This window comes from Pezoporus flaviventris, unplaced genomic scaffold (assembly GCF_033815535.1).
Source record: "Pezoporus flaviventris isolate CSIRO_AGI_PZ_B2104156 unplaced genomic scaffold, CSIRO_AGI_Pfla_v1 ptg000078l, whole genome shotgun sequence".
Taxonomy (NCBI): domain Eukaryota; kingdom Metazoa; phylum Chordata; class Aves; order Psittaciformes; family Psittacidae; genus Pezoporus; species Pezoporus flaviventris.
Genome location: NW_026892626.1, coordinates 19,402,852 through 19,542,703, shown reverse-complemented (window position 1 = coordinate 19,542,703; position 139,852 = coordinate 19,402,852). Strand labels below are relative to the sequence as shown.

General features: G+C 48.1%; 5 protein-coding genes and 1 long non-coding RNA gene across 15 annotated transcripts; 2 read left to right on the top strand and 4 right to left on the bottom strand.

The window, feature by feature from the left end:
- Positions 1–3,668: 3,668 nt before the first annotated feature.
- LOC133279930 (interleukin-9 receptor-like) lies at positions 3,669–18,428 on the bottom strand. 4 transcript variants are annotated; one of them, XM_061474154.1, is made up of 11 exons: positions 18,289–18,423; positions 17,890–17,960; positions 11,316–11,397; positions 11,135–11,225; positions 10,633–10,741; positions 8,501–8,694; positions 7,726–7,862; positions 7,255–7,429; positions 6,947–7,052; positions 5,802–5,886; positions 3,669–5,314 (listed from the first exon to the last, which is right to left on the bottom strand). In XM_061474154.1, exons 4-11 carry the CDS (start codon positions 11,211–11,213, stop codon positions 4,763–4,765), a joined length of 1,437 nt encoding a protein of 478 aa, XP_061330138.1. In that variant the 5' UTR covers positions 11,214–11,225; positions 11,316–11,397; positions 17,890–17,960; positions 18,289–18,423; the 3' UTR covers positions 3,669–4,762. The 4 variants fall into 4 exon arrangements, with proteins under 4 accessions (XP_061330138.1, XP_061330139.1, XP_061330140.1 ...); XM_061474155.1 differs by lacking the exon at positions 11,316–11,397; XM_061474156.1 differs by lacking the exons at positions 11,316–11,397; positions 17,890–17,960 and having other exon boundaries at positions 18,289–18,428.
- A 568-nt stretch (positions 18,429–18,996) lies between these two features.
- On the bottom strand, positions 18,997–34,663 carry IL21R (interleukin 21 receptor). The gene is given in 11 exon segments (XM_061474152.1): positions 18,997–19,928; positions 19,931–20,062; positions 23,812–23,893; positions 24,704–24,800; positions 25,111–25,288; positions 25,691–25,842; positions 27,149–27,345; positions 27,995–28,100; positions 30,321–30,395; positions 31,037–31,077; positions 34,278–34,663. Coding segments are annotated over 9 exon segments (1,764 nt in total). The 5' UTR covers positions 30,376–30,395; positions 31,037–31,077; positions 34,278–34,663; the 3' UTR covers positions 18,997–19,163.
- A 7,927-nt stretch (positions 34,664–42,590) lies between these two features.
- IL4R (interleukin 4 receptor) lies at positions 42,591–53,706 on the bottom strand. 2 transcript variants are annotated; one of them, XM_061474181.1, is made up of 9 exons: positions 52,993–53,706; positions 49,916–50,057; positions 48,917–49,071; positions 47,861–48,015; positions 47,138–47,294; positions 46,293–46,392; positions 45,612–45,681; positions 45,400–45,476; positions 42,591–45,295 (listed from the first exon to the last, which is right to left on the bottom strand). In XM_061474181.1, exons 1-9 carry the CDS (start codon positions 53,060–53,062, stop codon positions 43,144–43,146), a joined length of 3,078 nt encoding a protein of 1,025 aa, XP_061330165.1. In that variant the 5' UTR covers positions 53,063–53,706; the 3' UTR covers positions 42,591–43,143. The 2 variants fall into 2 exon arrangements, with proteins under 2 accessions (XP_061330165.1, XP_061330166.1); XM_061474182.1 differs by lacking the exons at positions 48,917–49,071; positions 52,993–53,706 and having other exon boundaries at positions 49,916–50,014.
- Positions 53,707–55,241: 1,535 nt separating this feature from the next.
- Positions 55,242–61,344, top strand: NSMCE1 (NSE1 homolog, SMC5-SMC6 complex component). 4 transcript variants are annotated; one of them, XM_061474109.1, is made up of 8 exons: positions 55,242–55,280; positions 56,270–56,413; positions 57,158–57,279; positions 58,175–58,252; positions 58,997–59,143; positions 60,118–60,234; positions 60,548–60,668; positions 61,102–61,344. In XM_061474109.1, exons 2-8 carry the CDS (start codon positions 56,296–56,298, stop codon positions 61,182–61,184), a joined length of 786 nt encoding a protein of 261 aa, XP_061330093.1. In that variant the 5' UTR covers positions 55,242–55,280; positions 56,270–56,295; the 3' UTR covers positions 61,185–61,344. The 4 variants fall into 4 exon arrangements, with proteins under 4 accessions (XP_061330093.1, XP_061330091.1, XP_061330092.1 ...); XM_061474107.1 differs by lacking the exon at positions 55,242–55,280 and adding an exon at positions 55,588–55,848; XM_061474108.1 differs by lacking the exon at positions 55,242–55,280 and adding an exon at positions 55,970–55,996.
- A 934-nt stretch (positions 61,345–62,278) lies between these two features.
- On the bottom strand, positions 62,279–67,366 carry KDM8 (lysine demethylase 8). Of its 3 annotated transcripts, none has more exons than XM_061474103.1 (7): positions 66,838–67,366; positions 66,547–66,713; positions 65,431–65,563; positions 64,556–64,597; positions 63,735–63,884; positions 62,663–62,755; positions 62,279–62,558 (listed from the first exon to the last, which is right to left on the bottom strand). In XM_061474103.1, exons 1-7 carry the CDS (start codon positions 67,345–67,347, stop codon positions 62,394–62,396), a joined length of 1,260 nt encoding a protein of 419 aa, XP_061330087.1. In that variant the 5' UTR covers positions 67,348–67,366; the 3' UTR covers positions 62,279–62,393. The 3 variants fall into 3 exon arrangements, with proteins under 3 accessions (XP_061330087.1, XP_061330088.1, XP_061330089.1); XM_061474104.1 differs by lacking the exon at positions 65,431–65,563 and adding an exon at positions 63,991–64,081; XM_061474105.1 differs by having other exon boundaries at positions 66,547–66,602.
- Positions 67,367–87,315: 19,949 nt separating this feature from the next.
- On the top strand, positions 87,316–132,610 carry LOC133279630 (uncharacterized). The gene is made up of 4 exons (XR_009746931.1): positions 87,316–87,615; positions 91,837–91,982; positions 131,330–131,571; positions 131,754–132,610. It is a non-coding gene; the product is annotated as an uncharacterized LOC133279630 (long non-coding RNA).
- Positions 132,611–139,852: the final 7,242 nt, after the last annotated feature.

The following is a 139,852-nucleotide window of genomic DNA, read 5'->3' as shown; positions in this document are numbered from 1 at the left end:
CAATGGGGAACTGTTAATGATTAAGACTCTTAATGCCTTTTCAAGCAGTGTAATCATTCATTCATAAATCCAGGTGGTATCATTTAGGCCAAGTGGTGTCCTTACTATTCCTCTAAAATTGTATACAAAATCTCACCAAAGTCAAAGTATGTAGGATCTACTTCTTCGCCATCAGCAGCAGCTAAACTCTCATGTCATTGACAGAAGTGGATGAATCACTTTTTAATCCTCTAGATTGTTAAGAAAAATATTTTTTAGTAACTTCTACCTTTTAAAGGCAGAAGTTTGGCTGCTTGAGTTCGTGTTTTGGGCCCTATTTTGCCTGCATGCAAAGATGACACTGTTTCAGAGTTCTCTAGATTTCTTTTTCTGCATGACTTCTCAGAAGTAACTTTCAGCATTGCAGAGGCTGGTTTGTGATATAAGGAAGAGCTCATTTCCTAGAGGAAATATGTGTTGTCTTGGGTAAGACAGTATTGAGAGGTGAACTGGACCTCCCCCGCACTGCTGAGTGATTGCAGTGGTGGTATTTTTAGTATCTTTGCCATCCCCCTGATGACAGACATTTAATTACCAAGCTGAGGAAAAACATGGTATTAATGTAATGGCTTAGTGTGGAGCACCGAGACCATTCTGGAAAGGCTTGTGGGCTCTCAATGCTGTGTTTCCTGGGCAGGGGCAGTGCAGCAGGCACAGTGCCGGCACGGGCACCGCAGCGAATATGCATTTCTGGATGTAAAAGTATGTCACAAAGAAGTCTTAGCTTAGTGAGCTGTCTACATTGATGCCCCGATTCCTTTCTTTAGTGCTTTATTAGACTTGCCTATGGCTTACAACTTTGCCAGCATTTGGCAGCCCGTGTTGGCAGTATAAAAGACAGCTTATTACTTGCCTTTACACTGTAATGACTGTTACTTCTGCCCTCTGGCACTGCCTATATCAGGCTGCATGTGAATCAGTGTGGCTCAAAAATCCATATTGTGTTGGGCCTGCAGTACCATATAAATATACTACTTCTAGACAAAGACAAATGTGGCATAATACTGGGCTGTGGTATCAGAGTTTGATGCTGTCACAGCAGATTCTGTGCTGCAGTCCAGTATGCACTGAAAATGGGAAGTGTGTTGATTAAATCAATCTGTTCACCAGCCCTAAAGTGATAAGATTGGACACTGGGGGTTGGGATTTTGTCAATTAACTTGGCTCCATGAGCAGCAAGGAAGAAGCAATCCAAGTTGCTGTAGTTTTGTGTTGCAACTTAATCCTTGGCTTGCATGTTGTTAAAAACAAACAACCCCTCTGTGTGTTGATTCCCCTTCCTAGCATTAAAAATAACATCCCCTCCTCCTTTCCAGTTACAATCAGCAGTACATAAATACGCATGTCGTCAAATGGTACGGTTCTTGCTTTAGAACCGATGGTTTAGATCTCTGCACTTGATTAGTGCTTCTGTCCTCAGAACTGCTGTGCCTTGAGCAGGAACAGATCTGCAGATTAGATTAAATTACTGAAGATTAAACAGACTATTTTTAATTTCTGGTGCTTTTACTGGCAAGATGAGTGAACATGTGGATGGCTGTGAAAGAACATATACTCTGCCAAGGGATTCTGGGAGACTCAAGGGACTATGCTTGTCTTGAAAGGCCTGTGGTGACAAAGGCTTCTGCAGCACAGGATTCGTGACTCAAAGAAGCACAGCAATACAGAAAAGATGGAGTGAAAGGGCTGTGGCGCTGGAAATGGTGGAGTTCACACTGGCAGTTGGCAAGATGGTGCTGCTCCGAGTCTAACCAGCATTCCCTGTACTTTGTTTATACAATGATCAAATTTAACAGAAGTAAACTAAAAAGATCAAACTTGTCTCTCTGGACTCTGGAATTACTTTCCTCCTGTCTGCTTACTTAACAAGGGAATGATTTATGGGTTTATTTGGACCTTGACTAATGGCAGTCTCGGGGAAAAAAAGATTGCTTTCACGGGCTCGGCTTCTGCACTTTGGAGCAGGAGTTTGCAGATCAGTGATCTTGTTTCAGCATGCCAAACACCACTACTTGAGCTTTGCTTTGATGCATTAAAAGCCACACTGTGAAGACAAGTCAACAGGTTGAGTGCTGTGTCTTAGTATTTGTGACTTGTTTGCTTCTCTTTCAAAATGAGTTTGTGTCAGTGCTGTGATACCTACACTGTTGAAAAACATGCAGTCTGAGCTTCTCACCCCTCTTGCAATGACTAAACAGCAGAATGTCTGACACATACAGCTGCTGTCACTCATTACTGGGAACACCAATACTTCCATAGCCGTTGGGTGAGCACTAGCAGAGCTATGCTGATGTTCACATGCTAGACACGTGGGATTGCTCACCATGCTGGTCCCCCTTGGTTTTATGAGGTGTAAAACACATTTTCAATCAGGGACCTTCTTGCCCCTCTTTCTGTTGGTGGCGATAGCAGCAGCACTGGCTTAGTGCTTTGGTCTGCAAACAAGGGAGAAGAGTATGTCCCTCTCCTACAATGTTTTCAAACCAACTTTTACTAATATTTACATAGCCAATGTTTTCTAAAGTTCTTCAAAAACTCTTGGACACTAACTTCTGAGAAATCAAAGTTTGCATCAGTTCCTTTATTCTGAATAATTGTACAGTGTTAGTTCTCAAACACACCCCTCTCCCCCAACCAAACTCACAACTAAATGGAAATCTTTAGCACAGATCATTTACAACTCCTTAGTGGCTTACAGGCATTACTTAGATATCTTCCAAAATTGTTTCCCGTGGCAAAACTCAACAGGAAGAAAAGAAAGGGGAAGATACTGGCCACTTCGTTCTGGTTGCAGACAAATCACATTGCATGCACTCAGTGGTCCCAGGAAATGAAAGGCTTCAAAGGCTTGGCCAGAGCCCACATTATTAGATAGTAGTTCTCCGTCTTCTACTAGGAAGGTGCATATCGCACTTAGAGGCAAAAATTCATCCTTAGAATAGCTCAGAGATTCTGGGAGAAGCTGTGAAAAACCACAGCTTGAATCTAATACCAGCCTCAATCATGATACACACGAAAAGAACAAAAATACCAAACAACAAAACCCCCTGTACTCGTAACTGCGTAATACTTTATGAAACTGGTTCAGTTTCTATGCAGACGTTTGTAAGCTCAGGCTGTAAAGATCTGAGAGATTTAAGATACCATTGATCTGACAGTTTCAGGAAGCGTCCATCTGACTCTGAAGATTTGAAATTTGGGACACTACATCAAGCCACACTAGGGGGTCTAAGAGTTTAGAATCACCAAAATCCTTTAGACTTGTGGTCTTGTTTCAGAGATTTTCTTCTCCGGAGGATATTATAGCTACTGTTAATTACAGTAACATCATATTCTTCTGCCATTACATTGTGGTATAGTATAAAAAGCATCCTGGAAAACAGTTTGTACAAGATAAAAATCACAAAGGACCAGAAAGGGGATATTTTTTCAGGTATCAGAAGAGCATTTTGCTTACCACTCCAGAAACAAATCAGTGCTGGTGCCTCCTGTGACTGTCACACAAGCTGGATGTGGACTCCTCATTCTGTTGCTGCTTCTCTTCCCAGATGAAGACTTTCCACAACAGTCCTCTGGCCTAGCACATGTTTTTGGGAAGGGTGTCTCAATCTGCTTACTGATAACTGAAACTTTTCATTGTCAGAACTAACCAGTGCTAACAATCACCAGAGAGTCAAGGGAAGCACTCCCAAAGAGGAAGGAATGAATGTGTGTGACTGTATGTATGCATGTGCCAGCTAGTGTAGTTGCATCTGTAAATTTCTTAGCATGCTTGCTAAAACTCCTGAGCCCTTTAAGCCTAGGAGATGTAACTAAGACTTCAGGAACCTGCTTGGTGGGCAGTCAATCACATCTAAGGTTTTCTGTGTCTAGGGCAGAAAGTAAACCTCCAGAGGTTCATCTCAGAAAGGCTGTTTGGTTGAGCAGATAGGCAAAGAACTCATCAGTTCTGGAGAAATAAAAAAAGCCCTGGAGAGGCAGTTGGCCTGGCCTGCTTTTTGATTAAATAAAGCTCGTTTGTTCTATTCTTGCTTTTCGCCTTTCTTCAGTAGATCAGGTCAGGCACTTAACCTTGGAATAAATTGTTGTTAAAATCAAAGCACTATATGGGGCTTAGTTACGGCACAATAGAAAGTTAGAGCCATTCGGAGTAATAAAGAACAAGACCACTGCCTGATTAAATAGAGCAATTATGAATTCTGAAGAAATTGGGAACCATTTGAAGTCATCAATATCATATTAAGAAGCAAATATTAAAAAGCAAAATTACCCTTTTTAGCAAAAATTGGTTATGTTTTTTACTACTTTATAAAATAACGATGGAGTTTAAGTTGTGGTTCAGCACATTACAAGTATTGCTGCTTCTGAGAGGCGCCCAATCCCAATAGCTCCTCCTGAGGCGAAATAGCAGGTCTGCTGCTGCTTCCTTAGCCAGAGCATTGCTGGACTTCTGCTGCTGACAGGTGGTTAATTTAGAGAAGAGTATGGTTATATGTCCCCTGAGACAGCAGGTACTGCTGGAGTCAGGCCTTGCGATGCCTGTAGGAGTAGTATTTGCTAGCCAGAGGAGTTGTCACGATCTTCTTTTTAAGTACAGAAATTGAGGATTTACCTAAAAATGATACATGTTTGTAATTGTCTGCATGGCCACTATTTAAGCCACTTGGGAAGACAGTGCTGGGAGGTGAGAGGACAGCACAAAGATCTTTGTAGACGGTATTCCTCAGGGAAGGTCACTCTGATCATTCTGATTGAGAAGACTATTGCCGTTGGAGAGCTTCAGTAGTTCAGCAGGAATCAAACCTCCTGTGGTATGATTGTCACATAAGGTACAATAGTCACTACTGCTGAAGGACACATTTGCTATCTCTAAAGATTCCTGAAGCATAAGGAAGTTGCCCTTTCCATGCTGTGCGTGAGAGGAAGAATTCCTTCCCGTGCTGGGGCTGTCAAGGTTGGCTTTAATTTTTTCAGAGATTTTCAAGCCAACTGTATCATCACCACGGGCTTGTGCAAACAGTAGTCCCAGCCTCACTTCTGTCTCTTCTGCTCTTACATACCTGCTGGGGACGTACTGCTGGCTTGGAACTGAGGCAAATACTAAGTTTTCTTCTGCAGCAGCCAGATTTGTGCTTTCCATAGGTTTCAAGGAAAAAATCTGGGAAATCTGTTCTTGGGTGTTCAGATCAGAAACATGATCTGCAGTCACTTTGTTTGACTTGCTGGCCTCTTCTCTTCTGAGCTGGCTACAAGCCTCATTAGATCCAACCCAGTCCTAGTGAAAGGATCAGTAAGTTCAGCACATTTTGTTTACAGTTGGAACTTGCAAAATAACTTCTTTCTATATGGCTTTGGCACAATAGCCCAGAGGTTTAGTGCAGCTCTACTGGGCAAACAGAGTAATAGGGTAGAGAATCTAGCTGCTAATGTCACAAGAAGTTTTCAAGATTTCACCTCCAGAATGTACTGCAAGCTGCTCATATTGCTTTGGCTTTGCAAAGACTGTGTGCACCGCTCATGTTCAGCATGGCTAGGAGTCACTGACTGGAGGGAGCTTATTTCTAAGGTGAGAGAAGCTGAATTGAAGCTTTGGTGGTGTCACTAGTATGTGGAGGCAGGACACTGAGAAACTGTAAAGCTCCAGAAAGACTAGAACCATGTCAGTAACTGCTCAGGAGCTAGAATGATTAATCCCCAAGAAAAGAAAAGTGCTCTCCTCATGAATTGAGGGTCATAAGAAAGAAATGAAACTTATCTCTTACCTTAAAATTCCCATTGTGCAAATTATAGAGAGGCTGAAAGAAAGCAGCTGGTGTGGGAATGTTGAAGCAGGAGAGGTCTTTTGCCCTGAAGTGAGAAAACAACACTTCAAATTAAAACAAGCAGAACGCGACAGCAGTTTTCCTGTGTTCTGTCTCGATGCTGTTAGTTGAGAGCTCCACACTTACATTATAAAAATTGCACAGGAAGTCCATTTCGCAAGGTTTCTGACATCTCCTGCAAGTGTTGGACTCCTGTGCATGTATTTAATGTTTCTAGCCTGAAGCACAGTCATAAAAATTTTGAGGAATGCTATATGCTGCAAACTCAGTACTAGTCTATTACTCATTATATGACTAAGCTATTTATGCATTTGTTTAGCAACTAACTTGATCTAAACAGCATCTCTGGAATTGTTTCAGAGCATTCTAGTTTCATTATGTTTAGACAGAGAAATTCTGCCAGACATCCTAGTCCCTTTATGAGAGTCTATCCTGTAAAAATATTTTACTATACAGGCGTCATGCGTTCTGTTTCTCTAAGAGTGATGTGTACGTAGCAGAATAATCTACGTCAAGGCAGCAAAGGAAGAGGCAGGAGATTCACCTTCGCTCTTCCAGCATAAAAAAATCGCAGAGGATAATTGAACCAAAGTTCTAGAGACACCTTTTTCTCTGCACATTTTGGTCCCAAAACCTAAGGAGCACTGAATAGGAGTCAGTTCAGTTTGCTTGCATTGGTATTTTGCATACTGACTACTGCCAGGTATGTCACCAGTAGCTTAACTTTTGAAAGGAGTTTAACCACTCTTACAGATTGCTGTGTATTTGCACTTTTATCTACATGAAAACAAGTAATTTCCATGGGTTTAAATTTCTTTAACTCCAAGACAAAGAGACCCTCAACCTCGAGGTTTAGCTGAGTTTGGGTGCCACAAAGGCACTTTGTTCTTTTTAAGGATTGTGTAGTGGGTCATTAACAATCATCAGCCAAGGAATATGTCATATCCCAGGACTGTCAGAAGTACTTTTGAAAATGATTGAGTGTGTGCAGCACAAACAGGAAGCAAGAAGAGTATAAGGACACCTGATTTACCTTCTTCAGGCTGTACAGATCACGGGGAACTTTCTGAAAAAATATAACATACCTTGAAGAAAGCTTGCAGCTCCAAAATAAATACAGCAGCATGCCGAAACTCAGAGGAATGAACAAGAACTGCATAGTTCTGGTATTTAGGATCTTTTCAGGCAGTTCTAGAAGAATCAACACAAAAATATTGGATAAAAAGTCTGGGAGTCAAGATTGAACCCCAAATAACCAAGCAATGCAAATGAAACAGGCTGCTAAAGGCAGCTAGTTCGGATTTGAAAAGCTCCATTTTACCAGGTATCTTCCTTTTTTGAACATGAATTCATGAGGAGACATGAATTAAAGTAAAAGCAACATTCTTTGTACCTGCTCTTTGAAACACTGTTGGCTGGCTCCACTCGCTCCACTGACTATGGTACGAATCCTCACTCTCAGAAACCTTGCACCGAACTCGTGCAGTGTAAGCAACGCCGCTGCGGAGCTCGGCGGCTTCAATTTCAACCTGGGGCAGTGAACTGGGGGGCGTCTTGTTCAGTGCAATCTGCAAAGCAGTGCAAAGGATTTCTGTAAACGAGGCTGGGCATGGGATGGTCTTTTAAATACTCTTCCCCTCCCCTCCTTTTCCAAATCTTTTCTCAGATGCAAGAAGAGGGCCTGTGCAATGATGGGTGACTTCTGAATGCAGGGTCCAGGAGGAGATTTACTGATCTTCAGTACTGACGGCTTACATAAAATCTTTCAGCAATGATGTTGGAAAACAGAAAGGCCAGCTTAGAACAGCCAGCTGCTAGGAGGCCCAGAGTGCAAGGCAGTATCAGTGTGTGCTTCACCAGTTACCTCCCAGGGCTTGCTGTACTCCTTATACTGCAACTCATACTGAAGAATTTCGACGAGGTACCAAGGCACGCTCCACCATATCTGACACTTGCTGGCAGTGGCATTGCTCTGGATGTTCAAAGGGGGGTCAAGTTTTACTGCAAATAAAGAGATAGGTTTTTCACACTATTTGGGACATGAACACCATGGACAGAAATGCATGATACTAGGCTGAATGAAGTCTTGGAAGATAAGGCTGGGTCTAATGAGTTATATTAAGACCAGCAGTAGACCAAATTAGCTCACAGGGTAGGCCAGAACAACTACAAAATTGACATAAATTAGCCCCTAGGGATAATCCTGCAAGCAAAGAGCCACTCTGGATGTCGCATTCTGCTTGTCCAACATACCTCTAATACAGACAGGAACTGAGATCTCAAATACTAGAGCATTTCTCTGAGGTACCAGGCCATGGGACATCGAATTAGATCCATGACTTTGATTCCTCATGGCTTCATTTCTTAGAAAAAAACAGCTACAGAGGCAATCCAATTGGGCATCAATAAGAAAACATAATGCAAAGAAGAAGTACAGTCAAAAGGTACTCCAGAGCCAGCTCTCTCTGAAGTCCTGGAAAAGTCAGAATGGAGAGACACTGGGACAGCATCCTTAATGATGAAGTCCACATACTACATTCTCCAGGGATGAGCAGTCTGGCCTGTTCCCATTATTTTCACTTTGTACCCCAAAGCTGAAGGCAGAGCCTCAACCCACAGCTGCTCTGCTTCATACTTACTGTGCTCACGGGGATTGTACTCTGGAAAGATGATGTACGTGTGATTGCGTCCAAAGAAGTTGCCTTGGAGAGCAACTCTATAACCATCTGTTTCCAAGATCTGGCTGGCTAAATGGATTGTGCAGTGGTACTGGTTCTGCATGCTTTCTCTGGCAGTAAGTCTGCAGCTGGCGTTGTGGCCCTTTGACCAGAGGCTAGAAGAATAAAAAGGCTGAAAGTTTCTTTTAAGTTGTGTGGTTAAGTGCTTTTCAGTTTATGAAAGATGCACAGCACCGCATTCCGGAAGAACACGAACCTCTTCAGTGCAGCTGGCAGAGAAAGCAATGCTAAAGCTGGCTGGTTGGCAGAGCTGAAAAGGGTGGAGGGAACCAGGTTCATAACCTCACTGCTGAAGGCACCACACCTCCCAGGAGCTGCACGCACAGCTGTACCTGCCCCCTGCTCCCTCTTGGAACTGAGAAGGCTGCTACATGTTGCTGCCAGGAAAGCAGCTGGTACAAGGGGGTTAAAATGGATGGACAGTTGGTTACAAGCACACAGCACAGAGCTAACAAGTTGTACATTAAAGCCTCTTTCACTCTGAACAAACCAGTGCTGACAGCAGAACACCTCAAAGGTTGGTTTGTCAGTTAGTTTTTTCTTTTTCTTTTTTTTCAGTGCTGTTTTTGCTTGGTTTAAGGGTTTTTTAATATTCACAAGCTCCAGCACAGCATAACAGGATGAATGATGGAAAATATCACCTTGGGGAAATGGCTCCAAAGAGCAGTCTCATGTTATTAACTTGTCTAATGCAGCCATTTATCAGCAGATGTCGTGTTGCACATGACCCCGCAGTAAACTGGGACACCACAGTTTATCAGCTTGGCTTTTGTTCATAGATGTAAAATCTACTATAGTTAAGAGTTAGGTTGGTTGTGACTTAACTTTACCAGAATGTATGAGGCATCTAATGGCAGCATGGCTTACCCTCATGCAACACTAGTTACTGGGAGTTAAGATAGCATAATTACATAATCAAAACTCATTCGTCTCAGATTAGCACATCACAGTGCTTATTATCCTATCACCTAGGAAGCCGCTCACCTGATTTCTTCTGTTAGAGAAAAAGGTATTCATATAGTATTTTAAATGTGTTACTATAACTCACTAGACTTTCAAAATCCTTTTGCATATATATTAAATCATTTAGATTAAACCCCTAGGGGTTTCATTTCTAGGCAACAAGACAAGAAGCAGCTAGAAACTAATTAAGCAGCATCATGTAGGATGGGCTGTGGAAGTGCCCCAGTCATGGGGAGCAGAGCCTGGGCTGGGGGGCTCTCTGTTCGGAGAGGGGCTGAATGGATGGATGGATGAATGGGCTGAACCTCTGCTGCATGCATGCAGCCAAGTGTGCTGAACCTCTGCTGCACCCTCCAAGGCAGTGGGACCACAAAAAAAGAGCAGCTTCCAAGGAAGCCACAAGTCTCCTGCTGTGGAGGGAGCAAAGCCCACAGCCGGGCCCCATCTTTGCTCTTCTTGCCCATGCCAGGGCTGCAGCTACCGTAGCAGCTCTTGGTGCTGTGCTGGTTTTGGCAGGGACAGAATTAATTTTCCTCACAATAGCTGGCATGGAGCTGTGTTTGGATTGATGCTGAAAACAGTATTGATAACACGGGGATGTTTTAGTTACTGCTGAGCAGCACTTACACAGTATCAAGGCTTTTTCTGCTCCTCACCCCACTCCATCAGTGAGCAGGCTGAGGGTGCACAAGGGGTTGGGAGAGGACAAAGCCAGGACAGCTGACCCCAACTGACCCCAGGGAGATTCCAGACCGTAGGACATCATGCTCAGCATGAAACACCGGGGGAATAAGGAGGAAGCAGGGGGATGCTTGAAGCCTTGTTTGCCTTCTCAAGTAACTGTTATGCATGATGGAGCCCTGCTTTCCTAGACATGGCTGAACACCTGCCTGCAGAGGAAAGTGGTGAATGAATTCCTTTCTTTGCTTGTGTTCACAGCTTTTGCATTACTCTTTAAACTGTCTTAAGCTCAGCTCGTGAGGTTTCTTGCTTTTACTCTTCTGATTCTTGCCCCCATCGCGCCAGGGGGGCTGGGTTGTGGCTGGGGTTCAACCACGACAGGCTCTTACTTGGTGAAATGCAGGTGGAAAGGTCCCTCTCCCATGGGCTCCTCCATTTCCCACATGCAGCTCACGGTAGTCACATAGTTATTCAGGCAGCTCAGGCTGCCCTGGAGCTCTGCAGAGGAAGGAGACCAGAGCTGCATTTGTGCATTACCTGACAAGGCCTTGCTTGGTACGTCAGATAAATGCATTAGTTTCTAGTGCTTCCTTTAGTGATACCTCATCTGTCCTTCCTCATGATGCCCCTTCTATTGCACCACACTTCACTGCATGAGATGAGTGTAAGATCTTAGGGAACTTGGGCACTGGCTAAGATTTTTCTGCTGTGCAGCTTGTCCAGCACGTGCTGGGTTCCCCAGGCCTGGCATTACCAGCGGGTATTGGTTCCTGGGACTGGGGAAAGGGCAGTCACAGGATCTTGTGTTGCATACTCTGGGGTCTGTGAATGAAAGATGAGCACATGCATGTGCTCCTTCCCACAGTGGGCCTATTCCAGATCTCCTCTTACCTCTTCCTCTTCCTCCACCAAAGAGCAGCACCGAAGCAATGCACAGCTGGAGGCACAGTTGCCACACATCTCCTCCCATTCCAGACAGTATCTAAAATAGAAGAGCCATTAGAAGCAGTTTTGTCAGTATTCATACCAGCAGGTTGAATATCTGCTGCTGCCAGCCCTGACACAAGCTGACCTTGGCTCTGTCAGACAGGGCACCAACTCAGTTATACAATTTCTTCATTTGCCAGGGATTATGATCTCTCTTTCAGAAGAAGCTGCGGAAAAGGAGAAGTGTCAGGATAGGAGAAGACACTAAGTTCAGCATTGCCTCAAGACCAGATGAGTACAGCCTGGCTATAGAATAAGATTGTAGTTTTTAACCAACAAAGGGTCTGAAGTAGTCTAGAATAGGTGTGAGTGAGAAAGAGCCTACACTTAGCAAGGACTGAGCATTTTAATCACTAGGACTGCTTTACTGAAGAGATTAAATTAAAATCTGATGGCTACAGTAGCAGGAAATACTTTCAGTTCCAGATTTCACAGAGCTAGACAGCAGCATCCACACATCAACTTCTTTCCTGTAATTATGCCTGCTTATAGTGTCCCTTTTCTGAATTAATAGTAAAATAATCACAATATTTCAGAATCTTGCTGGCTTCCACTTCAGCACCTCTTCATTCATGGGTTTTTCATAAATATCCTGTTTTGCTGCAGACCTTCTTCAGAGTGGGGGTTGTTGAGAGGAAGCATCACCATTAGCTGATTTTAGCAGGGGGAGGCTGGGAGGCATGAAGGCTCTCCTGCTTATCATTCTAATCAGGGTTGTGTATGATCCCTGTGATAAACACAGTAAGACTGACTAAATATGAAATAGAGAGAGCTGCATTAAATAGAATTATATATGTGCTTACAAGAACTTGTTCAGGCACACAAACAAATAAATCTAAGTCAAGACAACTAAACCAGGACAGACAATTTCCAGGTAATTGCTGCTAATTTGATACCTCCTCTCCCCCACAGAAGTTCTTTATTCAGTTCTGCAATGTTTGAAACATGCTGGACATTTCCTGGCTCTCTAATTCACCTGGAAACAAATGAGCATGTTTAAATGCAAGTTTTTTGTGTTAGTCATGAATGTGTCATAAATAGGTCGTGGAACGTGGAATTCTGAAAGGCTTTATCGGAACATTATTTTGGGAAATAGCACATAAGCAGCTGAAAAAGCTCCTGCAGTACATCCATGCTGTTAGAGGGGCCAACACACAGCCTGTGGATGCAGATCAATTAGCAGAAATGTTACCACAGGTACACACAGCATTCGTAACAGCATTATTATTTCATCCCTTCTGTTGGGATCCACACTTTGACAAAATGTTGCTGAAAAGATGAAAATAGTTCTGGAAAAGGCTGTAAGAATGATTGAATCCTGGGTAACTTTCCTCAGAAATGAAGAGCTAAAATGTCTTTAACTTAACCAAAGGAAAGGCTGAGTAGTAACTTCACACCGGCCACAAGTACCTTTCATGGGAAAAAGATTTCAGGTATGAGAAAAGTTCTGGAGTTGGTTTTTTGGTGGTGTTCTTGTTTGGGTGAGTTTGTTTTTTCCTTTCAATCTCCTAGCGATGGAAGGAATCCAATAGTTGGATACTGAAGGTAGATACAGCTAAACCCGAAACAAAGTGCAGAATTTGGATAAAGGGGAAGTACCTTTATTGCTGGAACCTTTTGCTTTCAGATACGGCCCAAGACCTGTTGTCTATAAATCTTTGCTAGAGATCTTAAATAAATCAATTAAATCCTCAGCTCAGATGCTGCAGCAAGGGCACAACTGCAGCACCTGGGGACTGGAAGACAAATTGTCTTCCTAGCCAGGATTGCCTGATGCTATTTTTTGTTCTAATGCTCAGTTTCTGCAACACTGCTGAGCTGTGAGGGAAGGCAGAAAAGCCCTGTGAAAAATGTAGATGTGGGAGAGGAAGGGAGAAGAACCACCTTCACTCTGCAGGGACCTGGGAGAGAGCCCTGCAATTATACTCCAGCTCTGCAGCCACCAGCGCAAGATTGGCTCAGTACCGGAAGCTGACTGGTGACTCCAAGTTCCCAGGTGGTCTCAAGCTGGTTGCAATGGTGTTTCTGTTCTTTCTGCATGTTTCCAGGGCAGAGTTGTTCTACCTGTTACCTGCTCCAGGACATGAGGCCTTGCAGCCATGCCTTTCCCCTCCCCACTTACGGTTCCATCAACTGTCCCCATTTCCCGAAAGTGATTTCAATTAATTTTAACCAAAACCTGTACAACACAGATTTTCCAAATGCTCTTAACTGCTTATCAACAGGACAGGGGATCAAATGTTATTGCTGTGTTTGGTTGTATTAGCAGACAACCATAATCAAAGTTCTGGCTAACCCCAATGTTAGCGGTCCAGTAGAACACACAATAAAAATATGAACTTTGCCTTTAAGAACTTATAGGGTAAAATAAATTATTTGACAGATACCACTGGGAGGGGAAGTGATACAAGAAGGTGATGGCAGTCTCAGCATGTGGGTAAGCCTAGATATTGCCTGGGGTTTAAAGCTCTGCTTTGCTGAGTTGCGAAGGAGAGACTTATGAATGAGGTTGAGGTAGCCCCAGAGAATTGTAGGCAGTACCTTCAAGTGTGTAAGCAGTAGCATGGAGGATGGAGGAGTTGATTTGATGATCATAGGAGGAGCTGAGCTCCTAATATGGAGGTAGGAGATGACAAGTGGACAAGGAGAAGCTGTTAATGACTTGAAAGTGGGGACAAGAAGCTTACATTTGATGTGAAGAATTGTGTAGAGAACATAATGAGTTCAAAGTGACAGACCTTTGCATCTCTGACCGTTGGATGACTACAAGACAAGATCAGCTTTACAAACGCCTGGTAAAACATGAAATTGAAGTGTCATGCAAGAGCAAGGATTTCACGTGGAGATGTGTGCATAAGATTCTTCAACATGCTCAGGTACCCTTTGATACATGAAGTGGTATGCCAGCACCCAGCAGACAGCCAGGACTGTTAGGTTCTATCTCACCTCTGCCATCAACTTTTATAGAGAGTAGATAGTTTTGTCAGTGCAATTTTCTTGTTACAGCTCATTTGTGTGGTCTGACTCACACCCATGAAGTAAAACAGCAACTGGCAATAGTGTATCTACCAACAGGCACATCCCTCCACCTATTAAGGTTAGCCCCAAGCGCACATTCTCCAGGGTGATCCACTGTGCAATCAAGTGTGATTGTTCATCAAGGGCACTCTTTCACTCATCCCTGCTTACAGGAAAATATTTCATAGGCTCTTTAAGAAGAATACAATGACAGATTACCTGCCTCCTGAATACCTTGGCCTCTAAGCACATGTCTGACAGAACCATATCAAGTGCACACAACAGACTCACATGATGAGCATGTGAACTGCTGGAGAATAAGGAAAAGTAGTATGATTTTCTTGTTTGCAGAGATGGTAAGAGAGAACCCCGCAACACCAATCTTTTTCTCCCTTCATCTTTGGAGGGCCATTTTCCCACAATTTGATGCTCACAAACAGCTGTGTGCTTTTAGATTGGGCAGACTTGGATCCTAGAGGCTGCTACAGATCGTAACTACTGCAGTAACTAAAGCAATATTCATACACACACATATACATACCGACATTTAAAAAGCATATTTTTGTCTGCAAAGTCTCAAATGCCAAGGGCTATTTTGGCTGGATTCCTCTACATTCATCTATTTCAGTCAGAGAGGACAACATAAAAATCATTTATTCAAGATGATTCTTCTTTCTGGCACAACCCATATCAGAGTTAATGCAATAGTTGGATTTGTGCTCAGCAAACGTGCAGAACAGAAGTGCAGGGACCCTCTTGTTAATTTTATTGCTCTAGGTTCCCAGTGCAAGAGACAATACAGAATTCCAGATTTAAGTAAAGAAATCATTTTGCAATATCTTAGCTCAGTAAATGTATCCTATCATTATTTAGAGGCATGCATAGCACAGATACACGTTAAACTGTCTTACCAGCTCAAAGGAAACTTCACTTTTCACACTGCTTCTGCCCCTTGATAGCTTTAGCTGTGCGGTTTGATGATCAGGCAGTAGCAGCAGTGGCATAATAAAGCAGAAGTTGCTGTGCCTGATTTTGAAGATAATCTCAAGAACCAATGAAAACCTGCTCAGATTATCAGATTGAGTTGAAGAGTAGCTGCATCTGCAGTTACTCATTAGTGATGGAGAAACTGAGGAATTTCTGCTAAAGGGTTAATATTTAAAAGGCCAAGTAATTTGCTGAATATGAAAGAACCTGCTTGCAACATTTATATAATAGAAGACCAACAGAAGAGCTCTTTAAGTGACCGTAAACCGTTTCCTAGCCCTGTCTGGATATGAGGCAAGACTACTCCCACCCAAGGCCTCTACACAACTGCGCTCAGACACCTGAGGCATCCCTGAGCTGCCCTGTTCTGTACTTCTTCCACAGCCTATTGCTGCACTGTGCTTGAAGGGCCAAAGGCAAACAAGCATTGCAGTACTTCCACGTCCATATCCTAGAGTGTATAAGGAACAGATCTTTCCATACCCTGCTGTAATGCTGCAGTGGTTGTACTACAGTCAGGATCCATCAAGTCCATTACATACATGTGCCAGAGAAGCGGATGGGAGAAGCAGGCAAAACACAGACTGAATAACAATCTGCCAGTATTAGTTTTAACAGCCAAGAGAGGAAGGCAGGGGCTGTGCAGAAATGAGGACAGACACTTCCAAATTGGTACTACAGGTTGAGTTATGGTGCTTCTCCCCATATCCGCTTTTCAGCATTTCCCCTCCAGTAAGACTCCTGTCAACTACCATGAGGCCTCATGGTTACCCATTTCAATGTATATTACACTTTTTATTGTCACAACAGGCCTGAACAGGAGCAGAAATGGAAAGCCCCTAAAATGCAAGCAGCCTTCAGAGCATCATGTAAGCAAATAACAACTGCTGCCTCAGAGCTGCCCAGATGCTTGCAGTTCACCGTGCTGCAGCAAAAGACATCTTGTCTCCTGTAGAGACAAACTGCATCCTCCCTGCCTACTGCTGCAGGTCACCATAAAGATGCAATGGCCATGGAAGGCCCACGTCTTTTGTAATATTCTGCTTACAGGGCAGACAGGAAAAGAACTTTACAGGAGTTCAGCAGCAGTTTGGTTCAAATGGCAAAGCAAAATGTTCTTCCTCAGTTTCCTTTCATGTTACTATTCCAAACTACAGAGCAGTATATGCAACATGAACATCACAGCTCTCTGCAGTTGCCTTTTTTCATACTTCCCCCATGCCCAAAACGCCACCCAGCCCAGGCCATTAACTGAACTCCTGTCCCTGATTGTTGTGAATACTGAGCAAAGCGCAGGAGAGCACAGCCGCCTAAAGGCTTTATCTGCATGGGTGGTGATGCTGGCATCTTCTTGCTACCTCACCCCACTGCTCAGGTCATGACCAACCTCACCTCTGCAAGGCTTATGTTAGATCATCTGGTTACCTGAGCATGGCAGGAGCAGCTGAGCAGATTCAGCTGCAGGCTGCGTATTGAAACTGTTGTTTTAAGCAGGCCTGCTGGGCCAAGCAGCAAAACAGCAACTGCCCTTACAGCATGATTGTCATCACACTCTGTCTGTGCTTCACGCTGCTGTTCAGGAATGTACCACTGTACGTTTCTGAGGACACAGAAGGGTGGAGTGAGACCTTTTAGAGACAGCTTGTTTGAGAGCCCAGGAGGCCTCCCCAGAACCCACAGCCATGGGCTTGCACTGCCACCAATGGTCCAAACATTCCTGCATAAACAGTCTTTCCAAATCAGATACTGCTGGGTCAAGGACATGTGCAGTTTGCTGCTAGAAGCCACGGGGAAAAAAAGCCCACCTCCAACCCCTCCACATCCACAATGTCAACAACTCATTGGTCAAAAGCGTAATTGTTACAAGTGCTTCAAAGGGAACAGTCTCCCTTACTTTAGTATCCTTATGCCATGTATCAAAGCGAGTTCTTCTCTGCCCATGAAGTCTGTCTTCTAGGGTGATCAGAGGCAACTTCTAGGCCAAGGTAGCATCAAATCACCACAAGCTACCAGATGTGCAGCTAGATAGTGTTGCAGTAACAGAAACAGCTCCTTCAGCAGTTCTGGGGCCAGCAATACTCACAGAAACAAGGAGCACGCAGAATTAAGGGGCTTGAGGAAAGCTAGGCAAGTGTCCCCTCTTCCCTTAAGCAGCCTGGGGTCAGTTACCACAATGTAGTTTCTGAGATGCAAATAACTGCAAGATGAGCAGCAGAAGGCTGTGCTACAGACCATCAGAGATGCTTTTGCTCAGTACACATTTGCACAGACATAAGTGCAGCGTGAGCAGACCCTGTAAGATAGTGCATGGCAGGATCAGCTCATCAGTAAGGAAGTGGAGTTGGCTCAGTCCTCTGCTGCCTTGTGAAGGGCATGCAGGGTACTTGCAGCACAGCAGGAAGGACACATAAACATGCTAAGACAATACCTTCCCACAAGAAAAATGGAAAATAAGGAGAGAAGGAACCAAAAACAGCCCCACTATCTTGGAGCAGTGCCCAGGAAGCCCCTAAGCTAGGGGTATATTGAGGGAGTAACAACAATATGGGCAAAGCTAAGCCCAGTAGGTTCAAAATCACAACAGCCATGGTTCTACTATGTTGTAGAATCAAACCGAGGATTTGGATGCATAGAAAAGCTCTCCCAGCACTCACCTGTGAAAGGAAGAGCTTCTCTTCATTACAGTGCTCCCCCTTGTTTAGGGAGCTGTGGGGTTGGCTAAAATCTTGGGTGAGAGATGGGGGAGAGGAAAGAATTTATTGGTATCACAGCAACAACAGATTATTACTGCACTTGAAACATACATCATTCACCACAAAGTTTCTCTCAGTATCAGATCTTCTGGACCCAAGCAGCCCATGAGTCAGGAGCACTATGCCTACAGAAGGTTCATTCAGCATCAGTATTACAGTGACTTTTAAAGACAATTATCTTAGACAAAACAGAGATACAGAGATGTCAGGGAGAAATATATTTACAGTTACAGTGCAAATAGCAATTTCATGGTTGGCTTTATCAGCTACCAGAGATTGCTCAAAATCTGGGCTACTGACCTGTTGACTGCAGCAGACCAGGTCCAAGGCAGAAGATGGAGCTGCAGGCACGTCCAGGTAGTACAACACTTCTGAAATTTCTGCATAGCTCTAAAAGCTGCTCAATGTTTCAGTTCATGTGCTTGGAAAATGCTGGGAGAGATGCTGCTGCAGCTGAAGAGCACCACAGCAAGAGTTTGCCTGGAATTACATGTTTTGAAGACTTTTCATTAGCAGTCTCCACCTGGAAAGGCAAAGTGTTTCTGGAGCCTGAGTTGTATTTGCTCTCTTGGCCACAGACTTCTGTGATGATTATATGAGAACTGGGTTTGATCACACCTCATGGTCAGAGCTGGGACCCTCCATAATTAACTAACGATTATAGCTGGGTTTAAAGAGCCAAAGATATTAGTAGGAAAAGTAATACCACCTGTGTTGTTGGGAAAGGGTAGGGGAACTTTAATGTAACAAACATACTTGGCATGGGTTATGCTTCTAAGATTCCATCTGCATCCAAACTCTCAAGTCATGTGATAATACCAGGGAAATTTAAAGTTTTGTTGTACTCTTTATAAGGTCACTGTCAAAAACAATTGCACATATACATAAGCCAAGGGGTAATTTCCAAGGTACAGTTCTTTTTCTGCCATTATAAAGGGGGCTGTGGGTGGGGGGATAAAAATAATAAAATCAATAATGTCAAGTGTGAGGCATGAACAGAATAAGGGGCAGTAGAAATAGGCAGATGTATTTCTATGCACCTAACAGTTTTCAGCAGTATGCAAGCCAGCTTACATGCAGTAAATTTTGCTTCTCTTACGAATTTTTCTAACACTTTGCTCCTGGCACAGTATGGAAAAGGTTGAACACTCTTGTTACAAGGCAACATCAAGTCCTTAGTTTGTCTGTGCTCCACTGACAGGGCTGTCAGAGCGACAGGAGACCCACTGCTTGACGTAGCTCCGTGGAAAATCCTCCCCCTCCTGCTCAAGAGAGATGGACCCACAGTTGGTCTGATTGTTTTGCTCAAATTCACAGTCAACCGGACTCCCACAGTCTGAGTCCACAAAGCCACTGTCAATAGTGTCCAAATCTATGCAGATCACAGGGTAACTGTCACCAGACCTTGTGATGTGGGGGAAGGAGTCACAGGAACCTTCACTGTAGGAAACACTTTCACCATCAGGAGAAGGCAGAGAACCTGGATTTTCCAAATCCCACTGATTAGGCTGCAAGCAAAGGACTTCTAGGATGCTCCCCATCCTTCCTTCCAAAGCCCTTTCTGCTTGCTGGTGGGCTGGGACATTTGTGCTCCGCAGGTGGTCTGTAGACACAGAGCCTGAAGCAAGTATTTTGTCTTGAGTGCTCAGGTCAGTCAGAGGCAAGTCGCTGGGTATCTTTCTGTCTTCATCATCAACGTTAACCTTGGGATAACCTGTTTCTCCAGCACTATCTTCCTCCCTGGTATGCTCATGTCCCCTGTATACACTGTTACAGTTGCATTGGCAATTACAAGGCGTGAATTCATCAGCCACAGTCACAGTATCAATGAATAAATGCCCGTATGACTGGTCCTGAGTCCCACTAGAGAGCAGGGACTGGCCATCCTGACCTGGGGCAGTCAGGCACGACACACAGGGCTTGCAAGGCAGAACACTCTTCTCATCTCGTGCAGCTCCTCCCGTGAGGTGCTGTTGGAATTACACATGGTATAAACTTCTAGGACTTCTGGAAGGACTATCCCCCATTCAAAGAAATCAAAAGTGATTTTTGAATGGGGTGCACCAACCCACTTCTGCACAAAGGGACAGAGAGGGAGAGAGGGAGGAAAAGAGAGAGGTTAGTGTCATCAGGTTTGAGGTTCTACAGAAATTACCAAAGTTCTTACAGCTTTAGAGGCAAAATGAAACTCTAAAAATCCCTGACTCCTCAAAGCGAGCAGGGTATGAGATGCTGCTGTCACCACATGCAGCAGCTGCAGGTGAACTGGCTCAACTGATTGAGAATGATTAGCTCTGAGAGGTTTGTGTGGCTTTGCAGTTTTCTCCATGCTGCAAAGAATGCCACTGCCCGTGGCAGCATTCCTTTGTGCATCAGCCAGAGGTCCCAAGCCACCATGTCTCCTCTGCCCTCTTGTCCTGGACACTGCTTCTCTCAGGAAGGATGGTCAGCTTCCCACCAGGTGTGCTGTGCTGGCACCTGACAACACAGCCTTGCTTTGTCGCTTCCCTCACCAGAGTTCCCTGTGAAGGGGGTCAAGACAAGGCTGCTTCCAATCTTCTGTCTGCAACCGTGTACCAGACCAGCCTTTTCTCCCACAGTGACAAGAAGGAAGCAGGAATAGGCAGCGGATGGAGACCTCAAAGAGCTGTAACCACTGCCTCTGCAGATTACTCTTACTGAGATGATTAGGGAGTGCTGCACACTGAATCTTGCCCTTCTGTATCACCATTAGTATTACATTCTGCCCTGTATTACCTCTAGATCACGAGCCCCTTGCATTCAGGCACATGTGTGAGTAAAGGCACCTCTGGGTTTCTCTGATCTAAGAACAAAGTAAAAGTTTCTGTTCTTTTAGAAGAAGTCATTGAATCAGACACTCAGATCACAACAAGCTTTAGGCATGTGCCACTAATGAATGCCAGTCCCACTAGAGGATTCTGCAGTCCAGAGGCTGGGCTCACCCCACACTCAAGACTTGGTTCTGCTCCCTGTCTGAGACTTGCCTAATGGCTGAGCTGTGTCAAGGCCCACCTAAGTGCACCACTTTCTGCCCTGTGATTGATTGATGGCTTGGCTTCATGAGTGAAGATTTGGGAAGGGCTTTACCCACACTTACTACAAGCGTGATGAGGACTAAAAGGGCAATGTGGGATAGGTAAATCCTGTTGGAAAAGGCTGCTTGGTCACACAGGATGTTGCTGAGCAAGACTATCATCTCCTGGGTCAACCTCGAGTGACCAATGTCCTGAACCACCTGCATGCATGGTTTGGTCTGCAGTTTCCAGTGCACTTTATCACCTGCCGTTTCATCCCTCGCCTGTCGCTACAGGGCTTTGCAAGTGTGGGTAAACCCTTCGGGCCTGCGCAGTGGATTTTTAGGTGAGGCACAGAGTGTGTGGAACTGGCTCCACCCTTTACACCTGAGGTGAGGTTTACCTGCCGGGGCCTAGTGAGCTTGGATGGTGACAGCAAAGTACTCAGGTCGTAGGCTTGGTTAGAGTGTCCTTCTCTTAGATGTAAGGCCTTACAGAGCTAAACGAGCTCCATCTGCCCTGGTTTGAAGTTAGAGTTGTCCTTCTCCTAGGATGGTTGCCCAAAGGCTAACGTTCAGGATGTTTCCGCACAAGACTGTCATCTCCTGGGTCAATTTCTTACTATTGCAACAACACAACAACAGTAGGGTAAAATATCTAGGCAGGATTCTGACTTGGAGGCATTCAGTCATAAGCCCGCAGATAGTAGCCTTGCACTCTGTATAATGCTGGTAACAACACTGGGCTTCATAAACACTGTGAAGGCTTCTGACAGAGAGCTGCATGACAGCTGTGTGTTGCCATAGCTGCCAGACTGCCTTAATCCTATCAGCCTCCTGCACAAATTGCACTCAGCGTAACTAGACATGAGCAAAGAATTTGGGAAGAGAACATCTTCACACAGCCTATTACCCTCTGAGACAGAGCATAGGAAAGTCTTCATTATAGTAGGAAGCACCAAATCTATTTTAATTTATTTTTAACCTAAGCTATGAAGACCTTATTATTAAAACTGTAATGGACAGAAAGGTATCTGAGGTGCTATTTGAAGAAACAGCAGGAAATCCCTTTGTAAAGTTCCTGCCCAGCGTGATCTTGTGTACACACAAGGGTAAACAATGTTTCTCTGCTTTCCCTTCTCTTTTTAGGTCTTAACTTTTCCTATAACATTTTCACTGCTTTCTACCCAGTCCAGGACTCTCGTCTGCAGAGCATCACTATTGTAATTTGCTGATCGTTATTCACAGACATAACCTAAGCACTTGCTCTGGGGCAGGCAGGGTGCAGTTGAACAAGCTCTGCATCAGCTGGTTTCTTGCCAGCTGAAAGGGATGAGTCTGTTCATGTATTAGTGATGTCACCACATCCTCTGACAGCCCCTGCCTGTGCATCTTGTGCTGTGGCTATGGGGGCAACAGCACAAGATGCTGTGCTGCTTTCACCTGCACATTTATTAAGAAGCAACTGAAGCTCATTCCCTTCTCAGCAGGGACTGAACAGAGCAATTAGCAAGACTGTAATTCCCACAGAATAGAGAACCCTATATGGCTTCAACCCAACAGGAGTGTGGCTCTTGGCATACAAGGTGCTCCCACTTCTATTGTGAGCACTAGATAGCCTGTGACACTCAGGAATTCCCACAGAGTCCACCTGGTCTTGGATCGTTTCTCCAAGAGCAACCAGCGCCACTTGCCTCACAAGAGGATGCAAGTACCCCTCTGGAGCAGATATGGGAAGCCGCAATAAGGCTGAAAGAGGAAGGCAGGTAAGAAGGGAGGCAGTTGCTGCCAACTTCAGCTTGAATGGCAACCCTCCAAGACTACTTGCTTAACCTAACTGCAAACATCAGCCATACAGCAGCGGGAAAGTACATGAGGATCATAAGGGCTCAAGGGCTCAGCTGGTGTCCCTTTCCCAGAGGGTCTAAGGAAAAGCAGAAACAAACAGCAGACACTGAAGTGTCTCAGGTCAGTGCTGCTGTAGCAACAGGGACTTGTTCAGAAAGAGGCAGTGAAGTCTGCACTGACATGCCAGGAGTTTACCGTTTCATAATGGCATTGTGAGCTGCTGTTCAGCTTAATACAACCATTATTTATGGATGCTCAGTGGTTTTAGTTTTGTAGCCTAAGAACTCCAGCAAACTCTGCAGTCTTTGCAAACCATTTTGCCACATGAGCAAGTTTGGCTGTTGTTAAATAGGAAGAGAATTTGGCAAGGCTAGGCAAGGTTACGCAAAGACACTTCCTGTACAGGGAGGCAGCTGCACTGTACTATCACACAGCAGTTATCTGCCCACAAAGCTCTAGCCATTTTTCAAGGATGATATGCAGAGCTACTGTCTGTACGAGTGACTCTTCAGAGGGAACTACAAATCTTGATGTTGAGCTCATGTCATGTGCAGAGGCTGGAGTAAGAGATGGCTCTAAAGTGAAGTCTGCTCCATGGCCTTGATGCAGCATGGGACTGGAGCTTTGGAAAAATCCCAGTTACTGTCCTGGTATCCCTTTGTCCACTCCCTTCAGGTTTACAGTCTTCACAGGTTATATATGAGCTCAGCTCACCCACTGAAACCTACAGAGAATAAGCAGCATGGATGTGACATAAAGGCCTTCATGGCACAGAGTAAACACTGGAGTGCTACTCCTTATATCTGGAGCTGTTTGGTATTCCCTTGAGATAGATTCCACCTCCCACTGCTCTAATAAGAACCCCTTGCCCAGGACAGCATGATGGGATTTTTAGTTTAATTTTGACATGTCCTCCATTTGCTTGTGTAGCCCATTAGTACCTTGAAATCTCCATCATGCACCAGGTAAAGTGGTTTGAAAAAGGGAGCAGGGTCTGGGATGCAAGCCATCTTCTTCCATAACCTAGAAGAGAAAAGAGAAAGACTTTATGCTTAAGTACACATTACAGATGCAAAACAAGGCATTTCCAGGTCTGATTCAGACAGATGCAGCCACCTGCCCAGCCTCACTGGCCTCACAAGTTAGCAGGTGGCTGAGGATGCAAGGATGTCTTGTGCTATCAGAGCCATCTAATGGCCTTTCTTGTGAGCCTCACAAGAGATGGGCCTCAGCCCTCAAGACTTGTGCACACAATATTCACGCTAAGGAAAGAGGTTTTTCTTTCCTTCCTGGAAAGGCACAAGCTTCTAGAAATGCATTTTCCCCTCAGGCTGCCCCTGGTCTGCACCTCCAAGCCAGAACTCTGCCCTGTGCACTTCTGTGTACAGGGGCTGTGCCAGCCCTGTTGTGCAGCATCCCAGCACCCTTTCCACTGTGCTGCAGCACCCCATCCCTCTGCAGTGGCACCTGACCCTCCAAAAAGTAGGGAGCCTTCAGCCAGCACTGAGCTGCCTGTGTCAGCTCTGCAAAGGGACAGGCCAGCCATGGCTATTGCTCCCGTCTGGCAAATGCAGAGCACAGACAGGACCAGGAGAACAGCCCAGGAGGCTGGGTAGCCCCTTCTCATCCCCATGTGCCATTGTCTTGTTCCAGCCAGCTGAATGGCAGCAGAGTGCCAGAGAAAAGCAAGGTGCTCTTGGCAGTACATCAGCTGGAGACCATACTTTGCTGCCTGTGCATGGATATACAAGATGCAAAGAAGGCTGCATGTGAATAATCCATCTGTAGCAACAGAACTGTAGCATTTACTCCAGCTTCCTGAAGCATTCTTACCTCTGCTGTTTGGCCAGAAAGGTTGTGATTGAGGCAGTGATTGCCACGACGCCACCCACCAGCAGCAGCCATCCCATGTCTGCTGTCTGTGTCACTGCTAGAGAAAGAGACAGGATCATTCAGGCTCACCTTGCATTTTTATCCTGGTCAAAAAGCAAGAGATGGTGAGGAGACACCCTCAGCTTCTACCCCAGACTTTCTCTTAGGGACTAGGCTTTGAAGGACAGTAAAAAGGTCAGTACAGACAGCACATATCAGCCCAGCCCTGGGGTTTACGTACTCACTAAGCAAACCAAACATGCCTGTCTTTACTAGACTATTTGTTCTAATTAATTAGTTTTGATTAGAGTTCTGGAAGTATTCTCTGCCATTGGGCTGGAAGGGCAAGGAGAGCTGGTTGTATGTACCTGCAGGGCCAGTTGTCAACAACAGCGGACGACTCCATTCACTCCAAAATCCATGATAACTAGTGCCTTCTCGGGGTCTGGCTCTCACTTGGAACTCGTACTCAGTGTTTGCCTGGAGTTCCCATGGCAGAATTACCAGTGTCCTTTTATCTTCATGAACAGCTTTAGTCTTCCAAGTCTGTGAATGATGAAACACCAAACACTCAGGGCTGGAGTGACTGCTCCTAGATTACCCTCACTGCTGCCCAGTGAGGAGCCCTGCAAAGTCACTTCCTCTGCTCTCACGTTGTTTCTGCAAGGCTGTGCTCTGGTTGGGCAGCAGCTGCATGGGGCCCTCAGGGATCCTTCCATGCAGGACAGCACGAGAAGTAAATGAACTGTCAGCCTTCCCCACAGGACCTAGTACTTCTTAAACAGCTTCTCAATTCTTTTTTCAGTTTTACCTGTTTTGAGTCCCGGCAAGCAAAGAGATGCCTTTTCCAAACCAGGAAAACCCTCCTCCCCACCAGTGCTCCTGTCCTGGTTGTGAAGGCCCCCTCTTCGCTACTACATCCTACTTGATGGTAAACTGACATCTCACCTCCCTGGTGTCGGTCCTTCTCTTGTAACGCAGCTGATATTCCAGCTCCTCATTCAAAAAGTAGAAAGGAAAGTTCTGGTAGATGGTTTCCCAAGAAATATTGTAACCCTCTGAGAACACAGCAGTCAGATTGAATGGAGGCTGTGGTTTGACTGAAAGACAGGATGGTGTTACCCTTCCCAACATTACTGCAGACAAGGGGTGGCTCAGCATAGTATCAGCAATGCAGAGCAGGCAGGGAGCAAAAGTGCCCTGGCAGGGTGGGGCCCCCCTCCACAGGACAACATCAACACCACTGCTGCCTCTCAGACTGGGCCGCTATGCACGGAACCCCACATCTCAGCACATCTCTCTAAATGTGCCTTCTGCCTGTCTCTGAACCTCCTCATCAACTAAGGAACAGGAGAAGATAGCACAAGGGGCTAATACCAGCTGGGAAACAGCACCTTGTTCTTCCCATGGCATAGGAGGATTCTGTGTAGTCATAGTCACTTGTACAGTGACTATGCGTAACAGAGACATCAGGAAAAGCTGACGGTAGTGGACACTGCGTAAACCCAGTGCAAATCCCTGTGTCGTAAGTGCCTAAAAGACAAGCTTCTGTATCCCCTGCAGGCTGTTTTCTTATGTCCAAAAGCAGTAATGCACAAACTCCAGCCCTAGGTCTACAGGGTCCATCACTAAGCTATGATGCCTTTGCATGGGGACATCTAGGAGACATGCAAAGCACCACAATATTCTGTCAATGGAGACAAGACGCTTTCCTGAAATGTTATGGTATTTTTTAAAGAGATGACACTTCTCAAATAAAGTTTACTTTGAGAAGAATCCAAGTAGATAAATCCTTTTTCACACTGCTACACAGCGCCTGTCTGCCTGGCTAACCACCCCTTCTTGTCACAGTTTGCGGCACAACTAGGAACACACCAGCATTCCACCAAGTCAACTGAATTGCTGCATCCAAATCTTGTCATGCAGAAGAGATGGTTTGGAGTTACCCCAGACAGAACTGGCACATCCATTATGTCTGGGACATCTTGCGCCACCCACAATGTCACGCTGGTTCAGGTATCCGCTGCAAGAGCCTTTTGGGCTTCCTGTGAGGACATTTGTGGCATTTGCAACTAAAGCAATTCCTCCTGGCCTTCAGGTTCTAGCCAAGAACAAACACCTGCATAGTCTACATATGAGACTGGTCTAAGGTAGAAATGTATCACTCTTGCTTCATGGGGGAAAAGAAATTTCCCCACAAAAAGACTCAGACCAAGTCAGCCCTAAGCTCAGCCTCAAGCATTAATGTTCCTGTAGTTTACAATAAGAGCACAGTGCTGTGTAGGTGAGTGCACACCAAACACAGGCCCCCAGCACTGCCTGCCATACTTGCTCCTTGCCCAGACTATCTAGGGGACAGGTACAAGGCCAGACAGTATTTATGAAATCCACCATTTTTCTACTTACTGTTCTCAGACATATAAAAGCCATTGGAAAGCACATGCTGCTTATCAGCTGTCTCTGTAACATCCACCTGGACTTTGATATCTGCCAGCAGTTCAGTCATATCCACAGTGCACATGTACTCTGTGTGACTGGTGTTCCTGGACAATTGCAGGAGACTGCAGGCAGCCACAGTGTTTTCTGGAACTTCCTCGGAAACCCTAAAAACCACCAAAAAACACAAACAAGTCCACATCTGCCACATGCTGTAGTTTGACTAAAGCACCAGGCACAGAAATGATGAGAAAATAAAAGCAACATGTTCAAATAAAAATATATGTTTGAACTTTGACAGTTTTTGTGTCCATCTGCTGTCTGTCTATCCCCCTGCCCTTCTCCTTGTTCAGCTTAAGATCTTTGAGAACAGTAGGAAAGTGTTTGTGGAAAGGAAAGCTGCTGACCAGGGCTACACAGTTCAGGACTGCACCCACTTCCTTGCTGGGGCAGAGCGGCAGCCACATGAAGCTTGGACAAACTGCAGGAGCCCTTCCAGCACACAGGAGTGAAAGTCCATTGTTAACAGCAGCAAAAGGCAAGATATTCTCAGGGCAGGAGAGAAAACAATGCCAAAGAAACCAGAGGCAGTGTAGCAGTCAGTGGCAAGCAGAGTAGTCAGTGGACACAGGAACCAGGGATCCTTTGCCAAGGGAAATGCCAGCTGACAACTTGAGTGTGAAGTACCTAGTAAAAACCAGCATGGCAGCAAGAACAAGATTTCTACCTAACAAAGGGGTCAGAAGGACACTGCTGTGCTATGGTCATCTCAGAAGTTCCTGCTAACTTCATTTTACTCATCCTACTGAGACACACCATGTTGCAGTGAGGTTGTATGAACTGGCACCCAAGTCATTCCTCAAGACGCAGGACAGAGTCTGTACATAGTCCACAAAACAAGTGAGGTTTTCACAACATGTAGCTGTAGGTTGGGAAAGAGAAAACACAATATCAACTTCCATGGTGAAGCAAGCAGAACTTCATATCAATATACAGAGTCCTCAGGACTCCCACTAAATCTGAAGGTAACAGACTCTGTGACAGCCCCCCCCCCCCCCCCCCCCGAAATCTCCAGTCTTAGAGAGCACGATGTATTCACCTCTATAGGAAGGCAAGTCACTGACAGCAAGGTAAGTGTCAAACAAAAATCTATTCAAAATGAGGTGGCAGCAAATGGCATGTCAGCATGCAGAAGCTGCTCAGATCGTGCTCAAATTGCCAAAATTATCTCTGTCCCCTCTTATACAGTCACTATATCAGAGTCACATACTATTTCTGCAAGAGCCCTGGCTTATGCAGCACGAGGCATGACTACCCCATCACAAACAGCAGCATATTGAAACAATTTTAGTGGTACCATTTCCTAAACCGAGTTCTGTTCTTTACTGCTTTCATTTATGGCATGGACAGGGCATTTTGCACATTTTAAAAAGTAGTATTTTAGTAATTCTTTCTCTACCACGCTCTCTGCACACTATGTTTCTATAGCTTGCTATCTGCAGCATCATTACTTTTCGTGTCCAGCTCCAGGGGCTTGGAATATACTTTTAATGGAATTTTGGAAAAAAAAAATTGCAAATTTGTAGTTACTAGAACTTCCATAAATCATTCTGATAGTAAAGTGACAGGCACAACGTATTAACCACTGAAACTGAAACAGACTTCTAAAGAGAACTTAAGAGGAAATGGTAGGATTTATACTGGTCAATAAGAAAATGGTCTAATTTGAAAGCGTTCACAAAGCAGTTTTTATGCTCTTCTAATTGTTCTGCAGGAGCTCTGCTCATGTATCGGTATCTGGAGTGTACTGTACAACAGCACTGCTGTTCTGTGCATAACACACTTAAGTTATCTCCCTGGATTTCATGGCAGAGCAGACAGCGGCACGGTGAGAAACGTCTGCATTGGTGAGTCCTCTCCTAACATGTCGCATCTTGGACTGACAAGAGACACTGCTACAACGCCAGTAAGGAAAGGCCTGTAGGAGGTGCTGGTGCAAACCATGCCTGCTACAGTGACTATTCAACTCTTCCACGTAAAGTATCACCCCTCTTTGATGGGAATAAAATTGTCATCATCCAGGGAAAGATGTCAAGGTTGTTACATCCATGTAACATGGTCGTGTCCCGTCCGTTCCCGCCCCCCCCCCCCAATCAGGACTGCTCCCAGCCTCATGAGATTAATAATCTCATAAAATAGCTAATTAGTATTCTTCTATGCTGTTATGTTCATCAGCCAAATGGACTATTATGCTTAAGTAGCTGGTAAGCTGCAAGTGTATCTTTGGGCAAGAATCTGTTAACAAAATTAAGAAGATGGCAGATTTTTACTGTAAAGGAAATAATTAAGTGTCCCAAACCCAGTCTGACCTAGGATGAATTGTCCATCCTTGGTAGCATCAGAAACAAAAATCAAATACTTTTAATAGAAGACTCTAGCTTGGTCCAAACTGAAATTAGTATAGGATAATTCCCTGGCTAGTGTTACACAAAATTCAGACCAGACATTACAATGATCCTGCAAGGCAGGAAGATAAACCTCAGAATTCATCTTTTCTGCTAATTTTGGTTTGGAGCAGGTCCAATGCCCTGCCTAGAAAAGCCTGTAAATGCTAAACTTGTGCCTGCTCCCTGCAGACACTGCAGTAGCTGCCTTTTTCTGCCCAGCTGACCTGTTCAGAAAGTCAGCTCTGAGTCAGCTGGAACCTGCCTGGTGAGTAGGAACCAGCAAGGGGGTTTGGGGGAATGACACTGACTGCACGGTGCAGCCCTGAGCAAGGGAGCTTGGACCAGGAGAGGTTCACTCCACTGTCCCTGGCTGGTCTGCCAACAGCAGCCATAAGCCCCAGGGATATCCTAGTCTTGGCCACCAGAACTTTTCCTATGGCAAAGGTGGGGTTTGGGTGGTATGCAGTCAGGCTGAGCTCTGCCCAGCTGTGCATCTCCTTGCATGTGCCCTCTACTACCCATGGAGCCTCTTGCATAACTCATTATCCCATGGAACCTTCTCCCCTGGCATCCTATCTTGTGTTTGCTATCCCATGACAATTTAGTAGCATGCAAATCTCAGCAGCGCCTCTGTCATAAGCCACTAAGATAAATCCTATGGGTGTACAGCCTGGGAGAGATATCTGGGAACTTACTGTACTGGAGTAAGAGGAAGAAGGAAATACTCTGGAGCCACAGTTTGTTCCTCATGGTGATTCTGACTGGATGTCCTGGGGGGGGGGGGGGGGTAGGAAACAAAACAAAACAAAACCAAAAAACCACACACCTTAAAAAGTCCCAAACAAACAATTAAAAGTTCATCTCTGCCATCTCTCGTATGATAAAAAGTTGAGGTAGAATTAATTTTGCTTTCATTTAAATGTCTAAAAGTAAAGCGCCTGATTTAGGCAAGTCATCCTGTGTGTACCTACTCCATGGGTTAGGGAGAGTGACCAACAGCCCTGCCAATTGCTGGTAACCAAGTCAGTGAAATCTCTGCTCCTTGCCAGCAGCATGTGCTCAGAGAAGTCAGGAAAGCGACTGCAGCCACAGTCTATCCATGCAACAGGAAGGCACTTGAGTTAAGCACTAACCCATGTTTTCTTCAGTGGTTTCCTGCAACTAGAAATGGTTTGCGAATAGGAGAAGTGACATTGCTGTGGCTTCAATATCTGTACAGTGAATTAGTCATAGTCTGAATGTCACTGTGGGTCTGTATAAGCACAGCTTGTGAGAGAGAGCTCATTGGTTTGTTCTACCCATGGTTTAATAAGCATGGAGTTCCTGGTTAAGAGACTCCAGCAAGGCAAACCAGTAAAAAAACTAAAAAGCTTCCCATATGGCACAGAAAAGAATGATGTACAGTACTCACTTCAGGGAAACGCTGTCCTGATGCACTTTGGTGAAGAGAACCTGCAGAGAAAAGGACAGCAGGATGTTTACAACAATATGAGGAAACAGCATCGCATACGAATGACTGCTCAACCCACAGCCCCCACTCCAAGACCAACCCCAGAAGCCACATAACACACTAAGGCTGTGTTTTCACAGCATTTAACGTTTACGGAAACACACAGATGTGCATGGGAAGACTCAAAATGAGCTCCCTGCCGAGTACTGGGAGTCCTTCTCCTCAGGCTGCTCCCAGTCCCTCCGCTTCCCAGCCCGGATCGATACCGATACCGGGTGCCGTGACCCAAGTGCAGGAGCAGGTCCTGGTTGCCTCGTCCCTCCCCAGCACCAGCAGCGAGCTGCAGGCCGTCACTCAGCAGAGAACGGCAGCGAGGCCTCTCCCACCCGCGGAACATTTGTGGTGCTGAAAAATTTCCCAGGGTTACTCAAATAATGAAAGCAAAATAAATTTAGCAGCCCCCAGAAAGCCCCTGCAGCCCTGCACGGGCTGAGCCTTGCTCTCAGGCACCAGGGTCCAGATGAGATCAGGAGGCTCCTGGGAGGTGCCCCAAACGCCTCACGGCCGCAGGCCTGCGCTGGGAGCAGCCGGGGTGCTGCTGCCCCTCCTTTCCTGCCAAAGGCACTGTGCGGGTGAAGCGCACACTGCAGCTCGGCATGGCTCCTGGCCCCTGCCAGCCTGCCCCAGCTGCTGCGAGCGGCAGGACAGGAGCTCTTTCCCCACACTCCAGCCCTTCCTTGTGCACCACACGTTGCCTTGAGGAAATGCCTTTTCCTGACCCCTCTGGTCCCAGTTCAAGCTTTCTCTGTAGGGTAACGATTGTCACCACCGCCGTTTCTGGTGGCTTCTGATTACTACGACCCAGGCCACTGTCTAACCCCACCTTGTGCTCCCTTTCATCCTCCCACTGCTCTTCTCCAAGTTCTCATTCCTTTGAGTGCTCTCCTGCCCCCCGGAACCTCTCACCTGACCTCATGCTAGGACCACCTGCACCACAAGAGCAGATGCCCCAAGGTGGGCAGGCTCCCGAGGCAGCTTCTGGTCGTGCCTTCACAGCATCGAGGCCCCTCCTCTTCGCAGCACATTTCGCACAAGAACCGTGTCACTTGCCCTGGACACACGACGCATGCACTTGGCCACTGCCTTTTCACCTCCTCCTCCTCCCTGGGCAATACCTGGAACCTGTAACTGCTGGGCTCAGAACATCCAGGGCTGCCCTGGCTTAGGAGGGCAGCAACCTGCCCAAACGGGCCCGTTCCCACCCCAGAGCGCGCCGCCTGCTCCCCTCAGCCCTTGTGCCCTCCTGGCTGCACCCCAGCGCAGGCCACGGCGCGGGGCCCCGCAGCAGAGCCCACCTCCGTGTCACTGCCCACGACTGCCATGCTCTGCAGTCCTGGCCACCCTGTGGGGCCGAAAGGCAACTTGCTGCCTCTTCTTCAGCAAGGGAAGGAAGGGCTGGGCCGTTAGGGGGGCTCTGCAGCCCCAGTGCTTGTTTCAGAACCCAACTGGCAGTGCCCCAGTGTTTCATGTTCAAGCCATTTCTGTAGCTCCCTCATTTTATCCCCACTCCTGCCTAAATGGCCAGAGCAATGCAAGGGAAGCCTTTGCTGGTTTTAGCTGCTGGACTGTGATTTCTTTGAAGTGCCATCCCTATTTTCCTTCCTCTGCTCAGAGAATAGCCTGTACCATCAATCCAATAGTACAGGAAGGACTGAACAGGAAAAAGTCAAACCAACAAGCTCGTCAAGGAAGACGTCTTATGGAGATATCACAGGCTGCCGTTACACACTGGAGAGAGGTTAACATAGAAGGTTGTAATCTAGAAGGAGGCTTCCTGAGCAAGAGCACGGTAGCAATAATAAGACAGAAAAGCAGTAGGATGGAAGGAGGCAATACTTCCTCACCCGAGGCTCCACTGTCCCGTCTCTTACCCTTGCCAGTGCATACAGATGAGTCCAGCACTTACCCCTTCACTTCTTGCACAGTTTTCCTACCTCAGTGTAGTGGGAAAGCACTGCTACCTCGAAGTGCACCACAGAAAGCGCAGTGCTGTGAGTCTGACCTCCTGGCTGTGCTCCAGGTTGTTATGACGAGACACGGATTCATGTGCAGAATAGCTGGGAAAGACGCAGCTCTGCAGCAGTGCCTCTGTGGTCTTTGCTGGCTGAAAGACCTCATGGCTTCACAGAGATGGATAGCGGACCCTGTTGTGAGGCTTCCTTCAGTCAGGCCCTCTGCAGGCTTCAATCCCAGCCTGAGATTAAGGCCCCTGCCTTTCCTACATCCCTCCATTTGTTACACTCTTCCATTTGCTTCCATGTGACAGCACCTTGCTCGTGTGATTGTTCACTTGGAGGGAAGAATGGCAGTTGGCAACGAGCAGAGGCAGGAACTTATTCCCTGTCTGGCATTAGAAAAGTCCTTTCTACCACCTCACTTCAATTTCTCTGTGAAACAGGGGGTCTGAGACAGCTTCGTGCATCCTTGAAACACAGCTATTTAATTCTTATAAAATGTCAAGCATTGTACAGCTGCTAAGCACCACTGCTGCAAACTCTGTAGTGTCCTACGGAACACTGTGTGAGAGCACAGGAATAAAGCTGATCAGCCATTCATATAGATGCGCACATGTAAATGATACTACAAGGTTTTGATATACCAGAGGATAAGAAATATGACCAATACAGACAGACATTTACAGACACAAAGATGATTTTAGCGAAGGATCTGGTAATATGGTGCTATCAGCCGCCAAAGATGGTTGCAGTCTGAGCTCAAAGTTTGAAATGTCTCCAGGAAATGTAGATACTTACCAAACTTCCCCAAAAGAACCCTAATTAAGAACTCAGTTGAAGTGAAAAAAACAAAACCAAACAGCCCCCTCGGTATTTCCAAGCATGAGAAATACATGTCTTTGCTACATCCAGGCAAAAAACCGTTCAAGCCCCTCAGTCACCCCCTGTATAAAAACAGAGCTTTCTTCTTGAAGAAAAGTTGATTGTCAGTGTATACCACCATCTAAGCACAAAGCCAAAGCAACAGGGAGACAGAAAGATTCTCTAGGTGTCCAGTAGAGGCCAACAGCAACGACAGTAGGGGCACAAGGGACACGTCAGCTACAAGAAAGCTTTACAGTGAAGTCACAGATATCAAGCAGTAGCAAACTGGCAGCAGCGAAAGCTGGAGGAAGCATGAACATTACCTTGCCCTGTCCCTGTCCTCTCAACTGTCCACTTCAGCCTTCCAACACGTCCATGGCTGGCCTGGCTAAATCACCACTGCGGATGCTGTGCGCGCAGGAGCTGCAGAGCAGGTGGGTCTCATGAGCACTGAGTAAGGGTAAAGCCTGCTTGTGCACAACCCGGGCTGTAGGTATTGGAATACAGTGATAAATGGGGGTTGACGTCACCACTGCACCAGTATTACTGTGCAGATAGAAGGATGTGGTGAGCAGAGGAGGCAATGAATTTGGGTCTAAACACCCACACAGCATTTATTACTGTATTGCTCTGCTCTGTTCCTCTCATGTGAGAAAAAGGTGGGGGAGCAGATAAAAACTCACAAGCCTCCAATCTAAAAGGCCATAGAGGCCATAGTGGGGCTAGTGGGTTAGAGCTTTGCAGTGGGGAGGCATCAGTTAAATGGCCAAACCTAAGTATATAGTACAGTGTGTATGCCACCGGAGACAGGAACCACTGCACTGCACTTCCACCTGTCCCCAGCATGGTCTCTGGGCCCAGGGCAGCAGCACCAATCCTCAGACCACAGGCAGGGAGCTGGTCTGGCTCCAGCAGGGGAGAGGGGCTCACCCCTGCGCTGCCCTCCTGCCTGCAGCTCGTGCCTGCGCTGGAGCTCTGTAGGTTGCAAGGCTGACACTGAGGAAGGGCAGGCCAACCCACCCCTGTGTACCTTAAAGGGGGCTGCAAGGAGTCCAGTGCATGTTCCTTGTGTCCTTGGGCAAGAGGGAATGGAGCAGCGCTAGAAGGAGGCTTTGCATGCTCAGCAGAGTGTGGTGGTAGGAGGGTAAACAACAAGGAGCTGGAATAACCCAAGGAGACTGCAGCAGCGAAGCAGGCACAAAGCAGCTGGGTGCAGGGTGAGCAGGCTCTGTGCTCAGCCCCTGCTGCACCCACCACACAAAGACTTGGCACAGCACAGCATGACCAGCCAGGCAGCCTGAGGCACCAGATGCACACCCAAGCTGGGGCCAACTCTCACCCAGACCTCAGGGCTCCTGAGGTACCTGTAAGGGAAATTACAGACATGGGAGAGTCAGGCTGGTCAGACTAAGTACAGTACATAGTGCCTGTACATGCGTGCATGTGCAAGTACATGCATGTGCACATGTGAAGCTGTGCAAGTAATCCAATGTGAAGAGCAACAAATAGTCTTGCCCCTGCAGAGCAAACACTTAACATCCAACTGGTTCTTCAGCGCTGGGAGCCCAGCACAGTGTGACCCATCAGATCTCCTTCATTGCTGAGGACTGTACCCACCGTACACAGCCTGAGAAGAACCATCATGTAGGACACACACGCAGGATCTCTAGGGGCCCTGATACTTGTTCCCACCTGGCGCAAAGTACATAGGTGCATCTCCTGCACAGAACAATGCAAGTCAGTGGGCTCAGTGCCCAGTGCCTACCTCCACAAGCACACAGCTCTAGAGCTGCTCTGTGCTGTGAGGGCACTGACTTCTCTACACCTGAGGTTCCATGACACTTCAGGGCAGCTGAATCCAGCCCCAAAGGTAAAGCACTTGGAGACCTGAAGCAGTTCAATTGCCACAGATTTATGTTGATTTGAGAAGAGAGGCAACTGCTTTCATCCAGCTGTAATCACATATTCACCAGAAGGAAGTGTGAAGAGTGCAGCAGGAAGGTCTTGGTAGACTCTGCTAAAGCTATTGATCACCCAAGAGCATTTTGCCACAACTGGAAGGACAACATCTCTAAGTATTTATAAGCAGGAATAAATACACACAGAGGAAGTAATAGTCAGAGCTGACGTTTCCATTCCCTCGAAGAGAGAATTAGTGATACTTGCAGTTATCAAGTTCATGATATGGGGGTGAAAATTCCACACAAACAGTACTACATCTGTGTTTTGTTCCTGCCACAATGGAATTAAAACAACATCCTCTGCATTGTCAAATATACGCAGCTGGTATAACTAGGGTCAAAGGCGCCTTTACTAGCTGGTGACATTTAGGAGGAAGATAATTGCACATTACGATAAGCGATGAGTAAAGCATGGCAGGAGAACAGCTGAAACACAAGTAACAGTGTTCTAGTGGAAGAGAAAGCAATAGAAGAAACCACCTCAAAGCTCATGAAATGGGGTAAAACATGAATGAGCCAGGCAGAAAGCAGAGGTGTTAGTCAGCAAAGCAGCAGGCTGAAAAACAACAAAGCCCCCCAGCTGGCAGGCTGGGAGCTGGCAGGATGCTGCAGAGGAGGAAGCAATGCGTTGCTTTTGCTCTGGGGAATGCTGAGTGCCACCAGCAGAGACCCCAGGACCCTGCCCTCCAGCCTCCCTTTTGCTTTTACCAGTTGTCTCTTTGCAGCCACCAACATTGGGCTCAGCCTCTTGTTTTCCCCATTATACATCAAGTCTGAAGCCATTCTGCATGAAGGCTATAGCATGAGGACACCACTTTGGCTCCTGCCAGAGGAAAAGGGCTTACCTTCACAGAGCTTTGTCTGTAAACATTTTGCTCACACAGAGGCTTGTATCTTCTCTTAGGAAATCACCAGACACATGCTGGTAAACAGAAACAGGAATGACTGTGCCTGTGAGCTCACCCTGACCATCTGAAACAGAAACCTACAGCTCTCATACAGCATGCAAACTGTGCCCAGAGCATCTCCCAGATGCCTCGCTATGCTGAATACATTCAGCCCACAGGAAAGCATGCTTTCTCCAAGACAGCCTCCACGCCAGCCCTCTTTGAGAGCTGAGACCCCTGCAGATAGCCCACAGGCAGTCCTCTGCTTCCATGGGAGCCCTGCTCCACAGCTGGGTTCCTGCAGCTTCACAAACTAAACATCAGCCTTTTCTGGTCTAATCAACTGATGCGCCCCATGCTCTCCACCCTCCCCTACCGCAGCCATTCTCAGACTGGTCCCAGGTCACACACTGCATGTCTGTGCTTCCAAAGAGCTCTGACCCTGCATGGGGTCAGTAAGTCCATCGCATACGCCGCAGTGCTCACCCGAGTCAGCAGCGCTGCCAGAACTCTCTGCTCCTTCCACACAGGTTGGCAGAAACTGACCCATGTAGAGCCAGCATCCACCAGCTGGTCCCCAGGTCTCTGCTCACAGGGATGCACCAAGGCCAGAACCCTGCTGCTGGCACAGAGCTCTTTATGGCAAGAGCCCCACCTGAGCCTCTCTGATCTTTGTTTTGCCACAGCTGTCACATGCCAGCACGCCTCGGCCCTGCAGCAGCTTGCCCGGCCACCAGCTCTCACAGCAGATCCTCCACACTGAGTGTGCCTTGGAGCCCTCTGCCACCTCTAATGGCGTGAAAACACAGGAGCTACCTTCAACCTCACACTGCAGAGGCACTTGCAGAGCAAGAGCTAATGGCTGGCAGGGCAGAGCTGCCTCCAGCGGCGAGCAGCAAGCTGCAGGAGGTGATGGCATGGCAGACCACAGACCAGCAGCACCGCTGGCTCCATCCCAAAGCCACAGGACAGGCCCAACATAAGCCTGGCTTCTCACGTCACTGTGTCTTTAGGAGACAAGGTGGGGGGGGGGGGGGGGTACAGGCTGGACAAACAGGCAGAGATAGGGAAGCACCTTGCGATATCACACAGTATCACAGTATGCTAGAGATTGGAAGGGACCTCGAAAGATCAATCCCCCTGCCGGAGCAGGAACACCTAGATAATGTTAATACGCTGGGGCATATTAATAACACTGAAGATACACAGGATTTTCTTGGAAACAGATTGCTCCAAAGTAACCAGTGTTTCCAAAAACTCAAAATACAATCCTGCACAGAGAAGCCGAAAGGCTTTGTGAGACTCTTGGGCAGTCCAAGTTTTGTGAAGCTGTGGCTTTGCTATGATGCTGCGTTAGGAGTTCACTGGAAGGTGGCAGAAGGCAGGAGATTGCTTTGTTTGAGGCTAAAAAAGTACAAAATACGGGGTTATTGGCTCCATAGAACACAGGGACTAATGCGATGAAATTGGGTCACATCAGTGTATCTGCACCCAAAGCAGTACTGGGAAATGCTTCCAGCACTCTGCAAGAAGAGGAGTCTGAGGCTTGTTCCTACAAAAAGCAGGGGCTAGGGGATGCTGTGCCCCACAGTGACTGCTTGTGGTGTGAGGCTCCTGCTCAAAGAAGGAAGCTGAGCCGCTGGTTGCTGCTCTGTACCAGCTCTGCACAGCCCCGGCTTCCACACCCCTTCCCTGCCACTGTGCATGTGCAGAAGTTGGGAAGAGAGCGTGGAGAAGCTGGAACGTGCTAAGAGCAGCACAAAGCTAAACCGATGGCAGGTAACTGGCAAAATAGATATAATACAAACAGCAGCTGAATGCGTTGGTCCTTCCTGCTGAGGAGCGCAGGTGGAGGTTTATAAGACACCTCGTAAGAACTGCAAAGGTGGGAAGAATCCCTGGTGCTTCTGCAGCAGCTCGGAGCAAGGCTGTGAAATGGGGGCTAAACCGCAGGTCCTAATTCCTGCCTTGTGCAGGAAACAAGGCACATGATGGCTCTGTTGCCTAGCTCACGTTGTGGAGGAGCATACCGTGTGCTTCTGGAGAGCCTCAAGCAGGCAGCGCCGCCCAGCACTGAACTGTCCTCCATAACCTTCAAGCCTAGAGACTGCCAGGCAGGTGCACTGGACAGCGACTGCAGCACAGCAAGAGCCTCCCAGAGCCAGCTCCGGGAGATCTCACTCACCAGAGGCCAAGAGGGCAGATGTTGGGGCTAACCTTGGCCAGAGCAGACCTGGTTCTCACAGCAGCTCTCTAGAGGACCTGGACAAGAATGGGGGACCAGTTACAGCCCTGAGCCGGGTGTGGAAATTCTTCCCCCCCCCCCAAGAGGCACTCCAGCGTTTCTCACCCTGTTGTAATTCTTGTTGCTGTGTGGGTGGCTCACTGCAGGTGAAACCAGCAGTGGCTGAGATGGGGAGAAGCAGCCAACCACAAACTCTTCAGCTGATACCAAATTCCCCCTTGTGTAAGAGCTGGGGAAACAGCCACAAGTAGGAAAGTCCCAGTGACAGGTTAGACACTGACTCAGTAACCTTCAAGCAGAGGACAAACAACAGACTGCTGTGAATGCCTGCTCTTATGCAATGGGGCACAGACAGGACCACGGAAGCTGCTGATCCACCACAGATCAGGGACAGGAACTCCTTAGGGTGCCTGCCACACTCCATGGACAGGTCTAGGACAGTCATCCCTGTATCAAGGACAGGCTGTGGGTCACAAGCTGTACTCTACCAACTCTTGCCATTACAACTGCCTCTCTGCATTCAGCATACAGAATTTTAGGGCTCCTGCACAGCTGCTCAGTTCTGTTAACAGCAGAGCAAAAAAGGAAACGGTGCTCCTGCCCCCGCGGCAGCACTTGGCTCCCACCTCTGTTCATCCAGGGCTGCAGCCAGTTTTTCTTCTCTGTCTTGCAGTCTTGCTGGTGGGGCAGAAGGCAGCTGTGTGGACAACTCCGTGTTATAGAAAGCCATTGGAGGGACAAGATAGAAACAGGACAGCACAAGGGACAAACAGAGCAAAGCACCTTTGGAAAGAGTTCAGCAGAGCTGCAAAGTTCCTCTCAACATTCCTTTCTCAGCTTCTCACAAGAATACTCAGGACTTGGAAAACCAGCGGTGCTGCTGATGGCTGTTACTGAGTACTCAGACAAAACACACTGAGGTGGAGCTTCAACTTTGCTTAACTGCATTGGTAAGGTACCTGGGCAGTGCCCTCTTCCTCACCTGGCTGCTCTGCAGCACGGATGCTCTGTGTGTGTGGGCGTACTGCACGGGCACAGTTCCCCGGAGAATTAGTCAAAACCACCTATTCTTTGTGAAAGCAACGGTATGCAGAATTACACACCTCTGTCAGAGCTCAAACGCAAACGGCACACATCACGCTCCTTAAGGAGTTTTCTACAGAAAAGACATGGCTACAAGAAAGCAAACTGCCCGCTCAGTCCCTGCTCACTAAGGAGTCACATAATTCTAATCACAGGAAAATGTTAGGGAGCAGGACTCTGGAAATCACAACCCCCTCAATTTGGTTCTCTCACCCTTTGCTCCTTTGCTATGCTACTGCTATTATGCAACACCTAAAAGAACTTGTTTTCTTAGCTGAAAGTTTGTAGCTCACGATGGGTAAGCGCTTGCATCCTGCCTGAACAGTGCAGGGTCCCAAAGCAAGATGCAGAGACAAGTTATTTAAAAAGCTTGCCCCTCCTTTATCCTAAATCCTCTTGTGGTTATTGTTGTTTTTCCACAGGCAACAAGAAGCCTTACGATTGACAGGAATTTGGTAACAGCTGTTCCACACAGGTCTGCATTTCTAAGGAGCCAACACTGTTCAGAACAAAAAGGCGAGGCTGTGGCACTCTGCAAAGGAAAAGCATGTACCAGAACTAGCTTCTCCTGAACTGGGAATACACCTGCTTTTCTCAGGAACCCATTTCACTCATGGTGAGTCAGGTTGCTAGTACCTGGTAGGCAGCCAGGTAAAAGATGTGGAGGTGGACTGATGGAGAGAGAGTGATGAAGTGCTTTATAACTAGGCTAAAACTTGGCACTAGCCCCCACTTGCACTGCAGTCTTACAAACACACTGGAAAAGACACAGAATATACTTACTGTGGTCAGTAATTCTCTGTCCTGGTAAGAGCCCTGTGCTAGCTAAAAGGGCCACACTTGGAGGGTCCCAGCAGCCAGAACAAAGCTTCTCTCTCAGGAGGGCTGCTCTGCAAGCACCGGCTCAGGCCAATGCACCTCACTGGCAGCCTGGGGCCAGCCCAAGCCACAACCCCCCACACTCTGGGCAGATCATCTCAGGCTGGAAACCCATCATCGAAACCTCCCTGTGTTTTATAGCGCTGCAACCACTGTGGGTGGCAGGAGTGGAGGCACTGGAGGATGGAGCATGAGCTGCAGACATGAACCATGCCTGTAGCAGCACAGGCCAAGCTGCCCACCTGCCCCAGAGTCCATCACCAGCTCTGCTGTATGCAACAGCATAGGAATAGGGCTCACCCTTCTTGAAGACTTACAGTTTGATTTCACCAGAGAAATACTGAAGGGAGAAAAGGGGAAGAATATCCACACACAGAAAGCCATCCAACAGAGGTCACAGCTATGTAGAAGACAAAGCCAGGGAAAGGCAGGATGAAGCTGATCCAGCCAAGTGCAAGCCTTTCAGGAGGATTTCACCAAGAGCACAAGGGAGAGTACAGGAGCAGAAGGGGAAGAAAGCATCACTGGTCCCTGTGCCTCCCTTAACACCCCAGCAACCAGTAAGTTACCCATTTTGGGCAGCTGCAGTGACTAGCTGTGGGATTTTGCTTCAGCTTGACTTTGCTTGGATTTAGGGAAGTGAGGCTTATTCATGAGGCAGACCACGGCCTCTGCCTCTGCATCTTCCTGTTCCACCATTTCAGTGCAGGTTTGGTTGATGGGTCCTAGAAAGCCTCTTCATCCATCTGCCTCACACCCCTCCCACTTCACAGAGCCTGCGCTCATGTTACAGGCAGCAGTGACTCCCCTCGTGCAAAAAAAGAGTAATTCTGATAGAAATAAACCTCACCTGCATGGAAATAAAACTCACCCTGACGTTTCCAGTAAAAATAAGTAACATGTTCACCAACACCTTACCTACAAGCAGCGAGACCTTTCACCAATCACCACCTTAGTGAAAGTGAGCTACAAACCAGTGCCTATGATTAACTATATAACTAAATATTGACCATTACATCTAAATACAGACATTTCAGTGTGTGCCTCTTTCCAGCGCTTACAAACGTTTTTTTTTTACTGCTGCAAAGCTGATGGGGAGATACCTCTCCCACTTGGCCAAACCGAACTTTGAAGCAAGATTTGCAGTACCAAAATCTCACAAACCACATTAAACCAGTTTCTGCGCTCAGCATTATGGCTTCCTTATTCACGGCAATGTAAATAAGGGTTTCTAACCTAATAAGAACATACATACGTATTTTAGTACACATAAAGTGTCCAACTATTCTGCATCACTGCCAGCTGACTGGGGTAGAAGGTACCACATCAAAATGTATAATGCCTTAGAAATGTGCAGAGTTAGGAGTAAAACTTCTCAAATAATTAACCAACAACAAGCATAAGCTGCCTTAAAGAACAAAAAAAAAACCCTCCATCAATTAAGGGGGCCTGACCTTAAACTGATAGACTTCCTGGGAAAACATTGCTTAGAAGTACCTGATTCCACTGACAGCTGTAGAAGTATGAAATAACTTCTTGCTTCTACAAAATAAAAAACTAATCATCAGTAACAGCATTGCGTAAGCTCAAATAATGGGAATCTTTATTTTGGGTCTTGACTGAGCATGTGTAGAAACAATATCCCATGCTGGGGCTAGGCACACAGGACCTCCCTCCTCCCTTCACCCCAACAAATAAGTTATGGAAGCTTCCCTTTGATGTGCACCTACATACTACTTCCAAGTGTGTCAGCATCTTCTGCATCACCTCTGTGTTCTTCCCAAGTAACACAGAGCTAGGGCATAACCACAGGAGCTGAACCAAGAACTCCTACATTATACAGCTGCTTCTGACTTTAGAGAACAGTCAAGGCCAGAGAAGCTTTAGCTCTGGCTTTGCAACCCTGACCGATCCGTAGCTGCAATTGTTAGGTACCAAACCCTACTGTCCCCAGGGGCCTGCATCACATACTGGTTGCCAGCCCCGCAGCAGGGCACGAATATCACATCGCAACTGAATCCTTGTTTGAGCTGCAGCAGCCCTCACTTCAGTCAAGATTGGAAGAACAAGCAACATTTCAGTCTGCGATACAGTTTGTTTCCAAGGACTGGATTGGTGCAGCCCTGGCACATGGCTAGGCAGCCTTCATGTAGCAGTTGTCCTCCTGGACAAGGCCTTGTACACAATTCGTTTTTCTTTCATTCTCCCTGTTTTCCCTCAAAAGCTCTACCAGTCTTTTTTGAACTGCAGGCGCCAGTCTGGAAGCCTCACCGTGAACGGTGTGAGAATCAGTGGGACAGGAGTTATCCACAGAAAGAGGAGGCATCAACTTGTCTGAGACCAGGAGCTCTGGGGGCTCTGCAGTTTTTCTTTCCAAGTTTAGCCCAGTGCTGGCCAGTGATTTTTCTGGTAAAGCAGCTGCAGAGCTGCACCCCCTGCCTACTGCGGGCTCCATCACCTCCCGATTTTCTCCTGCATTGCCATGTTTCCTCAAGTGGCTGTGCATGTGGCAGCAGAAGGCAGTATTCAGTCTGTTACTGCTGCTCTCCTGCATTCCTTTACCAGTACACTTAAAGCTGTTAGGCTTTGTCCCCTTTGCAGTTCTCTCTCTGCTGTTAAAATCTTGACAGTTCGGCTCTAACACATGCAACATCAGCTCTTCTCTGCTGGTATTTTCATCTTTGCTATCACCAGACAGCTCATGAGAGTTCATGATCCAAAGGCTGCCACCACCAGTCTGTGCAACATCCTCACTAAAGACTAAATCTGGGACAATTCTGCCATCAAAACCCTGTGCAATCAAACATATGTGGTCATCCATCTTCAGGTCAGGTTCACAGATCATTGTTTCTGGAGGTGTTCCTCTCAGATTGTTGTACAAAAGATGAGTAAATTTGCACCGTGACCTGGAGATAACCTCACTGTCATTGTCATGGTATGTACCATTACACTTAACTACATTATCAAAAGGTTGATAACCAGATGGCTGAGGTCCAGTGAGGCAAGAAATAACATTGGCTTTCTTTTGAACAGTTTGGTATGTTACTTGGTTATGTATTTCTTCTTCTGGCAGGAAAGCTGAAGCACTGTCATTTGCAAGTGTGGGGAAAGATGGAAAATCACTATGTTCTGAAGAGGTGCTGCAAACATCAAGCTCAGTGCAGCGAGATCTGTAGTTGGTATAACATGTCTGATTGCGAGGGGGCTGATAAATTTGATCTCTGCAGCTCAGTTCTGGTGTGTCTGAAAACCGTGTTAAAGGTGGCGAGGAGCACACATTTTCAAAGTATAGACTCAGGCTACTGTCAGCCATAGACTGAGACATAAGGGTGTCAAAGCTCTTGTAGGCAGAGCCACAGGGCTCCATGGATGGAGACGTAAGGGTGTTAAAGCTCTTGTAGGCAGAGCCACAGGGCTCCATGGATGGAGACGTAAGGGTGTCAAAGCTCTTGTAGGCAGAGCCACAGAGCTCCATGGATGGAGACGTAAGGGTGTCAAAGCTCTTGTAGGCAGAGCCACAGGGCTCCATGGATGAAGATGTAAGGGTATCAAAACTCTCACATGCAGAGTTGCTTACTCTGTCTTTTTTGGTCCCAAATGATGGTTTATTTGGAGATTCCTGGATCAGGACACACAAATCACGCTGACTTTCAGAACTGCATGGAAAACGGCTTTGATGAACCATATGTTGAAGTTTTCTTGCATCCAGAGCAGCAGAATTAATGCTGGAGCTGTGATAGCCAGATTCTTCGGATTGTTCTGACTCCTTGCTGGCTGTACTACAATTGTAGTCATCTTGAGAAGCTCTGGTGAAAAGGGAAACATCACACAGCTGCTGACTCTGGGCTGTGCTTTCATTTGTATTTTGCTGCGAGGGATTTTCTGACTCAGGTTTCTCAAAGGTTTTGTTCTCACCCATGATGATGTCTGGGTCTTTATGGTCTTGCATATTTTCATCTGCCAGGAGCTTAATAAACATGCTAGCAAGTACATCGTGTTCAGTGTGCTCTCTGAAAGCACTGACACTGCTCTCGGAAGGCTCAAACACAGCGATATGGTCTCTAGTTTCTTCCTGGTGCTCAGCCTCAATGTCTGTTAAGCGTTCACAGATTTCTCTCGGCTCTTCAACCAGAATTGTCTCAGGGGTTAAAACTGCGCTGCTGCCTTTCGGAAACCACTCTCCAGACTTGTTGCGGCAACTGCAAGATTTCTCAATATTTCTGGTGTTATGATTTCCCTTGAAGCTTTGGCTTGACAAGATTTGAGCCAGACAGTTCTTGCAACTTCTGTTTTTGGAAATCAAAAGAAAAGGAGAGTTAATGTTTATGTAAGAGGGAACTATTTCATGCTGTAAAGCAGCTTGTTCTTTTTCCTCCTTTGTTTTACTTACATTTCCTTTTCCATATGATCCTGTTTTAAGTCGTGGAAAGGGAGCTTAATTTCATCAATGTAGCACAAAACTGGAAACTAATATAGATACAAATGAGATTTAGGACACATGCGAATAGTATTTCAGAACCCCTGCACTAGCCAGACAATAGCACTTATTACATATTCTACTGGTGATCAGGAAAAGGTTTTTTTGCAAAGCCTTTAAGTTACCTTGACATTTTTTACAACCAAATGGCTCTTTGCTGGATTTGGGATTTGATCCCACCATTCTTTCTTCACTCTGCAAGGGAAGAATTAGAATTATTTGCTTTGACTGCATTTTGGCTTGATCAATGTGCACGTCCCTCTTCTGTTCTCTCCCTCTTAGCCACCTGCACTGCAGCAAGAGGAAATGCTTGTTGTGTACATCTTCAAGTGCTGCTTTTCATTCAACTATTGCAGAGATATTTGTATGTTTGGTGCATGACTGCTCTACAAAACCAGTGTCACACATTCTTCTAGTCATGTTTGAACTGATGCACAAAACAGATGGGATCCCACTTTCACAATAACACTAAGAAATTTAAAAATAAATACAGGTATTTGACCATCATTATTGGAACTCCAGAAAAAATGGGCCAAAACCTGACAAAACCCAGAACTGCAGCCTGTTTGGACACTCCAACAAGCCCATTCTCATGAGATTAATAGAGAATATTCAGCTATCAACTCAGAAAATGAGAGTGCAACTGATTCATTTTTATAAAACGTTTGCTTGTAGAGAGCCAGATACAGGTGCTGAGGAAAAGCAAATCCTTAGATTCCTGACCAAGACGCTCAGCTAACTGACAGCAACACTGCTGTCCGTGCAAAGCGCTGCTCTGGGAAGCCCGTGGACAGCACACTATGTACCTGGTAAAACAGAAGTAACAAACGACAGATAGTGCCACGATCAGAACGCAGGACACAGGAACAGCCATCTGCAGAATGTCTTCAGCTGTCACTCGGTATTCTGTTAAACACACGTGTACACTTACATGTGTATGTGCATCTAAATACAGGTACTGGCAATACAAAATTCATTGCTGCTCTTCTGCGCCTTAAAAGATGCTCTTCAGAGGATGTAAAATCAAGTCTCCAGCAGATAAACAACAGAACATAAACAGCTACTCGTGGTGATGGTGTGTGGCATATCTGACACATCAGTGCAGATACTGCAGCCAGTTATGGTGTCAGGAGCCAACAGTCTGTACTGTGAGGCCATTTACAAACTCTCGGGGACAACCTCCCACACAATCCCTAACAATATCATCTCCTCTGTAGTGCATCTATTCTTCTTGTCCCCTCTGTTGCTCTTCAGAGGCTTCCAAAACCCTCAGCTCTCTGCTAGCTGAAGTATTGCTTAATTTGCAGCCTAGATATGTCTTGTTCATTCACACCCACTTGCTCTTATGTCAGTGGCGGTTTTTAGTTTAAACCTCTCTTCTTCCCAGGTGTCTACCTCATGAAATATTTATAGAGAATAAACCCATTCCCTTTCAGCCTTTTTTTCACAAGGCTAAGCAATCCTACTTCCCTTAGTCTTCTCTTCCTGTTTCCCTTTTTATGTTCAGTCTGTTTGGAAGCCTTTACAGGTGTATCCACAATACATTCAAAAGGATGGAGATGTCGATTCATAACCCTTCTCTGAGATCTGAGGGCTTGTCTGTAAATCTGTACCATCCCTTTATCCAGCTGGTATTTGTTACAATACTCACCATAGTAAAATTCAACTTCTTCACTCCATTCACTCCAGTAGGCCGGGTAGTCTGTATAGTTACACCTCACACTTGCAACGTAATCATAGCCTCTCCTCAAGGAGCTTGCAGTAATTTCAAAGCTTTTTGCCTGGTAGTTAATTGCTTTTACAAAAACCTGAAAAGGAGATGAGAAACTTCCCTTTGGTTTCCTTCTGAGGTGAAGGGTCAGTGACAACAACTAAGTAACAACAGTGTTACACGTTTCAGTGGCCCTTCACAAGTGAGCAAATGAATGACCATGTACCTAATCTGGTGTATGAGATACTGCATTTTGCTGTCATGAGTGGGTGACATCTGTGACATGCCACCAAGAGTGTTGTCCCCCTGCCAGAAAAAGCCTTGTCCTAAAGCGCTGGGAGGTGGCCGAAATGCCTCAACTGCACCACGGAGTCATGAGCAGCTTCCAGCTTCCTGATGCCTAAGGAGCAAGTTAAGTTCAGGGAACAGAAAATACAACAGTGCTGTATTTTCAATCTCTGCTCTGTCTACTGTGAGCAGCAGACAATTCTGGGGTGGCAGTCGGAAGAGTATCAATCCTTTGAAGCCCTGCTGAACCACTCTGCGACAATGTGACCTGCAGCAATACCTTTATTCATTAAAAGGTTTCTAGACTTTTCAGAGGACTTTTTAGGCCTGAGAACTCCAGAGAGACAGAAAATGAAGAGACTGGCTTTCTCTTACCTCTGTTGGGTGCTGTTTCCTCCAGTATTTCACTTCATGGATGACTGGCTGTCCAGAGAGCATGGATGGAGGAGAGTAGCTCTCCTCCCAGCTCAGATTGAAATTACCATTTCCAGCTTTCTCAATGGCAAGGTTTTGGGGGGCTCTTGGCTTAACTGTACATTAAAAAAATACAATCAAGAAGAATGGCAATAGCAAAGCACTGATGGAGAGAAGCAGAGACAAACATTCACTAGAGACCAGAATCTCATCACAGCCAATGCATTTAGCCCTTTCACTGTATAGCACAAGGATATAGAAGCCAAAAAACCAGCCACTGCAAGGTATTCATTAACAAGCACTAACTCTTCAAGCTGTCTGAGGACACTGTAAGTTCAACCTTTTGGTGCACTGGATGCAGCTTTCAGCCTGGAAAAATGCAACGATGCAGACGAATGCCTGCCTGAGGTGTGTGACTGATTCTCTGAGTGCTTGAGGTGACAAGTGTTATGAACAAGCACACTGTTATAAACAAACAAGGTGCCTGTAGAAAGATATAAACTGTTCCTATGCTCTGTCTTGTGAAGAGCAGGGTCATTACCTTCTTTTCACTGGTTGTTAGAATCCAACAGCAATTATAGTACTAATTTTTGCTTGTGGGGATGACTCGTATGAAAAATCAGAGTGTGGCAGAGGCTCGAATAGAAGAAATTTCAGCAAGGATAACCTAGTGTCTTTCTAGACCTTAGAAGAAGGAACATTCCTCTTCATCCCTGAATTCCATGGCCACAAGTGAAAATGCATTAAAGACATGTCTGAGCCCCAGAATTGCTGCTTCCTGGCAATTGAGAGGGTACTGCTACAGGAAGAATTACTCCCTGCTTTCCTTATTACTTAAACCCTTAAGAACCTACTCCAGAATCATGTTTCTAAGCCAAACAGAGTTTGCATTTAAGCCAGCATGACACTTTTCACCTCCAATAAGGGAGGACCATTCCAGTGACTTGAATGAGGAGTCAGCTAGGATTGCAAAGCCTGCAGCCAGATGTCCTGGTGACAAAGTAAACAGTTTCTTACCAACCAGGGCTGGTGTAACACTGTAATTCCACATATCAGTCCCATTGTACTGTAGAGCTAGAACATATGTGAGACCTGATACAAAATAATCCGGACATATTGTGCAAGTGCACCTTAAACTCTCTTTTCCATTCTTGGGGACACACACACTGTTTCTGGAAAACAGACAAAATGATGTGATGTTTAGAGAGTGTGGCACATTATTTCTTGAAAGGGTGAAAGCTTCCCAATGCGCAGAGCTAATCAAACCCGAGATACATAAGCTCAGTTCCTGGAAATGTTTAGCCCAAACAAATCCAAACCAAAACTGAGCTACCCCAGACAACCTGTCCTGCCCAGACACCCCTTGGGTATCTGTATTGCACAGATAAAACCTGACAGAGAGGCTGAGGACTGATCTCAAGAGGGAAAATTAACAGCCTTCATCACGCTCCAACCTCTGAAGGAGCAGACTGGCAGCTTGCTAGTATACGAGCAGGTTTACTATGGTGTACACAGTGAGGTTGTTTGGATGTCTGTGTGCAGAAATCACATGGAGAGGAACAGGAGAGCACAAACACATCTTCCTTTGTAGGAGATGACAACTGGCCCTGCTGCAGAACAGGGACAACAGCCTGTGTTTGAACATGGAGTTAAACTGTGAACAGAGATCCTGGGCTGCAGGGGAGAGTACCTTTCACACAGGCTGTGTATGGGGAATCAGGTTAGATTTCTCCTGAAGGAGGTAACATTTTGCATGAAATTAAGGTTTGGTAAACTTATGTGAGCCTCACCACTGCTACAGGTGGGACTTGATCACTCCTCTATTCTAAGTGTGCAGAGGTCTGCAGAAGAACAGACCACTGACCAGTGTGCTGCAACCCCTCATCCTCCGGGCAAGAATAATAACCAGGATTACATTTGTCTCAGGCACTCATGGTAGACGGAGGCGATCAGAGCAGATACCAGCTAAAAGACAGACGAAATTTCAACACTGGTAACACCTTATTAAATACTTACGGCAGAGAAAAAAATTCTTTCCTGTAGTAGAGGAGGAATTCTTTGGAGCAATTCATGTGTTCAGGCACCTTCCAGTGACAAACCAGCTCTTTGTCATAGTCTGTAAAGCACGCAAATTCCTGCACATGTCCTGCAGCCATGACTAGGGAGAAGCAGCACACAAGGAGAGGCAAAAGAATAAAAAATCCACTAGGCAGAAACATTCACTTTTCCATCTAAAGGGAGTCACCAACCCCTGTGAATTCAGTGCAAGCATTGTTATTTTTCATGTTAGAGGTAAATGCAAAGAGATGCAAGTCACCAAATGTCTCCACCTTTCTGGAGACATTTAGTGTGAGGTGTTCCTGTCCATGGCAGGGGGGTTGGAACTGGATGATCTTAAAATCCTTTCAAACCCTATTCTGTGATTGTCTATGGTCTGACAGGATAAAGGCCTGCAGTAGTAATAGTGAAATAGAAAGGCACAACTCAGCCAACATCCTTCCAAGCCTAGAAAATCTGATTCTGATAGCTTTTAATTTAATTGCAAAACATTTAATTACAAGACAGCATTATCCTATGCGTTAAATACAAAACATTCAAAAGCCGAAATGTAGATAATTAACAACCCAAAATCACTGCCCACAGGCACACACTCCTGCTTTACCTACAATGGTTCTAAGCCTCCCAATGCATGTCCTCTGCCTCCCCAGAGCAGTTCCCCCGTTGCCTAGAAGAAATTCCTGTCACAGACTTTCTCCCAGTATGCCCCTTTTCTTAATTTTACTCAGTATTTCCTGTTCTGTCTTCTACTTTTCATTGTTATGACAGTATTCAGAGACTTGGAGAGATTGAGTCGCATCATTCCAGGCACTGAGAAGGTCCAGCAAAGCCCAAACTCTCTGCACTCCCAGTGTTCACAATTACAATCTTCCACTAGCACCATTTAAGGAAAAAAAAAAACCAAAACAACCATACAAAACATTGGTTAAACTCTCTTTGCCAGTTCTGGGAAGGGAAATGGAATACGCAACCCTCAGCACCCCTCCCTGCCTCATTTTACACTCCTCCCATGCACTTGACACGAGTGAAACAAAGCGCAGAGGAGGAGCAACTGTGTGACAGTAAGGTCATGCAGTTATCAGGACTGACAGTGAGCCAGATATGGGATCAGAATGCAGTCATTCCTAAATGAAGCAGTCAGAAATAGCCACTACTTTCATCATCCCAGACAATTCTTTGCCTGGTCTAATGTTTAACTTCTCTGTTATTGGTGAATATTAACAACATCTCTCTTTTCCTGCACAAGTTGTACAGATCTAAATCCTCTTCTTCTGCTCAACAGTCAACAGAATTTAGAATAGCTTTTGCTGAGGCTCAGAATCCCATTAATTGATATTTTTCTGACAGCTTCCTAAGAGGCTCTGCTAGAAGGTTTCCTACAGCAGTTATACAAGGGGCAGTTTTGTTCACAAGGCCCAGCACATTACTAACTCTCCATTCTTGTCATTTGCATTGCAAATTCAGGATTAAGTAAATTGTGAACAATTCACATCCTGTAAGGTCCTTGTCCTTCAGTCACTGCTTCTTCATAGGCTTGTTCTTTCCAATGGATACTTAAGTTTCAGATTATTCCTTCCAAGCAAAACCTTTTGTTGTCAAAAATACCTAAATTTCATCTTATCCTCCACTTCTACTTTTCTGTAGTCCACTCATCTAACTTATTCTAATATAACTTCTGATACAGTACAGCATCTGCAAGTATAATAAACACGATGGTCAAATGCCTTTTAGATACATAACATACAACAGGATCTATCACCAGACCCTTTGGTACTTCAATAAAAACCTGACTCAAATGAACCCTTCACTGTTGAGTGTATGGTCTCAGTGTATGGTCTTTCACCCGCATTAAAAAGCACACATCACTTGCACTTGCCTTTCTGCCACAAAATTTGGAGACTACGCAGGCCTGAGTCATGAGAGTAAACTCAGTCCCCTCAGTGAGGCTCACTCATGCCAAGAGGAGGCTTGGCAATGTAAAAGAGCCATTTAAAACTTCTGTACAAATAATAATCTGAATTGTTTGGTATATCCACTGGTTCTAAACCTGGGTCTGAGGCAGCTCACAGCTTCATTGGTGTTCAGACACTTAGAAAATGTTTTTAGTTAGAACATCAGTTGGTTGGCTGGTTAGTTTAGTTAGAACTATCACTGGTATTCTTTCTGGATAGCGGCACCACATTTAGTTCCCTTTCCTTCTGCACAGTCCCCGATTCTTAAAAAAAACCTAGGAATCATCAGAAGAAAGCAGACTTTTGAAGCCTTTTAAAGATCAACATCATTATTTTTCCGTGTGTTAATGATCTTACATTCACAAGAACACTTCAACTAAACGAAGCTCCTCCTGCTGCGTTAAGCTATGCTGACTTGCAGCTTTGCTTTACCCTTCAGTGTCCTCAGGTCTTTCCAGATCTGTACATTATTTTCTCTACTCTTTTCCTGTGACCTCCCTTTTCATCTCTGGTACACCGTACTTTGTTTAAACCTCAGACATTGGAGAATTTCCTTTTGAAACCACATAGAGCACAGAGGTTGATTTCAGTTCATGCAGTTAAAAAAGGGAACTGAAATACTGGATTTATTTTTTAATCCCCAACTAGAACATCATGCTGAAGAAACCTGAAACATGCAGTTAATCAGAGGAAAAATGTGAAAAATTAAACCTTGATAAAGGTAATTTACAGAAAATGGGGGATGCATTCTCCTTTTATGGGATTTCTACAGAGATGTCCCTGGGCTACTGCTGAGCAGCCTGTTTGGAGCAAAGTGTCCAAAAGGGGTTAGGTAATGGTGAAGCAGGGAGATGACATTCCAAACTTCAGTTCTTCCTTCCTGAAAATTCCTGTTTTTTCTTGCCTATATGGAAAAGGTAAATAAAAACAAAAAAACCCAACCAAAAACCTTAGAACTTGCCCTAGGGTATTTCTGACACAGTTTATAGTAGCTAATGAATGGCAATGGTGTTGCCTACTGGCCAGGGAAAATGCTGCTGACAAAAACCTCAGAATAATCATTGAAAACGTTGATAAATGTACCTTCATTTGTTGTATATGAAAAGAAAAGGATCCACAGGGTACGCGGTGCAGCACTTGGAAGCCTTGCCATCACTGACACTGGCCAGGCTCCACAGGACAAGCTGTGCTGAAATCCTGCCAACAGAAAACATTATTACAAGCTTACATCAGTGTTCCAGTGAAGGTAAAGGTGTAGTTCTTCTTATTGCTTCTGCTAGATGTTAGGATTCAGATCCCCTGCAGTGCTTCATCCCCCTAAAGTCAGCTCATAGAACAACAAGCAGTGTACAAGAATAAAACAAATGAGCTCGAAGACTTTTCTGCAGAGTTTGAATTGCAGGATCCTGGCCTGGCACTGGAGACACCCATTTTAGCTACCAGAAAAACAAAGCTGCCAGTGAGGTATTGAAAGGGTAAAGACTAGACCAAAATCACTGACAAGCAACACATTTCCAAAGCCCTATGATTCCACTGAGGTAACTGAAAGAATCTAAGCATGAAGTGTCTGACCTATTTACTGAAGTGTTTTCCCCAAGTCTTATCACAGTACCCCAATAATATTATTCTCTTGAAAAAGATCTTAGCAAAGACCTCTGAGCCCTGCTTCAGGAGAATGCAGATTCATTAAACCAGTAAATAATTAGAAGCTGTGAAACACATACCTAAGTCATGATATAACCAGCACAATTTTGGAGATGAAAGTTATGCAGCTTTCACATATTAGAATTCCTTAAGCACAGCAAAGCTGCTCAAGTAAACTGAAATAGATGAAATAATTCATTTAAAACTCTCAAAACACATGATTCCCCAAGATTCTTTTACTGTTGCAACATAGCCACACAGTGGAATATCATATTTTGGATTAGCTATGGCTACCAATGTTCATGTTATTAGAAATGTACCCAATGCAGTTAAGGTTTTGAGCTTTTCACATTTTGAAAAAAAAAACAAGACTGAGCATAGTAATAATTATTTGAGAAGAACACAAGTGCTTTTGCTGCTGCTCAGAAAAAAAAAAAAAAGAAAAAAAAAATCAAACTGCTCCAGCATACAAAAATCCTTCAGCTTTCCCCAGTTTTTCCCGGAATTCCCAAGAGAGGAAGTGTTCACTTTCCAGCCCATTGTTAAGTAACTGCTGCATGACTGAAATTCCAAGAAACTCTGCAAAGTTTGGCAGAGAGTCCTGCATCACGAAAGCCTGTGTGAATCAGAGACGGCACAGCAAAACCATCTCCCCCAGAGGAGGGAGGCTCTGCGCATGCAGCAAGCGGCGGTACCCCGCGGCTCTAACTGCAAACCCTGGGAAAACAAAACCAGAAGCTTTCTTTTCGTAACAGCAGTGGACGATGAACCCTATGCAAAGGGAGGAGATGTTAACAGGGAACAGCTTTCCTGTCTGCTAGCCCTTTTCCTGTCTGCTAGCCCTTACGTTTGTCTCGCGCAGGATTTCCTGTCTTGTATGATCACTGAAGAAGGAACTGTACTTCACAGACTAGTGGATTTTAACGGACCAAGACATTCTTTATTCTTTTTAAATGACTGATTTTACTAATATTTTAATATCCTTTTAATCCTCATTCCACAAATTCCTTCATGTAATTTGGGATACCTCGAGCTAACGCCTTACACAACAACACACAAAGGGTATCTGCATTTCTGGAGCTGGACGGGGCACATCCGGATAAACCCCTACTGACAGAGACGGGAGAGCCTCTCAAAATGAGCAGATGGGCTCTCTTGGAAAAACGTGGATCGAGTTAGATTTGGGCGATGACTTCAGCTGAAGGTCCTGCTCTCCAGCATGTTCTCATATCGAGGTGACAGAAGTCAGCCAGGGGAATAAGGACACGGCACCCCCGTAACGGGAGGGGCCGCAGGCCGAGCCCTGCGGGTGAACCGTTACTGCAGAGACCGAACCCGGACAGGCTGGAAATAAAACCCGCTCGAAGTGCAAACCGTGAGCACCACAGCCCGGGGCAGGAGCCCGTGCTCTGTCACCTCGTCCCGCACCCGCCGGGCGGCAGAAAGGGCATTTCTGGGAATTCCATCCGTTTTGTCGGGATTCGCCTCAGCCGCGGCGCCCGAGTCCAGGGGCGAGGGACAAGAGAAAACTGCGGCGGCGCTTCCCCGGCCCCGCCGCCCCGGGACATTCCGAGCAGCACCCGGAGCTTCCCCCCACCCCGCACGGTGCACAGCAGGCGCCCGTTCGGCCCCGGCAGAGGCAACGGCGGCCCCGGCCCCGCCACAGCTCGCAACTGGGAGGAGCCCGCGCAGCCACCAAGCCGGGAGGGGCGGAGGAGTCGCCGGAGGTACCTGGCCTGGTCGGGGTCCTGCTCGGCGCGACGGGCTCCCGCGCCAGGCCTCCAGTCTGGACCGGGTCGGCCGCACACGGGAGCCGCGCTCCCCAGGCCCGCGTACTTCACCCCCAGCGGACTGGAACGGAGCGGACCGGAACGGAGCGGACCGAAGCTCAACGCTGCCCCTGCCACCGCCGGACGGCGCTTTACGCACGACGGGGCGGGGCCACCCCCGCAGCGGCGTCACGGGGCGGGCCCCGCGCAGAGCCGATCGATCGCAGGCGGCCGCAGCGATCGCCGAAGGATCGAGTGTGGCGGCTGCCCGAGGCTTCACCGGCGGGTTGGGCAGGCGCCCGAAGGCCGAGCGGCCGGCGAAGCAGCGGTGCCGGGAGGCCGGGCTCGGGCGGAGGCTGTCGGTCGCCCCTTTTGAAGAGGAGCCGAGGGCGCTTTGTCGCCCTGCCCGAGAAACTCCCACGCCCGGGTCCACTTCCCGCGCTCGGCCGGCGCCGCCGAGTGCCGCGGCGGGGCGCGGCCTGGGCCTCGCTCGGCCTCGCAGGGGCCCGGAAGTTTTGTCGTTCTGGTGAGCTGTTAGCGGTGGTTTGGCTGCAGCGGTCAAGGGTATCTGGAGATGCGTTTATTTAGTTCTGGAGTTGTTCAGGACGTGTAGAGGGGGGGGGGGGGGGGTCTGTCCGGAGCGAGCTGCACTCCTCATTGCACAGGTCACCGGGGTGTGTGGTGAGCAGAAGCATCAACACAAACCGTGCAAGGTGTTGGTGGTTACAGATACAGCACTGCCATGGCCAGTGTGGGTATGAGAGAACAGTGCCTGTGCTCGTCTCTTCTGCAGCTAAAATTAGTTGGGCTTTATCTTTTGCATCCTTCCAAAACCTTGGAGTTAGTCACTGTCTGTGTTCTGAGAACAACCTGGGGATTTTCTTTTTGCAGTGTGTGTTCTCCATCTGCATGAAAATATGCACTGATAATGTGTATGCCTCTTGCAGCATTCAGAGCCTGGTGGAGTATCACGATGGCAGCTCAGATGACTGATGCTCATCGACGGTTCCTGCAGGTCCTGATGTCTCATGGGATAATGGAAGGATCGGAGGCAAGGAAATTACACAAACACTGCTGTGAAGTCCATAACGGTGTGTCTCTCTTTTGGGGAAAAAGTGGGGAGATGGAAGAACTGTTTTTTTCCTGGTTACAAATAATTGTATTTCTGAAAAGCATGTGCCATCTAAAGAAAGTTTAGTGATGGGAATGTTCTCACAAGGAATGTTCAAGAACAAAAAGTGCCATTTAAAAGGAAACACCCAAATACTGTTCAAATTACCGATTTTAAAACATTATTATTGAAAGGCAGGTAACTCCAACAGGCATTGTTTTAAATTACACATCCTGAGATCTAGCATGCAGTGAATATATGAGTGTAGCACAGCCCACTGACTTGCATTCTGAAAACATGTTGGACATCTGATTACAGCATTAGCTGAGTTGCATTTTATGCCCTACAGAAGGAAGTAATTTATTTCTGTCACAAAAAATAATTTGCAGCACTTGTAAATTTTGTTGGTTTTTTTTTAAGGTACTGCATTTTACAGGGGGAGTTATTAGAAATTCAAGCTTTACAAACAGTTTAATCCAGTGCTTTGGAAGTAGGGTAGTCCTGGCAGAATGTCTGGGAGCTGAGCTTCTCTGAAGGCAGTAGTCAGCAGCAGAATAAAATGACCTATCTGCTAAACACGATAAACCTGTTTGAATGCTGCCTTATTAAGTTCAGTTCCTTACCGAATTACACTAAAGTTTCAGCAGATAAAACACATAAAGAGCTGTCTGACATGGAGCTGTTTGGGTTGTTTGTCTATGTGCTTTTTCTTATTTATTTTCAGTCTACTATGCACATGATAAACTGGCTGATTTCATCAGTACCATCAACAGGCATCTACAGCCTTTTTTTATGCAGATCCGGAAGGGACTGTCAGAAGATGACGGGAGAGCGCATTATGCTTTAGTAAGTACATGTATGATGCTGCCATCACCTGGTTTAAGTGGGGCTGTTCCTGTTATGCTGGCAGGTGCTGTAGAAGCTACTTACAGAAGAGGGAAATGGGAGGATAAACTGCCAACAACTGAGGTGCATGGAAATGGAAAGTGGCAGCAGGACTGCAGCAGTGCTCATTTATTTAGCATTAACACTGCTGACGTGAGATTTCTTTTTCACAGGGGCTTTCTTTCACAAGACTAATTTTTAAACCAGAAAACACAGAGAGCCCCCCAACATAGTTTTGTCTCTTAGTCAGAAATCAACCTAGCATAAAAGGGTTCCTAAGGAATGACCTATAAAAGTTTCCCTAAATGCTGTGCATTGTGCATGTCAGAGAGGGAAAGTTATATAGGAATTTCAAAAGACTGTACAGGAGGTATTCTAACATTAGCTGCTGCTTTAACCTTTCTGGGTCATTTTGCCAATTTAGTTGAGCTAACAATCAATAGCAGTAGCATATGCAGTAAGAATACAAAATAACAGCAACTGTTCTTCAGAGCAAAACAAGAATGGCTATTATAACATAGTTACTGCTACTGTCCAGCACAGTATCCTGGTGTTCTACTACATGGAACTGATATCCTGTATTAGAGCTATATGGGGGAGGTTGGGCTGTTTAAGAGCTTCGACTGGGCAGAGAGAGCTGTGGAGAACATGTGGCTGGAAGATCAGTCCTGAAGAAACGACTCGAGTACCACCGAGTGCCATCTTTAAGGAACAGCCTCTTTCATGCCACTTAAAAAAACAACATTTCTGTGAACTGATGTATTCTTTACCCCAGAGGATCTTTTACAATTTATGGTGCGGAAACACAAAGGCAACTTTGGTGGCAATTTAAGTATTATTATTTTCTTTTTTGTAGGTGAATTTGGCAGAAACTGAAATAACTAAAATGGCATCTGACTATACCGAAAATGAATTAGAATTGTTCAGAAAAACAGTAAGTGCCTCAGCTATTAGGTAGCAAATCACATTATTTGTGGAGGTACCATCTTAAAACACATGAAAATGGAGGTGATTTTTTCCACACTCACGAAGTTTTCCGTACAAACTGGCAAGAGGTGCGTTGCCTGTGCTGTGCCACCTGCAAAGCCTAGTCTGCATGGACAGAACCCACAGATTCCCCTGCCCTCCCCCGTAACCAGTGAAGCACCTCTGCAGGCCTGTCAGCACTGCAGTGATGGCATTAGCATGGCACACAATCCTACTGGCTCTATATGCTGCTCTGTGATAATGGGAAGCAAATGTTTCCAGTGAGAGATTCCGCAGATTGGTAACACTGTTACAGCCTTCAAATGCCAGGTAAGTTCAGCAGTGCTGCTGACTCGAGTGTGGGCAAACTTACACTTACTTGAGTAAGGAGAGGGTTTTCCTCAAAAGAACCTTGACAAAGACCAAGTAAAAGGAAGTGGATCTCTTACCGCCACGTATGCTCACGGTCCCTGAGTGCAGCTTCATCTGGCACCACTGTACAGTTGTGGAAACGTTTTCCTGGCAAGAATTAAAGCTGTCAAAGTACTGACAGCTGTTTCAGCTTTTGGCCTTTGTGTTACAGTTCTGGACCAAGCCATACACTGTAATATATCTCCTATGTTTGGAAGCTAAAAAAGCTGCACATTACTATAAGGTGTGTCTGTCTAATTGCATGGGTGTTTTTAATAGTTGAACATATTTCTTTCTGTAGATGGACCTAATCATTTTATCAGAAAATGGCTTTGCCCCTTCTACAGATATTTTAAACTTGGCTGACCAACTTAAGACAAAGAAAATGAAGAAAAAAGAAGCGGAACAAGTGCTGAAAGTTTTTGTGGAGGATAAGTGGCTCTCTGAGGTAACTGCTGTATCTTCAAGTGTCTGTATGTTAGTAAGTGCAGCTATTACTTTCTTGTGGATGAAACTGGAGCTTTCTTTAATGAATGATGGCAAAAATGTCTTTGTGGAGCATGTGCTTATTGCTGCTTCAGTGTTTGTTGCAGAAAAGGTAGTACATTGACAAGGAAGAAGTCCTTGTGTAGGTCTGTACAGGACATGATTCTAGTTCCTTGCCCATGAGCTAGGTACAGCCCTGCACTGTGGCACAGAGACCTCTTTGGTTCACAACAGCATGGCTTACTTAAACTTGGAACAAGACCTGAGGAAAGCTTTTCAGGGTGATCAGTGCCATTATGGTTAAGGTAAATGTCAATTGTAACTGTTAAGTTTATAATATCCTGAAAAGCTGTGAGGCCAAACATGTTGAAAACTCCTGTACCAGAAATGCATGGGCATAAAAATGTGCACATTTTTAAATCTCCTTTATTTTTCATGAGGGAGAAACCAAGATGAGCTTACCACAGTTGCTTGTCAGGACAAGTGAGACCTCCATCCTTTTATTTCTGGATTCCTTGCATCATAGTCTCTAGCCTGCTGCCACATGTTTCCTTTTGTTAGTGATTTAGCAGAGATTTTCAAAGATACCTCAAGCAGCAAATGCCCAGATTTTGCTGAAAGCCAGCAGAATTTCTGCTAATGGGCAAATGGAAGCTCCAAAAACTGCACGTGTTTAAGGAGAGCATGCCTAATAATGCATACCTTCTTAGGACTAGATAAATCTCTGTAAAAGGTGTGAGATCTTTATTCTGATCCTCTAAACACATTAATTCTACCTCAAAAGTATTCTGACTTTGCATTGCATCAGTGTCAGCATGTTAGTTTCATGATGGCAGAAGAAAGTGGATGTCAAATGCTTGCTAGCAGGTGACCAGGAATGTCAAGAAGGTAAAAGGGATTAAAAGAAACTCCTCATCTTGCCACTTGTTTCCTTAGAGAAATGGAGAGTTTACTCTGCATACTCGCTGCATAATCGAGATGGAACAATACATTCTCAGCAACTACCAAGATGTGGCAAGGAAGTGTAACATCTGTCACAGCCTTGCCATCCAGGTAACATTTGTTTTGTTACCTCAGTGGGCATCTGCCAATGTACCATGGGAGTATATCCATGTTAATGTTTCCATCCCAGAGGTCTCCTTCATTGCAGCCAAATACCTCACCATAGTTTGTCTTTCAAGCTAGATTTTGCCCATAAAGGGAAATAGTTATTTCCTAGTTTCCAGGAACATACCTCCTTTATCATTTAGCAGCTTTGAGTATCCACCAGCTCTACTTTGGAATGCCCCAGTGCGTGTCTGCTGCCCTTTTAACAAGATTAAACTGAAGCACAGATTATAAAGATTTTCAATGCTTTTGATTTCAGAGCCAAGTATGTGAATCCTGTGGAATTGGAATGCATTTACCTTGCATCAGAAAGTACTTTAGAGCTCAGACTGAACCTCGCTGTCCACAGTGTAATGATTTCTGGACTTGTGACATTCCAGGTACCAAGAACCTATTTAAAACAAAAACAGATGAGTATAGTAATACTCAAGAAGGGGCTGATACTCAGGGCACTGCTTATGTTAGTAACAGCTCTAGCAGGGTTGCCAGTTATTTCTGACTTCAGTTGTATGTTTCATAGAGAAAACCATACAGGGGCAACACTGAGCCCTGAAAACACCAGGGTTATGCCTTGTGTCATGAGCAGGTAACGTGCATATTGTTTGTAACAGGAGAGCAGGGGACACAGCACCTTTGGAAATACTGAGCTCCCAAGACCACCATGATCTCTTCGGAATTCCTTTATTTAGCCAGGGAAACTGGACACTGAACAGGAACACAGGAGTGTATAAAGCATTTTAGAAATCTGGAGGTTATATAGTATCAACCTTTTTTATGTGTCTGTCATTGACCTTCCTTTTGTTTTTTTCACAGGAGTGAGCCGCACGGACACCCAGTCACCACCAAAACCAGCGCGAACAGAGAAGAACTTCGTGCTCAGCACGAGACGATCCTAGGAAAACTGGATTTTAGTAAAATCTCTTCCCCACTCCTGCGGAACAGCCAGGCTTGTACTGTATTCATTAGCAACAATGCAGAGGTCAGTGTGCTTGGTTTTTCCTCAAGCTTTTAAGAATTTTGCAATAAAATTATCATTGACCTTCCTGTTCTCCTTCAGTTATGCCTGCACAGCTCTCTTGGAGGTTGTTGTGTTTGTAGTTCTCCATGCTCTTGGGCTGGGACACAACTGAAAATGAAACCTGTTCCTAGCACCACAGGGCTTCAAGCAGCTGAAAAATCAGTGCAGTACTTGTGGTGTCGCACTGAAGTGGACAGCTGAATATCTCACCTATGGCTAGAGTCTGAATGCTTTCAGTGGGCACTGTTGCTTGGGTTTTTTTCCTTCTGGAGACACAGGAGAGTTCATCAAACAAAAGGACAGTTTGTGAGCAGCTGTGCTCAGTAAAAGAGGGAATATTCCCACAGTCAAAATGATTGGGCGGGAGCCGGACAGAACTGGGGCAATGGCAGCTTTTGTATGTGAAGTGTGGAAAAAAAAATGTAATTAAAATTAGCTTTTGGTATTAGCACTTCACTGTCCAGTTTTATGCAAGGATGCTTTTTACTTTAATAGTGACTTAAAAAAACAGAAGCATCAAATCTTGCCAGGTACCAGTGTGGAACGGCAGCATATCTGCAGAAGGCAGATATTCAAATCATGATTCAGTTTATTTAACTGCAATTAAGCTGTGGATTAGCCACAATTAATTATGTTCCTAGGTCTTAACACTGGTAACTTTCTGTGTATAGGAGACTGGTATCTTGCTACCCTTGGGTAGTACCATCCCTCACTGGGATTTAAATCCTGCTTGTGTAACTCCCAGTTTGTTGTTAAATCCAAGTAGAAGATAACACTAACCTGATGTGCCAAATACACTTAGAAGCAGAGTCCTGGCAGCGGCCATAGATAGAGCCGTTTCAGATACACACACACATGATGATAACCTAACATATGAGGCGTTCATATTTGAAACACCCACAACAGTAAAGTGGCTGCAGCATCTTCTTTCTGTTTATCCATCCAGATTCTTTCACCATGCTGAAGCACGAGTTTGTTGGGTTTTTCAATCGACCTCTAACTTCTGGATAGGGAAGAACATTCTTGTACTCAAGACGAATTCTTAATTCCTGTTGCAATGCTAACAGACTTTCTGCATGCTTCAGAGCTATGACCACCAGAAGCTGACTGAGAAGCTGACATCAAGCGATCGTACATAGTGCCAATATTTAACTGGAATAAACAGAACCTGTCCAGGCATCAGAACACAGGACTGAAACGCAGCCTTTCTGAAATTGGGAAACTTAACTAAGTCAGGGTCTTCCACATCAACCTATGAAAAACCAAAACAATCCATCATCAGTAGCATCTCTTTTCTCAAATTCAATTTGATAAAACAACATTTTACTGACATTAAAATTTCAGGTAGCTATTTACCTGACTGGTGTTGTGAAGAATTTGACTTTCATGTGGGTACAGGTTTTCTGAATCTTGTGGTGAATACAGGCGAATATACTTCCTTCCAAATACCTGTGTATATGACAGTAAACATTTTCCATGTGTCATTAACCTGCACATTACATTACAAACTGTGGCCAAGGCTGGCACTTCAGAGTAAAATAGACCTGATTACAAGAAACATTGTCTTTGTTCACAATAAACAGACACTGCTATAATATAAAGTTAAATCAGAGTATTGGAGCTGTAAAAACTCACATTAGGCAGGCCTGAATTAAGCCTCAGTACAAGTGAAAACACAGGTTAGCAAGATGCAACTGTCTGGGACAGAGGAACTAAGCCTCAACCCACAAATAGACAAGTAGAAAGCATTCAACACCATGATTCTCCTGGAAGATGTTTCAAAGTGTAAGCCATTTAAGAAACAGCAAACTCCTTCCAGTAAACACAAATCCCATCAGGGTCTGAAGCTGTCAGCTGCCTGGACCAGGAACACATCTTTGAACTTGTGTATAGACATACCACACAGGGCCCCGGTGCGTAACTGTGTCACTCTGAAGCCTACAAACAGCATCTCCCTTAGCAGCAATGAGGTCATGGTGCAAATACTACTTCATCTGACTCAGTGCATGCATGAGTAGGTATTTTACCAGGTAGCCTGAAGTTGTTAAAGTATGCACCTATATCCACCCCAAAATCTTCCAGTTACAGAAAAGCAAATTCCTTGGTATACTCTGACAGGATCTATGTTCTTTCCAACTCTTACAAAATCTGTGTGTGACCTTGGAAAAGCGGCTTCTTGTGATTCCCAATTATCATCTGCAAAATGAAGATAAGTAATGATCTATCTCAATGAGGAGCACTTGTGGCCTACAAGATTAAGCTGCAATAGCAACTAATGCAATAGAATAGCAAAACAATATCTGCATATTCCCTACCCTTCAATTGTTCATCAAGTTGTCTGCTACCCTTGTCTCTAGCACTTGCACACCGTGAGCACTTTTCCTAGGTAAAGCATTAATGGTACATACAGAGTAATCACAGTACAGACCTGGGCTAAAAAATTTTGCTGGGGATCCTGATGGAGAGGTGAGATGGTGCCTTCTGGACCAAACCAAGCGTTGATGGTGATGTGCTCTTCCTCCCCTTCCCCCAGGCAGCAGTAGTCAGGGATACTGATATCTTCTTTCAGTTCCGGGATCTATTCCCATAAAGAAATAGACATTAAAAGGGTTTCTGCTGACTTGCTAAAGGTATGTCATTCACAGAACAGAGGAACAAGGCTTGACACAAAGAAAACAAATGACCTGCTTGTCCAGCAAAGGCAGGAGAGAAGTAGCTGAACTGCTAGGAACCTGCAGGAAATGTCCTCCCACCTTCTGTCCTAGCAAGCAGATTCTGTTGGAAGGAGAGGTGGGAGAAAGAAAGGGGTTTCTCATTCTTCAGAGAATCTCTGCAAGATCCCTTTTTACATCTCCCATCAACCTCATCTCTGGTTAATGGGAATGACATTTCAGAATATGGTGAACATATCACCACTGAAGTCCGTTTCTTGTCCAAACCTATTCCCTGATTTACATATTCTTTAGGGAAATGCTGCTTTCCAGTTGATATCCCTATATGTTTATGCTGCATTGTACTGAAAAGGACTAAGACCGAATGTCTTCACCCCTGAAAGAGATTTTTTTTTTTCCATGCCTTTCAGCCAAATGGAACAAACCCCTCCCTCTGTTCCTTCAAACTGTGGGACTAGAAACATAAGAAATACTGTGAATTCTCCACATGCCCTTCCATCTAGCAGAGTAGACATCCTCAGAGATGACAAAGGGAACACTGGACTGCAGAAAGATAAAAACATTCACTTGGTTTTACCTGATCAAAGAGCTGGTGCTGGGCAAGGTATCCCACACTCTTCTGACATCACAGCAGAGAAAGAAAAAACCAGAGAAACAGAGAGTGACACATAGGTAAGAATTCTCAATTAATTTTCTTATAGGTGAGCAGAATTTACTTATAGGAAACCACCATTTCCGATGTCTGTTTCAGAGTACTGGAATTGTTTCAGCAGTTGACTAGGATAAGGGGTCTTCTGAAATAGTAACTTCCAGCTATTGCAAAAAGGCAAGTCCAGCTGTATCCCCACCTCCAACACATGAGCTCGCCCAAAGCAGCCCAGTGATAACCCTGCAGCGCCCACCAGCTCTGCTGCCAGTCCTGTGACAGTGCTCTGCATCATTACTGCCAGGCCCTGCCGGAACACAGACCTTCTCTGTAAGCATCCTGGATTCCAGGCTATACCACAGACCATGTGCACATGGTCCTCCCTGCCAGAAGGCTTGGAAATGGAAATGAGGGCTTTGGATCCTCAGCTGGGAAAGTCAAGGGACATTCAATTGCTAACCAAGTCTTTATTCTTTTAACTGGTGGCACAGGAATTTGGATCCTGCATCTCACTAAGCAGTTTAATAACCAAGAGAAACAAAACTGCTGGCTTGAGTATCCCTTATCCTTAGACTCCGCCATTCAGGTTTGTGCTGCAGAAGGTATTCATCTATTCATCAAATTCCAGCTGCTGTACACTTGATTATATATAAAAATCAAACCTAGCTATTGTTACAATAACTATTAGCAGGTTCAGACCTTGAAAACATCAAACCTTCTATAGCACACCCCTCCCTGACTTCATCTAAGCAGAAATTTGGTACCAGTAACACATTGCTGTATGAACCAAAATGAGAGTAACAAACCTCATTCACAATATACTGGCTGATGAAGTCACCAACAGTCATGAGCTTCTGAGACCAATCCTCATCTGTGTATCGGGTGCCCAATTCCACAGGCACTGTGCGGCACCCAGCGACTTGACAGAAATAGTCCACACTGAAATAAAGGAAGTTCCATTACCCCTTTATTCTGCTGCTCTTACTGATTCTGAATGCAAGGTAATCAAGCAAAATCAATCTTTTAGAATAATAAAGCTCTACTACCATGAGGTTTTTCTCTCTAAAACCAACCAATGAGACACAAAAAGGCACCAGAAAAGGACGGAAGCAGCAAGGAAACAAGCAGTCAGGTTTGTGTGTACATTATGCCACAATGTCCTTCTTGTTTTGTTTCCAAACCTTGTTTACCTCAGTTAACTATTGCTTCCTACCAGCTGAGATGTAGGCTGTTAGTCCCTCTTGCCTAGAGATGTCTTATCTTTCTACTGCCTGCTGCCACATTTCCTAAACACGTTTTACGTTTTCATCATTGTGCCAGATCAGCTCTCCATCAGGGCCAAACTCTGTTGCAGGTGGCAGTAATACCCATCCTGGCTAAAGGTGGGGGAATTACTTTGGAGGGTGGCATACAGCTCACCACTGACAATGACGTTCACTAAACAGAGATATTCATCTTCTTAAGTGTCTGAAGTTAAGCAGTGGAAAACCTTCCCTCAAAACAGAACAAACCCCCTGTGAAACAAGTGCCTTTGGTTAACGTCGATTTCACCCTTGGCTGTGGAATGAAAGCAACTGCTTGAACTAAGCAGAAGTGTTGTTTCCCCTTTTCTAGGGAATCATGAGCTCACAAACACCCGATTCTCAGTGCTGGAAACACTTGCTTACAGGGCACAGGCAGCACAGTTACCGCTCGCTGCTGAATGCCGGTGTCCGGGACTCAGCACTCAAACGCGCCTCACGAAGGAGCCGGTCGCACCGACCCGCACCTCCGCAATTCCCTTTGCGCGCTCCAAACCCCGCTGCTGCGCCTGACCCCGGCGCGCTCGGCTCGCTGGAGCGCTCAGCGGCACGCGGCGGCTCCCACGCCATACCGGCCACAGAACGATCCCACAGGACAGGGCTCAGCCTCCCGCTCCTCACCTCCACTTCCTCATGCACGGCCAGTGGTCCATGATCCCCTCCAGCACCACGGGCTTCTGCGGGATGAGGTAGTTGTCTCGGAAGTGCTCCAGCGAAGGGCACCGCAGCCGCGGGACCGCGTCCTCCGGCCGCACGGCAGGGGCGGGGCGGGGCTCGGTCCGGGCGCTCTGCAACACCGGGGCTGGGTCCCGCAGCTGCCAGCGGCGGCCCCGCCGAGCCCCGGGGGGCAGAGCAGGGAAAGAGAGGGCGGCGCGGGGAAGCGCGCGGGGGGCCGGGCCCCTCAGGCCGTACCTCAGCGGCCAGCCCGGCCGCGCCGCGCCGCTGCTCCCGGGGCAGGTGCTGCTGCAGGACGCGGACGAGGCGCGCGAGGACGTTGTCCAGGACGGAGGCGCCCATGAGCAGCCCCATGTCGCAGAGGCGGACGGCGGGCGCGAGCGGGCGGCCCGCGGCGACCTCGGCCAGCGCCCCGAAGAGGCAGCCGTAGGCGTAGACCTGCCGCCAGGCCTTGCTCACCTCCCGCCACGGGCCCGCGTTCAGCTTCTCCCACGAGTAGTCCCGCAGGACGTCGCCCAGGCGCCGCAGCGCCGCCGCCGCCGCCTCCCCGCCGGGCCGGCCCTCCGCGCCGTACAGCAGCCCGCGGGCCCGCCGCAGCAGCGGCCGCACGCAGCCGTCCACCTCTCCGCTCAGCGCCAAGGTGAGCTCCTCCTCGCTGCCGGGCAGCAGCGCCCACACCTCGGCCCAGAGCGCGCCGCCCGCCGCGGGGCCGGCAGCCGGGGCCTCCCCACCAACGGCTGCCGCCATGGCAGCGCGCGGCTGCCGGGCCTGCGCGTGTGCCCGGGGGCGGGGTGAGGCGGGGCAGGCCCCGGCGGAGCTGCCGGCACGGGGCGGGGCCGCTCTCCTGCGGCTCGATCCCGCCCCCGGCTCCCTTCCACGTTAAAAACCCCACTACGTTGCCTCTTGTCAGTTCTGGTCCGGAGCGTCTCACTTCCCGGTTCCTCATGTAATCGGCTTTGCCTCCGCAGCCCTGAAGGGAGCGGCAGCGGGCTCAGCGGGCTGAGGCGAGCGGAGCCTTCCCTTTCGGAGGCGTTGGTGGCTCTTCGGCTTAAAGAGTCCGTGAAGCTGCAGCGCAGGTCTCCGCGGGCAGTGGAGCACCGGTAAAAGTCTCTCCAGGCAGGGCTCTTTGGGCTCTTGTCCAGTGGCTCTGTTGGGATTCAGTAACTCTATAACTGGTGCAGCTGCTTGTGTTAAAGAGAAGCATGTAAATCCGATGTAGTCTTATTTCTGCTGTACCTGGCACCTTAACTATGCAGCCATGGTATGAGGAAGATAGCTGTTTTCGCTTTGGAAGTCTCCCTGTTCCGGAAATGAGATAGCTATTCACAAGTAGACGACTACTGTAAGATGAGGAGATGCTCTAATCAATGTTGTTCTCAAGTATTAGAAAGAAAGCCTGTCTAGGACCTTGTGTGCTGAGCTGAGTAACCTGGGAGGAGCCTGGAAGCGTCTGGGCTGAACCCTGCTGGAGGCAGCGTCCTTTGGGTTGTTCATGCTGCGTGGTTTTAACCTATACTTAGGTCGTGCTTCCTGTGTGGAATATGCACCTCAGCCTTGTAGCGCACTTCACACAATGTCTTTCAGCCCCCCTTTGCTTTGATAATGTGTCCTGAACATGTTTTCAGTACTTCATATGGGACTGTAAATATTATTTTGCTTACAATTCAGCAATTCTGAGGAAAGTCTTAACATCACGAGCCAAAATTTAAAGCAACATAACAAGAAATGAGGAGTTTGTAACTCATGAGGTAGTGTCGCTTGTCTGGGATTGAAATCTGGCTTGATGCAAAATCTTATTTTTACAGAAAAAAAGTTAAACCCACCACCTTTTGTACTGAGAGAGCACCTATTCCTCTGTCCCCTCTGCTCAATGGCTACTAGTGTCTCTGAAGAAAGAGTTGCTCTGAGTCCTATCGCTGCTGCTCATGCCTCTTCTCTGCCCCATTTCCTGCTGTCTGGTTTGAATGACTTCCATCACACTTCAGCAGCTTATCCTGCTGGCCCGTCTGTCCTCCACCTCCTTTCTCTTGGCACCTGAATTCGTCCTGTGACTGTGTGATTTCAGCACCTTCATTTAGAATGTTCGTCTCTTTGATTGCTAAATGTTAATTTATGCTGCTGTAGGGGAAGTATTGAGCTGTCAAGGAAAACTTCTTGTTAGACCTTGTGTTCAATATTTGTAGTTTGTTTTTTTCTGGGCTTGTGCTTATAGACTGCCCAATTTTTATTGCCATTTTTAGTAACTTTTATTCCTCTTTAATTTTGTTCATACAATTCTTGCCTAATGGTAGTTTGCCTAGCTTAAATGCTAGGTTTTTTTTCCCCAAAAAATGACATTTCAGAGGTTTGGATTTTCTTTCTGGTATTTTAAATAGCACCAACTTCTAAACACGCTATCTCTAGTGCAATGGTAGGGTGTTAAGTTTATGATGAGCTTTATCAGTTTTAGTGTAGGTGAGGAAGTTTTGGGTAGATTTTAGATTTTGGGTATTCAGGGAGGTTCAGTGTTTCTCTAGTTATTTCCAGTCAGTCACGTTTTGGTACAATGGTTTAAATGCTGACATAGCATCAATAGTCTTGAAAGGGCTGAGCTGTGTATCTGCTAAGCTAATAAGGGCTGGTTTTCAGATGTGAAGCCTTGTTGTAGTGTGTGAGTTTGGCTTTTAGTCTTGGAGGAAAATCCACTAAAAGCTCATAATACTGTGCTCTATGTTAACAATTTGTTGGAATTGTCTTTATTGGGAAAACCCCAACAGATCTGCAGAAGCTGAACTGGGAAGTTTTGCTGTCAGAATAATTGACCTTGCAGTACATGTGTACTAGTGTAGAAATGGCTGTAAACTAATGCAGATGGGGGGTTTGTGAGCTGTCTGACCAGGAAGCAGAGCACTTCAGTGCTAGATGTTTCCATTTTAAGTCAGCAAGAAATAATTTAATTCCTGGTGCCAGCTGGCAAAGGTTATTGTCACCTGTGTAACCTGCAGAAGTGATTGTGGGTTAGGCCACTGCCACTGAAAGGTGGGCTGGCCTCATCAGAAGTAAATTCTTTAAAGGCTGTGGAGGCCAAACTGCCTAACCTTGCAGGAAGATGTCCCTTCTCAAACACAGAGGAAACCATTTCTTCGCTGCATCTTCCTGTGGCATAGTCTGCAAAGCACTGCTTTTACTCTTTTATAGTCTGTGTGGATTCTAAATGTGGAGCACACCCTCACTTTCTCTTAGCACTGACATCCAAAAAAGAAATGACCCAGTTAACTCCCCAATAAAGAGCACACAGCACAGCTAACAAAGCCTGATGAACCATCTGTATTTCCTCTGTTTGCAGTCAGGGATTCCAGGTCCCATGGTTACTTGATGTTACCTTGTCTGCCATTGATGTAAAAGTGGTCAGTTACACCAAATACCAAACCCTGTGCTTTGTATCTTATTTTGCCTTTGTGTTTATTGGGAAGAGCAAGTGTTTGGCCTTTCTTTGGCCTTGGTTCAGAATATAAAAATTATTTATTTGTAGTAAATTCTTTTTCGTAACACTCTTTCCTCGTTTACTCATTTGATATAATAAACAAAGGCAATTGGTTTTGGATTTTATGAACATAATCTCAAGACACATGCTCAGTAATTCAGCACTTCAGTCCTGAGCAGGATGGTTTTTACTAGGTGGATCAGTTTGTGAAATGACAGCATCTGCTTGCTTGTACACATTTATTTATGACTCTTCCCCAGGTGAGTGTAGCAGGTGGCTGGAGAGTAATAACCAGCTGTTGAAATTAGCAGCAAGGGAAAGCAGTTACTTGATCTGTGAAGGAGTGTGGGAGCCAAGGCCAGAAGTAACAGAAACTGAACAGATGCCCCAAATACATAAACCTGAGTAGGGCTGTGTAAATTACTTTGCTGATGGGCAGAGCAGTGTCAGATGAGTTGACTTTGGCGTTTTCATTAAAGATGAAATGTTTTCCAGCACTGTATGGCATCCAGCATCCGGAGGTGTGATCCTGGGATCTCTGCAGTGCTCAGCTGGCATGAGCCGTGGTGTTGCGGGCACGTAGCTCTCTCTGGTGGCTTCTGGCACTTGACAGGACACAAAGCCTGTCCTGAGCGTTTGTGTTCCCTTCCACCAGGACTTCTGGTTTCCTAAGCAGCAGTTTACATCGTGCTCCTCAGTTACTGCAGGTACTCTTAAATCAAATTTCTGACAACAAACAAAAAATGTATGTTGTTGGTACAGGACCTTCCTCTTTTGTAAAGATGAGAAACCAAGGTGAAGCTATGGAAGTTTCACTGAAACTTTCCCAACATTTCATAACGTTTTGATGGTTGTCTGGGTATTTTATAAATCACATGTCTATAAAAATGAGTGTGTTTGAAGATATCTTATCTTGCCATTAGCTGGCATAAGCTGTGTCTCTGTGGTATGTAAAGTGGGACCCTCAAATCTCTAAACTAATTATTTATACAAAGGAAAGAGGGTCTAGCAGTATTTAAAGTGGGCTATTAAAGAAAAGGACTCTGTAGTCATGTGAGGTGAGCGCAGATCCAGAATTTCATGATGCCTTTGAGCGGAAAGCATAAAAGTTCAAAACCAACCTGGAAGATGAAGCCTATCCTGTTCAGGGCATGAGGACCAAGGTGAACCTTGCAGAGGTCCAAGGTTTGCAGCCACATTTTTAACCATGCGGTGTTTTGATGATGATTAACGATTGCAGTTGTGAGTTGGAGGTAGTAGGTGTCAAGCTTCTGGTGTAAGTTACTCTGATTACTTAATAAGCAAGGATGGAATCAACTTTAAAAAGATATCATGGTTTGAAGTTGTATATTAAACATTTTATATGCATTTTATGTTTGTGCCCCAGTTCTAGATTCTCTGTTACAAAAGCTAGAACTTAAAATTCTGGTTGATTTTATTAGTTTGCCTACTTGAAAAGAAAGCCTTACTATAACCAAGAGTCTCATTGGCATTAAGAGGTTGTGAATATTGTTTAGCACCCTTGTTCTCTGCAGTAGTGTTTCCGTGAGATGATGGTAGTGAGTCCCTGCCAGCTGCCAGCACCAGCAGGATGTGTGCAGCTTCCCTGCCTACTGTAGCAGAAGTGCCTGCAGTGTTAGCAGTGCCCTGTCTGCAGGGCAGGGATGAAGGGGCTGGAGGGCTGCTCCTGCTTCTGTTCTGCCGTATGTGCCCTGGGGTAAGGAGGCTGTTTCCGCTTCCAGGAGCGGTTGGCTGCTACCTCCCATAAGCAATGTTCTCGTTTAACAACTCCCCCCCTCTAAAAAAAAGGTAGTGTTTTTTTTTGTGACTTTTTTTTTTTTTTACAAGAGGCGACAATGGTTGATGATGTGTGCCCTGGCCCTTAGTGGAGTGTAGATTGAGGGTTGCTGCAAGTGGTATCTGGCTGAGTCTGGATTTGCATTACAGGGCATGAAAGGTTGTCTCCCTCAGCGAGAATGAAAGTACAATGAACACACAAGATTTTGGATGTCTTTCCTGGGTGCTTTTTCTGTTCCTGTGAACAGGAGATGAAAGTGATTCTGCTTAATAACATGTAGACAGTTAATTGTTCTACAAGAGTTATTTTCTGCAGATGAGCAGGGTCTTCCTGCTCAAGAGTGACCCTGCCATGCATTTCAGTTGTATTCTAGAGCTGAGTGTAATTGCAGAGTGAAAGTGTGATGAGGGCTCTGTCTTTATCAACCTGTTCCCCGCATTGTGTCTTTATCAGTGCCATCTGCTGTGCCAAGAGTGGCAGCTGCCAGGTCTCAAAAATAGCACTGTCGTGTACTTTCATGTAGAACAACATATTGTCATCATTTCTCTGATATTACTAGATGGAATAACTTTAAGTGAGATAAGGTGACATTTTGCATGGCACTTTGGAATGCGTTTCATTGCAGTGTGTGTAGGACAAACAGTGTTCTTTCTGGAGCAGGCTGTAACAGCACACCCAGTTCTACTTTCAGAAATCACTGGAAAATGCTTATTTTTCCAAAAACATTATGTAACATCCATCTGGGACATATGTGTCGGTGCTGAGATGTAACCGAGACACAGTCAGCATTAGTATTGTACGTACGTAGCCTTAGTTACCTTTGCTGCATGGAAATGATGTAAGTTAGACTATTTTTAAAATCTATTTATTTCTTTTTTCTTTTTCTTTTTTTTTTACATCCACTTGAATCTCATTCATATTTGCAAACATGTTCAGACAGCTCCTTCAGCATTAAAGGTTTGTTGTAACGAGTTTTGGTTTCTTTTAAAAACATCCCCACGGCAGTAAGGACTCTATGTTGTCTTGGCTGGACCTCAGGTAGGAGATCTACTTTTGGACTAGGCCAAGTTCCACTAGGTGTGCAGCCTAAACCGATCTTCTGGGTTCTCTGGAGTTGTTTGAGAGAAAGGGATCCATCCCAGCTGAGGTGGGATACTTGAGGTAGGCAAGTACCCCTTTGTGGGAGTCTGTATCCTCAGTCCACAAAGGGAAAAGACTAGCTTAGGCGGCCTTCTTGAGTTTCTGGCAGATAAATGTAGGTGAAGTGAATCACATCCTGAATATATGCCAACACATCCTCTTGTTCTGAGTGGCTGCCAAAATCCTGGTTGTGCACCAAGTGTAGGAAGATATTTGGTGTAATCCACTTCACAGAGGTGCCCATCCTTCAAAGCAGTGAGGTACATCCTCTTTTGCATATTCACCTCACTCTTTTGGACATGCACTTGGTGCAGTTTTTCCTATGGAGGTAGTCCCAGTGATTTCTAGAACAAGTGACTGGCTGATCTCTTCTTGTCATAGTCCCTTTTGCTGCTTGCAAGGGATAAGCAGTGAGGAAGGAAGGAGGAAAAGTGGTGTGTAACTTGGAGAATGTACCTGTCTGTTGCAATATACCTGGCTAATACTTGTGCTTTGTAGAACTGCAGCACCAAATCTGGCTGCCTACTGGGAAGATGTATGAGGAAAACTGATTTGGGATATTTCTTCTTACTAATGAGCATTTATGAGAAGCATGTCAAAACCCCAGTTGTGATGAAGAAGGTGGAATATGTATTCTTGATTCTCGTGTCATTTTCTTTTCAAGTGTGATAGAGTGTAAAATGCTGAGCAGCTGATTACCAATGTAAAGGATGGAGGCAAGGAGGCAGCTTCCTTGGGAGGCAGCCTGCTTGGAATGGCACTGCAGGTGGGAAGCTCTTCTGCCAGGAGCATGGAAGGAAGCCAGGATATGGCTCCTGCCTCTGCGAATGGATGTGTAGTGTCGGCACTTCATCGCTAGCCAAGCAGAGGCCATTTGAATTGTGAATAGTGTTTTCGCAATGCAAACAGGAATCAGCCTGGAGAAAAGTCTTTTGGCGTGTAGGGGAAGTCGTACACTCTAGAAATGTAAGTGGTGCCTTTGGATTGCCTTTGTTGCCTTGGAAAGTGGTGCTTTTCAAGAGCTGATAAGCAGCTCTGATAAGCTGATAAGGCCTCCGGCATTGTACTGCTCTTGAGCACAAGCCAGACTGCCTTTTTACCCTAAGGGCAGGGCTTAACCATTAACCACACTTTATATATATGGACGTACCTTAAGAGGAAGAATATGTATTATAAATATTGTTGTTTTTTTTTTAATTCATCCCAAGATTTTCAAATGAGATTTGAAATTTGTTTGATTTATCCCTCCGAATAGTGCTATAAATGCTGCATGAATTTGTTTTTGTGCTCTGTTTGAAATATATTTAGATGTACACAGTTAGTTGTGCTCATACATCACATTCCTATTAATGAGCACAGTGTAATTGCTGGTTGTATTGACTTCTGTTTCTGTGGATGTTTTTAAAAGATATTTTAAGGGCTTTGGTGGAGTTTGCGTGTGCTTCGGAAATTAAATTTAGTCTGTGATTTTATTACCCTTTTTATTTAATTTATCTTAACTGTTGCTTTCAAGCTGTGAAACAGCTGTTGACTTTGAAAAAACTGCTCAATTTGAAAGGAGCATTTTAAATCTTAATGTAATGGCTGTAAGTAATCACTGCAGCAATTATATTCTCTGGTGTTGTGCGTCACTATAATAATATTGGAGGTTGTGAGAAAATGCAGGAGAGAAACACAACAAGCTCAGAGTTCCCAGCGCTGCCTGGGATGCCTGGGTTCTGTGCGGAGCCTGGTGTCAGTGTGTCACTGCATCCCCTGCTGTGCCTGCGCGCCGGGGCTGGGCAGGGGCTGCTCTCTCTCTCTCCATAGGGGCAGGTTGTAGCTGGCCGCTGCGGCAGTGCAGGAGCTCCTCCACCTGACTGGTTCCGAGATGCTCCCCTTCACATGGGGTGGGACCTCGGTGTTGACTCCTTGAGCGGCTGCCCCACACCTCGTATGGTGCCGGTGGGGGGCGGAGCTCCCCACAGAGCACACACGCACAGTCCGGCCAGGGCAGCAGAGCGAGGTGTCGTGCGAAACCAGGTCATGCTCTGGAAGTGAGCAGCTACTTGCCATGGTGAGGAGAATTAACAGAAGTGGGTTGATTTTCATCCACGTTCTGAGAAGGAACATCCTCCCTGTGAGCACAATCTCCAGTTCAAGCAGGCTGGAGCTCTTGGGGAAGAGAACTTTCCGGGTCACTGCAGTGAAGATCAGAGAAGCAGCATGCACTCGGGATCCCTGCCTGTTGTAACAATGAAAATGCTCTGCAGCTTCCTTTGCCCTGGAAATTCTCTCCATAATGATTTTAGACGGAATGTAACACTCGTCATCGTGGGAGTGAGCTACATTTCACAGTGACTGGCTCTGCTTTACACAGCTCCTAGTGGGACACAGTGGGCTATATTGCACTATAAAAGTGCTCACCAGCTCGCATAGCTGTGCAGGACCAAGCTCCTTTCTTGGCTTTTGCAGTGCGTGTTGCCCAGCAGGACCGGGTCACCCACCAAGCTGCACCTTCAGTTCCTGTTAACAGGAATTGTTAACACGTTGCTTTGTCAGGCAGTAATGCGGCTGGGGAAGGCCCAGTAGGAAGCTTAGATTCAGCAATGTACTAAGCCTTGCCCAAGTTTACTTGGTAGTAAGATCTTTCGGAACAGGATCTAAAGCCAGCAAGATCTGAGCCAATTCAATATAGTGACAATAAGAGGAAGGGCAAGCGTGCAGGGAGAGTTGAGAGCATGGCACAAATCAGAGAGCAGGCTTACTACTACTGAGGCAAAATTGCTCAATGGTTTGGTTGCTGTGGTTATAAAGGAAGGATAGATGATGCGTTTGGAAGTGGGTTTTGTGATGGCACTTCTCATGGGTGGCAGTCCTGGTGCTGCGATGGGGTCGATCCTTTACTAAGAGGTAGTCCTGCTTTGGCATGGTAATGCTCAGCGAGCATGGCCTGCACTTTACCTTAAAAGATAAAGTAAGATTAACAGGAGAGTGAAATCATACTGTGTGCATCTGAGTGTGCAGTGTGTCTGTAGGACATCTGCAGCAAATGAACTTTGCAGCTCCCTGCTTCACCTGTGTGCAGTGCACAGGATCTAGGTGTGCTACGAAGCTCAGGGTGTCCCTTCTGGACCAGAGTGGTGGCAGCTGGGCAGGTGAGCATGGATTTGGCACAAAGGGATAGAAACAAAATCCTCATTGTGACAAAGGCAATGTGACATGTGGATTGCGTTGAATACATATATGTATGTATAAATTAGACAAAGAAGGTAGCTGCTGGGATGGAGACAGACGTGGAACAGCGTGTTCTGGAAAGTTAAAAGCTTAGCCAGTGTCCCAAGGTATTTTTTAATGCAGCAGAATGAAATTCCTTTGGGTGCAGCAAATGAGACACATAAAGTGTAATGCCCTGTGAAATCACAAAGAGCCACTTTCAATAGGTGGAAAAAACAACTTTAATACAAAACAAAAAATTGATAGACTCTGCCTTTGATAATCCAAATACGAGGTTACACTTTTACAGTATCCATTACTGTCTATAAAGTATATTTTGGTTGTTAAACGCACTTGCTGGTTTGTCTCTATATAGAATTTAAAGTAATGAATCCTATATTCTTCTGTCTTCTTCACTCTAAGAAATTAAAGGCTGTGACAAATGGCTCCCCAGCTACACATGTGATTTCCCTCTGCTCTGTACTGCACCTGCGCTACTGCTCTCAGTGGGGATCCAAACCCGTTGTGCCGGAGCTGCATGTAGGAGTCCCTGTGGGGGGAACACAGCTGAACAGCCCATTGCCCAGGGCCTTTCCTGTGCCCTCAGAGAAGGAACATCACCATGCTCATGGGATGAGAGTGCTCACTCTCCCCTTCCACCTTCCTGAGGCAGCTTCTCTCCCAGCTGTCCCATGCTGCTCTCTGCGGATGCAGGCAGGAATTCATGGGGATGTTTGGCTGAATATGCCCAAGATATGTCAAAGCTGGCACTTGCAAAAGCTCCCTGGACACCATTCCTTGTAACCTAGCCAGGGAAAACCTGGAGACAGCACGAGGTGGGGGAGGAATCGGTGTCTTGTTCTTTTAGGAATGCATGAAGTCAGTAGCACCTAAGTAAATGTGACACACTGAAGACTTAGGACTCCTGTAGGGAAAGAGATGTGAGATGGATCTCTGGGAGTTCTCTTGTGCCAGGATGCTGTAGGTGCTAAAAGTTTCAAAAAATGGAAGTGTAAAATTTGGGAGAAAAACCCATCTGTGAACGTCAGATCCCAAGCACCCACTGCCCTCTGGCTCGGGAAGCTTCTGAAGTGCAGCATTGGAGGCTGGCCTGTGCTTACCTGCTCTTCTAAGTGCTGTGTTTTTCTTCTGTCATTGCCAACAGCAGGATATTGGGCTGAATGGGCTTTAGATTGGAACTCCAGGTTAGACTGGTTTGCCAGCAGGGGAAGTCAGATCTAAAGACTAGGCCACTAAAGTGCCTTGCTGTGTGTATGTCAGATCCCACTGGACTTGGGTAGGAGAGCCCCTGATCTTCTGATGTTTTGCTGATTGTTTAGGGTGGAGGAAGAAAAGGGAGGAAGAGGTTCAGTCAGCATCTGGGGTCCATTTTGAGTTCCCTGTGAGGCACTGAGTACCAGGGAATATTTAAGGAGGCTTCTGTGCAGTGGATGGTGATCTAAGTCTCTGGACTTTCGGTGAGGGTTCTTCATGCCTGTGCAAGGGGATGCTAGCACAAAGGTGGTCAGAAGCTTGTGGCTTTTCTGGATGGAAATTCTGACATGCTGGCTCCTCTCTCCAGCATTCCCATTCCTTTGCACACTTGGTTGCTCACTGTGTAGCACAAGAGTCATGGGGGTAAGTTCTGGGCTTCCTCTCACTCCATGGCTGTGTTGCTCTTGGGATGGAGCCAGCTCCCCAGCTTTTCCTCTGCAGCAATCTTCCCATTTACGTGCCTCAGAAATAATTCCTGTGAATTTAATTCATCACAGTTTACATGGTAATAACCCTTGGAAGATTTTGTATGGGTAAATAATGTGTATCCCCTGCTGGGGGTGGGGTGGGGTGGTGTGTGGGGGTCTGCTGGTTCCAACATTCAATTACTGCATAAGCTGCTTCCCATTAAATGATCAGAGAGCGAGATCAAAGGGAACTAACAGCAGTGGGAATAATTAGCAGCTATGTTGTGTTTGGGGCAGGAACGAACCTTCTCAGTGCTCCAGCGGTCCCTGCCTTAAGGGGAATGCAGGTTTTGGTGCTGCCAAGCAAGTGCTGCCGGGGGGAGTGTCCGTTTGGCAGCATGGTGCTGTGACAGGGACATGGCTTTTCTCCATACGAGGAACCTTAATCCATGTGAATGAGGCTTCTCAGTCCCTGGTGCCTGCCCGAGGCCAGGCCCCTTCCTCACTCAGGTCTGGCTGTGAGCTGTGTTGAAGGGGGCCTGTGGATACCCAGCTGCAGGATTTTGCTCAGTCCCCCTTCTCCTGTCAGGCAGGCTCAGAGTGGCCCTGCTCGGTCCCGAGTACATCACTTTCATGTGAGACGGTGAGGAGTGTCCTTGTCACCCAGCACCTCTGACAGAAGAGAAGCCGGAAGGGCTTGCCCCAGGGCTGCGCAGGGTCTGCAATGGAGTTGGGGTGTCTGTGACAGGAGTTACCAGTGCCATGCTCCCCACTGCAGCCAGCCAGGCCCCAGTGCTGAGCGGTGGCCCAGGAGCCACCGCCAGTGCAGCCCAGCGGGGACACAGTGCACGGCGATTGCTGCTCCGAGGTGAGGTGATGCCTGACGGGGATGCACGTGCGCAGGAGATGGCTCCAGCCGCTGCACTGGGATTACCCTGAGCACCAGTGCATTTGTCCCAGTTTATAGTTCCTTTTCCTCCCTTGTCTTTGCTGGTTTTGCTTTTTTTTTTTAATGTTGTGTTCTCTGTTGTAATTACTTCTCTGATCTGTAACATTGCCACCTGCCCAACTCCCCCAGCTCCTGGCTGCCTTCAGCACCAGTGCTGTAAACAAGTCTCTGTGTCTCTCAGCAGCAAGGTTCCTGCTGAAATAACTCCCTAAATAAATAAAGGGCAAATTGGATATTGGAAAAGAACTTTAAGTAACATCTGAATTCCTAGGGAGCTACATCTCTGTTAGGGACAAAGGGGTTCAACATAAGTAATAATCCTCTGGAATGAAAAATAAAGAAACACTCTTCATCAGCCTCTGTGGGCTGGAATGAGAATAGGCTTTGGTAATAAATAAAAGGAAAATGCAAAGATGTCCCTGGGTGGTAGATGGGAGTAAAAGATTTAAACATTGTTGACCTGTAAACACGTGATCTCTGAAATAGGCCGCAGTTTGCCTCCAGATAGCTGCTTTGGACATGCTGGATCTAGCGCTTTCCTCTTGTGTAATGGGCAGAAGCTAAAAGCCCATTTCTGAGACAGCGTGACTGGTGGGTCTTTGCGGCACATGCTGGACCGTGACCTTCCCCGATGTAGTTGTGCCCTTCAAACACAGCCTTGCTGTGCTGAATTCTAGCTCTTTAATGAAACGTAACTAGTTGAAATTCTCTCAATACCTTTCTTTCTGGCCTCCCCTGTACTTATGTAATGCTAAAATCCTCCCTTGTTCTAGCTTTCAGGTGATCTATTAATGCTTGGATTTTGATGGCTCTGTCCCTGTTGTTTGATACCCCTTCTCCACGCCTGTTTCAGGAGTTCATGACTGGACAAGCCCAGCGCAGTGCGTGTGCTGGCTCCTGGCATTCTTCCTCTCCTGTGCAGCACATGCCCATCCTTTTTGTTCTGTGGTGGCACATTCATCTCACAGTGACTGATTTGTCACTGGATGCTTTGCTTCCTGAACTATAAAGTCCTCTGCTGAAGTAGGAGGTGCCAGTGTTTCAAGCCCATGCCTGTGGTGTGGGTGTGATGGCATGTGCCATCAGGGAATCCCCTGCATCAGAATATGATGCAGGGAGTAGGGATTTTGCTACCCTTCATCTCCTTCCATCTGTTTGCTCCTGGAGTTAACAGGCAGTGGGTATAGCTACTCCCTACTCCTACAACTTCCTTTGCGCCTCCTGGCTGCATATTCTACCTAGAGAAAAGCTGGTTCTTGCTCCTATGAGTCTGAGCTAAAGACTAGGGCGCTTCGTGCCATAGAAAAAGCCCTTCCTTTTCAGAAGCACTTTATCTTCGCCAAATGAAGTTCATGATGTGCCTGTTCATGAAAACCAGTCCAAATCACTCCCTGCCCAGCAGGGTTGTGCTCTGGTAACGATTTAATAGCAGCAGCTCCTGAAGAGGGCAGCATGGGTTAGCTGATGCTCCTGCACGTGGAATTACACTTGATATTCCAGCCGTGTCTGAGGCAGAGCTAGTGAAATGTAAAAGAGCATTGAAGGAATTGGTAGTAAAACTCTTGGCGCTGTGATAAGATGCCTGGGCTGAGCAGACAGAGTTATCCTCGCTCCTGTTACTACGGAAGAGGATGCTACTCCCCAGCGGTTGTGCTGCCTTGCCGCAGGCTGACGTGAGCTGCCCGGTGCCTGCGGGAGGGCAGAGCCCTGGAGGAGCAGCGCAGGCAACCCCGGCTGCTCCCCTCGCTTTAAAGACTGACCCCACGTATTGCATGGGTTTGAGGCACCAGAGCTGTGGGCAGGTGGTTGCTGAGCGTTGCACGCTTGTGTTGCACTGGGCTCTGGAGTGTAGGCAAAATAACCAAATGGGAAGACAGGCTTCCTGCGCCAAGGAGCTTGGTGGGCTCTGAGGGCAGTTTTTCACTGAGAGGAATACCTAAGGGAAGAGGACCGGCTTAGTTAATGAAGCCTGGGGCTTTGATGCCCAGCTGTCCTACAGGTGATGAATGAGCTGCTTTTTGTCTTGAAGCAGAAACCAGGTTGGTCTTAAGCACAGAAGCCTGGAAAATCACGTGGAAGTACTTGTGACATCCACATTAATACCAGAGGAACTAATCAGGATGAATGTTAGTGGGAGTGATCCAGTGGATAGCATAGTGGTTAGATTATTGCAATAATGAGTTTTCCAGGGAGGATGATGATAGATGATTTATATATGGTGCAGGTGTTTCTTCTGTGCATCCAGGTGATAAGCATCTCTGGCACTTTGCTATAAGAAGATTGGACTTACTCCTTATTCCTGCAGTTGCTCAGAACGTGGCTGTCTTCTAGCTAGTTAGTTGCCTAAAAGGATCCTGGTCAGGAGGGGAGGGAGGGCTGAGTGGACGGAAAGGATGCTGGTGTTCCATTGCTTAACTGCTTGGAGAGTGCTGTTGTGACCCTAGTCCTGAGATGTTTTCTGGCCTCACTGGGAAAAATGAGGAGAACTCTGGAGAGGTGATGCAGGGACACTTCTACAAGCACCAAAGTACTTACAGGCAATGAAGTGATGAGGGTCTGGCTGTTGTGTTATCACAAGCTCTTCCCCTGTGAGGGGATGGGATGGGTGAGACTGCACTCACTGGTTGTACTTCTTATTTCAGGGAATTCAAAGCAATCCATGTTAAGTGTTGTTTCGGAAGTGTTTGGAAATGTATGTAACCCTAGGCACATACACCTCAGCTTAACGTGTTCTCAGTGTTACACCGGAGAACACTGTTACATGCTGGTTAGATACACAAACATGCTTTTATGAACAGTGCCCCCGTCGGTACTTGTGGTTTATTTTAAGCCACGTCAGGAAGGGCATCCGGTAAGGTGCACTGAAGGAGGGCTGTGCTGTGCCACGCTGCCCCTCGAGCGCTGAAATACCCCAGTCTCTCGCAGATTCCCGGGTGCCTGTCATCCCTGCGTGCAGCTCAGAGGGCCTCTTGGCCAGGTCCGGAATGGGGGGGGAGCGCAGGCCAGACTTGGTTACTCATTACCTGCAGCGTGAGCTTACTCTGCTTGATGCTTGACTTGATGTACTTTTGAAACTGTGGTGAGACACTGGGGGTATCTCGCTGACAGGCAGAAGTCAGGCTGGGAAGTAGCCTCATGCCCCAGGAGAGCTGCTGTGAGGTGGTGGCTCCCACTGTGCCAGCAGGGCCTTCTGAACAGGCAGCACTTGGCCTTGATGGGCTGAGGGCTTGGTACTGCCTTGTCAGAGGTCCTGTCTTTGCTTAGCCTCCACCCTAGCGCGTTCTGATCTGTAGTGCTGTACTGAAGAATGAGACGCCTGATTCGGTTCTAGATTAACTTGGTCTCCCCTTCACAGTGTAGATTTACCAAGGATCTCTGCTGGGGAAATCAAATGGAGTGCCATCCTCCTGAAGCATGTTAGGTCTCTTGTCACCAACTAAAGATCAAGAAATTGCATTCAGCTCATTTGTTTCGGAAGTGAAACAAGAATACGTGAACGCTGCTGAGGCCTTTTCATGGCGCGGGGCTGGCTCCGCAGTGAGCAATCCCACAGCCAGGAGCGGAGGCAGTGTGACTTCTGCCAGTGGTGAATTCACCTCCCTGCAGCTGCTGGTTCTGTGCTCTGCACTGGTCAGATGAGGTTGAGCCTTTGCTGGGGCATGCAGCAAACTGGCTGATTTTGTTCAGCCTTGGATCAAGGGAGCAGCAGAACTGCCTGGGAGAGCTGGAACTGGAGAGTTCAGTAATTTTACCCCCAGAGCCCCATTAACCATAAAGGGGATAAAGTGATCTGTAAAGCCAGCTCTTGTCATGTTTGTCTTCTGTGCTGTCAGTTTATCAGGCATGGACGTTAGAGTGCTCATGCAGGAGTAAGTTACACTTGTCTCTCCCTGATTTGTGCTTCTGGGATGAAGTGACAGTACAGCACAGCTGGACTAACTGTGGCACTGAGAGTCTCTAGCTTGGCAGTGTAAAGAAAGAGTATGTATAGTGATGGTCTTAAAAGCAATTGAGAAGGGGGTGGTGGATACCGAGAACATGAGTGTGTCCACTGGGGTTGCCAAGAGCTATGCAGAGCTCTGCCTTTGGAGGCCAACAAAGGAATTCCTGCTTGCCAGGGAAGAGTTTTTATCCTTGGTCAGAACCTGCATAGCGTTCTGGGTTCACTTTTCTGCGCGGGTTCACGTTTTCTTCCAGGTAGCTGGCTACATCCAGAGCCTTTGGGAGCTATTTTTGTAGCCTCTTTGCATAGCAGGGCTCAGCCTCTGAATTACCAGCAGCTGCCTGAGGCACCATGGGCTGAGGGAGGAGGAGGAGAGGTTCTGCAGCCAGCAGAGCAGGTCAGGACTGCATGAGCGAGGTGATCACATGCACCTTCTAGGAGGCAGAGATAAGAAAGGCCATGGCTGGGATCAGGATACCTGTGTAAGGCTGGGAGGCAAGATGAGACCATGTGAACAGCCAATGTCTTTGCTATGTGTAACTGGTTTGTGGCTCCAGAGAGCCTCACCTCTTCCCTGACTGCTGATGCTCTTGTCTGCCCTCGCCTCCCCATCCTTGCATCAGCCCTTGCTGGCCTCCTGCTTTGGTTCTCTTTTTCAGCTAATCACTCTGTGTCTTCTCCCTCTTGATCCTGCCATGTAAAACACTGGCTGTACATAATAAAATCAATGAAATGTCTACTCAGACATGACGTGTCAGCCCAACCAGTGGAGTCTGAGCAGGGCAAAGGCAGCCTGTAATGAACACCTCCTGCGAAGGAGCAGGAAGGTTGTCTCGCTGCAGAGGCACAAGGGCATGCCCTATCCAGACAGGCTGGCTCCCAGGTGCTTGGCTTGCGGGAGGCAGAGTTTTGTTGTTTGCATATCTTTCTTTGTAAGGAGGTGCAGGGTAACAACTTCAGCTTGGTGCCAGCCAGCTGTTTTAAGCCAGACTGCACTGCAGGCTGCTTCCATGTGTCCTTGGGAAGAGGCTGAGTCCAGCAGCTTGAGCCCTCCATTTTCAGAATCATGCTAATCTTGTCCTGTATGCTCCAGGCAGACTCTTCCCAATGCATACAGACCCACAGTGCTACACGCTGCAGATAGAAGTACCCAGGGCCCCAGGTGCAGGAGTTGCTGCAACATGCCGTGGAGCTGAGTTCAGGGTCAATGCCCACAATGTGGTGTCTGGAGACCCCAGGGTTCAATTTCCTAGAGCTGTTCTCCGTGTACAGAGACCAGAGCACGCATTGCATCACCTTCCTGCTCTCACTGAAGGATGTCACCCGGCACTGTGTGGCAGGTTTACCAACAGGAGCTTGCCAGCCTTGGTGTGGACTGGCTGCCTCCCTCCTCTGTTAGCTGTAGACTTACAAAGAGGTGTTCATATTTTAAATATGGTGCAATGACATCAATAGTACTAATTCTTGCATGCATCAAAGCTTTGGAGATGAGCCACGGATCATGCATCGAAATGGCAAATGGTTATAATGGTTCAACACGTGAAACATCAAAGTCTGAGGAAATGTTGCTCTGTTATAAAAAATACATCAGAATGATCATTCCTCTGCAAGCAAAGTGCAGAACTGGAGACGTGCATGGAACAAATGCAACACGTTTCATACTCTATTTGGGTGTTTCAAGTATGGGAAAAATTGATTCCACAGCTCCAATTGCCAGTCTACATCCAGTGAAGACTGTATTGAAATGATGAGATTTCACACGATATTAGGCTTAAGTTGACTCTCCTTGTGAAAATATATTTATAATTAGGGCCTAGAAAATCTTCTTGCTTTTTTTGGGGTTTTAATTTTTTATGTGCTCCCTGGCAGAGAGAGAAGTGGCTGAGATTGCATAAAGTTCTTAAACCCCAGTATCCCTTTGCTGAATTGAGTGGCTTGCTTGCAGATTTCAGGAGCTGCACTGTTGTTTTCTTTGTTAGGAGGCAAGTCTTCCAAACCCAGGGAGCCAGAGGCTGAGCCTGGGGACAGCTGCTGCAATGAGGAGAGGCAGAGCAGTCCCTACAACAACAGAACCTCTGAACTCGGCAGCTGACATTCCCATTTCCTCCGCGCTGCCGTTGCTGTGCCCTCCTCATGTCTGTTGAGCTTGCTCCGTCCCGCGGCCCGGCGGCTGCGGTGCCATGCCAGCTCCCGCAGCCAAATGAAAGCCAAGCCTGAGCCTCAGCCACGAGTCTGGAGGAAAGCAGAGCCCCTCAGGGAAGATTCAGAGAAGCCAAACTGGTGTGAAGATAGCGCTCCAAAATGTGGTTGGGGAAAACAAATATTGTTTTAACTCCATTAATAATTGATGTGTTGCCAGTAGAGATCCTCATAGCATTAAGGGAATTGAAAATTAAAGGCACAAAGACACTACTTTAAGAAAACATCTTGATAAATAATTAATACAACATAAGCCTACTGGAATCTGAAGAGTGTAGGTTTTATGCTTTCTAATACCACAGTTTCTTCCAGAATGAGAGCATGGTCATTTTCATTTCATATCCACAAAAGCTCTCACTTGTTTGTGCTGCTCAGCTAAAATAATTTACTGTCTCCTCTTGCAGTTGCTTGTGCTGAGCCCCCAGGATTCAAAGCAACACATAACTAAAGATCATGGCTTACTTAATTCAAGAGGGAGAAAAGATTCACGAGTATTTGGAAAACAGAAGAGAGTATGTCTGGTTCAGGGAAACTTCTGTTTGTCAGGGTCAAAGTGGATGAGAAGAAGAAACCCTGGCAATGCCTGTTTAGCAATAGGATGTATAAATAGCTGGGAGAGGTGTCTTGGGATGCGTAAAGCTACTGCTTTAGTTGTGTGTCTCTAAAGAGATACATTTTCGATGGTGAGGCCAATCTTGGGGATGACACTGAATAATTCAGTGGCTGGCACTTCCCCTGTGCATTCTATCTGTTGGGGATCTTAAGGACAAGAAATAGCTCAACCCAGCATTCCACAGAACACAGCCCATCAGTGAGACTGGAGAAAGGCTGCTGAGATGGCTGGAGTCTGCCTGATGCACAGCTGACATGGGCAGACATTGGCTCTAAAAGAGAACACCGAGCACTGTGTTAATTGACAGAGCTTCTGCCATCTCCGAAACCTGTATCACTGAAGGGCGTCTGAGCTCTTTAAAGTCCCCGTGTATTCCAGTCCACTCTTCTCTTAGGCTGTTGCAGTGAAGCAGGGAGGAAGTCAGGCAGAGCCGCTGGCAGGCTTTCGGATTTAAGAAACTGCACGAGAGCATCCACAGGCTATATTTATTCATTGCTTTAAATAAAGCAAAAGTGTGAATGCTGCTTCTTCATTACAAATGTCTCTGTGCTTTACATGCAAAAGGTTTGTAGTGATTGATGGAATTCATAAACACCCTTTATTTACTACAGCAAGGTTAATAATTAAGCAGAAGAAAGAATGTCCATGAATGCTGCTATAAAGATAATTCTTGCCCTAGTTCCAGGCAAAAGCCCATGTAAATTAGTGATTGAGAATGTAAGGGTGATCCACTGGAATCGAGGGGAGTTCATTTTATCTGCTCTTGATAAAGCAAATGCAGTGGTCAGACTCTGGGCAGTGCAGAATTACCCAGGCTGCAGCTGAGTGTGCTCTGTCCCAGGTGGATGCTGATCTCTCCATCCCCTGGGGCATACACCACGTTCACTGTATCTGCCCAGTGCTGCTCGCCACTCCAGCAATGGTCAGGCCCTCATTGAACCTGAAATGTAAAGCATGTGGGCTGGCACCCACTGGGAAGGTTGGGCCTGGCAAGCCAGAGAAACGGTTGTGGACCATCACCCCTTGTTCACAGTCCAAAGTAGTGGAGTCTCTTGCAGGAGAACCTGTTGGTTTCAGCGCATCATCTCCTCTGCACCCCACTGCTGTCCTCCTGCAGCAAGGCTCGGCTGTGGCACGGCAGCGCTGCAGTGGGGCACCAGGAGCCCCAGGCAGGGGGTGAGGGGTGTGGGGCTGCCCCGTGGGCAGCTCTTCCTCTGAGCACTGCCAAAGCCAGAGCTGCTGCCCCACAGCACTGGCCCTTCCTTCTGCTGCAGCTGCAGCAGTGCCTCAGTTCTGCAGCGTGTCCTTGCCTATGGCTCCCTGTGCTTCTGCTCCCACATCTTCCCTGCATTCCTCCCCTCTCCCTGCTCTTGCCTGCCGCTGCCCGTCCCATCTCCCAGCATTGCTTCCACAGCGTCCCTGCCTCTTTCTGCTTTGTTTTCCTAGAGCAGAGGCTTCCTACCCATCCTGCTGCTGGGTGGCAGGGTGACTTCTATGCCTGCCAGACAGCCCTATTGTTATTTAAAGATGCTGACTCTGGGAGCCTCATCCCCATCAGGCAGAGCTGAGAGTGTCTGATTTAACAAGGCAGGGAAACAAGCCAGTCAGAGTTATCTTGATCTGAAGCATATTCTAGGAGTGATTAGCTGCCTAAACTTACACTGTAATTATCTGTGCTGAGTGGCTTCTGCAGTCATTGCCCATTTTTCTGAGTGTTTTTATTTAAGTTGATAATGGAAAATGAATAAAGCTTTGGTTCCACTCTGGTTTTGACACTTGTGCCAGAAAATATCTGAAGATGAACATTTTTGTGTTCACAATGGTTAGATTAATATTTAATTTGCTGGCATCCAACAAGCTGATTAGTTTTCCTCTGATATGGCTCAACTTTTTAATTACAGGAACTGGCTCCTCCTGGTTTGTGCCTGTGGTAAGAAGCTCAGGGACCATCCTGACATCAGTGTGACTGTGATTTTGCCAGGCTCACACACTGCAAGGCTGTCATCACCTGAAGCCTCTGCTCCTGGAAACAGGTACACACTGGGACCTGCTCTGTATCTGCTGAGGGGGGAGATCTGTCCTTGACTGAATTTAAACTAAAGGGAATGAGGGTGGAAGCAAGATACAGCCATGTCAGGTCTCAAGGAATGCATGATAAGTGCCTGCTGCTGCAAGCCAGGTGTAGGAGGGAGCCCACCACACTGTAGTTTGTCTTACACCGGGTATGGGCAGAGCTAACCCAGACACAGGAGATCCCCCCCTTGACCATGATCCTCTGCTGAGTGTGGGGAATGCTGCAGGGGTTCTGGCTGTGATAGGCCTTTGAATGACCCCCAGCACCACCATGAAGGAGGTCTGAGAGGAAGCTCAGTGTGGTGTGGGGGGCTGGCTAGCTTGGGGCTTTTTTTTTTTTTGCCACAGCCATTAGGAGATGCTTGTGAAAACCCATAGCAGACAGGGCATGGATGATGGGATTATTTGCCTGCAGTCCTCAGAGATCCTGCTCACAGTCCTTCTAGAGCAGTGGTTGTGTCTGATCGTTGCACTGAGCTGGCAGGTGAGGCTCTGCTGCAGGGGTGTCTCTGAAGCCTCTTGAAACCCATGAATACTGTGGGGCTCCACAGTGTTCTGGGCAAACAGCCACATTCGATTCTGGGATCATACTGCCCATCCTCTTGCAGCTTGAATGATCTCACTGGCACCTCGTGATTCCAGTGCACGTTCGGTGTGCTCTGGGGATCCCTCCTGGGAGGGACCGTCCTGCATCTGCAGCACAGTACAAAAAGTCTGCCTGAGCTCTGCTGGGCACTCATGGGTGGGCAGGGGCTCTGCCTGCTCTCAGGGAGGCAGAGGCAGCAGGCAGACTTGCATCCTTGCTCCCAGGACCATGCTCCCGGTGCTCCCTTCATGAATGGACTGCTGCCTGGGCTCAGTTGTCTGAGTGATTAAGCCTTCCCTATTTACTTGGAGAGTAGCTATGGCTTAGGATCAAATCCAGCCTTCAGAATTAACCCATCTGTAATGTCCATTAAGTCTGAATTCCCCTGGCCAGCCATGCAAGGTAACATCTCATCTTAGTGCCGTATTCATCTTACACTGTCAGTTTTACCCAACTCCTAAGCACTCAGTAACAGCAAGACTGTCAGGGTGTTAGTTATTCATTAGTTTTCACTCATTTGAAGAATATATCGTTGTCATAATATGGCACATTGCACTGGGAACAAACTCCCTGTGCAGACAGGGATTAGGGCCATTTTTCAGATGCTGCTGACTATTAATCTGTATATTGTTTGAAGGGAAAAGGTCTTGTTAAAACTCGATTTTGAACGCTACTTTGACAGAACATAGTGGGCAGTTTTGGCATATTCTCTGAGAGCTATGGGTGCTGGTGACAGGGATGCAGCACACCAACCCCTATGGCAGTATGTGCCCAGCGCCACACACACAGTGCTTGTTCCTGCATCCAAAGCTAACCAGGTGAACCTCAGCTGCTGGCTGCTCAGCCTCCATCCCTCATTGTTGTTCTTCAGAGCTGTCTGCCAAAACTCCATCACTGGGAAGTTCAGGTGTCTTGTTCTGGTGCAGAACAACCCTGGCTGCATGAGAAGAGCACCGGGACAGTGCCATAATGAACAGAGCACTGGGAGCAGCCGGCTCATGGGCAGCTGAGCTGCTCTGCTCAGGAGAGGCATGGCTGGTGGCAGGGATAAGTCTGATAAAACTGAGAAGGAAAAGTTGATCTTATACAGAAAATGTGAAGACAGCCACAAGTCTGCAGGCTGGTGTGGAGGGAACCTGTCTTTGGTGAGGAGGGGAGACCCTTTCATGCCGACTACACAGCTCCTGTTGTGTTCCCACCACTGAGGAGAAATAAAAAAGGAGAATTAATCTCTCAGGGGCAGCAGCCTCCACTGCAGCTCTTGGCTGCCGAGGCACAGGTCTGGCCTACAACATTTGTTGCAGCTGTTTAGTGACCCACGCTCTTCGCAGATTCATTTTATGAACTGGAAAAGCAGTTTGTGTGCTCCTGGGCCCTGAAGTACTGGCATTTGTTAAATGCACGTGCTTTGAAAGCCCTGGAGTTGAACTACTGGATATGTAAAGACAAAAGCAAATAAAGCTGGCCATGATATGTCTGTTTCATCTAGATAATATTCTGATAGGGCCTGATTCATTACCTTCATGTCTTAAGGCCAGGCAAGCCACATGGGGTCTCACCTTCATTCTGGGCAGAAGGAGAGCTTGAGAAAGAAGAACCAGAAATCCCATTTGCCTGTGGAGGTCCCAGGGTGCTTCCCGTCCCAGCTTGCCCGCTCACACCGTGTCTAGTTCTTCAGGCTGCTGGCTCTTCACATGCCCCTTGTCTTGTTGCCAGTGGCTCCGGGGTGGCTGTGGCAGCGCTGGGGTCCAGCCTCACCCCTGTGCTCTGCTCTCCTGTGCAGAGCCTCACCTTCCTGCTTTGAAAAATGTCACAGTAAAAAAGCCCAGGCTGTTATCAGTGACAAGGACAACGTGAGTATTGCCTGTGGACCAGGGATAAATAAGGCAAGACAAGCACAAGGCAGGCAGAGGGTGGTTAAACCTGAAGGTATTTCTAAATGAAAAAATGATCTTCACAGTGAAATTGCAAAAAGATGCATCTCAGTGTATTAATTCTGGCCAAATTAGCAGTGCCTGAAGACCTGCTATCATTATCTGCTAGCTTCAGAGAGACTGCTGGGTGAGCAGATCAACAGGGCTTTGGTCTCACTGCTTGGCGTGGCATGGTCTTGGGGACCATGGGTGGGGAGGTGGCACTCACTGTGTTTGTGCACCTGGTCTTGAGTGGTGGTTCACAGCCTGAGCTCCTCCGAGCTCCCTGTGTCCGGTGCTGAGCAGCAGCACAGGCTGAGCTCCTGGAGCAGGCAGGAGCAGTATTCCCCAGCAAAACACCAGCAAATCATCTTTCAGGAATTTGGTTCCTTTCTGATGACATGGGATCACAGTTTGTGTAACTCAGGTGGATTGATGCGGTATCTCTCACGTGCACCTCTTCCTGGCAGAGCGGTCGGTCAGTCGAAGCAGGCATGGGCCGGGGCGTTTTGTCACTATTCTAAATTTTCTCTCTCTGACAAAATTGAGGGCCTTGAAAAGACTGGAGCCATTGTAAAGGAGAGAGCATCAGAGAATAGGTCACACAGTATATTAAGGAATGAAAATTGATTCATTCTTTCCTCTGTTGAATAAGCAGCTGTACTTTGGTCCCTGTGATCCATGAAATAAGCTGTCAGGGAAATAGGAAATGTGCCACATTTGAACTTCACTCATTGATTCTGTCCTGAGCTGAGGTGCAATATTAACACACGTTCTGGTGGGTGCAGGATGTGCTGCGGGAGAGCGGCTGGGCCCGGTGTGCTCGTCACTTGCCTGGGTTATTTGTGCCTGCATTAATCAGTGCTGTACAAGGCTGTGACTCAGTTGCTTAGGTCAGAGCCAGCCACCAGGAGGAATTTCTCGAAGGTGCCATTTGTTAGTTTTAAATGAAATCAGAGGCTCCGGAGGAGGCTCGGGAGGAGCGGCTCTGGCACGGTTCAGTGGCCCTTTTGTCTGGAGAAACAGCGTTGACAATTCAGAGGTTCTGAAAGCAGCGTAATTCAGAGGTTCTGAAAGCAGCGTCAGAAGGGGTAGCAGAGGTTTCTAGTACATGGGGTTACCGACTGGAGCACATTAGGCCAGCAATGCCTGCAAGTCTAATGTGCTGCTTAGCTGCAAAATTTAATGCAGGACATTCGATTATTGCACAAAATCGACCCAGTTTCACCTCCTGTAACAGAACACACCTTCCTTTACACACCTTTTCCCAAGTAAAAGGTTAGCTTTGTGGTGGTGTCCATAAGTGGCACCCAGAGGACTGCCTGCAACTCTTGTTTGCTATGGCAAGCCTGTGTTATCCATACTGAAGTGTCTGTTGCTTCTTTTGTGAGTTCTTAAAAGTTTTAACTAAAACATCACTTTTGCTGCCTTTGCTTTATTTGCCTCAAAATTGTGATTCATAAAGATAGATTTTTATAATTAAGGTAGAAATGAGAAATAACCCCCTATATATAATTTAAAATGTTGAAATTATAGACACTATCTAACTTCTGCTTTAAATCACGGGAACAAACCGTTCCCCATTACCAGCCCTAATTAAATCCATTTTTCTGTGAGTCTTTGGCAAATTCCATTTTAGTAAAGCTGTATTAAGCTCTCTTTTATTTCTTCTTGCTTTGCAGAATTCTCTATTTGAGATGAATAATACATTGAATATGGTATGTGGGCTCTGTAGACTTGGAAAATACAACATGAGCAAATACATTGCTCTGGCAAGGTGGTGTAACAGCGCTACTGAGGATTTAGAAGCACCTCCTCTACCACAGAGGTAGGAGCACTACCACCATTCTGGCTTGAGGAGTTTGTATGTGGTGCAAGAATTGGCAAATGCTGTGCAGCAAAGAGGCTGTGGATGGGTAGAGAAGGCTTGAAGAAGGGGCAGAGGGAAGCAAGCAGCGTGCTGTTCCCCTCCATACGCATTTGAGTGTTGCATGCTGGAGGTCTGCCTGCTGTGCCCTGTGGTGTTGTCCTTGACCTTTTCTGAGGAATGAGCGGTTGCAGAGGGGTAGAGAGGATGAAACTTTCCAAGGATTGCTCTGCTTTCCTTCAGTATGTGCAGGCATGGAGATGTGCTTTCTGCCAGGCTGTGCTGACTTGCCTGTAGCATCTGTCTGAGTATTTGTGTCATTCCTGCCCAGCAGGGGCCATGCTCCTGCTGAACTCAGACCTGTTTCCGCACGTAGATCAAAATATGGCCTTGGTCACAGGTCCTGTGCACAGACCGCTTTGTTAGGGTGATGCTCGGTGCTCAGAACGCACCTGAATCAGCCTCTTACCTTGCAGTCCTTGTGTGTGAAGATTAACTTACTCCCAGTAACCTGCAGCAGTCCCGGAGCAGCAGGTCCCAGAGCAGCAGCTTACTCCTATCCTCAAGCGGCTCCATCAGTCGTTTACTGTAACGATTGACTTCAGCCTTCAATTTCCTCTGGGGAGCATATTGGAAAGAGAGAGGCTGAGCTGTGAACATTAATAACAATGAGTAATAACAGTACGAGTTCCACAAGCTTTTACAATCAAATGAATCAAAAATCAGGAGAGTTTCATTAATAAATACTTGCTGGGGTTAGTTGACAAGGGAGCTATTGCCAGAGGTGCGTGTATCAATTAAAGGCACTTGTGTGATCCATTCTCAGACCTTTTGCTTACTTGGTAGGTCTCATACTGTCCTTCGTCATCTGCTGCGGAGGGGGCAGGGGTCAGAAGGAGCAGATGGCTTGGGCTGTGTTGCTTGATCGGTGTCTGCATTGGGTTTATGTGGCAAGGTTTTGGTAGTGGGGGTGTGTGAGGGTGGCTTCAGTGAGAAGATGCCAGAAGCTGCGCCTGTGTTGGACAGAACCAGTTCCAGCCAGCTCTGATACGGACCTGCCCTTTACAAAGCTGAGCCCATAGGGGATGGTGGTAGTACCTCTGTGATAGCTTATTTAAGAAAGGGTAAAAACTGTGCAACAGCAGACAGGAGGGAGGAGTGAGAAAATGTGAGAGAAACGCTGCAGACACCAAGCTCAGTGAGGAAGGAGGGGAGGAGGTGCTCCAGGGGCTGCAGAAGATTCCTCCGCAGCCCATGGTGAGGCAGGCTCTGTCCCTGCAGCCCATGGAAGTCCATGGTGGAGCAGATACCCACCTGCAGTCTGGGGAGGATCCCACATGAGAACAGGGGGATGTGCCTGTGACTCCATGGAGAGCCCACACTGGAGCAGGCTTCTCATAGGACTGGGGACCCATGGAGAGGGGCCCACACTGGGATGGGTGTTTTGGCAAGACCACGCTGGAGCAGTCTGCTCCCGAGGGACCCCATGCTGGAAGAAGTGCTGCCCTATTGCAGAAGCTTGTGCAGGACTGTCTCCCATGTGAGGGGCTCCATGCAGGAGCAGGGGGTGAGTGTGAGAAAGAAGGAGCCACAGGGACAACGTGTGGTGAACTGACCGCAACCCCCATTCCCCATCCCCCTGCACCGCTCAGGGGGAGAAGGTGGAGAGGTGATGGTGAAGTGAGCCCAGGAAGGGAAGGCTGGGGAAGGTGTTTTCAGATTTTTTGTTATTTCTCATTATCCTCTGCTGGTTTGACTGCAATAGATTCAGGTAATTTCCCCAGGCCAGATCTGTTTGCCTGTGATGGTAACTGCTGAGCCATGTCCCTGTGCTCATTCCCCTGGCCCTGTCCTTATCTCCATCCAGAATCCTTTTGTTGTATTTTCTCCACCTGTACCTGTTGGGAAGGGGGAGTAATGGAGTAGCTGGGTGGGCACCTGGTGGCCAGCCAAGGCCACCCCACCATGATGTCATGCTGCTGGAAGGCACGTGTCCTTCAGAGCAGGGAGGTGGGTGCTGCTTCCTCTTGACAGAGATCTCTGCTGGGTGCAACAGCTCCATGTGCCAGCTCTGCCTCATTGCCTTCGTCTGCCTGTGGGACCAGAGGAGCTTGTTACACTGCAGAGGCCGTGGTGCAGCCTGGGGTGACTTGCACTCCCCGAAAACACAGGTGGAGTCTTGACAGATGCAGTCCCCGTGTGTTGATAATGCAATGAGAGATCACTGGGGAAGGCCAGAGCTGTTACTGCAAGAACGCAGTCATGAAGCAGCCCTGGAATGTGTATTATCAGTTAAAAGTGACCAATGCAGATATGAATTATTAAATCTATTAGCATGGGGCTGCCATAATGAACTGTCAAATTCTTCATAAAGCCAATTCCTATTCAAATGACCTAAGATTAAAAGCAGGGTAGATTCTAAAATGATGGGAACTGAGAGGAGTGAGAGAATGCAGTATTGATCATCCACACCAGTCATGTCTGTCTCGATTTAGAAATATGAAAAACAGATTAATGAATTAATGATTCAGTCTCAAAAAAAGGCCCAGCAGGAGCAGGTCTATTTAAATCATGTGAGTGTAAAGGCCTCGACACCATCGGGAGCAGAAGGAGGATGGGAATGAGCAAGGGGCTGTGTGCCAGTGGTACAAAACCCCAGCACGGGCAGAACAGGGAAGGATGGGCCAGATTTTAACTCTGTGACTCTGTGATGGGCATTGAAGGTCTGGGTTCTCGGGCACACAGCAGAGGTAGGTAGCACAGAGGTAGGAGGAAGCAGCGGTATCCATTGGGTTGAGGCTCTTGTTTTCCAGCTCAGACATTGACTCACCACAGATGCGGTGGGTTAACCCTGGCTGCTGGCAGGCACCCACCAAGCTGCTCTTGCTCCACCCTCTCAGGAAGAGTGGGGGAAAGTGAGGTGAAAAAGCTCCCATGTGAAGGTGAGGACAGGGGGATCACCCACACTTGCCATCACAGGCAAAAGAGATTCATTTACAGCGTTACAGAGTAAACTAGAACAGGATAGTGACAAACCAAACACCTTGCCCCTGCCCTCCCTTCCTCCCAGGCTCACTTCACTCCCAGCTCCTCTCCTTCCTCCCTCTGAGTGGTGCAGGAGGACAGGGAATGGGGGTTGTGCTCAGTTCTTTATGCTTTGTTCTGCTGTTCCTTCACCCTCATGCCCTTCCCTGCTCCAGCATGGGGTCCCTCCCATTCGAGACAGTCCTTTGGGAACACAGTGCTCCAGCCTGGGTCCTCTATGGCCACGGTTCCTGCTCCAGTGTGGGCTCTCCATGGGGTCACAGCTTCAGGCACATCCACCTGCTCCAGCTTTTCCTTGCTCCAGCCTGAAGCCACATCCAGGAAGTCAGAAAGTGCATTGCGGGAGACTAAAATATGAAACCAAGGTGCCACGCAGCAACTCACACCCTGAGTTTGCCTTTTGAGATGGAGGCTGGTGACAGGAACTGGTAAAAGATGTAGAAACAAGGTTAAAGAAAGCTTTGATGGAGCTTTTGTTTCCAGAAATAACCGTTACCAGCATTTGTTAGCATTCAGTATAAATTGGCATGTCTGTCAATCAGCTCTCATTTATGGTTTCATAACGGTCTCAATGAGATCACGTAACTTGTGAAGGCAGGATTTACCCAGCAGGATTCTTGTCTCCATGTGGCCGGTTGCTCGCTGCTCTCGTTGGGACTGGTGCAGTCCTGCAGCTGCGCCTCGGCGCTTCCATCGCGACTGCTGCAGCACCTCCCGGCTCGTGCCATGGCAAGGCAGAACTGAGTTAATTGTGTCAGCAAAATGGGGTTTAAACCATTCCAGAGCATTCTGTCAGCCTGACAGGTGAAGGGAATGCTACAAAATGAATTTTGTTGACAAAATAATTTCAGGGTGTTGATAAAATGCATTTTGTCTTCAGATGAGAAATGCCAGACTGGCAAATGCTATTGTCCTTAGCAGGTTTTTTTTTAGCTGTCAGTCAGTTATTCCCTTTTTAAGCCAGCCACTGATAGTTCTTCATGTCTGACAAAGCTTCTGTAAAAGATGGCATAAAGCTCTGGAGGACAAAACGATTAAACTTTGATTTGGTGCTCTCACACTGAAAGCAGCTTCGTTCCTGTGAGGAACAAGATGGGTCGCTGCGCAGTGGGAACAGATGAGGTGTGTGGTGGGGCTTGGCGGTGCCTGTGCAGGAGTGAGGGGGTTCCAGGCTGTCCGTCTGGAGATGTGCTGTCAGACGTGCTTCTGGTTTCTTACTGGGATCTTGGGTTCAACAGGCACCCCCTCCCCTTTTGTCCTGCAGCACAGAAAAGGAAGGAACACTCTTGTCTTATGTACAAACTGGACTCTACTGGGATTTTTGAGGAAGCTTGAACTAAGGAGATAGTATTGCTTATAATGTAATGATGCTTCATTGCCAGGTTGTAGTTATTTTCTTCTTTATCAATACTGGCATAACTGATTGCATTAAAGCATAAATGACCTTGTTGGAACAGCTACTCTTTGTAAGTGAGCGTGCCACTCGCACGAGTCCCTGGAATGACACTTAGCTCCTTAATATGTGGAACATCTGTTCTTTGTTTTTGAAATAGTCAGTGACTCTTCCTCACTGCCTTCACTTCCCAGGGCCAAAGGGAGCCAGCCATCCCTGGCATAACATTGAAACTTTTCCGCTTTTGGCTGGATGGACTTCTGAAACCACTGACAAGAAAACAAGCCAGCAAAACTACAAATCATCTGAAATCCCAGTTACGATAATATGTGAGAGCTAACTAATGGCAGTTAATGGCACTGGCTAATAAATTCACAAAAGCACAGTTTCTCTCTTGGAATTAGAGTAGTGGGATGCTAGCAGCACCAAGTGTGCCTTCAGTCTTGCTCTTAAGGGAGGCTGTTGCTGTAGGCACAGTAGGGTTGAAACCCCTCCAACAGAGCTGGCTGCTGTGTGGTGGCTGTGCTCACTGCAGCAGCACTCAGGCTGCTCCAGCACTGCCTCAGGAGGGCCAGGGAAGGGATGAGCTTCCTGAGGCCCTGGGTGGTGCTGAGCTCTGGCTGTTTCCCTGCTGAAGAGCAGCTCCAGCACTGTCTGCCCGGGTACTTCAGTGACTTGTGCCAGGGACCCTGCCACGGGCAGAACACGCCTCAGGTGGCAGACGAGCCATGCTTGGCTCCTCAGGCGCAAATCGACCCCTCCAGCTTGGTTTTGGGCAGCAGGGAAACCCAGAATGGCCGTTCTCCGGGGCAGCTGGGGCAGCTGAATATTATTTGCTGACTGAACTTCAACAGAGCCGTGCTTTCCCCTTCCATGCTGTCTGTCTTCAGCAGGCAGATAGCAGCAGCCTGGCTCCTCTTGCTGGGACATGGAGGACAAGGGGGATCAATGCTTACTAATCTGCCTTCAGTTCACATCTGCCTTTCAGGCTGCTTGGTCCCGTGGTGCAATCACAACAATGCTCGAATAACACCTTGGAACCAATCATTTTTATGGGAACACACATAGTATAAAAGGTCTGACTGTCTGTGCACACATATACCATCAGTGGCTATTACCCAATAAAGCTGTCAGATAGAGAAACATCACAGCAAGTCCTTGAACGGTATCTCCTCAAGTTTAAACAGAGCAAAAGCTCCTCGCAATTCATTTCTCATAAAAATAAAGAAAAGAGGATCAATATGGGCTGAATGAATGAATCAGGGTTGCTTCCTGTAGGCAAGGTGAGAAATAGGGCTTATGGCTGTAGGTGCTGGCTTTGAGAGGGCAGCCCCGGGCCATGCGAATCAACCTGACAGACGTGGCAAGAGCCACTGGCAAACACCGGTGCTGGCCGCATGAGTTGTTCTGGAGAAGAGCAGGAGCCCAGGGTCCTTCCCGAGAGCTGCCAGGCCAGGGCACAACCAGCCAGCCCTCTGCATCCTCCACAGTGAGCACAGTGTTGGCACAACGACAGCCCTGGAATGATGAGCTGCTCTGCTGCACTGGTGTCCTCGTTGTCCCATTTTTTCAGCAGTTCCTGGCCCCAGAAGGAGTGGTAGAAAGTGCTTTTATTTCTCTGTCGCGGTTAGGAACACAGTGCCTCCTTCATGACATACTGTCTCTGCTTCTGAGGCTCCTGCACACTGAGCCTTTTATGTCCTCTCTTCACAGTGAGTCCCACAATGCTCCCATTTAATGGGTGTTATTTAGGTTGAAAGGTAAGCAGCTTAAATGCTTTGCTTTCTAGCATCTGTGTCCTGTTAGAGCCATCTCTTACTTACTCTCAATTGCACATTTTGTTGCATGAACATGTTTAGATACAACAAGGGTTTTTCTCTCCTTCAAATATTTATAGTGATGACTTGTGATGTAATCAATGGGGTTTGCAGAATCTCACCCTGCACCATTGTGTCTTTAGTCTTCAGAATGGTGCTTGCTGCAATATTATAGCTCGGGCTGACAAGGTACAGCTGAGTTAAAACAAATTGCACATTATCTGCTTCCATCCTGTTGTTGAGATTGCGAAAGAGAGCAAAGGGAATTCTATCAGAGAAGCTCTTCTCTCTCCTCCAGGCAGAGGAGTGGCAGCTACTGAGGCAGACCCAGAGCAGCTCTGACAGAAGCTGTGCTGAGATGGGGCTCCTATTCCCTCATGCCAGCTCTGCACCAGGTTTCCAGGTCCTTGTGCATCTCTCCTCTGTGCTAGATCCTGAGCACATCTTTCCCAGCCCCTCTTCAATCTTTGCTCAGTCAGCTCCTGGAGGATCTCCATAATTCAGCGCATTGTTGTAGGCCATGCAGGAGGATGGTGGGAGCTCTCCTGCACTGCACCCCTGGAGGTGCAGCAATAGCTTGCACCCACTGTTGCCTGATCTCCGTGTCTCCTTCACCCAAGAACCCGTGCAAAGAGGAGCACTTTCAGGGAGTTGGGATCTCAAGACAGAATGCCTTATTGTCAACAGAGATTAAGCAGTGTTTTACAGTATATATATGGTGGGTCACCCCCCGTTCCTGTGTCGGGGAACCCAGCTAACGGCCCAGGGAGCAGGGGTCCATGGCAGTGGAACAGGGCACGCATGTCTCTCACGGCCTCTTTCAGATGCACACAGAACCTGGGGCGTCCTTGCTGATGCTGGCCGTGTCCCGCACCTGCAGCTCTGCCCCAGCCCAGTAAAGATGCTGTTATTAAGTGTAGGGCTTGACACTGCCAGGCAGGACCAAAACAGGACTGAAATTACAAGTGCAGCAGCAAGGCTGATGTGGTTCTCTGTTAGGTGACTCTGCTGTATATCCCATTCCATAGGGCTCTGAGGAGGCACTGCAGATTGCCTGCCCCATCCCATTCAAAGGAGCCCTGTCTGCTTTGAAAGCCTGTTTTTTTTTTTTTTCCCAGAATATCAAGGGTTTGGTTTCTTTGGGCCTGCCTGCAAAGCCAGGAGGTCTTTGTGTGCATTTCACAGGGCTCTGTCCCAGCAAACAGGCTCCTTTGGTTTTCAAGCTAGTCAGGCCCAGGACTTGCTCTGTGTTCTCTCCCTTTGTATCACTGTTCTGTTGCAGCAAGGTGCTGGAGGGGGGAGATGAAAGGAAGCTTGGAAGTGTGTTTCTGTGAAAGTGTGGATTTATTTTTAGATCTCTTGAATTATTTACTTTGTCTGCCTTTTTTTAATGACAGTTTATGACTTGTTCCCTTTCCCAAGGTAGTGCTTGGCATGAAGGGGATTAATTACATGAAGAGTAAATGCATCTGATGTTAATTTTCAAGTGAAGTTTCAGCTTTGCTGAAATTTCAGAAAGCAATGGTTTACAAATTAAACTGATTTGTGTGCTTGCTTTGTAAAGCAGGAGCAGAAAACAAACCAGATGAGGGAACTTGTCTTTGAGGATGTACTCCCTCAGCTCGCAGATATGGCTGTGAGAGACCGGAGTGGCAGCCCAGCAGCTGCGTGTGGAGTGACAGACTCAGCAGCTCACCAGCTCCCTGGCAGGGACTGGTTTCAGTGGCAAATTGCTGGACTGTGGCATGAGCTGCTGCTTTGAGCCGACAGGGTGATTAAACTAGCTGCTCCTCTCTGTGAGAGCGCATGGCCTGTGCACTGCCAGAACAACCTCCTTCTGCTTCAGAGCACTTGAGGAACTGATACCATCAGAGCTGAACTGAAAAGAATCCTGCTCTGTCTGTGCCGTGAGTGGCTGGAGGACAGGCGAGGCTGTGCTTCCCAGGAAAATCGAGCTACCACCAGCATCCATGGATAGACTGGTCCCCTCTGTTGTTCCATCCAAGGGCACAGTGAGCATTTCAGGTCCTCCCCTCCAGAAGGTTGGAATGATCTCACATCAGCTTGGGAGCACGGTGCTGTGAGTGTGCAGTCGGTTGGAGCACGGTGCTGGCTGGCTGGGGTGCAGGAGATGCTGCTCTCCAGCACGGGAGCAGTGGCCTGGCAGCTGCTTGCCAGCCCTCAGTAACTTGGCCCCGCAGGCAGCTAACACGAGGAGGGTCATAGTTTAACTCTCCATCCGTAAAATCCAGTTTCCGTCCCTGGAATGACAACTTGTATGTGGTGCTTTGGAAGAGAGCAGTTCCTTCCAGCCTCCAGTGCTGCTTACAGGTGGTGGTGCCCTGTGCAGCTTGACAGAGAGCAGATCTGTTTTAAATGTGGTCTTTGGTTTTCATGTGCTGTAGTATTTACTGTCCGAGTTCTTGGGTCTCAGATTTCCAGCTTCTGTGTTTAAATCTGATGGAGCTGACCCCGGGAGCAGAGCGAGAATCCCTGCTGGGGTGAAACTGCTGTCGGTGAGGCACTGAGCTGAGCTGGGCACGTTGCAGTATGATCCACTTCTCATCTGCATCATTTCATCTGCTTTTAACAAGCAGACCATAGTGTAGGGTGTCTGAGCGAATTCGTTGTTCTGGGTCTTGTTCTGAGGAGCAATGACCACTGGGTGCCCCATTATCTTTTCGCTCATGCGTGTATGAAACAAAGTTATCTCGTGTTTCCTGTAGTTTATGGCCCATATCAGATAGTGGAATGTAAAATGAGTTTATGATTTAGAAGTAGAAAAAGTTAATTCTAAATAATAATAAAAAGTTAAAATGCAGAATAGAAATGTTGCTTTAGTTTCTCTGGGTTCTACATCATTTTGGCTCCTTCCCTCAAGGCTTTAGTAGAACTCAATGAGAAAATTGCATTCAAATCCTGTGGGCTGCTCTCCCGTGGCTGAGCTGTAGCTGGGGTAGATGCACAAAGTAGTTTTATAGAAGCTGTTTGGATGGCTGCCTGCTGGGGGAAGCGCTCAGTGCCTGGGCTCTGCTGTCTCTTGAACAGGACAGAGATGGGATAATAGCAGGCTTGTGGTATGAAGGGAGGACACAGCTGTGTGCTCCTGAGGCTGCAGTGCTGCACTGATGGTCCCAGGGGACCTGAGTGCACAGTGGCCTCTGCGTGCAGTTCGTACCCCTGGGATGCTTGTTGAGAGCTGCAGGGAGGGAGCTCATCAGACGGCTTCTTGCTCAGAGTGTGATTCTTGTTTTGTATGGGTTGTTGGCTTGCTGATGGCAATTTACCCTCCTGGGACTGCTCAGCATCCAGTGCAGTGGTCTGAGTCCTCACAGATGGAAGGAGTACCAGTGAGATTTTACCGGTGAGATTTTACGGGTGAGATTTTACCCCAGACTGATGGGCACTGCTCCTGCCCCACTCCTTGGCCTTGCCTGGGGGGTTTGCTGCTCTCCAAAACTTCCCTTGAGCACAAGCACAACCAGGCTGTGGCTTTGCCTGTTCCACACAGGTCAGGGCACCATGGAAGGATCCTCATGTGCACAGGCAAGATGCTCTGCCTCGCCCCGCTGTGAATGCTGTGTGGCACACGGCTGGGAAAGGGTCTCAGCTCCTGGGCTTTGGGAACAGAGAGGTTAAAATCATGAAGTAACTGTGGGTCTCTGCCCATGAAGGGCCCTTGGGAAGGGCTCTGCAGTGAGATGGACCAGCAGGGCTCTGCACAAGCACTGCACAGGGTGTCCTGCAGGGCTCAGTGCTCTGCAGCGCTTGACTGATGCACTTGGGGCTGTGAGCATGCCAAGGGCCCGGGCAGTTACTCAGTGCTGACATTCCAGACATGACTAAGCCATTTTGATGAAAGAGATGGAATCTGACAGTTTTACTATTCAGTTGTTTCTTATAGATTTCAAATAAAAATAAATTGGCTTCTTTTGAAAGAACAAACTGGAAAAGCTTTTGCAAGCAGGAGTGGTCTCTGAAGCGTGGCAGGCAGCCTTGTGCTCGCAGCCAGCTAAGAAGCTTCTCGAGGCCCAGTGTGGAGGGGACTGGACTGAAAAGCAAAGGCCTCTGCTCAGCTTTAGTGTTGCCTTGAGGCACCTGGGGAAAGAAATGCACAGGAGGAAGGGGAGGAGGTTTTGGAGTCTGAGTACCCCTAGAAAGCAGGCTCATCCCCAGCACCATCACAGCAGCAGTGCAGCCAGTGCTGCCCAGCCCAGCAGCGGGTGCTTCCTGCAGCAGCAGCAATGAGACCCTGTGTGGGGCTGGCAGTGTCTCAGTGCCTTTGTTCAAGCGGTTGGCTAGAGCCTGTGGTGGTTCTCCTCAGGCTCTTTGCACCTTTTAGCTTTGCTCCTAAGGACTGGTGTGTGCTGGGCTGTTTATCAGCTGGAGTTGGCTAATGAAGGTATAAGTATTCTGGATTCTTTGAAAGACTTTGTTTGCAAAGACCTGGGATACATGAGCAAATAGCTGTAGGCAAAATGCCTTTCATCGTTCAAGATAAAGAACATCACAAAGCCTTGGAGATATCACTTCATTCAGGAATTAAATAGCAAGAGTCATCTGGTGTCAAATAAGTTTCATTTAATAGGTCACTCACTTAAATAAAGTTTCTGTGGAAATCAATATCACTTTCTCCTGCAACTGACAGCTCCAGACATTGAAAATGGCATTTTCTACATCAGGTTTATTTAATTTTAGGAGGAAGAATCCCTCCCACACCTTCTGCTTGGTCTGGGCAGCACTGGCACAAGGTTAACAGTCTGCCAAGGTGGAAACCTGCCCTGCCCTTACCCATGGTGATGATGAGAGGTCACTGTAGCACAGGCTCGCCAGGCCCATGTTCAGTCAAGGTGCCACTGTCGCATTGGGCTGTATCCGAGGTGTGTCCACAGCTCACTGAAGGAAATGGGAGCGAGTCATTGTGTAATCTCTCACAGATGAGTCTGGCAGGGCAAGATGCCTCGTCATATGTCTTAGCATAACCAGACCTTCTGTAGAAGCAGATCTGTGGCTGTGGAGACTGGAGATTGCAACAGGGATGCTTCTGTGTCAAGGGGAGGTGAATCTTGCAGTTTCAGCCTCCCTCAAGAAAATGGGACACCTTTGTTCCATGATTTTTATTTCAGTCCACAGTTTCCCAGTGGGAAGGGAGGAGACGCTGGCAGTTTTCTGTGCCATCTCCCAAGAGAACTGTGTGTAGGAAATGAGAGCTGTTATTATTCCTACTATAGTGAAATAATTGTTTCTGAACACTTGCTGTTTCCTCCACTCGCTTTTCAGTCTTAAGCAATTTCTGAGGTTGACACACCATCTCCAGTCACATTTGTCTTGTGTGCCATGACTGATGCAATTACAGCTGACAGTCTCACTGCTTTTTGCACAAATGCCTTCAATTGCAGGCTAGCAGATGACCCCTGAAACGAGCAGCAGGAGACATCAATGCCCTAAACTCCCTCCACAGGAAAGAGTTGCTGGCCCTCAGGGTAATGTGGGGCCAGTGTGGGGGCTTTAAATCAAAGGCCTTTCTTGCCGGTGGTGTGCAGGGAGCAGTGTTATCACTCCACTCTTGCAGAGCCTGCATGTGGGCTTTCCCTGCCGGCTCTTTTGGCCATGATACCATCTGCAGCTGATGCGGGTGACTGCACTGGAGCAGCCATCAGCTGAGCACGAGGCGTGTTGCTGCCTCTGCCCTGACACAAGCGGAGGTAGCAGGGTTGGGTCTGGCCCTGTTTGACACCAGGCTCTGGGAGGGGAAGAGCAGCGGAGGTGCTGGGGCTCCCGTGCCGGCACAAGGAACCTTCACCCGGCCTGACAGGGAGAGCTGGTGTGGAAATTGCATCTCCTTGGAGCGTACCGCTCCGGAGGTGAATGTCCGTGGGCAGCAGAGGCCAGCTCTGGTGCAGGGGACAGCTGCTGGGTCCTGGGCCATCTCCTGCTGTACATGGGAGAAGCTCCTTGGTCTGCAGGAGGGACAGGAGTGTCTGTGCCCGGTCTCATTGCCCTGAGGGTGCAGGAAGGCACTTTCAGGATGTGGTTGGAGCAACTGGTAGCAGCAGCTAACCCAGAGCTGGCAGTTCCCCAATCCCCACCTGCCAGGCAGGATTAGGTGCTATGTAAAACCGGCCAGGCTTTTAACGACCTCTTTCAGACACAAACTGACCATCTAACTTTGCACGACTCACTGAGATTCCATTTTACTCAAGGAAATAAAAATAATAGTTTAAACCATTTCAAATATAGCTGTAAATCCCTAACAACATTAACCTTTTCCGAAGCATTAAACTGATCCCCGCTGGATTCTCAGAATTACTATTAGGAGGAAGCATGAGATACTCTCTCCAGAACTTCATGTTCCTAAAGTAAATAACAAGCCACACCAAGTGTGGGTTTTATCAGCTCTCTGAGTGGTGCCTTCCTGTCTCCTCGCCCTATCCTGAGTCCTCAAACATTAGCACTTGCTGCACTAGGAAGGCAAAAGTCCATGCAGAGGATGAGGGATGTGAGGAGGGGGAGCAGGTGATGTCTGGGCTCAAGGAGGGAGCAGGGAGCAGGGAGCATGGGAACGGAGGGACTCGCACAGCACGGAGGTCTCTGGAGAGACTCTGTGAGGCTCTGCTGTCAGGAGCACAGGGTTACAGCTCCAGCATCAGGCTCCTCGGTCCTGAGTAAGAGAAGAAAGCGGGATGCTCTCACTGTGTACTCGTGGCAAGCAGAGAATGGATGTTTTATAGAATTAATTCTAATAGCATGAGATGCTTTCACCAGTGTCCATGACTCATTCAAAGGGCCAGTGAAAGACTGGCACTAGCCCATATTCCAGGGAAATGCTGCCAGGTGACTCATGCTGGCTGGACAGAGCTCTGACCCTTGTCTGCAGGACCTCAGTTCTCTCCATTAGTTATGTTTCCATGGGCAAATCCCATGAGATGTAGATGAACCTGAGATACAGTTTCTATGGAGTTTGGCTCTTCCTTAGCAGAAGAAAGTGTACTGATGCAGGTTAGCAAATGTCTGACAGGTCTCGTTTGGTCATGTTTATCCATAGGTGACGCTCCGTTTTCAGTATGATTACACTGGAGGGAACAGGCAGGTTTTGCTGCAGCAAATTCCTTCAGCTGCCCAAAGCCAAGTCTAGGGCTTGATGCTTAACATGCTGCTGCAGTACAGACACATCCTTTAAGCATCAGGAAAGAGATGTGGATCAGGGCTTTTTTTCCTCAAAAAATGACATTTTGAAGTAGGTTAAATCTACCACTTTTCCACATTTTCTCAGCAAGAGATTTTGTCTGGCTGGTGTATGTGCTCTCCATGGAAAATTATTTATGAGCTCTTCTGTCCCCCATGTACTTTTGTTGACGTAACAACAGGAGATCCGGGGAATGACCAAGGCTTGGTTTATAGTCTCACTTCAGTTGCAGTGCGAAGTTACTCAGCGCTTCGTTTTGCTAGTGCCTGAACCAAAGGGCAGTTTCTCTCGGCAGTGTCCTTCAGACAGTACCTATCTACCATTTTACCAGCAGGGCGTGTGCCTGGTGCTCCAATCCCAAAAGAAATCTGTTTCAGTTCAGAGATGCTCATTCTTTGCTCTCCCTCCTTTTGCCATTCTCATGAAGACAAACTTTTTTAGGGGGCGTGGGGAGAAATAGAAGATTTCTGTTGAAAGACTGTGGAAAAACCTTGTCTGCTTCAGCTACCACATCCTGTTCAACTCTGAATAACAGGCCAGGTCACTGTAGAGCAGGGTCGTCAGGATTTGTGATCATGTATATGAATATATATGAAAGCATATTCTTTGTTGGAGTCCCGTCCAAATATTTGGCTTAAGCTTCTGCAGTCCTAGTGGGAGGTGTAAGATATGACCGTGTTGTTAACTGTCCTTGCTGGGCAGATGCAAAGCTGTAATTCAGCCTCTTGCTCACAGCCGGCCATCTCTGCTGGCACTTGTATCATTGTAATGCATGCTTTACTGCTTGTCAATTTTTTAACCTTTCTGGCACATCATCCCCTAGGGCAACCTTAATAATACAGCTGATAATTATCCTCCACATGAATAAAGTTACCGCCAGGGTCCTGTATAAATCACATAGCAAGATGGCAGATTCCACTGTCTGGTCATCACGAAGCAGGAAGAGGCACAGATTGTGACAGCTTAATGGGGAAGGTAATAAAGCCAACAGTAAAGTCATTTATAATATAAGCAATGATTCTCAGGCCCTTCTATTTGTTTTCATGCTAATAGAAGATAAATGTCAGATTAGGAACAAGATCTGAAATTTCCATTAAAAATATTTGGAAAATGTCATTAAATATCAGCAATTCACGGCTCCAGAAGTGGCAGCGTGGGCCTTACTGGGGATAGCAGGATGTGCTTTGCTGTTTCCTGGGGAGCTGTGAGGAGTAAAGTTTCTACAGTGCTGAGAGCACCAGGACCCTGTGCTGTCCCTGCAGGCAGCAACTACCCCTCAATTCTGGAAGGAGGAAGATGCTGTGTGTTGCCTCAACAAGAGAAAGCTCCTGGGCACTAGGGGGGAGTGGGACAGATCCCTGTCAGGGATCCCGAGTCGCGAACCTCCTGACTGGGTGGCAGGCTGCGGGGTTCCCAGGGAGCACAGCCTGACATTGTAAGTAAAAAGAGAAAGGCTTCAGGGCAGGTGTGGAAAAGCCCTGCAGCAGTACCAGGGTGGTGAGAAAGGGGAGTGTGCATTATAGGGTATGTGGCGGTGTAAGACACACTAGAAATACATGGAGGCCTGGTGTTTGCACCCTGCAGCTCCAGGGGGTGCTGGGGTGCCCGAGCACTGGATGGGGTGTGCTGGGGAGCTGGAGCAGGCCAGGGCTGTCATGGTGCTCCCCAACAGAGAAGCTCGGGAGCTGCCTGAGCATCCCCCCTGTGTCCCAGCTGCCAGCCAGGCCAGCGCTGCTGCGGCTGGAAAAGCAGGAATGGCTCTTCCCAGCAAACAGCCCGGCCCGCGCTGTCCTGGCGCTGGGTGGTCCCTTCAGCACAGGGATTAACCTGAGGATGCCTCTGTGATGCGGGGCTGGGGAAGGGAGGGTGATGGAAATCGTATTTGTGTCTGTGCTTGACATTGGTGGGGCTTTCTCTCACTTGCATTGCTCCTAAACAAGCACTTTGAGGTCTGAGCCCTGGTGCCTGTAAGCTAGCGAGTGCCTTATTGATCAAGTCTTGCCGTTTGATCCCTGAGCTGCCGGAGTCGCACAGAAGGGGTAAAATTGCTCCTTATACTTTAAACAATCAGAATGGTTTTGGTGCGTGTAGACCAGTATGATAAATACAGAGGCACAGCTGGGATGAGAATAGCAAAAAGCAGAGGGATAATTAACAGCTGCAACAGCACAAGCCAGTTCCCCAGCCCAGGCCCGGGAGGAACTGATCCATTCATCATGCTGCTCTCTGGGCTGATGCTGCAGCTCTGGGGTGTGAGGCATTGAATTACGGTCTCTAGAAAATATTGTTTAGGGAATGCTGAGGAAAGCTGGTAAACAACGTGCGGGAAGGTGACAGATCTGTTTGCAGCTTCATGTGGTGCTTTCCCGATCGAGAGCGCCATGCGGGGCTCCCCCACTGCCCGGCTGCGGGGAGCAGCAGCAGGCTGGCTGCCACGGGAGGCCACAGAGCAGCCAGGGGCCTTGCTTCCTTCTGGTGACCGTTCTCTTTAAAAGATTATTTTATTACGGAGCGCAGCACTAACAATGGCTGATGAATCTCAGGCTTAATGGAGCACCATCTGTGGTTCAGCTGCTGTAGAAAACAACATGGAGAGAGCTCTGAACACTGGCACTGGACACGATCTGTCCCAGACACCCCTTCTGGGCTCTTCTGTCCTTGGGTGGTGTCAAGGAAGATGTCACAAGGGCTCTGAGCTGCTGTCACATGGACTGGGTACCACTGGCAGCCTCCCCTGGGCTTGCACCACAGCCACATGAAGCCTGGAATGGTGGAGGTGGCAGGATCTACTCTGAAAGAGGCTTTCCTTTCTATCCCCCTTCACAGGGAGTCATTGAGAAGACTTTGATGTAGAATGACACTTCACTCCTACAAACCTGCCAGCGAGTCATGGCTGTCTCCCTGAGTGAAGCGTGGGATTAAAGTTTATTCCATCCTTGCTCATGTGCCACCTCCGAGAGGGATGTTTGGTAACTGGTACAGCACTAAAACACTGCTCCAGAAACCGTGAGTGCATGGGGGTCCCTGAGCCGGAGAGCTCCGAGCCACTCCCAGCAGGCATGACAGCGTTTGTCTTTCCAGTGCCATGGTGATGAATATCTGTGGAGTCCAGGTTATGGACTCTGAGGCTGGAAGGACACAGCAATTGCCTAGTCTGGTGTCTTGCATAGGCTTGGTGATGGGTCTTCCTGCAAGAACTGGAGAGCTCTACAGCCAAAGGGAAAAAATTGCCCAGTGCTGGAATGGTCCCTGACTTCCTGGAGAAGCTCTTCCCATGACGAACTATCCCTGCTACTGAGCTGTTCCTTTCAGACTCTTGTCCTCATGCACACCAGGACTGCCCAGGCACTGCATGGGAAACGGGGTATGCTCGCACAGGCAGTCGTCGAGCTACAGGGTGGACAGGGATAAGGATGCTTGTTTCACAGTCTGTCTCATGTCAGGAGCCCCAACAGGGAGCTGTGGTTCTCAGGGAAGTAGAGTGCACCAGGGCTTCACTGCTTTGCAGTGGCTTTGCCCTACAGTGCAATCTCAGTGTAAATTTTTACCCTGTCCCTGCACCTTGAAGAACAGAAAATACAGCAGTGGAGAAGGACAGCTGAAGGAAGAGCAAATGCATTTTGCAACTCCATTCCTGGTGCACTTCCATGTGAGAGAAAGGGATGAGATGTCACAGATGTGGTGGGAAGTGAGGTGTTCGACAGGAGGGCACATTGTGGAGAAGCTGGCAAGAGCTATTTGGGTTTATTTTAAGACCTGCCACTCTCTTGCTGAATTTCTTTGTCTTCCTGGGGAAGCACCTGGGGAGGTTCTGAAAACTCAGATGAAATTTCTGGTACACATTGACTTGTGCTTCCTCAGTGCTCTGGTGAGGCCATGTAGGAGGTTGTGCCCAGGGCACACATCACCAGAGGAGTGGATCCTGCTGGTGCTGGGCTTGGGTGCCAGATGCGCATGTGATGTGTGTTGCCATGTTTGTGCCTCTGGCTTTGCCTCGGCTGGTGCCCAGGGCTGTGCTGAGCCTCCTCCCCATGTTCAGACAGGCCAGGGCTCAACAGGGAGAATGGATGCATCCCACATCCTGATGCACATGTGTAGCATGAGCAGAGGGCAGCCAGAGCCGTTTCAGAGGCGCTGCACAGGGCATCTGCTTCCCCTCCAGCATGGGGCTGGCTTTTATGGGCTGTGTTCCTGCTCCAGAGCAGTATTGTGGTTACAGGGCAAACATAAAGTCACAGAATCACTGTTAAAACCTGAAGTAAAGAGTTTGGCTCATAAAAAATGTGTCACCCAAACAAAGAGAAGAAGAGTTATGACTTTCCATTCTCCCTTCCTGGAGCCAAGGGGAGAGTATGCCACTACAGCAGACCGTGGCTAGAGCGTATGGAGCTGACAGTGGCCAAAGTGGAGCATTTCACCGCTCCTGGAGAGGTCCTTTCAGAGTTATTACTCATAAGTTTCTATTTAATATACTGATTAGGGCCAAGACTCGTAGGCAGCCACTGACTGTGCATGTGAATTGACTTAAGCATTACTATGTACAACCATTGTCAGCTCTGCTGCCCAGGAAGATTGATACACAGAATGAATCTTCTCAAGCTGTTTCTGAAAAGATTCACGACTCTGCAGTGAAAGTGGCTTCCAATGGGAACCTCTGTGTACTGATGTCAGCATATATTTTATTCCTCTTGACTACAAGGGCTGGTTAGGTTATGAGCCTCCCACTGAAATGAACTGCATACAATTGCCAGGTAATTGGTTCTTTTCCTTGTAGGCTGATGAAGTTATGATTCACCCCTGCCTCCCCCAGGAGTAGCAGTCACAGCACCATGGGTGGTTTATCTCTCATCCAGCTGCACTTGCTTGCTTCCCTTTCCTCCTGGCATGGCAGAAGGGAAGCCCCAAGAGCAGAGGGCAGGGGGCTGGAGCTGAGCATGGCTTGAACCCTGGGCTTGCTGCGTGAGTGGGCACTGGCACTGCAGGACTACACAGCTCCACAGGCTGGTCCAGGTGGGCTGGGGAGCAGTGATGCTGAACGTGGGCTGCTCTGGGCAGGGGTTCGTGGCAGCTGCGGCCCTGTTGTGCCCAGCTCTCCTGCCTGTGTCCCTGGGACCATGGAGGAGTTTTGTGCTGTGGCATGTCACAGTTTCTGCTCATGGTGGTGCTGCTCAGGGCATCGGATCCATTCTGATCTGATGCTGATTGTATCCAGCTGTGGCAAAGGCTCGGGAGGCCTTTGGAAACAGTGTGTCTCTTCGCCCCTCTCTCACATCCCTGTCTGATTTGGTCTGACACATAGAGAGCACAGGATGCCTGTCCTCCTCCTTTGGCCTTGTCCTTCCTCAGACATTGACCCTCACCCCAACACAGCTCCTCTCCTCTGCTAGACATGCTTCATTCTGCAAACATGTGGCTCTCCTCTGTGCTGGCATTTTACAGTGGGACTGAACAGTGCTGCTGCTTGGAGGCACCCTGCTTCTTGCTCTGCCACTCCTTGCAGGCTTGTAAAGCACCTTCACCCTGCACGAGTGGAGTCTGGAGTGAAGTGGGGCAGGGTGGTGGGAAGACCATGCTTGACCTCTTAGGTCGTGCTCTAGGAAAAAGCCTTTCTCTAAAACCTATTTACTTCTATTGTGTCCTGAGTGCTTTTCCTGCTGTGGGGATATCATTTGAATTGCAAGACACGTACCCTGCTTCACTGGATGTGTATCCATCTCCTGGAGTATCGGTCAGAGGTGGTGCGTGGTGAGGATCACCCCAACAAAACCAGTGCATCCAGCAATGGGTAAATATGTGCAGCAGAGACTTTAGGCAGGAGTTTGTATGCAGTTCTCCTCATAGCAGTGGCAGCTGAGAACAACGTGCGGTGGAGTGTTACCCACCACTGACAAATGTAGAGCAAGGCACACTGGAATGAGCACTCTGAATTATTCATATATCTTGCAGGTTCTGAATCAAGTGCAGCATTGTTGCAAGCAAGCCAAGGAAACTGTTCTGTGTGTGCCAGGAGTCAAAATACAAACCATTACCTAAGAATTCACAGGAAATGTGATAAGAAACAATACTGGGTGCATCACATCTTCATGCAAATGGCTGGCTCCTCGGCTCTTGCTTTGCATATTGGGTAGTTGATCATTTCCCTTTCCAAAAGGCACTGCAGGTAGAGTGAAGAGGGAGAGATGCACATCAAATCTGTGCAAGATAAATGCATTTTGGCTGACTTGGGCAGGGACAAGTATGAAAGGGAACATGAGAGAAGAAACAAGCATCTCTGTTCAGAGAATATGATGTCCTAGCAGCACAATACCACCCAATACAGATGGTCTATTTAGCAGGTTTTCCCTAGATATGCTGTCCAAAGAGAAATTGGCCTCTGAAAGGCATGAGTTAGTTCTAAGCAATGAAATCTGCTCTAGGAACATAAAGCTTTTGCTAACTGCTGTCCAAACATTGTCTCATCATGACGTTTAGCCAGTTTATCTGTTTCTCTTCATTCTTCTCTGCTATCAAATTGAAAACTCCTCATAGCAAGGCAAGATACACCAGCACCTTCTCTGCATGGAGGCCACAGTTCCTTCAAGAAAATCAGAGCAAATTGTAATACACCATTCAAGACAAAACGTGTAGAAAGCTGTTGCCATTTACTTTGTCACAGCAAGATGCCTTATTTCCAGAAATATCAATCATTTTTATGACATCACCAGCAAAACATTGCACTCATTTTTCACCATCTTGCATGATGAACACAAGAAATCCCTTCCAGGAGGGCTGACGGAGCCCTGATCTCGGTCTGCTTCCCAGTGAGTATACCAAGCCCATCTTGATTGAAGAGGGGAACCTCACTATTTTCCTTTCCATCTGAGGACGCAGTTCGATAGTAGATGTTGTCATTGCAATGCTCTGTTGGTTTGCATATTCAGAGACTGTGTGCTTTCCACAGGTACCGGAAGACGTAAAGATGGCTCTATTGCAGTGCAAGGTATGTCTCACTGAAAGCAAATGTGTACGTGGAGCCTGTTCAGGATAACTCTGCAGAAGATTTGGAGGTCATTTGTACCACGTGCCCTTTTTTATAGAGAAACAAGTATTTTTTTTTCTGGAGAAGTTACATTGTTTAATATGTGCCTGTGTGCCAGTGCCATAAAGAGGCAGTGTGAAACACCTAGTTCTGGGGTTGCTCAGGGGGTCCCCTCCCAGCACGCGGAGTGGCACTGTCGGTATGAGGAGGTTTAAATGGGGGCTCTGTGTTGCTGTGTTCTCTTGCACCCAAGGACTAACCCTGCACGACCGGGGAGCACTGAGCAGGAAGGATGAATTTCCAGGAGCGTGCACCCTGCGGTGTCCGACGTCCAGAGGCAGGACTTGGGCTGGTCCGGTGTGCTGAGGTCTGGCAGGCCTTGTCCATTTACAGATGGATGCAGGAGAGCAGTGGGAGGCTGCTCAGTGCCCAGCTAGCCAGGAGCGAAGAGGAGGGAGCTCCTGTCTCCTTTGACTGTGGCAGGTTTCCAGACCTCCTGTAATGGTCTCTAACAAGAAGGGGAGAGAAGGAAGCAGGGAGAGATATTCCTCTGTGGACATTTGGAAAGCTTCCAGCTCTCGGTCGTTGGCATTTAATTAAGTCTGTAATCCTTCAACAGAGAGGTGCCTCCCCTGCAATCTTGTCAAAATAGACTCTTTTAAATAAATCAAGAATTAATAATGTTCCTTAATATTAAAGGTCACCAAGAAAGTACAAACTGAATGCTCTGGGCAGCAAATCCTGCCAGGGAAGCTTGGAGCGAGGGATTGCGAAAGACCTGGAAGAACAGAAACACAGCGCTAAGTGGGGTGAGATTGATCTTTGGTTCACTGTGGGGCTGCTGGAAGTGTGGGAATGGGGGTGCAAGCCCCAATTCCAGTGGATGTCTGTTCCCATGGATGTGCCTCCCCAGGGCTTGCGTCCCTCTGCCAGCTCACGGTCCTGGTGCAGGATGGTTTGTCCCTGCCTTCCTCTTCCCACTGGCAGGGTGTGAGGGCCGGGTGGGCAGCCAGGACCCTGCAGTGTGCTCCGGGGCTCCCCATGGGCAGGAGCTCCTGGGCAGGATGCGTGTGGTGCCGGTGTGGGCCCAAGGAAGCATGCTCCGTGGAGCCCTGCCTGCTCCTGTGGAGCGCTGCCTTTCTTGGGGGAGACAGGAAACCAGCAGTAAGAGTTCTCTATGGATCGTGGTAACAGGTTAAGTTCTGTTCTTGAATTACATCTAGCTGAGGATTTTCTGGGAGAGCGAAGGTGAGGAGGAGGTTGGGTCTCTGCAAGGGTTGGTTGTCTTGTTCATCTGTTCCTAATCCCATTAATACTTAGTGCATATTACCTGCGCTGCATTTGACAGAAAGTACCAAAAATGTTCTCAACTTGCTTTGCTGGAGAATCTACCATTTATCCACCTAGAAACACCAGTAAGTGGTGCACATCATCCCCACAATCCCCTTCCCAGTCATCATACGAAGAATCGCTTGACCCCTGCCATCCTGTAACTCGGCAGTGATTACAGTGCAGTCACCTGTATTTTGCCAGCTGGAGATATCTGTTGTCATGAACTCAGGGTTCAGCAAGTGCTCCCAAGAGGGGATCACTGGAAAACAGATTTACTTGTGTGGCAATAATTGAGAAGCTCATTTTATTCCAGTAAGGATCTTTCAACCACAATCAATTTCACATGCCATCATAAATAATGGAGGTCAGCAGAGCACTGCGAGTGCTTCAGCAAGCTCTGTTGACAATGTTAAAATGCAATAAGCAGCAGAGGGATGCAGCTCTGCCTGAGTGGGTGTACATTAATGCTTGTTTAGAGAGTGTTTGATTGGCAGAGTTAGCTCCTTTAGGCTCTTTCTTATGGGAAGTGCTCCCTATTTCTGTAGTTTGGCTATTGGGGTGGCTTGTCTAATTTCCTGGTTGCTTGGGGAGCTCATGGCAGCAGGACCATGAGCTCCCCACCAGTGCAGGGGGAGGCAGTGGCTGGGGATCGGCCTCACCTCCCTCGGGGACTGATGCTTCATACCTGTGTACAGCTGTGCTTAGCCTGGGTCAGTGTGCATTCTGTAAGTGATTAGCCCTGAGCCATCAGTAAAGCCCACAAAGACATGAGAGCAGGTCACTGAGTCACGATTCCCACATTCATTCCAGCTGCCCTCAGCATGGGCTGTCCAGGCATCACTCACAGTCGCTTTTAGGAAAGCAAGATTTTGTTTCCAGTTTCCTGCCTTTCTCTTCCATGTGTCAAATCTAATTAGACATCGTCTGAATACGGGCTGTGATCGAGTCACCTCAGAAATTTCCCTTTGATGTGCTGAATCTGCAGAGTAACCTCAGCCTCTGGCTGTGCACCAGGTCTGCAGATGTGAAACCACCCTTGCTGTGCACTGAACCCCTTCCAGTCTTTGGAGGAGGCTCTGCCCCTGCTCCCATCCAGAGCTCTGTACAGCTGTGAGCACTGCAGATGCACTAGTTACTGTGTGCACAGGACCTGGCACATCCAGAGCTCTGTACAGCTGTGAGCACTGCAGATGCACTAGTTACTGTGTGCACAGGACCTGGCACATCCAGAGCTCTGTACAGCTGTGAGCACTGCAGATGCACTAGTTACTGTGTGCACAGGACCTGGCACATCCAGAGCTCTGTTCAGCTGTGAGCACTGCAGATGCACTAGTTACTGTGTGCACAGGACCTGGCACATCCAGAGCTCTGTTCAGCTGTGAGCGCTGCAGATGCACTAGTTACTGTGTGCACAGGACCTGGCACATCCAGAGCTCTGTTCAGCTGTGAGCACTGCAGATGCACTAGTTACTGTGTGCACAGGACCTGGCACATCCAGAGCTCTGTTCAGCTGTGAGCACTGCAGATGCACTAGTTACTGTGTGCACAGGACCTGGCACATCCAGAGCTCTGTTCAGCTGTGAGCACTGCAGATGCACTAGTTACTGTGTGCACAGGACCTGGCACATCCAGAGCTCTGTTCAGCTGTGAGCACTGCAGATGCACTAGTTACTGTGTGCACAGCGCGGTGTCGGTGCGCAGGCAGCGCGGCAGTGCGCACTGTTGTTATTAATGAAGTTTTCACTCTCTCTAAGACTCATCATGGGCAGCACCAACCCCGAGCGTTCAGTTTGGCAGTTTTGCCAAGCGAATGCTCTGTGGGTCCAGGAGCAGGGTGTCCGTGCCTGGCTCCGGGAATGCAGCGTCACTGGCGCTGAGCAGGCACTTGGCTGCTGGCACGTGGAACACTCACGGTTAGACCCTGACGCAGGCAGCTCGGTATAAATGTGGGCACACGTGCTGTCAGAGGCCCCGCACAGAAGCAGCAGTTGCTGGCTCACTTGTCTCCTTTAGCTGCCTGGGGCAGGCGTTGAGGAGGGTGCATGTGGATTCTGCATGCAGGTGTCATTCAGATGCAGTAGTTCCTGTGCAGATCTGCAGTATTCTCATTTTCTTTACCCTGCCTCATCTGTGGAGCTCAAAACCAGCCCAACACTTCCTGTGCTACGCTCAGAGCAACTTCTCCAGATTCTCTTTTTTTTGTTTTTTGAGCAGCAAAGGAGAAGCTGTCCAGTCACGCAAGAGCTGGTGCTTCACTGTTCCCTGCCTTCTGCGGGGGCCTGGCATTTCCTGCAGATCCACGGTGGATTCATAAAGCCTGGTAGCCGCTTCCAACAGGGACGTTGCAACCTCAGTGTACTCTGTGAAAGAGCAGGGGGATACGAAACTAACTCTTTGTCAGCAGATAGAAACCTCTCTGGTCTGTACATTTACTGGGGTAAATAACGAGAGCAGGATTTCCCATGCTTGTTCAACAAGTTAATTCAATTTGAATTCTGTCTCCCAGACATATGCTCCTGCGCTGCTCATAAAGCTCTAGGTCAGTAAGCAGAAGGCAGTTTTCTTCCCAGGCTATGAAGTCGTGGGGAGGTGGTGACAGGGTATTTGTCACTGCTGGAGACCTCACAAACACCGCAGACCTCTCGCTGTGGGGCAGCAGTAGCTGGAAGTGTGTGTTCATCACACCCAGCCTGTCGGGCTGAATGCTGGGCAAGCCAGGAGGTGTGGGGAGGGCGCGGGTTGGTGTGTCACCCCGTGGCCATGGAAGCGACCAGCTCTAGAGGAAGGACAGCAGGGCTGTGTCCTGCCACCACTGACTGTGTGTGAGTGCAAGGGCACAAAACCAAGGAAGAAGAATCTGACCCTAAATGGAAGAAATCTGGGGCCTCCCAAGGTTCACTGCCTGCCCAGCTCCTTTCCCAGTTTACTCTGATCATCTCCATTTCTTGCTGTTGTGCCAGTTCTGATGTGTAGGACCCCAGGTCTCTGCAGAGCAGGGCATACAGAGACCCTGGATGCCCTGCTCCAGCTCTGGAGGTGAGACCTTGGTTTTCTGTCCAAATGGAAGCTGTGCACTGCCACTGCTCCCAGCACTGCCTTCCCAGGCATCTCTCTGTGTATGGAGGTATGCCAAAGCCCTTCTTGGCTTCTAGTCATTGCTGTTCTGGGTGGTTACTGCGCGAGCATGTGAGGAACATGTAAAGTTCAGGCAATGCTGAGCAAATCTGTGCTGCAGGGACATCGTCTGACCCCACACTGGTGCATCCTTCCCAAGGAGCTGGGGAGCTGCCCTTGCAGGCTCTGCCTGTGCCAATGCCTGTGTCTGTACATGCAGCTCTGTGGGAGAAGGTGCAAGGACGTGCCACGTCCCCAGGAGATCCAAACCTGACAGGGGCTGGCAGCTCCGGGAGCAAAGGCAGGCTGCTGAGAATGACATTGCCTTTGACACCTCCATGTCTGATTTCTTCATCTGTCATAGAGCAGCGCCTCTACCATCTGCTGTCACTTAACACTTGGAGATGGGCTTCCCAGTGCCTTTCCCCACTTCTGTTCATCTCTCGTTTTGCATTTTAGTCTTTGCAGAGAGTAGAAATGTGTGAAGAGCTGGATGCTCATGGGAAGGGAACAGGAAGGGAATGCGCTCCTTCCCTGCTGGCATCTCACAGCTGCCATCAAAGGTGCCATCCTGTCTACAGCCTATGCCCTGCCCTGCACCAGGGAGCTATGCTGATGTGCCCACGGGCTCATCACTGACAGGGTGCAGGAGCAGAGATCTGAGAGGAGCTTACGCTGTGTACTGAGAAAATAGGTCTTTTTTCCGCTGCTCTTTTAGATGGTTGGAGGGCTGCAGCTCGTTCCAGGTGTGGGCAGATGTTCTTGCCACATGGTGGTCTGTGCTTGTTTAGTGACTCTGTGCTTGCAGGACCATGATGTCTTCTGCCCATCAACACCTTTGTGAAATGAGGCTTTGTGAAATAGCCAGGGGGTGAAAGCACAGAATTTGCCTATTAACTATATCCTGGGTTTATGCCAACAGTCTCTTCCCTAGGTTCAGCGCAGAGGTGTACAGGAGGTCTGAAGCAGCCGCATTCAGCAGGGAGGGAAGAAGAGCGTCAAGCGCAGGGAGGCATGAAGCAGGCAGGCAGTCCTGTTGTAGCAGGGATGCTCTGTAACACCTGATTGCCAGGCAAGAGGGAATGGCTTTAAAGAACATCTTTATTAGGGTACACTACTTAGCATCAAAGAAATGTCAGGGCTGCTCTATTGTGAGTCCCTGCCTAAGGCACCGGACTAGCCTGTCATTCAGCAGTCTGAGTACAAACCCAAAGAACCACTGCCAGAGTCTGGAAAGATTTATTTTTCCACATTTAATTGCCCTTTTTGCTTTGTAAACATAAAGGTTGAAGCTTAAACTCTGACAGCTCCAGTAGCCTTTTTCTTATCTCCTTAAAAAAAAAAGAGAAGACATTCAGCTTGTTAGATTTTCCTTTTACTGCAGCCCAAAATCTCTCAAAATCTGCACAACTCTTTTTTAAAGATCATTGAAGCATTTCAGTGCTCACCTTGGGAAAAACCCTTCAGCTTGCAAAAAGACAAAAGCTGGCACCTGAAGAGTCAAGACCTTTCCCCAAAGCAATGCAGCATAAAAATGTGTGGCCAAAGAGGCAGAGAAGCAATCAGCGTTCCACCTTTTCACCAGGAGCAGTTTAAAGCCTGGCTTATCTGCTCCTGTTACTGTTCCAGAAAGGAATGACAGACCAAGAGCAGGAGGAAAAAGAGAATGCTAAAAGCAAAACCAGATGTACCATAGCCCAAAACATCCCGAGCTCATCCCTTCTCTGAAATACGCTCCCTGCTCCTGGAGGAAAGTCTTCCCTGGAGTGGAGGAGCTGCAGGCTGTACAGCACGGTGACCATGGGAGCACTTGGCTGGGTCTGGGCTTTGAGCTGCTCCCTGTCTGCAGCTTTTCATGCTCAAAGCTGCATGACTTGCATTGTTTCAACAACAGAAAAGGGGTTTTAGAGCTACAGCTCTAGAAGGAACTGCCTCAGTGGCTGCAGGTTCCCTCCATCTGACCTGGGAACAGGGATGTCACCCTGCCACCGCCTCCCTTCCCTGTGCAAGTGCCAGGGTGGTTGATGCTGTATTTCAGGCCCAGGCACACATGCAGCCTGGAGGAGCAGCAGCTCTAACAGGTCATGGGGCTGGGCCAGACAAAGAGGGATTTTTCCTGCCTGTCCACTCTTCCCTATTTGCTGTGGGTTCATGGGCTGCGATCCTGGAGTTAGCCCTTCCGCTTAATCAAATGCAACATGCTTTCTGTTTCTAGGACAGGCTATGTCAGGCTGTGCCTGAGAAGTCTTAATCAAGACCAGTGCAGAGGATTCAGAAGTTTGCTGGTGGGATGCTGTAGGTGGGATCCAGACCAATTATTTTCTGGTGTCTGCATTGCTGCACTTTGCTGTGTGCTGAAGGCAACTGCAACGAGGCCATTTCAGAAACAATCCAATCTCCTCACAGAACAGAAATGGAGAAGAATCCTTGAAACACATTTTGAGCAAATCCTTTGACTCAAACTGCAAGCTTGAAATGACAAATGGGAGAGAGAAGCTTCAGGAGAGTCTATGTCTATCACAGATCTTTCACGTCCCCATTGTCGTCAATAAGGAAGCAACAATGATTGGCAAACTCTAATTACCAGTTACTCTGCAGAGCTGAGTGCAGGCAGGGCTGTGCTTTGTGCTGCTTGAGGAGCAACAGTCACAGCTGTTACAGTGAATATGTCTCTGTTAAGTTTTTGCCTTCTTTATCTTCCAGTTTGCCCAAATATCTGCGTTATTCAGGTGGGGCTTTCAGCAAGGCGTTGAAAGAGAACAGCTCTGCAGCAGGTCAATTTTTCATCCTCCTTTCCACAACATTCCTATTCATGTGTACTACGGTCACAAGGCCCCGTGTTTCTTGTAATGATCACGTATTTCTTTCTCTTCCTTCGACATCCGTGTTGATGGGCTGGACACATTCCAGGAGTCCTGCCTGGTCCCTCCTCTCAGCGGCTCACAGGCCTAGCAGGAGGGGTGTTGCTGTCTGTACTGTCAGATGTACTGTCTGCCCCTGGGTGTGCTTTGTGGAAGGATGAGCTTCGTGTTCTTTGCTTCCATTTGTTTTCAGGCTGCTGAATGGTTTGTCCATACAGAGTCCATTGGTGTTTCTTTATATGTATAGCTATGGACTGCTGGTTTGGGAGCAGGGTGTGGACGGGTGCATGCTCCCTTCTGACTGTCAGTTGGCTGGAAATTCAGACCAGTTGGTGAGGACGAGACTATTTCTCACTGCTGGTTAATTTAAAATCTGACATCTCCTTGGGTTCAAATGCATTTGCTGTGTTTATCTCCTCCCAGAGCCTTGTTATCCCAGGAATGTCTAGTCACCCATCAGCTATTAGTGATTAGATACTCCAGACATACTGGGGAGCAGACCCCAGAACAGTTTTTGGGGCAAAGATTTAACTCCATAATGAATTTGTCACTTCCTTACTGGGCTAAATAGTGAATAGCAACCAGTAATGCATTACCACAAGTGGCTGTGACATCCCTGTTGGAGGCTTTAGTTTCATTCATGCAGATACATTTGACTGCTTCCCGGACTACACGTTTTAGCTACTGTTTAATAGCAGAAATGAATTTAACCAGAGGTGTACTGGAGCAAGTAGAGGAACCTTGTGTAGATGCTCCTTGGTTTTCACTGGACTCCTTACTGCGCGTTGCTTTAGCTGCCTGCTCTTGGTGTATTGCTCCCTCAGCCCATCAGACACTTCCTTTCTCTCTCACAAGATGCTCAGCTGATAAGCACCTCAGCTCCTCGCCAGACAGCGGGTGCGCTTGCTAGCTGCCAGCCAGCTGATATGATTACACTGTAGTTTTGATAGTTGTTTCCTGTCTTTCAAGCCTGAACAGATGGCATGCTACTCCCAGTGCAAGCTTTGACATTCATAGTGCTTCATGGCTTGGCCAAGTGGCAGTTGTGTAGCCTGCACATGTGAAGCTTCCCAAGGAGATCCTTGCAAAGGGAGAGGTGCAACTGTGTCCTTTAAGGACCCTGTGAAGTTAGTATCCACTTCAGGAGAAGGAAGCACTTTCAGGGTCAACTCACTGTGGAAGCATCCCAACTGCTGTGCAAAGATCTTTGAAATGAATGATCATCAACCATGGCCACTGTCTGCAAACAGTCACATCTCACCAGCACCAAGTCCTGTGAGAAAACAGCTCCTTCTTATGAAATAATCAGCTTTCATCTCTTCATTTATTGCATTGCATGAGAACAACTGGCAGCCTGCTCACATGAGCCCATTTATGAACTAATTCACTAGCTGGGAACAAATTCTTTTTACTTATAGCTGCTGAATACGAATGAGCTTGGGCTTCAGAGCTGCTCAGGTGCCAGGTAGCTTCCTTGTACCATTTGTCCTTGTGTCAATGGCAGTGTCACTCTGCCGATAATAAACCCCTCTTCTGATGGGCCCTGCTAGACATGAGCAGGTTGCTGAGCCCAACCTAATGAAAGCTTACACAGAGGAAGACCAGACTCCCTGGGAGCCTGATTGCAGTGGGCTGAGTGGGAAGCAGCCTGCTCCAGCTCAGAGGAGCACTTCACAGCACTGGCAATTGTTTCTTCCCAAGTAGCGGGAGAGAAGGGACAGCTTTGGGGCAGGCAGCTTCCTAAGGGCAGCCATCGGCCATGCCCTGCGCCCGATCTGAAGGCAGATCTGTAATGACGCAGCAAAGGGAAGGAGCAGTGCTCGCTGAGCTGTGTGCCGGGCACAGCAAGGATTGCCCCAGTTGCACACAATTCCTGATGGTGGGTAAAGCAATGTTTCTCAAACAGACCAGCATTCCCGCTCAGGAGAACGTCCCTGTGCTGGCACTTGCTCTCTGCCAAGAGACAGGCACTGTGGAGAACATGGTGGTGCCTGTCGCAAAGGCTTTGTCAGGAGGCAGACAGGCATGGTTAGTTTGAGGTCTCCAGGCAGGGCCGGTCTGCTGACAGTGTTTGCTTCCTCTTCATACCTGCCTCCAGGTTTGATGGTTTCTCCCAGGCAGAAAAAATAACAATAAAGATAATTCTTTTAAAACTGATTATCTTAGAGGACAGATTGTCAAGCTTTATACTCTTGGATAAATCAAACTAACTGCTGAGAGTTGATTTGTCTGACCATAAAGTGGATTCAATAAGTGTAAAACAAAACTAATTGGTTCTTTTCCATAGAAATTTAATCATACTATAAAATGTGATCAATGCAAATAAAAAGCATTGAGTAGGTTAAGCATCAAGAATCTATAAAGGAAAAGATGGCTTACGTGCTTTCCTGCAGGCACTGAAAACTGGGTGGGTTTCCATCTCTGCATGAGTCCTCTCCCAGTGTGGCTCCATTCCCAACATCCCAAGAGCCGGCGCTGCGCAGCATGTTGAGTGTGTTACAAATAGCTTGTCCCTTACGTGCTGTGTGTGGCACAAGCAACTTGTCCCTTGGTCTTTGTAGTTTCTGTTTTCTCATGGGTTGAAGCTGTTGGCGGATAATCCATGGCTCTTGTGGGTGCTGTGCTTAGGCACACAAGCCAGGTACAACACACGGATTTACTTGATAAATACTTAATATAGCTTAAATAATTATGTAATGCAGACAAATGGAGAAAGAGAGCATCCATATGCTGTGCTACAGCAAATTACAGTTCGCAACTTGCTGGGCAATAGCAGCAGCAGCTCGAGCAAAGGGCTCCACTAAGGCCTGGGAAGGAGGGCTCAGGCTGAGGGTTTACTATGGAAAGGGCCTGCCAGGTACTAATGCAATGATGAGAACCCTCCCCAGTGCAGTTAGTGCAGTGCTGATGACCTTGGTGGAGCACGTGGGTGCTCTGTGCTGCTGCCCTGCCCCATGCCGGCCGTGGGGCTGAGGGCTGGTTACCATCACTGTGTGTGAGCCTATGCAGGGAGCATCCATGCAGAGCTGGGGCTGCTGCTGTGGCCTGGAGGGAAGTGGAGAAGGGAGTGAGGAGGCAAATGGCTCCCGGTTAAGCTGAACAAGCTCCTGGTGCCAAGGGCATGCTCCTCCCGGAGCGGCTCCTGTGCTCCATTCCCAGGCTAAGCTTGTGGTTTTCACGAGCGTAGCTCTCGGTCTTTACCTCTGTTCTGCTCTGTGGTCAGTGATCACTTACGGGCTTTGGCTTTGCTTTATAGGCTCAGTGGTATTTCAGGGGATGTGCAGGTCTCTTCCGTGAGCTCTGGCAGAGAGCAAGGGCTGCACTTGGCTGAGCTCCCGGTGTTGTGCTGTGTCAGCCTTGCAGCAGCAGAGCTGTGGACGTGTGCTTTTGCATAGCCCAGGATAAACACACGCAGAGATGGAAGATAAGTGGCAATAAAAAGTAAAATGTGCAGCACCTGCCCTTTAAAACATATCAGGCAGTTTAAAAATGAGGCTCTGTATTTTAGGATATATGTGGAATCGTTCAGGCTGTAGCCTTTAAGGAATCTGACCTTGAGGGGTTGGAACTAGACAATCCCGAGGTCCTTTCCAACGCAAACTGTTCTATGGTTCTATGAAATACAGCTGAGAGCAGCTTTTGACATGTCCTGGGAATGGACAGACAGGACAGTCGTGTGTGCCCATCACTTTGGCAGTGGGTGAGTGTCCTCAGGATGCTGTGGTCTGGGGAAGTGACTCAAGCTCCAGCGCTCCTCTTGCTGCCTGATAGCCTCAGTAGGCAGTCAGAGGCAGAGCACTTGGTAAAAATGCCAAGTTCCTGGTGAGATTTCCTAAGTTTCCTTGTCTCCTGGCAGCAGGGCAGTCTCAGCCGGGTTCAATGGCACCCTCTCAGCCTCCATTTTCTGGACAATGTGGAAAGTAGTAGCCCTGCAGATTCCTTTAAGGGCACTGAGTGAGCGGAGACAGCTTGAGCCGAGCCGAGGGATCCGAGCGTGGCCCGCTCATCTCAGATTTGTTCTTAGACAAAACACGGGTGATTGTCTATGTGGAGGAATTAACTGTGAATTGACCCCTGCACATGCTGGTGCAGGGAGCCGGAACCTCCATGTGCTCTGTGTTCTGGTAGAGAGATGTAAACAAACTCCAGTTTTCTGTCTGACCGAGGAGATGTAAATCAAACGTGTGTGTTGAAGCCTTTTAAATGTTTTGACATTCTCCAATCCATCAAGGCCTTTAACTGTATTTTGAGTGAGTTGTTCTATATGTAAATACCAGTTAATGTTGAAATTGTTTATAGCCAAATTGTCTGTGTATGCAGATTGTGTTCCAAGATCACAGAGCTTCTATTGCAGAGCAGAGCCTTCTCTTTAATTTACCACTAGAACCGTTCCCTTTGGCAGTGCCAGCGGCGCGGGAGGGCTGCGGCTCCGGCTGCTCCTGCTGCACTCACCCAGCAGCCGGTGCCCTGCGGTTGTGCCGGGGCTCGTTTGTGCCGGCCCTGCCATGGGCTCCAGCACCCCTGCACCCTGGGGAGCTGATGGCTCTGCTGAGCCCCACCAGGCTCCCCTCTGCATTAAACCCCACTTCTGCTGAGCAGAAATCAACACCTGCGTGGTGCCTAAGCAGGACTCAAGATCATCACCTGGAGATAAATCTCTTCCTGCCCTCCCACGGAAGAGGAGGAGCAGTTACCACGGGCTTTGCCTCCAGGTTTTTAATCATGGGGGAACACATGCAAAATAATGGCTCACCCATGATAAGAATCAGTAGTGCTGGAGTGTTTGCAGGCTGCCGCTCGGGTATGTGATGGGTCTGATACACAGCCAGGGAGCAGAGTTCACGAGGGATTCTCATGTGGCTGTTTGGCTGCATGTAGAACCTCTTGCTGCATCCAGCGTGCCTGGAGCAGGGCTGGGATGTGGCCTCCCTGTCCAGGGTGTGCTCACTTTCTCCTGGATTCTTCAGTCAAACAACACTGTTGATCTGGCCTTTGTGTTTGCTTAATGTCAGCATTCCTCAGGGAATACTGCAGAGTAATAGTAAGCTGTACTGCCTGAAGTTGGGCTCTGTATTATTTCTTCATTAATATTTGTTGTTCATAAATATATATTCTCTCCTATTTATCACAAGAACACCAATTACCAACCATAAATTCTAACTGTGGGGAATGTTTCAGACCAGTTTTATTAAGAAGTGATTTTTAAAAATGTTGCTGAGGCTTTTAGCCAGTTATGTGCTACTAAATATTTAAATCTGTATCTCTTGCTGCATGCTGAATTACAGCAGGGGATATTTAATGCTCCCATTTCTCCAGCATAAATCTGTGAAAGACTGACTGGAAGAAAAATGGACTCATGAGCAGCCCCACACACGCTGAGTGCTCGCCCGTGCCCTGCACCCGGTACAGGCAGCGATCCAGCCCGAGGGCAGTGAATGCACCTGCCGTCAGCACAGGATCACCCTGCTGCAGCGGGCGGCAGGGCCGGGACGTAGCATTGACAGAATGTGGCATTGACAGAATGTGGCATTGACGGGCCGTGGCACTGCTGGGCCGTGGCACTGCTGGGCCGTGGCACTGCTGGACCGTGGCACTGCTGGGACGTGGCACTGCTGGGACGTGGCATTGCTGGGACGTGGCATTGCTGGGACGTGGCATTGCTGGGACGTGGCACTGCTGGGACGTGGCATTGCTGGGACGTGGCACTGCTGGGACGTGGCATTGCTGGGACGTGGCATTGCTGGGACGTGGCACTGCTGGGACGTGGCATTGCTGGGACGTGGCACTGCTGGGACGTGGCACCGCTGCTCTTGGGCTGCATGGAGCAGGCGGCTGTCCCGGTGTGCCCATGGCGTGGCTGCTGTCAGCCATCAGGAGCTATGAGTGCCTGGAGGCCTGTTACCCACCAATTAAACTGTGAGTTTTACTGTTCGACCGTGAGCCTGGTTTACGATATGAAAAGCTTTCGACAGTTAAATAGCACTAATATTAACCACTCCTGCATGGGCTCTAACAGTCTCCCCATTAAAAGTGTGATTAAGAAATTAATTCATCTGAAAGGGATTGGCATGTGGTGCTAAACAATGGAATAATGATTTTTTAATGAAGGCTGAACCCCTGGCTGCATGGAGAGAGGAAGCTCCATAGCTCTTGCATGATGACTATGGCAGCAGCTAAATGTGGTGGGAGGACCCGGCCCTGGTAGGGAGCCGGTCGTGGGTTCCCAGGGTGGGCAGGAGGCTCCTTGTGTCTCAGATTGGATGCTGGCAGGAGCTGTGTGCTGCTTGCGTACAGACACTGAGAATATTCATATCTTGATTTATCCCCTTCTTTTTCTCCATTGATTTTAATTAAGTTCAGTCTCTCCTGCCAAGCCTGGAGAACACAAGCAAGAATTGAAAATACTGAAGGTGAGCTTGCTTTGTGCGTGAGTCCTCCCAGCCTTCCAGAGAACAGAGGGAAAGGATCCCACAGCACCACACAAGCATTGCCTGTGCTTTGCCAGTCCCCAAATAATAAACATAAAATTAAAATCTTGTTAGGAGCATCACAGGAGCTATTACAGCTCAGCAGCTGATACTGACGGCGCTCAGATCCGTGATGTGATTTCACAGCACTCTGCGGGCTCACCGTGCACACCCTGATCAGGTTAGCTGTGCCTTGGCTTTTTTTTTCTCACCCCACTGAAATGAAACAACGAGAATGGCAAGAAAAACCGATCTAATCTTGTGATCTAGGTTTGTGTCACACTTGTCAAATGAGCAGCAGAGCAGCTGGTGCTGCTGTGTCACCTCTGCAAACAGGGTCCTCCTGGGATGGATGCTCACCCCTGCACTGAACATTGGACTCATCCTGCACCCCACACATGCTGCTGGTTGGGAAGCCCCCGTAGGGACACTGCTCAAGGAGAATTTTATTTCCTGCATTGTGCCCATCGCTCAGAGCACATCAGGGGTGCTGCTGCTATGCAAAGGGGCAGCAGGGATGCTCTGCAGTGGCCCCTCATGAAGTAATGCATGATGTTGCACTGGTGCGACCTGCACCTTTTAAACAGCTTGGCTCTTCTGCTGGTGCCGGTTCTGCCAGAGGCTAGGCAGGACGGGCCCATCAATGGGGCACTGGGGCAGGTACAGTGGGGTGGATGCTGGCTCCTTTCTGCAGCTCCTTTCCTTAAAATCATCTCATCATTTGCATTGCTTTTATTCTTACAACAAACACTGTGATAGACACTAAGTACCAGAAATGAGGTGAAGTATCCCAGACCCGTGTGTGTGTATAGCCACAGCTTGTGCAGCTGGGGACAGAGAAAGCAAAACCGTGGAAACTTTCTGCACGTCTCTTTCAAATACCACAGGCAAGCAGAAGTAGTAACGTGCCTTAAGTCAGAACCAGGTTTAAAGAACCTCCATTATATAGCTATCTATCTTTGTGCTATTTTTCATCAGCTAGATTCATTCTTCATATCAGATAGGGTGATAAGAGCATAAAGGTGCCTCTTACTCAGCTCTAATTTTAATTAATATGGTCATCAAATTGGATCTGAAGAATTAGGAAACCTCAGCAAAAATTCCGAAGGGATATAAACCAGGACAATTTATTGTTTGTGGGTCTGTGCTCTGCTCTAGTCACAGGCAGTCATGGTGACTTAGTTTTTGATAGATGTCTGGAAATACCTGCAGCGATCTCTTTACAAAGCTTAATGACCTTGGGTCATTTAGTTTTTGAAATATTTCAGCTACCAGGGAATAAAAATGGCACGACTGTCACAGTTACACTGCAGAAGGTCACATGGCTAAAGGTCTGAATTCCCTCAAAGCTACCACCATGCAGCAGACAATGCACCCAGCTTGTTTAACTGCTGCACGCCTTGTCCAGATGGGTAACTGAGGGAATACCAGGGAGGATGTTGTGTTTCATGGTACTGGCCCTCGGCTGTGGGGTATCAGCTTGCCCTGAGGGGACAGGAGTCGACCACAAACCATTTCCTCAGGTCTGAACTCACTGGTTATTGCAACAGAGCAGGAATTTTATGGCTCCCAAGGACAGGGTTAAATACACAGGGACAGCGGGAGAGGGGAAGCTCACGTCGCCCCACAGCCAGGACCATTCACTTCCCAAGGCTCCTGCACACTGTCCCCACCTCCTCCCTGCAGCACCAGGGCCATTGCCCAGCTCTGTGCCCCACGTCGTTGTGTCCTGCCCCAAGCTCCTGCTCAGGATGCTGCTCACAGCCCAGCTGACCTTCCTGGGACCTTCTGTTGGAGTCAGAAGGTGATTTTTCTCCACCTCTCCTTCTCCTTTAGCAATATCCTTGTCTTGCTGGTTCTTACAGGATGCAGCTGGAAAACCAGGTATACAAACCTGGTAGGGAAGTAGGAGAAAAGTTGTGGGTGCTGCAGACAGCCCTGTCTGTCCTCGGCAGGCTCAGGAGTCTGCAGACGTCCTGGGATGGAGCAGATGCAAGCAAAGAGCAGAGGGCTGGATGACAGCCATATCCTTTCCATGTGCCAGCTTGGCAGTGGCAGGAGCGAAGTGTGGGTTTGAGGCTGCTCGCATTTCCTCCTGGATGTGACTTCTCAAAGTTCCTGCCATGTGGCTTGGCACAGAGAGCTGGGATGAGACGGGAGAAGCGAGGGCCTGGCAGAGCCAGCAGGAACAGGCTGGGCTGGGTGGTGCTGCACGGCTGAGCCTGCAGGAGGTACAGGGGCTGGTGCTGATGGTCCTGGGGAGCAGATTCGGTGTGTTCAGTGGGGACATACTGGTGAGCCAGGGCCGGTGCTGTGCTCCTTGCTCACCTGAGCATGTGTGTCTTCAACAGCTCCCTCCTATTACTTAAAAAATTGACTTTGCCATAAATGACAGCAGATTCTGAGCTGGTGTCACCAAACAGCCTCTGAGGGACAGAAAGAGTCTTCATTAAGCTCATCTCTGGAGTCCTCTGGCTGGGTCTTGCACAACGTCCACAATGACCATTGCAGACAGACAATCTGGGGGCAGCCTTTGGATTCACCCATGAAAATCAATTAATCCTTACTCCATCTCAGCCTTTGTATCATGTATGGCATTCAAAAGGGGTATGAGGAGATAGTTTCAAGTCAGGCACTGAGGGAAGGAGAGAGGTTCTTACTGGCCAGGGGAAACGTCCTCAGAGAGCCCCTGTCCCTCATCCCTGCGGATCCACTCCGCTCTCCAGCCAGTCCCCCTCTGGATGGAGCTGGTGGGTGCTCCTCCCGAGGAGGGGGCTTGGTCTGCCCCCCTCCAACTGCAGCTTCTGCGCCGGGAAGCACTGACCGGGGCCGGGCAGGAGGAATCCTCTTCTAGGGAGCCCGGCGTGCCGGGAGGCAGCAGTGTGAGTGCTGAGCCGCAGGGACCAGGCAGGGGGATTTGTGCGGGAGCTGCTACAAAGAGCCAACAAGGGTTCAGAGTCTTTCAGATGAGTGTTTGCTAAATGCAAATGCATGTGTGAAATGCAGATAAGTGTGTGTTAAACCCATCCCAGCCCTCTCAGCAGTGTGGAGTGCCTGGAGCCTGTTTGCTTTGCTGCGGCTCCTTTATTTGCTAACAGTTGAGCTCTGCTAATCTCAGAGGAAGCTGTTGTGGGGACAGCCCCTCGAACCGAGGGCGACTGGGATAATGGGAAGCTCTCAGAGCTGCCAGGAAAGGGAAGACTGCAAAGTCTGATCCTTTTCTCTCTGTGGTGGTGGTTTGCTGGAGGAGGATCCCTCGTGGGCTTTGCACCGGCTGCTCTCCTGCTGCCCTTCCTGTTTGCGCTGCCTGCAAGACAATGCCTCAAACCCAGGGCAAAGCCCACCCAGTCCCGCTCCTCAGTGTGCTGGTGGCTCCATCCTGCTGCCACTGGTGAACGTGGCCCAAGAAGCAGGGTGTCCCTGTACGGTGACAGCCCAGCCAAACCCGGAGTGCTGCTGGGGGAGAAGGGGCTGCTGTTGCTCAGGGCCCAGCGATGGTACCCGGGGCATGGTGGCCACATCTGCCGCTGCCCTCACCCTGCCGCAGATCCTGCAAGCTCACAGATAATTCATGTCAGCAAGATGCCATGGTGCCATTGCTAATAGCTCAGCAAAGGGGGACACACTGGTCAGTTAGCAACTGCTTGATGTGACAGTGCCAGCAAAAGGCAGACCCAGCTGCCAGCCCCCCCTAATACCATTAAGATGAGAGATCTGCCAAGGCTGGGGTGGGAGGTGGTGGGACCATGGGAGGGGGGAAGGACCTGCAGGTAGAGCCTCTGCCCTGTGCTCCCTGGGGGTGGGCCAGGCGAGGGTGCGTGGGGCTCCCGGCATCACCCTGCATCCTGGTGTGGGAGTGTGGACTAGCCCAGAACTGCTGCAGTGACAGGCTGCCCTTTGCTGGGAGATCAGCTGGGTCCTCTGGAGAAACCCGTGTTATGAGTTTTGCAATATTGGGCACGTATTAAATTAGAAAGAGACTTCTGAGCAACGGAGAAGTTAATATCTGCATATGTGAAGGCCTCCAACTGCAGGCACAGCAATATTAGAGGATTTGTGAAGTTTAACGCTGTTCATTCATCCTGGGGCTGATGCCATAAATTGCAACACCACGATCTGCTTCGAAATAAAACCGCGCGGAGGATGTGGGTAGATCTGTTGTATCCCTCCCCAGGGGGATCTCCAGCCCCCTGAACTGCTGTTTGTTGCTGCAGCTCTGATCCTGGGATCCCTCCCCAGCGCAGTGTCTGGTAGCTCAGGGTACAGCGGGCCCCGGGAGGTGCCTGGTGTGCTTCCAGCAGCCCGTGCTGCTTCTACGTGTCAGCTCTCGGGGTGATGTGGCACCCCAGCCAAAGGGGGGAGTGCAGTGGGGCGGGGGGGGGGGGAAGGGGGGGAGCTGTGGGCACTGTGCTTAGTGCCAGCAGAATGGAACAGCAAACATCAGCTGTCGTGGGGAAGGCTGTGGGAGAGCTTGGGATGCCCGTGTGGGTGCAGAGAGCAGACAGATCAGGGCGAGGATGCACGTGCTTCATGTCTGGGTACAGGCACCCGCCTGTGGACACAGCCAGGCTGGGGCTGCCGGGGCTGCAGGGGAGGGACCGGTCCCCCCTTGTCTGCACTGAGCAGGCAGAGATTTCCCGTGCCCACGGGGAGCCTCAGAAGTGCCCAAAATGTACAATGGCCTGGAAAGCAGTTCCGTGTGTGTCCTGTGTGTGTGTGCCCGTGGGACCTGCTCTGTCCCTTGCAGAGTGTGCGCTCCCACGGCCACCGTGCTGCTTTGTGCCATTGTCTGAAGGATGTCGGTGCCAGTCCCTGGGGTTATTTTTGCTTTCCCATGGCAGGAGACGCTGCTTACAGGCAGTCTCCTTCAGGAAATTGGTGCTTTAATATTCAGTCTCATCCGATGAGGGTGAAATTTTATTCCTAGAATAACATTTAATTAAGTCTCGGGCTCTCAGTGATGCACCAGTGGTCTGCAGAGCTGCACTTACCTACATCAGCTCTTGTAAAACCAGCTGAACTGCAGCTAGAGTAAACTGTAAAATTTATGGGCTGTTCCCTCCCTTTTTAATTAGCACCGTACGTGTGTGACAAGAGGCCTCAGGCCAGGGGAAGGAGCAGTTTACTTGTTTACTGGTACCTGTCTTGCTCTGCAGCCTTGTCCAGCAGCATCCCCCCTAGATGGAGCTCTGCAAAAACATTTGAAGGCAGGAAAGCAGAAGCCTCCTGTTGCCCTGCAGCCCTGCACCGGTCATCAGAGCAGTGCTGGGTTTGGCCTCTGTGATGGGGTGGATGGAGCTGATGCCGTGGTCAGGAGGTGGGAGCGGGATGGGGCACCCAGGGCCCATGTGGGGTGGGTGCTGGTGCTGGATGCGGCACATGAGACTCTTCCTGGCATTGGGGGCTGTGCTGCAGGGATGATGGGATGATGGGTCAGAACAGCGGATGTTTGCTGCACACTGGTGTGGCCTGCCATTACTGCCTCTCCTGCCCTCACAGCTCTGCTGGCCCCTTGCCGTCCCCCTGGGCCCTGTGCAGACCGCTCAGCCTGGATCGTTAGTGAACGGATGGTTGATCACTAGATGGAAACTGAGCTTGGATGCAAAATCTGGCATTCCACAGGCTCCTGACCAGAGGGGACAGCTCTGCTTGTCAACTCTGACCTCCTGCCAAAGCTCTGCCAGAGCAGGGCAAGCAGCTGCCCAGGAGGATCTGCAGCAGGAAGAGGAGGAAGAGGAGTGGGTGGTCCTCTGAGTGCACCCTAGATATTCAAAAGCCCTATAGATGCAATGAGCAATGCGATGGGGATGTCCCACCTGATGATCCTTTTGCTATCAGCCAGCAGATCTTAGACTGTAAGTAGGAAAAAAGTGTAAATGATTGGAAAAAAAATCTGCCTGTGTCACTGCATGAAAGGGAGATGAAGAGAGATGAAGACAGCGTCAGCGCAGCTGATAAGGCAGGGGAAGAATGCAGGAGAGAAGCTGAGTAAAGCAAGAGGGATGGGGCCCCGGCGCCGAGGCAGCACATGTTCATGCAGCAGAGGAAAGTACACGTGGCAACTACGTGGTCATTGCTGGCTGCACAGGCAGACATTGCAGAAGGCTGGGCAGTTTTGCAGGCAGGTTGGCAGTGATGTGTACAGGGTGGAGGCTGAGGGCAGAGCTGGAAGCTGGGAGCGATGCTGTGGGAAAGGTGGCTGCCTGAGGAGTTTGCCAGGGCTCTCCAGTGCTGGACCCCCCTGGCAATGAGGAGCAGTGGGAGGACAGAGACCACTGCAGGGAAGTGCTCTGTGGTGCAGGAGGAGCAGCTCAGCTCTTCTGATGCCCAGCTTGGAGGGAAATCAAACCAGTTACTCCTTTGGGACATTTTGGGTCACCACTCTGGAGATGACCGGTGTGAATCTCTGGCAGGCAGAGCTGCATGGAGCTTCGCTGGTACCACTTGTGCCACTTAAGGACTGGCACAAGCAGCTTCTGCTTTCATGACTATTGTGCTGAGACTGGTGGAGATTTTCCTGCTGAGGAAGTGAGCACTGGAGTCCCAGGGAATGACTGGTACCTGATCTGGAGAGCTGGAAGAGGTGGGCGGCTGCTTCCCTGAGTGCAGCACAAGCAGTATCACACATAGTGCTGTGCTGCCTCAACACCACTAGATACTGGCCTGTATTTCCACCTTACCCTGGCTCTTGCCAGTGCTATTACTCCTTTGGTTTCATAAGCACTAAATTCACTCACAAATTTTATATATATATATAAAAAAGACATACTGTCATAAAATCAGCTAGCTGAGCATTCCCCAATGAAAATGAAATGCTGCTGCTCCTCAGAAGAAGTGCTGGTTCTGGATCATTTGTCTATTCAATATTTGGCAAAGTCTGACTGCAGCCCTGGTGTCCTCTCACTGCTCAGCCTTTTCCCATCCCTGGATGCAGCCTTTTTCCTGCACCTATGAAGGCAAAGCATCCGTGCTAGAGGTCGTGTGCTGTGCTGCCAGTTATTGATTGATTTTTCTTGCTGCTAGAGCTGGGCAATTTGAATTTGTGCTGCTGGACGTGTCTGGCTTTGCAGGGCAGAGGTGTGTGGTGCTTCATCAAAGTGGGGAGTCTGCAGAGCCAGCTCAGCATGGGGGAGTGCAGCAGCATTCTGCTTGTCCATTGGGATGTGGGTTGCCCAGCAGGATCCCACCATCAGCTCTGTCATCTCAGCTGCAGTCCACATGTAATGGTGCTACTCCTAAGGAGCATGGATCTCCTGTGCCTGGGCCTGGGGGCTCTGGGGCCTTTATAAACCCAGGGGACCATGGTGAAATCTCTGCCTTGACAGCCGGGGGACGTTCAGCTGCTGACCCCTGGGAAGGCGCAGAGGTGGGTGCAGTGCCCAGAGCCCCCCTGGAGAGCTGGGGTTAGTGCCTTTGAGTCGCTGCAGGTCTCAAAGCAGTGCTGGGGGAGCAGGGACCAGCGTGTGGTGCCTGACCTATTCAGCAGCGTGGAGCAGGAACGTGGCTGTCCCTGCAGGCAGCGGGTCCTGCTGTGGCTGTGCTCCCACAGAGGCTGCTCCTGCTCTTCCTGCCAGTGCTTATCCCAGCATAGCAGCAGAGGCTCTCCTCAGGGAAGCTGGAAGCTGTGAGTGCTGCTGGACCCCATCGCTGGGGCGCAGTGGCGCAATGCATGGTGTGCGTGACCAGTACCATCACCCTCCTTGCGGTCTGACTTTCATGCTGGTGTGTCTTCAGAGACAAAACGCTTTGATTCTACCTAAACTTATGACAGGTTCCTGTATACAGCTGGGAAGGGCAGCTCAGAGAAGCTTTCTTTGGCCCATTCTCCATTGTTCCCTCACTCCTGATGCAGGGCTGATGGTAGGGAAGTGGGACTCTGCCAGCAGTCCCGGCTCACACAGCTGTCTGGTCATCTGACAGTGCAGCCTGAAGGGAAACTAGGAGCCAAATGGCAGCTCAAGGACAAGGTGGGTGCATCCTGGAAGTGCCTGATGGAAGCTCCTGCTGCCTGAGCGGGCGGTGAACCTGGGCTGGCTGTGAACAGGAGCTGGCGTGCAGCCCACATGCCTGCCACAGCTCTCCCAGCGCTCCCTCATGGACTGTGCTGATTTTGATGGGCAAGAAACACAGCTCAAGGCTTATTATATTCCTAGAAAGAATGAAGCTTTGAAAGATCCCCCCTGAACCAAATCCAAACTGCAGAATGGTCACCTCTTGTCAGTGTTAATGCCACTGAGTGGCTGCTGGCAAGGACAAAAGGGACGGGCTTTGCAAGTTCAGCTCTTGGCCTTTTTGAGGCACCTTGGCTGATGTGCTAGCAGGAGGAGGAATGTTAAAGCTGAGCCTGGAACATTTTGCAGAGGCATTTCTGTTGGCAGGTTTATGATCTTTTCTGCCTCAGCTGGAAGCCAGCAGAACTGAATAAATCTCCAGGCCAACAAAAGCTCAGGATGTTTTCACAATTGCCAGGATTGTATTAATTTACAAGTGCATTAATGAATTTACTCCTTCCTAAGAACAGCTTTCATTTAGATGGGGAGTCCTACAGTGTGTTTGCGTGTGCACGGTAGGCAAGGCTACTAACACACTGCAAGGAAGTCACCTACCAAATAGCTGTGCCATTGATGCCAGTGAAGTGCAGATGTGAGAGGACAGATTTGGTGCTCTCATCTGCCAGGTCCTGCAGCTCTGCAGAAGGGATCTGCCTGCCCCGTGTCTGGGAGGACCCCCTCACTGGGGGCTGCTCCACACCACGCAGCTCGTGGGGCTCGGGGCTTGCACAGTCTGCAAGTTCCACCAACACTTAGTGCAAAAAGAGGCTCTAACTTCATCCCATAGGTGCACATGGTGTCTCCTGTGGATGGGAGACTGTTCAACCCCTCCAGGTAACAGTAATGGGAAATAGCTTCAAGTGATTAGAAACTTCAAACAGCTTAATTATTGCCAAAAAGAGAAAAGAAGAATTAAAATGGTTTCCGTGGGTACATTTTGAATACAATCAATAATTTATCAGACAATTTTCATTCAACAATGAGGAATTACGATGCTTCAGACCCTCCAAAATGTTATCGGCAAGGGAAATCGTTTCAGTTCTCTCTTTGTCTTCCCGTGGGTTGTGCCGGGGCAGGAGCCCCTGTGCAGCCCCGTCCCTGTGCCCCTGCTCTTGCTCTCTGGCGCCAGGAGCGTGGTGGCTGCTGCTGCAGCACCTTCAGCCCACCCATGTGCTGCTGGGCACCTCCTGGCCTGGGAAGGGGTCTGGAGGGGGTTGAGGGGTTCCCTCTGCCCACCCAGCCCCAGTCTCTAATCAACCCTTGGGGAATGCAGCAAAGCTGGACATGAAAGAGCATCCAGCTGGAGCTCATCGTCCACCCCATGAAAAAGCCTGCCTACCGTAAATAACAGAAGGGGCACGGGAGCTGCTGTGAGAAATCCTTCATCATCTGTGGAAACATGCTTGGTTTTACAGGAAAAACAAATACAGTGAGTCGAAAATAAATGGCATTATTAGCAGAAAGGGAGGCTCTAATTAACCAGATATAGTCCATTACTGTAGCCTTCAATTCATTAAATTGTATAATTACATAAAACCACTGTTGATGTGCTATTCAGTGTATCTGGTATTGTCTTCCTAATAATTAGCTCCATAATTGTCAGTTTGACAGGGTAATTAAAAATGTTTAAAGATGTTGTGTCAGCCTTTTCTCCTTTGCTGAGCTCAGTTGGATGTCTCTGGAAGATGATTTTCCACCTGACTCCACCGTGGTTTTGTTTTTGATTTATACCAGTGTGCTAGAGGAATGACCAGACTCATGGATTACTTTGATGTTCCTGCTAGGCTGATGTTTAAAAGTAGGAGAAAAATTACTCCTGATGTCATTTTCATTTACTTCCAGGAAATCTGTGGTCCCATCCCCTGGTCCATGCTGCTGGTGCTGTGACTTTCTTCTCAGCAGTTTTATGGACAGTGCGTTGTGAGATCTGACATTTGTAGCCCTTAAACTTGGTTCTGTTTGCTGTGTAAAACCTTTCACCCCACATGCATTTTTTATGGATGGATGGCAGCAGCAGGAATAGAGCCCATAGCTCCAAGGGGCCCCGTGCAGGACACAGGGTGATGGTGGTGAGGTGGATCTGTGTGCAATGGAGGGGTGCAGGCAGCCTGGGGAGCAGGACCTGAGCCTGGGTGTGCTGGGGAGCCCGGGAGCAATCGCCTATGAGCTGGAGACAGCCGGAGAGCGGCGCACCCGGTCCCTGTGCTGGGAACGTGCTGTAAAGGAGGCGGTTTATGGAGCCCTTCATGGCAATCACTCTTGGTTCTGTTGCTTGAGGGCACTGATTGCCACTTTGGATGGTCCAAACCCTGACTTGTTTCCCTTTTCAACAAAATAAACCCCGAATATTCATTGCCGAGAAGTGATAAATAAATCTGTCCTCACACCCAGGAGCTTCGCCAGCTGGGTTTTGGCTGGATGGGAGTCTGTTTGTGGAAGCTTTCAAGGGTTTTTGAAACTAATCTGTTTTGAATCATTAAACAAACAAAGTGATCTGGTCTTCTGGAATAAACAGTAATCACTTGGAAGTGAGATCTGAACTTCTTTCTTGGCAAAAGGATTTCCAGCACTTCTCCCTTTCTCCGTTTTCCATTTGTTTGTGTTTGTGTTTGTTCTTGGGCACTGTTTCTCACGCCACAGCTTTTCTCCCACAGCATGTCCGTGAAACTCACACACTTAGCCAAGTACTTACTGCATTCAGCTGAATGGGTCCCCTCCCCGCACTCCTTCCCCTTGTAGTCGGGAGCATGTCTTCGAGTCCAGATGGCCCCGTTCCACCACTCTGTAGCCATTAGTTTGCATTCAGTATTCATAATTGCTTTGCTAACTGAGAAACTTTACAATCTGTTGCAGGCCATTATATGCAAAACCATGCCCAAGTAATTGATCCCCTGCCATCCAAATTGCAGAAGTGCTCGAGCGTTTTGTAATCTTACAGAAAAGGTTTGTATTCTGAGTATTCCAAACCTGTGTTGGAATAAAACTGACAATGGGATAACAGGGCATGGTCTCCGCACGGCCATCACCCAGCGAGCAGGCACCGTACCTGCAGGTGGGCTCCTGCTGTGCACCTTCTCTTGCTGGTCCAGTTGACTCCTCTGATGTTCCCTGTTTGCCAGCCCCATCCCTCTGCTGCTGTGGATGCTCGCTGCTCGCTGCTTGCTGGCAGAGGGGCTAATGCTGGGGTGGGAGCAGGAGCTCTTCAGGCTGCTCGAGGGTGGTGGATGGTGAGGCGCGGTGGCAGCTCTACTGTCCTCAGCGCGCAGTGGGACAAGGCAGGGGCTGTGTGACCCTTCCCATGGCCAGCACCCCAGCACCACTGCCAGCGCTTTCTTGCAGCAAGCAGTGAGATCTTCTCTGCTTCTGGACTTTGTTCTAGGCGAGTCTCTGGGGGTGTCATGCATGAGTCCTGCACGGCAGGGCCTGGAAGCGCAGAGCTGTGCTTCTGTGGGACATCCACGCTGTGCTGCCCGGATGGATGGCTGCCCTGGAGCACTGCCCAGGGCTTTTCTCAACTCTCAGCTGCTCCAAGTGCAGTGGCTGTGAGCACAGGGACGCAGCCTTGGTGGGCACACGGGTCATGGCAGGAGCAGGGTCGGCACGGCTGACACTGGCAGGGCAGGCGGGTGCGGGTTCCAAACCCCCTTGTTTATAACCAGTGATTCACGTGGAATAAACCCTTGGGACATGCAGGCAGGGAGTGCAACATAAAGCCTTATGCAGGTTTCCAAACAGGGAACCAGCAAGGTCTCCTGTAGGATGGTAGATCTCTCCTTAAGTCATAGGAGGAAAGGCTCCTACAGAGTAATAAATTCATAAATTCCTCTAGTCAACAGGGTTATTTCCCACAAAAGGATTTATTGCATGGCACACTTTGCTCTTCTCACAATAATGAGGTCTCCAGCACGTGACATTTATGGCTGGAATTATTGTAAAAAAAAGAAGACATACAGTCTTTGAGGAATATATGTGGGACAAATCTCCAGTTCATGTACAGAGGGTATCCATGGGCGGCCTGGGCTGAGTTTCAACCAGGGAACCTGGAATACTTCTGTGAATGTTTTCCTGGGGAAATGAGCCGTGGTGGCAGTGCTGGTCCTGGACAGTCTCCAGTCTGCTGTAATCTCGGCCACCTCTTGAGGGCTCAGCCGTGCCACCAGCCACGTGCAGGTTGTACGTGTGGATGCTCAGTCCCTGTGCTGGACGTGGGGCTTGCATCCTGCCCACAGAGAGATGCAGACACCACCGAGCTCTGTGTGGGACCAGAGGCAGAGGCGATGGTTGCCTCCTTGCTCCAGCATTACCACATTGATCCCTGCAGCCTGGCGTTCTCCCGGGCACAGACTCCCAGAGCCCTTGCAGAAGGCCAGGGCAGGCCAGAGGCTCAGTGCGGGAATCACGGAGCATCCCTGGCCTCTTCCATGCCAGCAGCAGGGCTGAGCTGGTGAGGAGAGCTTTAAATCTCTGACGTGCTGAGACCATGGCCCAGTGAACCTCTGGTGCTGCAGGAGAAGCCCCTGGAGCTTTGCACTCCAGAGCTCTCCATGCATCTCCCTGACATCACATGGAAGGACACTTGGAGCTGCTCTTTGCCTAATGGGGTAGTTTGGATGTTACAGCCTAAAATTAAAGAGCTCATTAATTACCATGCTGAAAGCCAGGCTCTCTTTAAGCCTGTTCTTTATCATGATTAATGAGGCAGCACCATCTCCTTCCCCCTTTATGCAATCTGCTGTCCTGCCAGAGTGGGATCCACAGTCCTATCTCCTGCTGCTCATCCTCCCTGCCTGGCAGTAACAGCAGGAGCAGAGGTAGGACTGTGGATCCCACAGTGCTGGCATGGTTTGGAAGCATGGGGTATGACTGCAATCTGCCATGGAACTGCAATCCCCCACCTGCCATCATGTTGCCTATGTCTGAGGCTTCCCAGTTTTGCAGAAAAGGCGGAGGCAGAAGATGGGCATTCCTGTCTGCAGGATGGTCACTTACTACCTGGGAGTTTCCAGTTAGATGCGTCTGCAGAAAGCAAGCAAAGACATTACTGCGCAGCAGGGCTTGTTACGCAGCTTAAACCTGGGGTAGTGGTTATTCAATAAAATAGATGAAAACAATACTGGTGGCAGCAGCATGCACAGCGCAGTGCAGCTGCAGGAGCCCAGCCTGGATTATGCAGATGTGCCTGCTGGAGGAAGGAGCCAGCCTACCTTTGTGCTTTGTAATAAAACTTTACACGTGCTCAGTGCATTTTAATGGACTCTTTCTGCCCCCCCTGCCTGTGGGAGGCTTTGAACCCTCTGCATGGTGCTGGCAGCTCCTGGCTTTCTGCAGCTGCATCAGGTGCTCTTGGAGCTGCCCATGAAAACAGTGTGGCTGAGCCCCGCTGTGCCGGAGCTGCCAGCGGTACCAAACACACCGGCAGCAGCATCCCTGTGTGGGGACATGGTGGCAGACACGTTGTGAGCAGGATGCGCAGGAAAGGTCATGAAGGGAAAACCCAGTTTATGGGAGAAGACCAAAGTTTGGCCCCTGCTCTGCTCAGATGGAGAC

Excerpts from the sequence above, each read along its gene's own strand:
- LOC133279930 (XM_061474153.1), bottom strand. The coding sequence starts at position 15,363 with ATGAGTAACTGCAGATGCAGCTACTCTTCAACTCAATCTGATAATCTG. Across the intron at positions 11,226-15,159 it reads GTGAAGTTTCCTTTGAGCTG|ATACTGTCTGGAATGGGAGG; the intron begins GTAAGACAGTTT and ends CTTCTATTTTAG. Across the intron at positions 7,053-7,254 it reads AACAGTGTTTCAAAGAGCAG|AACTGCCTGAAAAGATCCTA; the intron begins GTACAAAGAATG and ends TGATTCTTCTAG.
- IL4R (XM_061474181.1), bottom strand. The coding sequence starts at position 53,062 with ATGGCAAGGCTTCCAAGTGCTGCACCGCGTACCCTGTGGATCCTTTTC. Across the intron at positions 49,072-49,915 it reads AAAGAATTTTTTTCTCTGCC|AAACAGTGTGTGTGTCCCCA; the intron begins GTAAGTATTTAA and ends TCTGTTTTCCAG. Across the intron at positions 45,477-45,611 it reads TGGTTGTAAAAAATGTCAAG|TTTCCAGTTTTGTGCTACAT; the intron begins GTAACTTAAAGG and ends TATCTATATTAG.
- NSMCE1 (XM_061474106.1), top strand. The coding sequence starts at position 56,257 with ATGCCTCTTGCAGCATTCAGAGCCTGGTGGAGTATCACGATGGCAGCT. Across the intron at positions 60,235-60,547 it reads GTCACAGCCTTGCCATCCAG|AGCCAAGTATGTGAATCCTG; the intron begins GTAACATTTGTT and ends TTTTGATTTCAG. Across the intron at positions 60,669-61,101 it reads CTGGACTTGTGACATTCCAG|GAGTGAGCCGCACGGACACC; the intron begins GTACCAAGAACC and ends TTTTTTTCACAG.
- KDM8 (XM_061474103.1), bottom strand. The coding sequence starts at position 67,347 with ATGGCGGCAGCCGTTGGTGGGGAGGCCCCGGCTGCCGGCCCCGCGGCG. Across the intron at positions 63,885-64,555 it reads AGCACCAGCTCTTTGATCAG|ATCCCGGAACTGAAAGAAGA; the intron begins GTAAAACCAAGT and ends TTATGGGAATAG. Across the intron at positions 62,756-63,734 it reads AGCAAAATTTTTTAGCCCAG|GTATTTGGAAGGAAGTATAT; the intron begins GTCTGTACTGTG and ends TCATATACACAG.